Raw genomic sequence first — 144,179 nt, forward strand, 5'->3', positions numbered from 1 at the left:
GCCGTGTGCTGCCTGTTCTACACATTCCTGTTTGCAGATGCTTGTTAGCACAGCAGGAAAGAGAAGCTGGAGCATTTGCTTTCTTCTTCAGTCTCCAGAGCAGTAAGAGTTGCTGAAACCTCAGAAAAGCCTCACAAAGCCCCAGTTAATGATTTTCACTTCAACCACAAAGGACCACCAGAAAGGTACTTAAGGAAAAAGCCTTTATGATTACGCGTAATCTAATACAAATGGAGACTCCAGCTTTGCTCTGAAAAGCACTTCTCTATTAGACAGCCCAAAAAAGTACAGGTTTGCTTGCATAGCCCATGTTGCAGCACATCTTCATGCTGCAGAATTTATTAAAGTATTGAGTCAAAAAAAAAAAAAAAAAGCAAGAGAAGGAAAGGCAAGGAGCCAGAAATGCTTATTGCACCACCTCCTCCCATCCTTTCATGCCCATCTCAGCACACCCAGCCATCAGCCTTGCCTCGAGCCTACCAACCCTCTCATAGTAACACATGGGATTTACAGGAAGAAGAATCTTCTTTGAATCACTTTCCCTGGTCTGCAGATTCATACCCAAAATTTAAAACATCCCCAGACCCTACCTATACTCAAGCAATATGACTGCACAGAAATCCCCCCTTCCCTCCAAGGAGCAAAGTTTCACTCTTCCTACCTCCAAGCATTTCCTTGCTCTACCAAGACACCTGCAGGCTGCACAGACCCACCCACCTCATTAATTAAATATCCAAGATAATTATGTCCCCATAGCTTCCTCCTGCGTAATCTACTCCCAACAGTATCTTTCAGAAAAGCACTGAATTTTCATGATCAAATCACTCTTTTGTTCTTTATTTTTCTTATGCTTCCTCTCTCAGACAAAAAGAGAAAAAGTGAAGGAAAACTTCTTCATAGACTCAACTCCATCTCTAATCCCCTCCCATCTCTTTGAACATCCTCCCAGGGGGGTTCAGGCACCAAGTCTTTATCACTTCTGAGCTGCAATTTCTCCTAATGCTTCCATGTGTTCCAGATTTGCCCATTCTTGCCATTTTGCAATTCCAGCCATATCAGAGCAGTAATCTTGGGAAGCCTCAAAAAAATCAGTGAGAAGCTTGTAGATGAGCTCAAGTTACCCTGCAAACACTCTGCAGAGTTCCTCCTTGAGCAGAGTGACGTGGGTCCCATCAGGAGGACCCACAGTGCAAGGGATGCCAGGGCTTACCACTTCCCTTCTTTCTATGCAACATCTTCCTTTCTTGCCACATTAACTGCACCTCAGACTTGGCCTCCTCCTGTCAACAAGCTTCAAGTTTTAACAAAGACAAGGATTTTCTCAGCCATTATTTTCTCTTCCTGGTTCTTCAGGGTTTTCTCCCTAGAGCTCCCAATTAAGTTAAATCCATGCATTCATGCAGTAAACAATCCACTAAGCAGGTCACTGCACATTATTCCTTAATTATTCCACAGCTCTGCTGCAGTCAGATTGATTCACTTTTCCTCCTATTATCCACATCCCCTACTTCCTTTCTTATGCAAGGAAGGAAGAATCTCCCATGCTGCTGGTCACTTCTGCCCTATTGCTGCCTGGGGCCACAGCAAGGCCTGTATGACCCTGCCTTGTAGCAGGATCTCATTCTTGCCCTGCATTTGGTGCCCCTTTGCAGCCCCAATTGGGAAGTCAAGTTGCTTCATCCTTACAGATAGTCTTCCAATTGGTCCCATCAGGTTGGGCTGTCACCTATTTGCTGCCTACTACAAGGAGCCTCAGTTCCTCATGCGCCAGGGTAGGCAAATGTACGAATTGTCCACCCCAGAATCATCTTCCAGGTGGAAATGAGCTAGAAAGACCAGGCTGGATGTGGCTCTGGGCAGCCTGGTCTGCTGGTTGGCGATCCTGCACACAACAGGGGGCTGGAACTGGATGAGCATTGTGCTCCTTTGCAACCCAGGCCATTCTATGATGCTATGATCTTGCAGGACTAGATGAGATTAGAGGTCTTTTCCAATCTTAATGGTTCCATGATTCTACTTTGGTTTCTGCTGGTTTCACTACTCAGAGCACTCCAGGTCTGTAGTCTCATTAGTCATAACACTGCTCTGCCTCCTGAAGTGTCTTGAAATCAGCCCCTGTAATCCATCACAGAGCAAGCAGCTTACCTGCCACTTGCTACTGCCCCTTGGCCTTAATATATAACTGATAACAGGTTTAGAGGTAGCCAACTGCTTGAGAATGCTCTTTCTCCATCCTATTTTACTGCACTGCTTATAAATGCTCATCTCCTGTGCAGCAGGCAGGTCAGACTCTGGGTACTGCACTTCTTTCCCCACCATCTGCAAGCCATAATTTCACCTTCCATTGCAGTCAGAGCTTCCTCCGTGTCTTGGTATTTCAGCACCTACAAAGAGACGTGCTCCTGCAAGTGCTGCAGCCTGTTGGCCCCATGGCTCCATTTGTCTGACATTCCTTTCTGCTCTGCTCCTGCTGAGGAGCCCATCTCAGAGCTCACTCCAATTTAGAAGTCACGCCTACCAGGCTTTCTGCCAGCACCAATAAGCCACCAGCCCAAATTCTTTCCTTGTATGGATTATTTGTTGCATCTGAGCTTTGAGCTCCAGAGCTGTGCTAAATATCCTCCTCCTCCTTTAATTTCTTGGCCTTTCTGTGCTAAAGAGAAAGGTGCTACTAGTATATCGTGCTTTCACTCCCAAGGCATTTGCACAGATTGTTTTATTGCAGCCCTGTCCTTCAGCTCATCACAAGCGCCAGGGTTCAATCTGATATCCTCCTTCCTAACTTTCTGCAAGAACGGTTGATTAAAAACCAAATTAAGTTTCTCCATAGGGTTAAAAGCTGGCATATTGCCTACATTCAGTAATGCTTTCTTTCCTATAGGCTTTTTTTCATTCCTGACACTTGGTATCAGTAGCAGAGACTTCTCCTGGCTTGTTATTTCAGATGGGCTGGGACTGGAACATCTATCCTGCCAAGTGCCCTTGAGTACTCAATAAATTAAGTAGCAGATACACCTTCACATAGACTGAACATGAGGGAACCACACTCATATTTTTTCTTAAAGTATTGTCTTCCTGCACTCGTAGAAATGACACTGCAGCATCAAATGACTACATTAGAAGTGCTGTGATTACTTCACTGGGAGAAACTGCAGAGCCAGCCTCAAATAAAGACATGTCATTTTGGCACACTTAGATTATCAATCTAAGAGCACCAACTGTTAGCGTGGGTACCACATCCCTGCAGCACTATGCCTTAACCATGCTGCTAAGTGCTCGATGACCAAGGGTGGGCAAATGAAGAGCTCCCACCGTTTCCCTCCTCTCTGGCTGCAATTTAAATACAACTTGGAATTCAAACCCTTGTGCAGACCCTACTTACATCCTCACCAATTGCTTTGCTCTCCCTTGAAGGTGAAGTGGCCAATGTCACAGCAGAAGAGCATATCAAAAAGAAGCCAATATTCACTACATTAGTAAGCATATTAGTAAGAAGAGTGTTTTAGAGCTGCTTTATGTTTTCCTCTCACAGACTTTCTAAAAACATGAACTGACCAAGTGATGCTGATACAGCACCAGCCCCTCGTGGGTCACTGTTCTTGGTCTATCACAGGTGGAATGACACAGTCCATTCATAAGAGAGAAGCAGCAACATACTTATTGATATAATACAGTAATTTAAAAAAGGCTTTATCATAAAAAGCCAGCAACTTAACAAGATTTGAAATGGCCAAGTATGCTTGAATATTTACTGCATAGAGGGTAGAGTTAAATACGTTCATCCAGGAGATTCTCCTGTTACATCATGAGGTTGAGTGGACCCCTTGCTTCCAAAACTCCTTGAACTGTGGAGAGAAGAAGCCTATACGAGGCTGAATCCACTCCCCGTCCCAAACCTGGTCAGTGGTTTCCATCCAAAGGGTCAGATGTACAACCAACGATTGCATCTTAGCAAGTCTCACAAAGTTAACAGACTATTAGACGCTTACCAAAGATTTGCATTAGCAAGGAGTCTCTCAGTAAAGTTTAAGGGATCTCTGCACAGGTGTAACCTCAAGAGGTGTCCCTACTCAAGGGCAGATCTTGATCATGACAGATCTTAGCGCAAGATAAGATCCACGGGTAGTAAACCAAACTGTTAGCATCATGTTTTACTCAATGCTAAGGAGTATAAGCAACCCATACTTGCTCCCAGTGAAACCTTCTTGATGGTTTGGTCACTTGGCAAAATTACAAGCCATCTACAAAACATTAGTTTTGCAAAATGCAAACATATGCATTTCTAACATACCTTGATACATCATTACAGTTCCAGAGGACTGGAAGAGTGCTCACACCACATCAACATGAAGCAGTATGAGAGACTAGCAAGTCACTGGCTAAAATGCTGTCAAAATCCAGTTCTGGGCTCTCTGGTACAACAGATACAGCCATACTGGAGAGAGCCAATAATATAAAAGTACTGGAGCAGCTCTCCTAAGAGTAATGGAGAAGAGAGTTGATAGCACTCAAGTCCAGAGAAGGCTCTGAAGGGACCTGATCAATGCATACAAATACTCAAAAGGAAGGTGCAAAGAGGACAGAGACGCTCAGTTCAGTGCCTAGTGCCAGAACAAGAGACAACAGGCACAAATCCAGGCCATTCTATCATGATTCTATGAAACCAAAGCCCAGGAGCTTCCCTCTGAACATCAGGAATCACTCTTGTTCTGCACAAGTGACAGAACTCCGGTAAAGGGACCAGAGGGTTTGTGGAGTCTCTTCCTTGGAGATATTCAAACCCATCAGGACACCATCCTGGGCACATTACTGAGCATCTCTACTGGGGCAGGAGCAGGAACAGATAGACCCAGAGGTCTCTGCCAGCCTCAGCCATTCTGTGATTGTGAACCCCTAGGAAAAATAACAGAAGTCATAGCAAGAGCCAACAAATAAACTAGATTTCCATGAATTCGTAAAGCAATGAAGCTAATTGAGTATGCATTTAGCCAGAGAGCACAGCAGGACTTTCAGCTTGCTCATGGCAGAGCAACACAAACTCTGGCTGTAGGATCTAGCAATACCAGGCTTGAACCTCTCCTTACCTAATTGCCTCACTGAGGTCTGCTCAGTGTTCTATCCCTCAGCAGGGAAATGTTTTCCATTAACATTTTTCCCCCTCCAAAAATGATCCATTCTCAACAAATCATCACTTCCTCACAAATCCATTTGATCAGGAAGTTTGGCACAGCTGTTAAAATGAGCGAATATATTAACTGCTAAATCAATACGAAAAGCTTTAGGCTACTCAGTTAGTGCCAAACTGAGCACACATTTCTTCAGACTTTCTTTTGAAAAGGCCATTCTTTTTATTTGCCCCCCCAAAATTACAAAGCCTAGTTCTTCCAGAAGCAATGACAAGAGGCTGCATTGATAATTGCCTTTTGCAGAGAAGATGATATAACCTAACACGATGCAGCACAGATGTTCCAGTCGTAGCACTAAAAATAAAGGTTTATAATCCAGGACAATCTAGTAACTGCTGTGTCTAAATCACTGAAGGCATCTGCCCTCTAAAGCAATCCCTAGTACTACATTAAGTGTTGTAAAGATGTACATCAAAGAGGACCATCTCTGCAACACCGCCCTTACCTGGACTTCTTGTAGCACCCTCATGGCACAAATAATGATGAGGGTTTTGGAGTTCTTTTATTTTAACACCTGTTGTTAAAGAAGCAGCTGGAATGTAGGGCCACTACAATGGGGTTTTAAAAGCATGGGACAAGGCTTTATAGAATCATAGAATCACCAAGGTTGGAAAAGACCTAAAAGATCATCCAGTTCAACCGTCCACCTATTCCCAATAGCTCCCACTAACCCATGTCCCTCAACACAACATCCAGTCTATGTTGGATATATGGGGAGACCTACCATACCCCAAGCATTCAGGGGTAGCACCTGCAGACAAGGGCTTAGAATAGGAGCTTGGTGCTCATGCTGCCTTGGTTTGAATTACACTCAAAAATGCACAGCAGGAAAGCAGGACACATCTCCACAAATTGACTGAAGCACTGGAGTAAAAAGTGAGATCAAGTCCATGTGGCACAGCTGTACTCTCAGTTACAGGCTTTTTAGTGACATCAACACAACCAAACTTGCCTTCAGCCTCATCCTCAACCCCAGGCACATTGTGCAGCCCACAGCCATTTCAGGGAGCGTGCTACCACATCCCACAGCCTAAAGCAAGCCAACAAGCTGCATCTGCACAGTGCTAGGCACATTCTTTTGTGTTTTTACAGCATTCCAGGAGACCCTCAGCTGCATGCAAGGCCCCTACTAGGGTTCACAGTCCCTTAGCAAGGTACTGACAGTCAGATGTATGCAGCTTATTTTCCTTAGGTTTCAACACGAAGTTTTTCTTATTGACGTTAATAAGCCCCTTTAAGGAGAATACGTACAGTTCGTGTGTTCCTTCTTAAACAGTAAATTAATCTCACTGCTCAGACATTTTTGCCAACAATAGGAATGCAAAAGAGGACATGCTCCACAAGAAGGTATTGCTAGGATAAAGTACATAGGCTCTAATTCCATTTTAATTACCTTAAAGATATCATTACTGAAGTCAAAGAATTCACGTCTGCAAAACCAACACAAGGTAGAAGGAAGTCTTCCACAGTGGAGGCAATAGAGTGATGGTGATGATATAGCACTATTGTCAACAACACATTTTCCTTTGTTAACAGTATGAAACGTTTAATGATTAAAAGGCTGCATTTTGCTGACAGTATTGAGAGAAGACTTATTTTCAGTGAGCAGCTGCTGCTTTTTTCACAAAGCGACTCTCCATTAGAAGTAATACAACAGACTGGTATGGCCAGGAACAGCCTAATGTCTGAAGTTTGTGGACTGGCAAACACAGTCCTATGCTGCTAGTATTTGAATCACCAATAAACCAAATGGTCCATCTCCAGTTTTATGAGAACTGCGAGTTAAGCCAGGTTGGAAAAGAGCTAGGAGAAAAAGAAAAAAAATGGGTTGCACAGATTGTTTCATTTCAGTGAAATCTGCAAATGTCATTTTCCCCCTCGTCTGTCACAAATTTCTTCACCCCAAATCTTTTCATGCTCAGCTTTAACGTATTTGTCTCCATGGTGTCATTCCCCCAAAAGCGATGTATGCCACTCAAAAATAAACACAAAGATCATCATGTAACAGTGCCTATGCTAAGCAGAGGCCATAGTTAACAGCACATATCTTCATCTGGCATAATCTGGCATTTTAACGCCTTCTGTTGTAGTGAGCTGCTCTCCATGGAGCTGCCCTCCCAAAGGCACTTGAATTTGTACATTAGTTTCCATCTGACTAACTACGTGACATGGAGATGCTCATTGTTGGTGAGCAGGTTAATGGAGCAGCTCAAGGGACACAAGCTCCAGATCCTTTATGTAACTGCTTGCTTGCGCCTGATAAACACACAGACAAATCTCCCTTGTATTTTCTAGCAGTGCAAAACAAAGTGTGATACAGGCAAAACAGCTGGCATCTAGATTTCAGTTAAAAAGACACAAAAGCACTGAAACAGCACACCAGGACTTGAGAGAAAATAACATGAATAAAGGGAACAAAGTAGGATCTGGGGATAATATTCCTCACTGCATCAAACATCCAAGATTTCCTTCCTAAAATGGCAGGGTAATGAGCCTTCAAGTATTACTTATCCCCCAACAGTCCAGGCTCTAACCTCAAACCCTAGAATTACATTATTCCTGCAGTCATATTGATACACATTTTTTTCCACAAAGCTCTGCAAATTTCTTTGCTACAGGTGGAGAGCAGTGTCCACCCATGCATCCTCAAAGGGTAGGAAGACAATTAAGATCCCTTCCTAAGTGCTCCAGAGGGACTTTTGCTGGACACAGACCTCGATGATGCAGGAGCTCTCTGGACAGGCTTATGTTGGCTCTCAGAAGGTCTCAAAGCAATGAGAAACATGGCACAGCCAGCAGGCAGCTGACACAGAGTTGATGCTCAGAAGCAACAGCAAGAATTCCATGGGGACCTTGAGGAGTTTGCCACATGCCCAGCTGGCTTGTGAAAATTTGGAAGATTTGCAAAGAGAAGCCAACAGTTCATTAACAAGAGCAAGCTTAACGATGTGAGCTGTGCTCAGGATAGGATTGGTTTTGTTGCAGTTGATACAGAGAAGTCATTAAACTTGTCGCCTACAGAATTCAGACTATTAGACCCTAATCTGTATTTTAAGAACCCAGAGTGAATATAATGAGATATAATCATAAGAATTACTTTCTTTTTCACTGCAACTCCATTGCTGTCAATGGTTCTGTCAGTGGCAAAGCAAGCATGTTCCCACTGGCTGGGCATCATCCCTAGCTTCACCTCACACCACAGGAGAGTGTTCTTCACCCAGCTGGAGTTGGAAACATTCTCAAAAAGCTTTGATTCTGGGAAAACAACATTTTCCAGGAAAATGATCATAAGAAAGAACACATATTCTTAATAAAATCTCATCAAGTTTTTTGCTGTGTGCTGGGAATGCATTCAATGAAATACAAAAGTGCACAGGCAGTCAGTCCCTTTATATGGCCTGAAAGCTACAAGACAAAAAGGTGCAACATGCTGGTAAAAAGCAAAACACTCATATGCATTATGTCTTTGTCTCCTAGAAAGGAAGTTCAACAGAATTGCAAGCCTTCATTGAAAGCAGGTCTTTTTTTCCCCAAGACCACAGCAGAGAAAGGGAGAACTTACCAGACACTGTATTTCAATACTGTGGACCAAAACTGTTTCCAGAATCTCACCCAGTAGATAAAACTACAGCTGGAATTCCTACTTCTGCCACCCAGCACTGCTCCAATAGGCCCATTCAAATTCACCCTTCAGCACTCTGGTACAAATCTCTTTATTTCCCTGTTTCTGCTGTCTTCTGTGCATCTCTCAGCTTGTCCAATGGAAAGCAATTTAGATCTTAGGTCTAACCCAGGGCAATTCCTTTCACACAGAGCATACTTTTTCTATCACATCTGACCACTGAGTCCTCTGAAAGCTCCTGTCTTTTATCCAGCTACTATTATTTAATAGATTATATATGCCTGAAGAATAGCTAGGTTTTGGATCAAGTATACTTCAGAGATGCTTTCACTAGCACTAGAAACACACCAGTAGAAGCTATCACTCACAACAGGGATTAAGTACAACCGTATATTAAAAAACCCCAGCAAATTAGTTCTTGAATTTTTATTGTTTCAATTCAGGAATTGATTCTCTCCCTACCTTTATACTTTATTAAGACACCTTCAGGAGCCAACAGATCCCTACCTTGAAGTCGCTTACACAGATCAAGTCACATTAACCCCATTTTTTGATTGACCACATGGATTATGATTGTAGATAAGGTTACAGCCAGTATTTTGTTAGGATTTATTTTCATATCCAAGGATCATTCTGTTAATAGTGACAACACGTGCTTTTCTTCTGGGCCTAATCCTGCCAGGACAACATTTAAGACAGGACGTCTTTTTAAAATCATCTGAAAACCTGATATCACGATACATATTCATCAAGTCTGCTTGTTACCAAGGCTTTGCCACTCTTTATACTTCCTTCTACAGTGCTGAAGAGAGGGTAAGTATGCAGTTTGGAAGGATTAAGGGGGGGAAAATAAGAGGTTAGTCCTATGATAGCTTTATCACAGAATCATAGAATCCTTAGAGCTGGAGGGGACCTCTGAATGCCATCTAGTCCAGCTGCCTACAACAAGCAGGGACTCCACTGCTCCATCAAGTTGCCCAGGGCCTGATCCAGCCTCACCTTAAAGGCTGCAAAAAACCACTGAAAATAAAAGCAGGTGGTTCCTAGCCAAGTTAAATGTTCAGACTCCCTTTACGTTAAACTGGGGAGGGCTGGGTGCCCAACCACCAGGCGTAGAGCTCTCAAACACATCTTCAGCAAGGAAGAGCTGCTGTAAACCAAGAAAGAGAGAAAAGAATGGAAGAAACTGTTTCTCACTTGGTCTGAGATGACTAATGCTGGACTACGTTTAGACATCTCTACCAAATAAAGATTCAGAGCAGAAATTCCCTGAATTTAGGCATATAAATCATCAAAATTAGGTACAGGCAGCTCAGTTTTCTTTTCAGAGACAGAAGACTACAGTAAAAGCAGATTAGAGAAAAAGGGGGAAATTTTCCTCAGTCAATCAAATAACAAGTCTTCCTGGCTTGAACGTATGAGCCTCAGACTACATTCATCAAAGGCTTCAGAGTTTCTTCAAATTCAGACTGCATGCAGTTGGCTTCAGCAGACTTTCTCAGGTTTGTTTTTGTCCTACTAAGAAATCCTGGTTTGCACGTTGTCCTTATCTAGCAAAGCATCCAGTCTTGGAAGACTGCATGAAGATCCATTTGGACAGAGGCCAAACTGCTGTAACGGAGGCCTGATGCATCCAATGGAAGCCTGATGCATCCAATGGAAGCCTGATGCATCCAATGGAAGCCTGATGCATCCAAAGCCCTCTGTAAACCCGAGTGCCAGGTCTTGAGGCTGGCGACCAGCACAGACGTATCATACTTTGCTCTCCAAAATACATGCTCAAAACAGATATGTGTCGATATCCACATATGCCAGATTGCAACGTGAAAGTTAAAACTGCAAAACAAACATTAAAAAAAAAAAGACACCAAAAACAAGAAAACAAAAATACATCTTTGAAATGGACACGTTTCAGAGTTTCAGCACCAAATGTAACGTAAGACTTCCCAAAAATGTCTCGATTATTTCTTTCAATATATCCATACAGCAGATTTCTTTACACTCGTTGAGATAGACTGCTTCTTTTTTAAGAAGTGGAAACGAATATATCTGTTGAATGCAAATATAAAACATTTGCAGTTTTCCTGAGCAGTAACACCTCCATTTAGCTATGGGAACAGGCATTTGAGCACACGAGTCCTGCACATGGAGGGTGTTTACATGCGTACTCGCTGCATAAAAAAATCTCAGTGCACAAATGTATTTCCTCTGTGTGCAAGAAGTACTCATTTGAGATCAGTCTTACATGAGAAAAGAATGTACTTTTAAAAAAAAAAGTGATAACTTGTTGCAGACATGGGATAATAATGCATAATAGGTGTTTTATTTAACATCCAGACTCCAGATATGGTTAAATCCATCTCTGAACAAAACCTGAGCACCCCACATTTAGCTGAAGCTCCCACTGGCAGGCACCTGCTAGGAATTGCTGTAAAATTAATAAAAACAAGATTTATACAAAAAGCCCAGTATTAATTGAAGCACTCAGCATCCTGTTACTTCTGAGAGCATAATGGACTTGTGATTAGGCAGTTTGTTAAGCATCCATTCCCTGGTGTTCTCACCTGATTGCAGTTAGCACCTCATCATGTGTTGCAGAGAACAAACAGTTGGTGCATCTTCACTGCAGGTAAAACACATTCAGTAATTCTGGAACACCATGCTGTCATCCACATTTCCTATGAATGAGAAACCATTTTGTTCCTACAACGAAACTAAGTTCAAAAGAAATTAATCTCAGTTTAGGGACTGACTCCCTTCTGGCAGGGAATGCTTGGATTGCCTTTAATCAAGTTGAATCACAGCTGAGCAAGTATTATTCCTCTTGTATCACACTTATCAATACTGTTCTACTTTCACCTGGTTTACTAGTCATGGAATTGAAATTCAGTGGTCTGCAAAGTCCTCCAGGCCTTTTTACGTTCATCCCCCTAATGCAAGCTTAAATGAACAATTATCTACTACTTAAATGGCCAGGTCATTTAAATCTTATTTCAGTTTTTCTTTGTGTGGAGGAGATTACGGCAACCTGGACCTAACAGTTCAGTTTATCAGTTTTAGTAATGCCCCTCTAACTTGTTTTATTGGCACCTGACTTTGAAACTGCGTTCTCTCAAAGAAAAAAAGGCTCCAATAAAGAAATTCTCAAAGATCTCTCACATGAAAGCAATACAGAAAAATCACAGAAACATTAAGGTTGGAAAAGACCACTAAGTCAACAGCTGGAGCTGATGCTCACATCACCACCATGCCCACTAAATCAGGCTGCATTTCCTGATCTATCATTACTCATCCCCACAAATTCACCTTGCATCACAAGCATGGACTCAACTTGAGGCACGTTTACAGTTTCTGAAAATACTTTGTGGCTTCTGAGAAGTGCAAATGCATGCGTTTCTTGCAGTGGACAATTTCTTCTAGAAGCAGAAGTTTCTCCCTTTGCATCTCTCTCTTACTGACTGTAAAGAAAGCCTACGAAGTTGACAGACTCCTAAGGATTATTATTTTTTTAAGTACATGATATGCATTTGCTGTAGATGTCTTAACATGGCATCTTTAAAAATTATCCATTCTACCTGCCAACATTTTGCCCTTTTAGCTATTTCTTTTTTTCAAGAAGAGCCCTGTTTGTACATGTAATAACTACAAGACATTAAATTGGAAAGTATTATGATCATTACAACAGAAGCATTCCAGGGACACTTGAACTGGCTCCACTGCAGTCCTGGATGCAGTGAGAACATTTCTGAAGTTATTACAATTGCAATTTGTATCTCCAGAATCCAGAATAGCAGTTCATGTTTTGCCTCCAGCCCAGCTTCTAACCCACTTGAATCACAAACTTTTACTCTAAAGAGAAAGACCCTCAGTTTAGGTCTTTAGCTGGAAGGCCACTGGTTTCATGAATCCAGTTGTTATTCAGGGTTTGATAATACTATCATCTAGCATCGTGTTCCTGCCTCATATGAGCATGGGATCCCTGAGCCAGAGACCTCTGTGCCAAGAAAGGCCATTCATTACGGCCGTTGTCTAAATATTATTTCTCCTATCCAGCAGCCAAGAGATGGTTAGCCTGGAGGTAGGCATTTTCACCAAGTTTCAACATACTTAAGCTCTGGCACTTGAGATAGCTTAGACCTAAGGCAGTATTTTAGCTCAGTGCAGGCTTTGCCCATGCTAAGACTCAGTTCCCCAAGCTCAAGGTAATGTGCTTTTACCTAGGGCTCAGTCTGTCACCTAATCTCCCAGTAGTACCCCTAGTTTGCAAACACTTCCCAAAGCCAAAACATCCAGCAGTTGTACGTTGACAACGCCTAAGAAACAACCACACAATGATTACCTTTTCCAAGGCTGCCAATACTGCCTAGACATTTGAATTTCCTCTTCCTAGGCTGCAAGAGCAGAGCTCTTTGTTTTGGAGTGCTCTGCCATCAGAAGTAGTCTTAGAATCCCTTAGAAAGTAACCAACCATATAATGATAATACAGCTGTTAGACATAAGCAATAATGCTTTTTGCCCAATATTCAATGGATTTGTCTACCACGCGCTGCATTTTAGCACAAACAACCCCATGCTGTTGCACCACAGTTTAAACACTCCTACTGATTTTGGTTAGACAGTGAAGCACATTGTGCTCAGCACTGCGAGAATAATTGATTTCCTTGGTTTGTTAGTCAAACCAATGACACTCACCGAGGGGCAGAGAGAAACTTACTCCAGGTTAAATAAAACATTTTGTTTCGATAGGCCGTAAAAGCAGAGAAAATTTAGCGAGTGTTGCTTGAGCTAATAGTGTCACCTCAGTTCAAAACCCTTTCCTAGTTGATCAGTTTAAGAGAATTTTACCCAAACTCTTCCCACTTTCTTCCACAGCTGCCCTCAAAAGCCATCCCTAGAAACATTCTGAATTGTTTCTACTATTCTACTATTTCTCCCCTCTGCTGATGACTTACTTAATACTGCCTGGAGTCATGACCTGCTTTGCTTCATGCTTGGTGATTGCTTTTAGCCCGTCTCAGAATTGCTCATCCTCCCTCCTTCAGAGCCTCAGTAAATGGCTGTTCTGCTTCACAAATAAGCCAAAAAAAAAAAACAGCATTTCAACAGCTAACAGCTTACTCGTGCAGAAAGGAAAAGAATGCAGTTCAAAAATATGAACCATGGATTTGAAACAGGACATTGTGAAAGCTGTAAGGATATCCAGGCCACTGGAGGATAACAGGGAAACAAACCATAATCATTCATGTCTTGAGAGTCACAGATGCAATTCAGAAAGCCTGTATTTCTTATAGGTCTTCACATGTACCTGTCAACATGCTGGCTCTAGCTCACCTAGACAGAATACACTGGCCAGAAGGCTTAAAGAAGTTGAACTTGAATGAAGTCTACCCACAAATCTCACCTAACACCTGTGGGAGGATTTTCCAGACAAAGCTTCAAGGTAGCGATGAAGAAGCAGCCAAGGGCCATGCCTGGAGCAACACAGGAAAGCACAACCCGTGTCAACACACATACACCTTCTTACGTCCAGTCCACTTGACTGCAGAGAATGACCCAAAGCAGTCCCTGGTCCTCTTCTGGTTGTTCATTCACAAAGCCTTGGTGACTAAACCCAGAATCCAGATGAAAACCCAGAAGACAACTCAAAGCTGCTTCCAGATTCTTGGCCTCAATGACCCAGGGAGCCTTGGCATCGAGGCCCCAGGATGAGCTGCTCTTCATGAGCAGACACTGATGCCTCCTCCAATACCAGCAAGGCAGCAAATCTGCCTCTCTCCTTCACACGTGCCCTTTTAATACAAATCACTTTTGGGCTCATTATCAAACACCACACAAAGCCACCACCCATGGCACTCCCTCAACTGCATCTGTAATAGCAAGGGATGCCCACTCAACACAACCAGATGGAAATGATATTCAAGTATGGTAGAGACCCTTGAAGTTTGCAGGTCCCATGCAAGCTAGCAGCTTAAACACTACTCTGAGGATGTCCAGCATAACATAGATATGCCAGGCAAGCACATTCAATTCTACATCTGGGTCAGTAGGAGAAGCAGGAGCCATGGCACAAATTTGAGCAAAAAGCAGCTGGGCATGATGAAATCTTGTCAGCATAGAATAAACAATCAGGCTTCACTAACTTTAAGAAAAGGTAGGAGGAGCTAAAGAAACATCACACGTCAGTACACCATTCATCTTAACTTGTTAAATATAAAGTATCAGCATCCTAGAGCCAGGAAGAAGTGCAACACATCTAAAGACAAGACTGAAAGTGACTGAGATTTAAGTACTCAACTGCTGAGCAAGTTCAACAATAGCAGAGCCAAATTTAGACATAATAGATAATAACTTACGATGGAAATGAAAAAAATACACACCACACGCCTTAATTCTTCATACGTGCATGGAATTACATTTGGATCTGAATAGTCGCACTGAGACAGAAGAGGAGCAACTGATCATGCTGTTCCAGTTACTGTCATCCATCTCCACCACTCAGTAGTGTTTCTGGTCCTGCATTTTAGACCATGCTGAAGGAGGAAATAAATGCACCAAACTTCAAGCTTTGCTTTCTGAGGAAACAAAAAAGATTGTGCAAAATTCCATAGGGCTCTAAATACACCACTTACCTCATATTCATACAAAGACACCTCAGTCTGGCACATGAATAAAGATCATTGTTAAACCTGGATAAAAAAAAAAACTGTTTACATACAGTTTAAATGTTGGGACTTCAAATTGAGGCTTAAGATGTTCAAGAGCTCATAGAGGTGGCACAGTTCACATTCTTGCCCGACACAAGCACTTGTGGTGCTCTAAGATCTCAGGCATTAGATGGGTTTTATTTGTAATTTAATTCATGAAAGCAACCTCTGGGGCTCTTGAGCACACACACGCAGCGCTCCAGTGCAAACCCAGCCAAGGGCTCCCTGCAGTTCAAGCAGGCAGGTCAAGGTACAGGTTAGTTTTGGATATTGCAAGATTATCATCCTTCTGCACAGAATGATTTATAAATAGGATGCAGAGTATAAGCTTTAGGAGTATCAGGATGGATGTTTCATATCTTCTTTCCCTCTCTTTCACAGGTGCAGTAGTCAATATATGTAAGAAGCTACCAGTTGCCATTGAAGGCCCTAAATTAGGAAGCAAATTTTGTCTAATCTTCATCACACACTGCACAGCCAACATAAAACCAGTCAGAATTGGGCCGTGCACGTTTCTGGAGACAAGAAAGCCTCCTGGTGTCTGAAAAATGATTGCTAGTGTTGGAAAAGCCTTCATATTGAATCATTTACTGGTATGAAGAAAAATGCAATGAACTCTAGTTATTGAAAATGGTCCTGGATGGGTTTTAATTATGTGCAAGCTTTGTATACTGGTCTCATCTTATATAGGTTGTCCTTGCCAATGCAATGAACACCTAGCTCCAGATTTGTAAGAACATGACCTGCAGAAGTGTGCCATTATATCATATGGAAAATAGCTGAGTGACTCTGGAAAGAGCCAGGCTATGTCACACAGCTGTCAAAGGGAAATAGAAGCGTCTGAAAGACACAGATAAGAATTAACAGATATTGCAGAACGGAGTTTGCAAGCTGTACTTACAGAACCATCTTTTGCTCAGAGCAACACAGAAGCCATTTACATCACAACCAGAGTACCAGTGAGCAGCACAAAAGCACCTGCTCAGCATACGAAAACATCCTTTGTTCCCATGTGTAAGCAGCAATTACCTTTAAAGACAAATGCAAAAGTTCCAGGTTCCCGGCAGAAGTCACAATGCCCTTTGCTGGGATATCCCTGCAGCACTGCAGTGTGAGCTGAAATCCATCATAGAATGGCTAGGCTTAGAAGGGACCCCAAGGATCACGAAGCTCCAACCCCCCTGTGCCATGCAGGGCCACCAACCTCCACATTTCACAGCAGCCCAGGCTGCCCAGGGCCCCATCCAACCTGGCCTTCAACACCTCCAGGGATGGACGGGGCATCACAGCCTCTCTGGGCAGCTGTTCCAGCACCTCACCACTCTCACAGCACACAACTTCCCCCTGACATCCAACCTCAATCTGCCCTCCTTCAACTTCAAACCATTTCCCCTTGTCCTGCTGTTCTCTCCCCTTTCCAAGAGCTGACTCCCCTCCTGTTTGTAGGCTCCTTTTAGGTCCTGGAAGACTGCAACGAGATCACCCCGCAGCCTTCTCTTCTCCAGGCTGAACAACCCATTCAAATAACATGATTATTCAACCCCTTGATTAAGAAAGATTGGCAGTTCTCTAGCTGAACCTCTGGCTGCCAAACAGTGACTTGCAGCCCGCCTCCCCGCGGTGCCTCAGCCTCTGCTTGCAGTCAGGTGCTTTGCATATTGCATGATGCAATTACTTGAGATTCTTTGCTTTAGAAAAAGCTTCCAGTGTTGTTACCTCCACAAAAACCCTGATATCTCCCACAAGGCCAGCCAATTAACAACCTGTGTATCTGGCAACACACTTCTTTTCTGCGCCGCTAATGCTTGCTTTCTTTGGGCAAGTCTGTCAGCAAAATTACTCAAAGGACTCTCATCCAGCAACAGGAGCCTCTCTAATGACAAAGCCCTGACACTTCAATGCAGGCAAGTTTTTAACAGGCGCTGTAACCAAGTGCCAACAGATATCCAAACATCTGGACTCAGCCAGTTGCTGCAAGAGAAGCAAAGTCCCAGTGACATCCGTGCAGTCAGGCACCTCCTACTGCCTATCGCGCTCCAAAAGCATCCTACTGTCCCCATGCTGAACACTGCATGCCTGTGCAGTAAGAAACAGCTAACAATCTCCTGCCATGCCCATCAAAGAGCTAAGCGATGTAACAAAACATGAAAGCTATGGTTATACTGAAATTGGTCTTGTCTCATACTAACTAGGCCAATTAGCCAGTAATAATTTCTCTATTAGCAATTGCATTCAGTTACGTAATAAACTAAATTAGAAGCCAAGTGCATTGTGTGGAGCAGCTCGTTTCTTCAGAACTTCTAGATAATACCAAAGGAGGAGTGAAAAACAATGTTTATTCACTGTGCCAATGCCAAGCGAGAGCAAAGAATGATTAAAAAAAAAGCTATCAATCACCATATCTAAATCTGGGCTTAGACTTTATCAATACCATCAACTGACTTTGTCACTTGCTTTCCTTTCTGTATATATATTTAGGCTTTTATTGTTAGGTGATTTCCTGATTGAATTAAAAAACCTCATGGAACAGCATATTAGCATATTTTGAATATAAATGCAGACTCTGCTATGGGATTCAATTTCTCTCTGAATTTTAATTCCAAAGCTGTTCTTTTCCACATTGTTCATATGAGTAATGAGAATTTTAATCATTTTCACACACCTCAGAGATGGGACAGCAGAAAATACAGGCACAGAAGTGAGAGTGAAAGTTCCAAGTTCCTCCCCAAGACCACATTAGGATCACAACCAGCACATTGTATGCAGTATCATGCTGCCAACAGGGATATAATGACCACAAGCCCAGACACTGCATAGCAAGCAAGTCCCATAAACACAGGCCAGCGTTTCACCCCAGTTATACATTCAGTGTGCAGGGCAGGGAATTGCATCCCAAAGTCATTTGCATGGGTAAAGAGCTTAAAAAAAAAAAAAGAAAAAGAAAAAGAAAAAGAAGAGGAGCAGAAAAGAGGGCTTGGGCAAACTGAGTGTCTGGCATGGGGAGAATCATTCAGGTTCCAAAAGACCTCCCAGATCACCAAGCCCAACCCAGACCCATCCCCACCATACCCAGTGACCACATAACTCAGTGCCACATCTTCATGGCTTTAGGACTCCTCCTCCTTGGGCAGCCTGTGCCAGTAAAAGAGAAATGAGGGCTGCCATGGGTTGCTGATGACGGACACAGCACTGTCCCTGCAGCAATCTCTCCACTACCTCCAGGCCCACACGATCAAGCAAGGGCTTTTCATTTAAGTTTCATCAAGGGCTTAGTCATTTAAGTTCTGTTTTATCTCCAGTTCAAGTTATCTTCCTTGCACACTGAAAAAATAGTAAAAATAAAAATAGTTGAGAATTTGTCATTTCCAATCACCCATGGATATCTATGCATGTCAACCTAGAAGAGAAGAAGAGGAAAGAGGCTTCTGTCACTGCTGTTCATCTCTTCATGGATGCAAGCTGATCAATTACCAGCTGGTAAGCCCATTTTAACCAAAACTGACTCCTTTTATCTGATAAATCCAAACTAAATACAGATCAATTTCTTGAGCACGATGACAGCCTTTCATCACTCAACTGTCATCATCCAACAGAAGCATTATAAAGAACATAGGAGGAAGCAATTCTGATTGTCTTTCCTTTTTGCTTTCCTTCAGGGTAAGAGAGTAGAGTGCTAAACACACGCATTACCTTTTCATTAACTCTGTGTCCAAAGGGTACAAATTTCCCTGGGAAACTACTTCTAAGAAGCAAGACTAGAAGATATGAGAGAAGCTCTTGTTTCCAGATCCAGGTGAATTTTTTTGGAAGCCCTCCTTTATACTGTAAAAATGTTTGCCTCTTGAACATTACCTAGCACATCAAGCACACTACTGATCAGACAGTAGAGCCCACCAGCCCAAAGTCCTCAGTTCTACACGAAACCCCAATATATTTCATCCCAATCAGTATTAAAGGCTCGTTAGGACCCCAGCTCTCCGTGCTCTTAGTCCAGGTTCATGATGCAAGTCACAGCCTTAGCCCAAGAAAACCAAAACACGTGAGTTATGAGCTACATCATTCATTATACATATTTAAAGCAAAGACCCAGGCATGCCACTCAGCTATTATTTCACCTAGCTCTTGCACACAGAGGGTCTACAGCAACACAACAGCAGCTGTCTACACTGTTTGGGAGGTTTGAGTCATCTCAAAAAATAAAAATCAACAGCTGAATAAAGTCAGCTACCAGTAGCTGCCCTGGAGACTGCTGATTTCTGTCCCATAGCATTGAGAAGCCACAGTGCAGGGCCACAAAACAGGGCAGGACTGAAAGAAAGAGATAACGTAGCAAATCACAAGTTTTTATTGAAGTCACGTTTGATGACTCTAACAAGGAACCACAGTGCTGCTGAGCAAATGAGATGTATCGAGATTGTATTTGCTCCAAAGATGATCTTCAGAGTTTGCAATTTAGTTAACTGGACAAGTGACATATAAGAACACGAGCTTATAATGTAATAGGATGCGTGTTTATAACCGTATGAACTAACAGCCCCAGGAACAAAAGGCATCTCAGACAGAACTACAGCAACATAAGTAGATAGGTTCCTTCATCTTTTAGGGATTCAACACTAGAACTGTCTCAGTAAGATACCAATTGTTTTTTTAGAATCCTGCCTGTATCCAGCTCAAGGCTTCTGCCTCAAAATACATTTACTGAAGTCAGCTGCTGAAAAGTAATCAAAAGCTGCTCAACGACTTCCCACCAAACTCCTCAGCACAGGAGAGAACATTCGGTAGGAGAGAGAAGCCTAATATATAGAAAGCAAACAAGCAAGACAAAAAGCCCAATATACAACACTATAACACAGGGTACCAACCTTCCACAGTCTCAATTCCTCTTCCTAGCACAAAGCTCTGACCCTGACTTACATGCAATGACCCACCAGCACTGGCTTGGCACCAACTATTTAAGCAGCAGATCCTCATTACCTTTATTGATTTCGCCTGTACCAAGTAAGGAGTGGCAGACAGGGCTGAGGCCTTTCCTGGAGAGTGTTTCTGTTGGAACATCTCCACCTCTTTGTAGTGTTTGGCAGTAGACAAATGCGAGCTCTCCTCTCCAAACCATGACTTTGCTCTGGTAACTCTACTATCAGCTCTATTTCCTCAAAGAAGATGAAAAATGAAAGATGGTTTTAGTAAACAGTCCAGTGACCTTTTCTATGGCACCATGTCTTGCTGTAGCTATATGCTACGGCAATATGGATGGGCCCATACCTTCCTTTCTTCTCCCCACAACCTGTTGGGAACTGGCAAAATTCTTTTCTAGGGTACCACTGAGAAATGGAGGAGCAAAGGGAGCAGTATGCTGCTCGTTTAACAGAGGAGTGGTGCATTGCTTCAGCATCGTGACCAAAATGCAGTACAAATGCTAAAAAAAAGTCCTATTCCAGAAGCAGCCTCAGGGCAACTTTCATCAGAACTTGGTGGGAATCAGGTGTGCAGCTGCACTTTCTGACATAGGAATCACTCATCTAATTTTCTGTCTATTGAGTTAAAAGCTGCCTCCTGATTTTACACGATGCTATCTGGAAGACAATATTTCATTTAAGCACATTCTCTTTCACCCATATGAATTTTCACTGCAGTTGCTATTTATTTTCTCCTAGCTCATCTTCTGCATTAACATCACCTTTGCCAGGTGGAATTGAAGCAATAATTCAATCTGAGCTAGGTTCTAGGAAGGACTTGTGGCTTGGTGTCTGCTGGGGCTTGAGAAATTGATTTCTTGGCTTGCAACAGGCACTACATTCTGCTTATAAACTACTGAGCATATTCTTATAAGATGTGAATGGCTGGTGTCACAGCAGGTGCCATCTGTCTGATAAACATCATCGCTCCCAGAGTTGGGCAGCACAGGCATCTGGACAGGAACCAACGAGTCGGGTTATCTGTTGATCTTCTGAGCTGAGGCCGTGTGCTTTGGAAGCAGAGTGTGAAGAGGCAGAACAAGAACAAGGTTTCTCTTCTGGCTACGGGATGGAGAAGAACGAGGAGGAAAGGGAGGGGAAAAGATCATCTGTCAACTCCTTTCACAAAATACTTACGAAGAATCCAGCTTAGGAGATGAGACTTCGAGGTGAAGGTTGCAGAATGACTGCTTTCCTTGGAGACTTGCAGATCCCCGGTGTCGTGCAGGTTCTATCCTGAACTCAACTGGAGCCATCTTTATTCAGGACAAGGCTCATCAAAGAGAAGCGTGGGCGACCCATTAGGTAAACCAGAGTTTCCCTTTGAAGATTTAGAATGTAAATATCTAAAGCCAATTAAGCTTCATGGATCAATTTCCCAAACTGCTGGATACGCTGGCAGATATTGTTTGCCAGCTAAGCTTGAATGATGTGGTTTCCATTAACCAGATCTTCAGAAAAGGCTTTTATTGTAGGTAAGACAGCTTTTGCCACTTGAGTGGAATTTGTTTTAATATTCAGAGTAGAAGCTTATTTTTAATAGCTTATAATGCTGCTGGAAAATGTGCTTTGGACAGCTACAGAATGAACGTCTCATCTTCAGAGAGACAACTGGGGTTTGGTTGCTTAAAACTGAAAAAGATGAGTTTACTCCATTTTACATTATTTGAGCAACAACAAAGCCAATCAAGACAATAAAATTCCCTAATGAACAGCTCAAAAGTGCTGTGTGGTTTCAAGAAATGAAATATGGTGAATGTTCATCCTTTAATGAGATATAACTATTTTGAGGGTAGCACTTCCACAACAAGCTAGAAAACAATTTAAAAGTTAAAAATGGTTTGAGAATACATCTGTACTTGGTAGCTTCTTGGGTAACTTACTAATTTTCTTGCCTTCACTGTTTATCAGATGTGTACATTTAAAGAACTTATCAATTTATTTCTGCAAAATCACCTTAGATTTTCATCTTAAAATTACATTTTCCATTTTGAAATCAGACTTTACTTTGATTTATCTGCTCACAACTAAGGGCATCAAATCCTAAGGTCCTGCAGAGATGCAGAGCTCTTGTGCCCATGTTACCAGTGCCAATCCTATGAGAAGCCCAGTATCACGAGGCCACATTTGTCCTAATGGATTCAACACTGGGGTAGCAGAAAAGAATGTTTATCTCTGAACTAGAAGAAAAAGGGAGTGCTGAGACAGGAATGCAAAGGGGACGGCTTGTTGGGAGGAGAGAGGCTGAACTTCACCATCACAGAATCACAGAATTGTTTCAGTTGGAAGGGACCCTTAAAGGCCATCTGGTCCCACTGCCCTGCAGTGAACAGGGCACCCACAGCTCCATCAGGTGCTCAGTTCCATGTGGTGGGACAACTAAGGCAGTTCTCTGGCTTCCAACCAGGCTTTGTTGCACCTTGTCCACCAAGAGAACACTCCTCCCTGAAATCAGATGTGAACAGCCAGCTGATGGGTGAGCAGGATGAGACCTTCCAGGCTCTAGATATGATCCATGCCACCATGAAGCAGGAAAGAAAGGTTTGTGGGGACTGCTTAACTACTCCTATCTTCCACCTTGTTAAATTAGCATTTGTTTTAATGTCCTTCCAAACTCTAAATAAATACTGCTACCGTGAACAGTTCGTGCTGTGTATAGCTTGCTTTGAAAGCTATTGCACTGTTTTAAAGCAAAAATCAACCTTACATTAGGAATACACATCTTCAGCCTGGATATTTCCTTGTATTAAATATATGCATATAAATAAATAAATATAAAGATTCATTAATAAACAACCAAAAAAAGAAACAGCTTTTAAAATATCCATCTATAGCTGTTTCTCTCTCCGTACATACTCATATTTATATATTGCTGTTAATGTTTAGGGAAAGATTCACCGATCTCCTGGCTCCAAAGGAACTTTCCCATCACTTTATGTTGCTGCAGAAATTAAAATCAGTTGAAAGCCACTGCATCAATTAGAGTTATCTGGAGCAGCTAACACAGAGCTTGCTCCTGCCAGTGTTTAAGTGATGCAGTGACAGTATGACACAACCACGCAATAAAGGATTTCAGTGTCTCCATCTCTCAGTGTTAATGATTTGAAAGGCACTTGAGATTCCTGAGCTATGTATTTCTCATTAATTCAGGGATTCCTCTGAAATATCAGTGCCAGCTGAAGTTTTCCTGGGTTTATGTTTCTTGATCATTGAAGAGCTTACTGAACTCCATCATTTAATCCGCTTTTCCTGGGTCCCTTGCTGTGCTTTCTTATGGGGAGGATCCAGGAAAGGACATCCAAGAAACACGAGGCTGCACCCATGAAAGCCTTGCAGGCAGATCTTTCCCAGCACAAACTCAGGGAGCAAACACCCTCACTGAATGAGACCAAACCAAATGTGAATATTCATTATTACTGGCAGCAAACGTTTCCAGGCCCCTTTTGTTTATCGTTAATGACCTGCTGTTCATTAAAAACAACACTGGGGAATTCCTTATAGAGGAGGGAATGGAAGAGAAAGGTCAGGACTGAATGCCCAAGCAGACTGGAGGTCAGGCACCCCATCAAAGCATAGTGAACAGAGGAAGCAGCGTGCAACATGTAGAAGGAGGAACACCACACCTCATTCTCAGCCCTCGCCAGCATTTTCAGGGTAGCTCATTATGGGCTGATTGAGGGATGGATGTCTGCTCTCCTAGGGCAGCTTGGTGGGGAGTTCTGCCATGCATTGCAATGAGCACAAGTCCATGGCAGCTTAAAACACAGCAGAGCAGGACCCCACAGTTTGATGAGCAGCAGCTGAGGGATGGCAGAGAGTGCTGGACTCCTCTGTGCTCCCAGCAGCACATGGATTTCTTCCTGGGGCTGACAGCCTGCTAACCAAATGCCCAGTCTTGGATTCCCCACTGCAGAACAATGCCATGCAATGCTGTAATATATATACATCTATTTTTGAAAAAATCAAATTAGGAGGATGAAATTCAAAGTCTCCCAGTAAGAATGAGAGCTTTTTCAAGAAAGGATTTTGGACAGGGAGCACATCTGGAGCCACAGCATTTAATATTAAAATGTCATTTTATTTATTCTTTCTCCACGATATCAAAAATGGTAACTAGGCAACACCTCAACTACTGAGTGGACTCTAAATCTCAAAACATTTAAATATGAGATCAAAGTGAAAAATGACAAACAGCAATTTATAAGCTGTTCCTTTTTGTTAGGCCTGGCACAGCCTCACTGCCCCACAACCCCTGTACTACAGTCCTCATAGAATCATACATTACTCAGGTTGGAAAAGACCTTAAAGATCATCAAGTCCAACAACAACCCAACCATCCTAACCCTAAATCTAACAGCCCTCCACTAAATCATGGCCCTGAGCACCACATCCAAATGGTTTTTAAACATGTCCAGGGATGGTGACCCAACCACCTCCCTGGGCAGCCCATTGCAGTGCTTAACAAGCCTTTCTGTAAAGAAGTTTGTCCTGATATCCAGCCTAAACTCGTGAGCACAAGAGCCCTCAAACCCACCAAAACTGCAGGAACCAAAGGGAACTCAGAGGGTGGTTCAGAGACAGTGCTTCAGGACGTGGTTAGTGGACATGGTGGTGATGGGTTGGCATTGGACTTGGTGATCTTGGTGACTTTTACTATCCCTAATGATTCTAACAGCTGCTGCATGGGATGGACAAACATCTGGATGCAAGCACAGCCCAGCAATCTTGGCCCCAAACAGTCTGCTGCTGTTTGGAACCTCAACAGCTCAGCTGGGATTTTCACTATGAGAAAGCAGAGAAGCAGCCATAAGATACTGATCTACCATGCAAGTCCCACTCCTACAACCTTTAATTCACAGCACAGCACACAGAGAGCCGCTGACCCATGCAATGGGCACTGGTATCTTGCATGTTGCCAATACATTTTATTAAAAAATAAAGAGAAAGTCAGCCATTTGTATTGTCTGAAAGCCCTGGAGGTGCCTATGTTAGCTCATACATACTAACACGGCCTCAGAGGGGCTACCCTACAGCCAGGTAGGCATATGGAGGGCAAGGGCTGACCACAAGGCAGACAGGGCACGTAGAACTCAGCCTCTTAACCACTGAATCACAGCATGGCTTGGGTTGGAAGGGACCTTTAAGATCATTCAGTTCCAACCTTTGCTATAGGCAGGAACACCTCCCTCTAGAGCAGGTTGCTCACAGCCCCAGGGGTCAGCAGGAAGGAATGATGAGGTTTTGACTAATTCAGCCTATTCCTTGGTCATTTCCTAACACGGGAATATGCACATTAAAGTGCTTATCATGTATGTAATGTTATGAATCAACAGTTCAGACACTATGTGAGTCACGGCATAGAAACCAGTCACAAGAGGACACTGACATGGAAGCTGGAGATACATTACTAAGCAATAAATAACAAATAATCAATGTTAATAATTTGCTGCCACATTTTGCTTATAAAAAAGCGTTCAAGAGGATATAAATTACAGCACTTACTGAAAATGTCAGCCAGATTTTCCAGCAATGAAAAGTGTATTTCTTGTGTGTTCTGTACAATGTGTTTATTTGCTTTTGATGGGGAGGCAATGTTAGCAAACGCTAGGAGTTAGAAAGTAACTGAACAAGGACTTCCCCAGCAGCTTTGCAAAGGCTGAGTTCACCATACATACAACAACCCCATCCGTCCCTTAAAATGTCCATAGGTAATTCACAGCGGAAAGAGGGGTTATTTTCCCCTCATACAAAGCTCAGGTTATGTGATAAGCCTTCAAAACATTGCTTTGCAAATGAGTGGAGTCCTGATTTATATTAAATACACGTAATGACCCTGATAATGACATGAGATAATGGGTACTGCACAATCACAGAATCCTAGAATGGCCTGGGTTGCACAGGAGCACAGTGCTCATCCAGTTCCAACCCCCTGCTGTGTGCAGGTCACCAACCAGCAGCCCAGGCTGCCCAGAGCCACATCCAGCCTGGCCTTGAATGCCTCCAGAGAATGCATCCACAAATATGAGAAAGGAATGAAGTTCACAGAACAGCTCACAAACGTGTGTTCACAGCACAAAAGTCAAGCGGATGCTGCAGAGGGGGGCAGTTCTGCTCATGTGTTGGACACCTGGAATGCACTGCAGGTTTCCCTCCTGCATCCAGGGATGGCACAAAGAAACGCCAGGCAAAGGGCAACCCCAGACAACAAGCAGCCCCATAATCAACCTGATTCATTTTGATAGCTCGGTAGGAGCAGATCCCAAAGAATTTCATTTGGTTTTATTTATTTATAAGCCACTAAAAGTGCAGTCATCGTATTAGCTCTGGGTACACGAGCACTACACCACAAAAAATAACTTGCTGCCAAGTGCAATCTCCAATTAATAGCTCAAATATTAATTTAAGTCCATAATGCGTGCACATATCATTTTAAACATAGGGAAAGGAGCATGTATAATTGAAAATCTTTAGTAATTTTCCAAAGAGTCCAGTACGAGTGCGGTGCATCCATTTGTTAGGTGAGCTGTCTCTGGGAGGTGCAGCTCCCAGGATGAGCGATTGGGAACAGCTCTAACAGCAAAGGCATCTTTTTATCCTTTAAATTACTTGAGAGTGCAAAACCTGCGGAGTGAGTGAGGCCACTTCTTGATCCTTGAACACGGATGGTAAGAAAGGCCAAAGGGTTATCAGGGCTAATTAACTGACGAGGCAGTTCTGTATACTCCACCAGCCACAGTGCTGAGGCAGGGGATTCCAAGCTCCCTTACAGTCTTCAGTGAAAGGGAAATATTGCTGACACCAAGTGCCATTTGTGGGGGTTTCACCAGGAGATGGGGAAGTCAAGACTGGCAGAGCACACGTGTCCAACAAACCACTGCTGGAACCAACAGCATCCCGGGCTGCACCAACAGAGGGATGGCAGCAGGCAGGGAAGGGACTGTGCCCCTCAGTTCTGCCCTGTGAGGCCTCACAGCTGCTCACAGCTGTGGGTGCCCCATCCCTGGAGGTGCTCGAGGCCATGGATGGGCCCTGGGCAGCCTCAGCTGGGGGCACCCAGCCCACAGCACGGGTGGGGCTGGGGGGATTTGGGGTCCCTTCCAACCCAACTGCTGTTTGAGTCTATGAGACCACAGACACGAGCCCAAAAAGAGCACTGCCAAAGTCCTGGCAGTATGAGTACATCTTTGCTGGAAAATATCCAGGTGCATCATGTTTATAATTGAGAATAGGGAAAATCTGTGACATTTCTGAGCTTGCAGTAGCCCTAAGCAACTAAGAATTACCACCCACCAAACCAGTTCTCTTTCTGCAGGAAAGCCCAGATTTACTCTTTCCACCTCCAGTGCTGTTCCTGCCAGCTAGCAGCACTCACCAGCCTTCCAGAGCCCCGTCCGTCCCTGGAGGTGTTCAAGGCCAGGTTGAATGGGGCCCTGGGCAGCCTGGGCTGCTATGAAACGTGGAGGTTGGTGGCCCTGTGGTGGGCAGTTGGAGCTTTGTGATCCTTGAGGTCCCTTCCAACCCTGGCTATTCTGTGATTCCGCACTCCCCTTTTTCCTGCCACTTCTTCCTTTACATTAAAATCATAACTTTTAACGCATGAAACCACTTAAATGCAATTAAAACCACTAACCCTCAGAGCACACGAGACAATTAAATTGTTTCTTTGCCATCCATTACAGTAATGGGGTCTAAGCACGGCATTAAATTCAGCAAATAAAGCAGCAGCACAGGCAGGGCATTCAGCTGCAGACCCCAGCACGGCTACCTGCTCTGCTATTAATATTGAGGGGATTTAAGATTTAACCAGAGGCTGCAGCTATCTTTTTTCTATATAATCTGTCCCTGGAAATGAGCAGAGGAACTGACTCACGTGGGGTCACATTCCAGGTTATTAGCTTCTTCCTTTCCTGCACATGGGAAGCTGCCACAGTGCCATCATCAGTGCCAACCAGGGTGCATTTCTTACCAGCAGAGCAATGCAATGCAGCTAAACCCATGCCCCTCACTGCAGTTTCCTGTCCACATCTCCACTGAAAAACTCCACTGAAATCTCAGCATCACACAAAGGCAAAACGTGGCCAATACAGAAACATGAAGACTTGAGCACAGGGATCCTTTTTAATCTATCACTTGAGGTGGTGAATCAACAACAGGCACGTAGCCATCCTGGATGACAAACATTTATTTCAGAATATCTCATTTGCCTATTGTGCTATGGGCCAATAAAAAAAAACAATTTAAGCATAAATCCAGAGACATAAACTCTGTTTAATATCACTGCATTTTCTCTATATAAACAGACACCACAAGCAAATGACTTTAACATATCCTCCCGTTGATTAAAAAATGATTTATACTGAATTACACCTTCGGGGTTGATTGGATGATGTGCTTAATCCCACTCCCTGCCCTCCTCCAACCTAGCAGTACACAGTCACCTCTGTGGCAACGCAGTTACGTTAATGCATGCTGTATTTGGGAGCTGTATTTGGGAGCAATCACTGTTAGGGGGCTCGTGATTCCCAAAGAGATCAATTATTTTAATTTTGGCAAATGAAGACCAGAAGAAAGTTGTGTTAGAAAACAACAAAGCACTTCCTATGGAGAACAGTGTCGTGCAAAGTATTTCCCGTGTGCATCTTACAATTCCACTGTAGTGACAAATAATCCATTATACCTTGTTCCTGTCGTCCGCTGAGAGAAATATGTGAGAAGTCATTGGTTCAGTCAAGTGTGCCACAGCTGTAATTATTCTGTGTTGTAATTATTTGTACCTCTGTTCTGTGCCAGTGTGACAGGTCCGTCAGGACAAAGCTGAGCCAAAACTTGAGCACAGCAAAGCTGCACTTGCTTGACCGTGACCAAAGTGTGAGACTTTATCAGCTTGGGCAGCACAGAGAGAGTCTCCAGTGGGATGCACACCAAGAACTGGAAGCTGTGGGTATAAATAGGGAAAACACAGGGAAAGTCATCCCCACTGTAATACAAGGATTCACAGGCAAGCCATCAGCACCAGCTCCATCCCAGCACCTTCCCACATGGAGTGCAGATCTCCAAGAATCACTTTGCAACCACAGGAAAACAGCATTACACAAAACTTCTCATCCATCTTGACTAATCAGTGCCAGTTCCAGGTAGAAGCAAATTTCCCCAGTGCCATCATTTGGGCAGAGGAATGGATTACCTTAGCAGAAGGTAAGGCTGGTTCTTACATTGGTGTCACATTGAGTAGTCTTGGAGGTGGAGCCCTGCATAGGTAACGCTTATAAAGTCATGGAAAAAATGCACCTCAGCTGCAATCTGCCCATCAGTACATTCCTCTGATGAATCCCACTTCTATTTCCAATTAATATTCTGACAGTAATCTCATTAATGTGCATATAAACCATTTTCTGTGCATTTTCTATCAGCACTAAATGTCAGGCCTCGTTTTAAGACGTACTGGGTTACAGAGAAACTGAAGTCTGCTTTATGAGATTGGAGAAATAATGAAAAATGAGTGTTTTATGGTTTGGAAACCATGTAAACATCACTGTGTTTTTATTTGTGGAATGGTGGTATGGGGGAAGGGTGAGCCACTGAAGTCAATGCGATCTTTAATTTAAAGAGTATTTTTATGATGCTTTCTGTTAATCTTCTAAAGCTGTTTGCAAAGTATAAGAATACACGTGCTATAGGGAAGCCTTTACAGTGTGAGTGATAAAATACTCTTCTGTGGGTTTTGCGATTTCAATTTAGTAAACCTTGGTCCTTATGAGCAGAGCAATTACGACTATTATGATATTAAACTGGGAAAATATTCTGTTTAATGAACAGCAAAGAATTACAATGCATCGCCGCCCTTGGGAGCAGCAGTGTGCTCAGCTCACAAACAGCACTAACAGCCTCATTGATGCCAGATGTCCCATTTTTTCAGAAGCAGCTTCCTGAACTCTAAGTGCAGCACTGAGGTTTCTGCTCCAATGCAGCCCCTCCTGGGAACAGAAACGGGCTCCTCACCCATCAGAGAGCTGGAAAAAAGTCAATTGTAGGGCTGTAGCACAGCCTCCTCCTGCCTGTTTTCAAGGCTCTGATCAGGCGTGGGACACCCAACCCATAGCATGGGATGGTAAGCAAAGGAACTCATAGAGCTGGGAAAGGAGCCCAGTGGGAAAGCTGCTTCTAAAAGCATTGGAAAGTTGTATATGAAATAGATCATCTAATTCCAAAGCGCTGCAGGGACATGCTGTTTTTTTTTAATGTTAAGTGTATTGAATAAATATCAAGAAACGTTTTCTCAGGATTTACTGACTTCTTAAGTGGCCGTCTCAGTGTTAAGAAGGAAATATAAGAGGACTATTTTCAGAATCTTTCAGATGATCGGGGGGGGGGCTGGAGCACCTCCCCTATGACGACAGGCTGAGGGAGCTGGGCTTGTTCAGCATGGAGAAAAGAAGGCTGCGGGGTGACCTCGTTGCAGTCTTCCAGGACCTAAAAGGAGCCTACAAACAGCAGGGGAGTCAGCTCTTGGAAAGGGGAGATGACAGCAGGACAAGGGGAAATGGTTTGAATTTGGGGGAGGGCAGATGGAGGTTGGATGTCAGGGGGAAGTTGTGTGCTGTGAGAGTGGTGAGGTGCTGGAACAGCTGCCCAGAGAGGCTGTGATGCCCCGTCCATCCCTGGAGGTGTTGAAGGCCAGGTTGGATGGGGCCCTGGGCAGCCTGGGCTGCTGTGAAATGGGGAGGTTGGTGGCCCTGCATGGCACAGGGGGGTTGGAGCTTCGTGATCCTTGGGGTCCCTTCCAACACAGGGCATTCTGTGAATCTGTTAATTGGTCAAATCCTGTCCTTTACCTACCAAAGAGTGACTCATCCCAAAAGGAGATTGGTTCTGCCTTCATACTTTTCCTAACTGGCATTCTTCCATCTTCCTTGCCCAATGAGCTCTGTCACCAGGCTCTTCCTTGGCTTTGTACCATGCATCAAACAACAGAAATCTAACAGTGTGCCACAGCTCCTGTCTGCTGTCCAAACAAGAGGAGAAAATAAAGGAGGAGTGCAGCAGGGAACTGCAGATGGAAGGGGTCTGAAGGAACACAAAGCTAATTCTGCTGGGACTCCATCCAGACGCATGGGTAAGAACAAGGGGAATTTTTTTCCCATTGTTTTTGCAAAATTGCACATCTTCAGCCAAGAAGGCCCAAAGGAACCCTTCTTCCATCCTCATTCAGCCCCGCTGTGTTAGATGAGAGATGAGTGCAGTGTTACCCCTAGGGAAAATTATTCTCTGCAAATTAGGATAACTTCCAAAAAACAATGCTCATATAAATTCCATCAAGGGACCCTGGGCATCCCCAGCTTTACACCCAGCAGCACCTCCAGGAGCCAAGCAGGCTGATGGGGAGTGAGGAGCTACTTGGCACAGCTGGATCCTGCAGATAGAATGGGCTCTGTGCTGCAGGGACAGCAAAAAGCCCTCAGCACAGCCACCCCAAGGATCACCCATCACTCACTTCCCCAAGGCACTGCTCCTTGGGTCTTTACTTTTGGGAGCTTTCACCAGCTATTCTCACACCTTACCCAATACTAATATAAAAAAGCAATATAGATACATATTTTTAATTGTAATTACCTTGGGGTGAAGCCATTGCAGAGGTTGAGAAGCAAGTCCTCAATCTGTAATTGTTGCACAATGTTACATCCACAAGCATCCTGCTTTTCCTAGGCACAATTTATTACCAGCTCAGGGTTGTTGCTTATTATGAACCTTCAGATCTGCACATTGGCTTCAGGGAAACCAAGCAAAATGGGTATGAAGTCTCTACTGCAGTCTGCAGCAAGCTAACAAGGACACTGGCTACCTGGCCACACACCTCCAACCTGAGTCAGCAAAATAAGCATCTGTCCCTGAAGAAAAGCAAGAAAATCTACAGAAGTCATCCCTAAAAGGGGATTCTTTACTCCCCCTCCCAATTTATCTATTTTGCATGTCAGTTTTCTTAATCAGATGCATTTGCATTGCCCATTCAGCACTGCCTTCTTTGGCAGTGGGTTTGCAGCCCTGCAATAGAGGGCTGCTCCTGCCAACTGCAGGCACTAAGTTTTGCAGGGCCTCAGCTGGGCCTGAACTTCTCCTGACCTGCCTGCAGCTTTCTCCTACTTGGTTTGGCTAAGGCAGCATTTCTAATTGACCAGCTACCTGTGGTTCATTTGTTCTACTTTTGTTTATCTTTGTATGGTACCACCACAGCTGTGTATAGGCAGGAGTAACAAGCAATTACTCCAAGCAGAAGGAGATATTTATCATTAACACACTGATGCAGTGGGGACTGGGATGCAGCATGGGGACACACCAGGGCCAGCTGATGAGAGATGAGCAAAGGGAGACCCAGGGCTGTGCACAGCTAACCACAGCCAGTTAAAGGAATGAACAGCCAGAGCTGGGCAGGGTTGGCTTGGGGTTAACCAAGAGAACAGTGTCTGCTCCTCTATTTTAGAGGCTCTAAAATAGCATCTAATGGCACTGTAAAAGGAGTACACATCTTATAGAGGGTGGCTGAGGGAGCTGGGGTGGGTCAGTGTGGAGAAGAGCCCTCAGGGGAGCCCTTGTTGCTCTCTATAGCTCCCTGACAGGAGGTGGGGCAATGGGGCAGTCTGCCTCTGCTCCTGGGTAACAGCGATAGGATGAGAGGTGATGGCCTTAAGTTGTGCCAGGGAAGGGTCAGGTTGGATATTAAGAAACGTTTCTTCTCATAATGAGCAGTGATGCAGTGGCACAGCTGCCCAGGAGTGGTGGGGTCACAGTCCAAGAGTTGTGGAGATGTGGCACTGAGGGATGTGGGCATGGTGGGGTGGGCTGGGGTTGGGCTTGGGGACTTTAGAGGTCTTTTCCAACCTGAACGATTCTGCATTCCCATGATCTACGGAATGACAAACCTATAGAATTACAACAGCATCACCCCTGCCTGTTGTGTGAGATATAATGCAAGAGCAGGAAGAAATTTCACAGACACCGAGTGTGCCACCTCCAAATGAAGCAGACCATTCCAGGCAAATTCGGGGCAGGAAATCCCTGGTGAGCAGCCAGGAAATAATGTTCTTAACCAAACAGCACACACAGGGGCTGCTCGGAACAAAGAGAGCCACTCTGTCCATAATGTTACTCACAGCACAAGTGCATGAGCACACGCTTGCCTTTAGATTTTAGGCCCATAGGAACATCCTTCATCCTGCACCTCATTACCACTGCCAGGGTTGCTCTGCATGCATGGGGACTGTGGGTGCTTCTGGCTGAAGTGGCTGCCAGTGGGAGAACAGCCACATTCACTGCCTCAGCAAACATTTTCTCTGGGAGTTAATTCGTGCTTCTGCTCAAACAATCCAAAGGGTTTTTTCCATCCAGAAAGATTCCTGTGTTCCCAAAGCCACTCATCCTTGACCTTCCTTCCAGGAGACCTCATTTTATAAAACTGCAGATGTAAGCTCACCACTGTGCAATCCCGAGCATCATTCCAAGAACCAAAACTGAGATACGACTCTATTACGGTGCATGCACAACTTGCACAGGATCACATCCTGCTCCCAAATGACACCAATCCAGACAAAATAATTGTCATAGGGGTAGAGTTGCTTCAGTTACCAGCTAAAAAAAATGAGCGTAATAAAAGTGTTAGTCCTCATATGCACACATGTTTATGAACAGGCTTGTGTCTGTCCCCAAAAAGTTCCGAACCTCCTCATGTGCACTGAGGGTGCTGGTTCCACTTTGCATGATGCTGCACCACCAGATGAGCCCTACGCAGACTAGGGTTTATGATCCAAGGGCAGCAACTTGGTTGCAGAAAGCACTGCAGAGCAAGAGGCTGTGGGGTGAGGAAATGCAAGGGAACAATGAGGCAGCATCATGCAGGCAGGTGGTGAGATTCTGAGCACACGGTTCTTTTCTGCTGCCAAACATGGCCAGGAGGAGCTTCAAAGCAGGGAAGATGTGCTATAAAAAGAGTAAGTTGGCTGTGCTCTGCATTGAATTCTGCCTACAAGCTGCTGAGCTGCAAAACAGGACTTAAACAGAGCAAGAAAGTTCTCTTCTGCTTGTGCAACTGAGTTAAACTATTATAAGATCCTGCAGGCTGCTCCCTTTACGCTGCTCCATCTGGGTGTCAGGTCCCTGTTTCTTGTGGCTAAGGGAATAGCTGTGGCTTGAGCCACAATACTCCTCGCCCAGAGCCCTGCAAACAACAAAGCCTCTGGCCAAAATCTCTCTCTGAAACGGAACCACGTAGGACTTAGCAAAACAGACGTCATCCTCTGAATTCTGCCTATGAAAAAGATGAAGTGGGGAAAACAAACAGGGCACTGTCCAAGCAGTGGTGGATAAACCAAAAGAAGAGCCACAAAAGCCAAGGAATGAACATGAATGATGTAGGGGGCTGCTGGGCTTGAGGCACACCAGGCAGAAATGAGCTAGAAAACAGCAGGGGAGGAAAAAAAGGAAAAATTTTTCAAAGCTGGTAGTGTAAGAGAATCCCTCAATCACAGAAGAGCCATTGCTGACCTCTCCAGGTCTCAGATGGCACTGGAGCCAGCAGGCAGCTGGGCTGGGATGGCTGAGCAAACAGGAGCTTGTGTATTGTTCTGAGGAGGGATAGAGCCCTCCAGGACCACCAGCCTGCTGAGACTGCACGCTCAGCACAGCCCAGAGTCCTCCAACACCTATCACCCTTACAACATGATTCCTTTCGGGTTTGTGCACTGCTAAAAGATTTCCCAAGGGCTTCCAGGGAGACATTACTGATAGATAAGGGTGTGAAACCGCTGTCTGCAAGTGCAAACCAAGCATTTTGCCTTTACCCATCCAGCCCCATGGGTTTCATCCCACCCCATGAAGGCAGGGTGCAAGCCGCAGCCACACTCAGGGATGTTGGGTGCACAATGACAAAGATCAGGCATATTTTAGTGCTGTTCAGGTTCATGTTCTCTAAGCAGAGGGCTATTTTTTAAATTCAATTACTCCTTAGCCTTCCCTTTTTCAGCCCTAATTAACATAACTAGGCTTTCTTCCCACTTAATCTCATTTCTAAAAAGACTGGTTATCTCTGAAAGGTGCCATTGGCTATGGGATTCACCCAAATCCTCAATTATATTACTCTACACCTAGGTAAATTTGAACTTGATTATATTATATAAAAGCAGGATAATCCTTATTTTCCTTCTATGTTTACTTTGGGCTCCACCGTATTGATGGTATTTTCTCCTCCTGAATTTATTCTGAATTAAGCCAGCAGATTCCTGTGACTGAAGGGAGTCAATGAATTTAAATCTGGGGTTTCTCTTCTGTGAATAGTAAATTGACTGTGGAGTCGAGTTTTGATGAAACTGAAGCTATTCTGAACTCGGGTCAAATTCATCAGAGAGCTCTGACTGCAAATTAGCCAAGGAAACATTTTTCATGTTGAAGCATTTTATTTAAATATTTTTTTTTTAAGTGAAACGTATTTCAGCTGAGATTCGTTAAGTGAATGGGCTTTAAGTGAAGTATGGGAAGGGAAATTAAGATTATACATTAGTCAGAATACTTGTAAATGGCAGTCCTAACAGACCACTGAAATAGCCTGCCAAGAAGGACTATGGAGTGTGCATTGCTGGAGATGTGTTAGATGTACAGGGCAGGTCAGGCAGTCTGAAGTCTCTTCCTGCCCCTTTCCATCACCATACCCATTTCTAGCAGTGAGATCTCGTTCACCCCACATCCCAGTGCTGAGTTCTCCTTCTGTCAGCCTCCACAGTGTAAAACATCCTGGTCCTCATAAGAGTTCTTAATATAGATCATAGAACGGCTTAGGTTGGAAGGGACCCCAATGCCCCACAGCCCCACGCCTACCATGGGCTGGGTGCCCCCCAGCTCAGGCTCCCCAAGGCCCATCAACAGCTTCAGGCACCTCCAGGGATGGGGCACCACAGCTCTAAGCAGTGCCAGGGCCTCACTGCCCTCACGGTGAAGAATTTCCTCCTCACATCTGACTAAATCTCCCTCTCCCATGCATCTGTTTCCAGGGTGCCAGCCCCATCGTGGCACCATCAACCCCACTCAGCTCTCCAACCAGTGCATGCAACCAACAGCAGGGGCTGGGTGGTGGCTGCAGGAGATGGACGAAGGGATGGCTGCTTCTTTGCAAACATTTGCAATAACCCAGATTTGATCTGCTGGGGCAGCAGCTCTGTCCCCTGGGGCTCTAGCACCACAAGCAACAAGGAGCCCAGGGACGGAGCTGGAGCTGCCCTGCGGGAGAAAGATGTGGTGCAGAGGAAACACAGCAAGAATTCTTTTAGCCATCGCTTTTTTCAGATTAAAACTGCAGGTTCAGATGCATCAGAATGCTTTGAAAACACAATACTATCTTCTCTGAAACTTCTGCCTGGGAGGAAAGGGCAAAAGAAAAAAACAGCAATCATCTTGGGAAAAAGGAAAATGATTTGGTTTCCCATTCATTGAATGAAATAACTTTGGGGTATTTGGTTTTGGTTGGTTTTTTGCTTGTTTTGTTTTGTTTTTCATTTCAAACAAATGTGAGCTTTGGTATTCTTCAGATTTATTTTAAACAAATTGCCTTTGATTGCTGCTTGTTGTTTTAGCTCCTTAGGAAAATACCAAACACAAGAAACACATTGCTAAATTAGGTGTTCCATTTAACCCAGCCGGGGGGAGCCCACAGGCTTTTTAAAAGCAGCTCTGTTTAGGCACACAGCCCACACAGCTCTGGGGAAACGCGGCTCAAGTTTGCAGGGGATGTGCATGGCCCCGGTTCAAAACAGCACATTATCCTCCTTCCAGTTCATTATGCTCCTTCACATCCTTCAGGAGGAAGTTTTTCATCCAGAGGGTGGTGAGGCACTGGCACAGGTTGCCCAAGGAGGCTGTGGATGCCCCATCCCTGCAGGCATTCAAGGCCAGGCTGGATGTGGCTCTGGGCAGCCTGGGCTGCTGGTTGGTGACCTGCACACAGCAGGGGGTTGGAGCTGGATGAGCACTGTGCTCCTTTGCAACCCAGGCTGTTCTAGGATTCTATGATTCTATGAAAATAACCTGGCAAACTGTTTGCTATCTACATCCCCTGCACACACCAGTTTGATCTGATCCACATCCTACCTGCTCTGTGGAAGGCAGCACTCTGCAAGCAGTGAGGGGGCAGCACTTCAAACCCCACCACTTCATCCTGTTGGCTCAGACACATCAGGAAACATTTAATCCCCTTTGGGCTGAAGCTACACAATCCCATGCCATCAGCTCTTAGTTCTGTTTCGACAGATATGCTCGTTAAGGCAGAGGCTGGGTGGCTGAGTGCATCCTGCCCATGGTGAGCATTGCACAGACAGGCTAGGAAGAGGTGTTTTTGTTTCATCTACTTCTGTTTTTGGAAATCTTCATTCAATATTTTTGCTCCAGGGGAGCAAAATAAGGAAAAGCAGTGGGGAAGGAAGGTAGCTTCTTGCTCTGTCCTGGCTACAGCACTGCAACTCTCCAAATCTCCACGTATCCCTTTTTTTTGATATATCAGAGAATTTTCCTATTGAAGAGCTCTGGGCTTTCAGTCTGATTTCAGATACATACCATTGGAAAATAAGCCCTGTTCATCCTTTCCTCCCCTGCCAATCTCCACTACTGAGCTGCTGCAGGGAATACCCACAGTCTGAAGTCACTGCTAGGGCTCCCCATAGGAGGGTACCTCCATCCCAAGCTCACAGCCCATATAGCATGAATTTGGGAAGGGGAATGTGTTGTATTCAGTGAAGTCTATAAGCAAAAGGAAAACAGTAAAGCAGGGGTCTCCTCCTCTTTTTTTTTTTTTTTTCTTCAGCTTTCCAGTAGGGGAAACGCAAGGAAAAATCATAGAACACAGTGAGAAAGCAAAGGTGTTGCAATCCTCATTGCCTCATATTCTCCCTTTTTGGGGCCAGGAGATTTTTCAATCCCCTCCTTTTGTCCTAAAGCAAAAAAAAACGGAGCAGAATAAACAAGAGAGAGGGAAAACAAAATGAGAGAGATGTCCTAAAGCAGGGGAGACCATTCACATTCTATCTTTGATGTTTCTGTTCCAAACTTCAGCACTGAGATCGAAAGCCTCGACTACAAATGTCTTGCTCAGCACACTCCAAAGAGGAAATTCTGATGAACTTCAGAGGATTTGGGTACTATAGGTATGCTCTCATAAATATTTCTCTCTCAGTGTAAGTTTTGTTCCTTCTAAAAGCCATTTTGGTCCCTGATAATGGCAGCTAAGTACAACTCCAGCTGCTCCCACCCTGAGAACTGAAGCATCAAAGCGGAGGTGAGGACCACTCCTGCAGTCATGCTGGGAAGCACGAGGCGTTCACAAGAAATGTATTTCCATTATCAGCCAAACAAGGTATCAGCCTGGGTGAACTGAAGAAATACTTTTTTTTTTCCCATTTTGTGAATGTGAAGTGGGGCCAGGGGGTCACAGCACGTCCCCAAGGCAGCTGCCTGCTGCTGCTCCATGCACCAGCATTAAACACAGATGCAGCCATCCCCAAAAGAGACAAGCTTTCTCTCCCTGTACCTCAGCACGCTCTGTATACCTTTTCCTCACCAAAATAACAAAAAAAGCAGCACAGAGCAAGAATATATATGATGCCTTGATATATAAGCTGTTTACACAGAGCAGCTCTTTTAATTAAAAGGGACTGCTTGCTTTAAGCACATTATTTTAATAGGTTTGCTCAAGGTGTGGGGTGCTGCTTTCCAAACTGCTGAGAAATACTGCATGTTCCCATTGCATTGGCAGAAAATAAACTGATTTTATTTGTTCTTCTCTTAAATGAAACATAATTAAGGAGTGGGAATGTTCCCAGTCAAGGCGAAAAAAAAAAATGTTCAATTAAAAAACAATCTACTTTATTAAGTTAAAATTCAATTTCGGGTTTTCATTACATGCAGCTGCACTGAAGTACAATGCTGATAGTTTACATCTGCCCTGAGATATCGGGATGCTGTATTGCTTTTATAGATGCAAATTCCTTAGATTTTGGAATTAAAAGGGCAGGCTACGAAATGTAATATTATCGCCTAATCCATTCTGCTCTGTTACCTCTATTGGCAATTAATGACCTGAAATACAAAAGCAAAGTGATGAGCCTATAATGAATTACACCCTATGATGACACTTTCATTACGGAGAGCACCACATGTATTTACTGCAGACCTTTTACGTTTGTTGGTAGTTGGCATTTCATCACATTAAGCTTAAACAGTACACGAGGCTGTACAGTACATTGATTTCTTTAGGTCTTAAACCATTAAAGCTTTGTGTGCGCGTCTGCAGAACAGCTGGAAGAAGCACTGCAGAACCTTCATCACGGTGAGGAAGGCGGAGAGGAAGCTCATCCCAGAGGAGAGTTTCTGGTGAGGAGGGACTGCTTTGCTGGTTGGGAGGGTGGCATCAACAAAGTTCATTCACGTCAGAGTCTGTGAACCCAAAGGAATGTGTGCACTTTGACCCCACTGCCTTCTGGAGCTCAGAGCCTAGAAGGGCTTCAAGAAGTAAAAAGCTGTTGTTTCACACTCCCAGCACAGGCACTTAGCTGTCACTTGGCTGAGATCAGTGGAGCTTGCACGCATTTCTCTGTGAAATGCACGGTAGGGTTTATCCTTTTATCTATCATCGCAAAAAACTCTGCGGAGTGCCAGAGATACACTACAGCCAGGGCTTGGTCAGTGGATAAAGAAAGGCAGCTTCCAAAGTCATCTCATCCCTGAGGCAGGGCAATGTTGGAAGCGGCCAATGGAAATGCCACCCCATTTCTGCTGGCACCAAAGCACGTGAAGAAGGAGCTCACAGGAGCCAAATGTGGCCACGTGTGGGGTTGAGCAGGATGAGTTTCTCCCCCACAGAGCCTCTACATTATCCTAATCCCACACTCTACTCCAAGAAGACACAGAAGATTAATCCCTTCCCAAGGGTCAATTTGACACTGGTCTAAGTGGATCTATCTCTGCTGAACTCTGAAGCCAAATCTTTCGAATTCAACTGGGTATGAAAAGATCCAGAGGAACTTTTTGGAAGACAGAATAGGAGGGAAGGAAAAAAGCCTTCAGTTTGTAATTCTGTATTTTGTTACAGGTGGAAGTCTCTCCTCCATCCTTTCAGGAGCATGCAGGTTACTTCATACCACGGCTGGAGGGTAAAAGAAGGGGTGGAAGAGTGACATAATGCTAAAATGTGATTATTTTGCATTAATCTTGGCAAGGAGAGATGTTGGTAGATGCTTAAGAGCAAAGATGAAGTACTGGCAGTGATTGGGCAATGGCAGCAGAGTCTGGAGCCGCATTCAAAGCTGTGAGGTTGACCACAGCCTTCCTGGTGCTGGGGGAACATTACAGCCTGCCTCAGTGCTGACTCAGGCTAAAACTTCTTAATGGAACAGAAACTGAGAGAAGCAGGACTATAAAACAGATGGAAGAGCAGGCACTAATGGCAAAACAGAACTGTCACTGAGAGACAACGCTTCTTCAGATGGTGGATAAGCAGATACAGGCTCCTGAGACTCCAGGTGTGAGCCAGGAGGTACTTTCTAGACAGAAACTACCCCTAGGGAAAAATGTCCCCATACCTACTTAAAGAAGAGCTCTTCTGGCCAACAGCCCACTGGAGAACACAAGTAGGACAGTCCCCATTGGGGCTGGAGCTCTGGTTTCCAGCTCTCCATTCTCTTCCACCAGAAAACCCAACACACAACTCCTTTGTCTGCCCCAAATCGGCTCGCACCGGAGACAGAAACCTCCCACAGCAGCTTTTTAAGAAGCATTACCACTAAGAAAGGGTAAAGTTGAGCATCAGATCCCCCATACTTCTGATCTAGGGCTGGTTCTATCACTGGGCTTCCCCAAACTACAAAACACTAATTATGTGCTGACTACAGGCTGTGGGGAAGCCGCCAAAGAGCCACGAAATGAGAGCAAAAATACAGATACCAGCATCAAATCCAGCTTTCAATTCAAGAAGTAACGTAACCAAGAAAAACCTGCTCAGTTTGGCCAGCTGAGAGTTGTGCTGGGGTGGGATAACAAGATAACTCTCTGAGCTTCCCCAAGGGAAGTTCTTGTGAATCATACTAAGGGGAAAACTAAGCAAAACAGCTGTGAGAACATTAGGCTGATAGGGGAAAAGCCCACTTCCTGGCAGAGATTTATTAGATTAAGGAACAGGTTCCTAAGGGAGGTAATCACAGCACCATTGTATGGGATATTTTAAGCTCTGCTGCAGGAAAAAGAAGAAGCATTGGGAAATGCAGAGCTAAAAAAACATGCAGAGCTGAAGAGAAACAGACTATTTGATTAATTCTGCCCCTTTCAGCAGTGAAAGCCCACAGGAAGCCTGTAGCTTCTTCACACAAATTCATTATTCAAATGCATTCGAAGGACATTTCTTCCAAATCCACTGCTTCATGTGTTGGCTGTGAGTATCCTGAATGGTCTTGTCTGCCCAAATATCTCAGCAAGCAGAGAAGGAGTTCTCAGCTCTTACCCTTGGAGCTGGTTGCCTATGGCCTTGCAAGGCCACCTCAGCAGCATCCATCACTGCCAATTCATTCCCAAATTTTGCAAGCTTTCCCACAAAGCAGCCCCAAACTCATTCCTTCCTCCATCCCGTGGGAAGCTACTAATGGATTTGCCCCCAGACTCACTGCAAAGCCAAAAACCCATGCGTTGGGTTCACTGCTTCCTGACAGCAGTGCCTTTTTGGAAAGAGCTATTCGCATTAATGATTTAGTCAGCTTCACTAAATGCATCACCTTCTTGACATCAGCAGCATTAGCAATTCATTGCATTTCATTTTATGCTCTGTGGGGTGAGAGAATACTGTTGTAAATTGAATTAATGCTTGGTTTTCCTTTGAAATAGTAATACCAAATAAATAATTTAGTCCATGCACAGAGGGGGGGGAAAAAAAAGGATAATGGGAAGCTGAAGTCAACTCTAATATGTGTTACCAAAAGGGGTGCACACTTCAACGTTCCTAACTGTGAAAATGTTTTGTGGGCTTTATTCCATGGAAATTAAAACTTTTGTCCACAGTAGAAATGTTGTGTTAAAGATATAAAAAGTTTATGCTGTTAAAGCAATGTACCATTTAGCCTTCAGTTACAGCATTGGGAAGACAGGAATATTGCTGTGCAGTGGACTGGAGAGAAGTTGAATTAGTTCAGTCAATTAAGTCATGATTAATTTATGTTAGATCTTGTTCTCTTGAGTCTATAAAAACAAAGGCTTTAGTTAACTGGCCACATTTCGTTTAATAAAAGTAAAGTCTTCAGTGATGACTTCAGGAGGGGGAAAAAAAAACATTGCTGACAAAATCAATGGACAGCAAGATTCCTGTTTAATTTGTGTCAATGCGAGTTAAAATAACTTTGGGGACTAATACAAAAGGGATGCTCAGTTCAGATGGGGAACCAGAATTCTCCAGATCTTGATTAACACGGCTCCACTACGTGTGACACATCTCAAATGCAGAAAGCTCCTCCACATGCTTTTCTTCCACTGTTTCCCTACCTTTCCTGCTGGGTTGCCTGTGCCCTGTGTTTTAGACTGCGAAGAGTGGGTTGCAGTACTAGCAAAATCACAGCAAATGCAATCCAGGCTGTGAGAACCATAATGATTCCTCTCTGCAACAAAGCTATGGTCATTCTGTGAATTTAATTGCTCCAAACACCAAGGAGAGCTTCTGGGGGCCAGGTACTCTCTGATGATTGCTGGAACCATGGAGATGAAGAGAAAAAAACTCCATTTGTTTCTCTGTAAGCATGGAAAAGTTGCGTTTGTTGAGATATAGATGACAATATCAGTATGGTTTTCAGCATCTTGGGTGAGGACCTGAGGACACAGAGCTGAAATCAAAGGAATTGAAATCACATGTATGCATGCCTTTAAAGTCCTCCACGGTAGGGAGGGTAGATTGAGGTTGGATGTCAGGGGCAATTTCTTTGCTGTGAGAGTGGTGAGGTGCTGGAACAGCTGCCCAGAGAGGCTGTGATGCCCCGTCCATCCCTGGAGGTGTTCAAGGCCAGGTTGGATGGGGCCCTGGGCAGCCTGGGCTGCTATGAAATGTGGAGGTTGGTGGCCCTGCATGGCACAGGGGGGTTGGAGCTTCGTGATCCTTGAGGTCCCTTGCAATCCGAGCCATTCCGTGACTCTGTGATGTCTGAGCAACTGGCAGCTGCACATCAGCCCTCCCACAGCTGTGACAGAGCTGTCAAATGACCTCCAGAAGAAGCCATTACCATGAGACGTTCCATCATTTGGATCATTTCTACTTAATTGGTGCCATTTTGGATCTACCTCCAAACGAGACAGCAGCACAGAGTGAAATAAACTGAGCAGTCACAAACTCACGTCTGTGCTCCAACAAGCAAGGACTGAGGGCACAGCTCTGGATTATTCATGCTACTTTCTGTTAGGTTCTCCACTGGGGTTCTGCCTCCCTCCTGAGAGCAGATGAAATATCTGCTCACAAAGAACAAGAGGACAGAAATGCGCTCTGAGACATTTCCATCACAAATGTTTGTGTTGTGCTTTATGGAGCCTACCCCTGTGACACCAGCATCAGTCCCAGCACCCAGCACGCTCTCTGGAACACAAGAAGTCACACTCCATCTTTGTGTCACCCCTCCTTTCTGCTCCTGGCATGAAAGATTTCCTTTGTGAAAATCAGCCTGTAGAAAATGATACGGTAGCTTAAATTCTGTTGTTTTTCAGCAGTAACTGCAACAATTTCCAACGGCCCAGAAAATCAAGCACCTTTTTTTTGCATGGGATATGCAAGCACATGGCAAACCGGTCCGTGAAGTTGAAAAGGTTCCCAACACAGCGCAAGGCCTGAAGAAACATAGCAGGTTTAAGTGGCAAATTCTTGGCTGAAGGATCAGGAGAACAGCGTAGCGTACAGCGAGCTTTGGCTGCTTAACAAGAACTCAAAGGAAAACACAGGCGGGAGCTAAAATGGGAGCTGCTGGAGAGAGGGAAACCTGCCAGAGCAGAGCAAGATGGTAACGGAGTCACTGTGCTCACAAGGTCACACCACCGAGATGAGCAGGAGGCTGGAGGGGAGCTGTGTGATGCTCCCAGTGGTGAGCTCAGGTTTGGGCTTTGCTGAGAAACGCCCACGGCCAGCTCAGCAACAGCAGTGGATTGCTTCATCCCACACCTGCATCCATCTGTCCACCTGTGGGAAGCTTTGGCCAACACACAGCGTCAGTGGAGATGGGGAGACATGCATCAGCAGGACCAGTCCCTAGGCTGTAGGAAGCTATTTTCTAGCCATTCCTCCTCTGTTAGCATCACATCTACTACAAATCTTGTGATTTATGCAACATGTCACACCTCCAGCTGATTCCTCACCTGTCATTTTCCTTATCGCAGGGGAAGGAATAACTGTGTTGAAGTGCACCTCTACCACCTGCCTCCTATCTGTATCAACACAGGAAGAATTCCCCAAGTAAAGGCCCAAAGCATCCTCCTGCTTCTCTTCCTCCTATCAGCTCAAGAAGCACTTGGCTATCAGCACTGGTGAAGCCTGAAAATGGTGTTCTCTTCTGTGCTATCTCTAATAAACCATTATCTGGGAGGAGGTTAACCTCCTGCAGCACCTTCTGCAGAGTCAGGGAAGAGCAAGGAGCTGGGGCTGTGCTTTCATATCCACTGCAGAACTGCTGCAGACTTGTTTGCACAGCCCCACAAATGCAAGCAGTGTCTCCAGACAGATGAATGACGAGGGAGTGTTTTTGATAGTGCTGGGTTGATTTACAAACGTGAATCTGAACAAAATTCAAAAGCAAAATAATTTCATATTCTGCCCTGCCATTAAGAGAAAAGGCTGTTTTCCTCCCAGGAACTACAGGCAGTGAAGGACAGTCCAAAGAGCTGAAATAAAGGTTCTCTACATCTTATTATTGCGATCCAGACTTTAAAAATCTGAATGCTTAACCGGGTTATTCTCAGAGCAAAGCATTTAATTATTCAGAAGCAACAGTGAGATGACTGCTATCCATTTCCAGTAACCCAGCCATGCAGAGCGTAAAATGTTGTGACATATCAATGAGGGATATAGCATAAGATACCAACTATGGAGAAAAGGAAGCAGCAGGAATAAGCTGGGTGATCCAAAACCAGATGTTGCGACCTCACAGAGCCACGAGCCCAAGGCTCAGCCCTCCAGGTACCAACCAGTCATTTCTGGCACTGCTGCTCATTTGTGAACAAAACATATTTACATGCTCTGCACTAGAATCAATACTTTCCACCCGAACCCACACAGCAGAATCTGTTTTTGTGAGTAATTGTAAAGAAACTCTAGCTAAAAAAATAAAATATAAATAAAATGGTGTTTTCTTCCCAAACTCACAGCACAACTCAAATCCCTATGCGATTGCACACCAGTAATAAGGATTTACAAAGAAACATCAACATACAGCAACTGCTTTCTCCTCCTTAGCTTCCTGCATCACTCCCTCCTCATTAAGAAAAATTCCCCTTTCCAAGGGCAGTGTCTGAAATGCAGCCTCAGCTGCGTTCTGGCCCACCTTGAGCTCCTCCACACCATCCCACATTCAGATGGAGCTCTCAGAGCTCCACGGAGTCTGAACGGCAGGTGCTGCTGCATCTGTGAAATTCAGACCTACTCTTTCTAGGGTAGTTTGGTTTAAAATATCCCTTGGCTTTCTTAGAACATCAGCACTTTTCATTTTCATTGCAGGAATGCTTTCCACCACAAAGAACTGGGGCAGAAGAAGAACATGCTTGATGCTGCACAAAATAAACCAAGAAGTTTGTTTCTTCTCCAGATGTTCTGCATCACGATAAAGCAAGGCAGGCATAAGCAAGAAAGGATTTCACTTCTGTTTTATGCTTCCTTTCATTACAGGGCAATTGCACACCCTTATTCATACTCTCCTACTGCACACACCTCCTCTCTACCCAAAACACACAAAGCAGCAATACTGAAGAACAATAAGTGTATTGGACTCAAGGACACTTAGGAGTCCCTCTCAACTCAGGCTATTCTATGATTCTATAAGATTTAAAAGTCCAGACTCCACAGGAGTTGTTATTAAGCAGTAATGCACATATCTAAACCCAAAACACAACAACACCCCAAGGGCTTGCAGAGATCCCAATGCTCCACCACTGCAAAAAATCACAGTGGCACCCTGCCCCAAGGTGGGGTGGCACACACAGTGGGTCAGAGACCTGATGTCAGTTGACTTCCTTTGTAGGAAGGGAGCTATGCTCACTCCAAAGTTTGCAGTAAGTTTTTTCCTCTCTTCTTTGCCTCTCAGTCCAAAATTCATGGAATCACAGGATGGCTTGAGTTGGAAGGGACCTCAATGATCATCAAGCTCCAACCCCTCCTGCCCCAGGACCCAGAATAAAAAATAACTGGTTTTGAACCAAAATGTCTTGCAGGCATACATGCCTCAGTGTCGCCACTGCAACAAATGATGAGCATTTTCTGAAACACCTCACTGCTCACAGAGTCCCATCTGTTTGTACCATCACACCAGAGGGATGCTCTACGCCAAGAGCAGCCATTCTGGGTCAGATCCAGGACATGAGTCACCTAACCCAAAGCCCTGGCCCTGAAAACAGGGTAACGAAACAGAGATTTATGAGGGACTGGATGAGATAGGGCAGGTACAGAGTATTCCTGCTTCTGGCCAGTTCTTCTCAAAATGTTCAATCAATATCCTCTAGAATACATCTTTAAGGACCATAACATTGTCTATGCCTTTTTGTCTTCACTTATGCAAAACTAATCTTGCAGAAGATTCTACTCATTGCCCAGCATCAGCCTTCACCAAGAGCACAATCAGATTATTTCACATCACCCTCCTCTCCATTCCTCTGCTCTCTATGCTCGGTTTGATCACACCAACTTGTTCCTCCTGCAGGAAGGCTGCCTCTCTCCTCACACAAGTTGTGATCTCTGCTTCTGAGGGGCAACAGTGCACATGAAATAGTGAAAAAGGCAAAGAGAAGGCACCACTCGGGTCTCACGCTTTCTCTTGATCAGCATGTACCCAAGAACAGAGAGCTATAGCTGGAAGTCCCACTAAGGATTTACCTCCTTGGTCCACCTGTGGTGCTCCTCCAGATCCACCTCCCCTCATCCTGAGGAAATGGCCCCTTCTGAGATCTGCTTCACTGAAGCTTCCTCCGCATCTGCCATTTGCTGATCTGCATTAGATGCCCAAGATGAATCCTTACCTCTTAACCACACAGGAGGCTCATACGTCCCACATCAACAAGCCATGGACCAGTCTGACTATGCACTGCCACAAGGACAACCTCCTTCCTCCCAACTTCATGTTTCTAGGTCAGATCCTAAGGGATGCAGCACACAGGAGGGTTGGTGGGGATTACAGTGTGAAGCTTAAGCATTTATGCCCTATTCCTGGAGGTGCCCAAGGCCAGGCTGGATGGGGCCCTGGGCAGCATGAACTGATGGGAGGCAACCAGCCCATAAGCTGGGGTTGGAACTGGATGGGCTTTAAGGTCCCTTCCAATCTAGGCCATCCTATGACTTACATGTCTGAATTTCTTTTATTTTCCTTATAAGTGGCTGAGAGCAATTAATAAAATCCAGGACCTGAAGCTCGGTGTCACTTTTTAAGACCCCTCAGGTCTTCTGCAAGATGTCCAGGCAGCTGCAGGTCCTGCATCAGGAGCAGGTTTGTTGTTTCAAGGGAAGACAAAGCTGTCCAGTGGGAAATGCAGCTGTATTCACCTCTCTGCAAAAATACCAGTGTGGAACATTTATGCTTTGCTCTCCACTCTGCGGCAATTGAACTCCAAAAGCTGTACAGGATAATCTCATTGACAGCAGAAACTGACTGATGAAATTACACTTAATGAAAGTGTATGGGCTATTAAACAAAAGGATTTTTCCAAAAATAGGATTATTTCAGCTTGAAAAGTGCTGTCTCGCTTTCTCCTTCTGCCTCTCTAAGTATCAAGGTCTTTATGACACCAGGAGCTGTGCAATACCTGCCCTTAGCTGTCACTTGCAGCAGACTGCATTTTTAGTTAAAGAATTGGAAAAGGATTTTATCTTTTTTATATGCTGTCTGGGAGAATAAGTGAAAATATGCTACCAACTGTTACTCTGAGCTTAAAGTGTTAATTGGTAAAAGAAAGAATGCTTCTTGTATTAAAATAATAATAAAATGAGGCATACAATTCAACAGCTTTAACCCTGCACCGAGGTTTCCTAACTTCAGAGGAACAAACTGACAACGAATTAAAACCTCTGTCTGTCACGTCCAAGTCCTTGTCTGTGGCAGTGTCAAAAGCCAGATGCCTGGAAAGGATTTATAAAAATGCAGCAGTTGGTGAATGAGGAATAATTGCTTTCCATATACGCCCTCATCCAATATCCTAAAAGCAGAGAAATAGCCTCTACCATCTATGCTAAATAGAGTATAGCGTACGCCAAATATGCAAAGTAAATTGTACTCAGGACTGCAATTTAAATTTTAATGAAGGATTTTTTGGAAAAATACATATTGCAAAGACAAAACATGAAATATTTACACAGAAGATTCAAACCTGAAACAGCAGGAACTAATAGCCAGGAGGTGCTTTGGGTTTTAAATCTTTCCAGGAAGAAAGGAAAGCAGGGAGGATAGGAAAACATGCATACCGGTTATTCTTAATCTTATATACTTTGTAAGTTTTCAGGTAGATTTTATAGCTATAAAACAAATCTGGGTGTTTGTGGGAAATATATATCACGTGCCCTGCCAAGCAGAAGCCTGCAGAGTGACCTTTCTGCAGTCTAACCATGTTGGAGTCACTACCTAACACACTGCAGGCACGCTCCCTAATGATTAATGTATGGCAATGCATCAATATCAACTCATATCAATATCACCACATCAAATAAAGTCACTGCAGTACGCCACTCTCCAAGCAAGGCCTGCCATCCATTAGGCTGGAACAGATGCTCAACAACAACAGAGATGTATTCCATGAAAGGTGACAGATAAATAATACGCACTGCCCTGTGGTGTGAGCAGGCAACGATAGGAGAGAACAAAGAGAGAGTTCAAGGTTATTTCACTTCTGCTTTAGTGAGAGAACATTGGCTCTGGCTCCTCATCTCTCCGAATAATTTCATCTTTGTGCAGATTATAAATTGATTCTCCTACTGCATAAAAAAAAAAGATCTCTTTGCTCAGGCGTGAATTAATGAAAATTAGGCTCAGCGCTGTATATTACAGTTTCCCTTTTGAACAAAAAGAATTGTTTAAAGGTTTCCATTAGAAATGATTGGTTCCTCTGTCTGGTGGAGCCACCTTTTTTTCTTTTTTTCTTTTTTTGTGAAGCTAATAAATCAACATAATGATCATTTGACAAAGATTCAAGACGTCTGCGAGACTTCCTAGAAATTAAAATCTATTCAGTTGGAGGAGAAAATTAAGTCGGTGACCTAGGTACAGAAGAAGAGTATTTCAGATTCCTATTCTGTAGTTTCCTTTTCCTACTACTTGTTACTTTCTTTCATTGGCTCTTAACTCCCTTTGTTACAAAGGAAAGTAGAGGCACACGTGCACTAAAATCTTCCCATGTTTATATCAGCGTGTGTACATGTTTGAGGATAAGTTCATGGTGAATCATAAAGAATTGAACCAACAATACCGCACCTTAAAAAGAAAAAAAAAGAAAAAATGCAAGCCAAAACTCTGATTTCATTCTCAGCATTCTCTTGGCTTGAATGTGTCCATGTGGTACTGAGAAACCTATGCACAAAAATGTGTGTTTTTTTATAATTTTGGTCATCTAATATTTGGGCTGGTGGACTTGGTTTTCTCTAGTTCCAAACAAATGATTAAGCACAGAACCTACACAAAGCAGGCAAAACCTTCTTCATAAGCCCAACAGAAAAGTGCCAGAAAAAAATCAGTGCAAAATCACAGATTCACCAAGGTTGGAAAACATCTCCAAGATCATCCAGTCCAACCATTCACCTACCACCAACAGTTCCCCACCAAACCACATCTCTCAGTACCACATCTAAATGATTCTTGGACACTTCCAGGGATGGTGACTCCACCACCTTCCTGAGCAGCCCATCCCAGTGCCTGACCACCCTTCAGGAGAAGAAACCGATACACTATGATGCTTTCCTTCTTACACTAGAAAAGTCAGAATGTACAATTTCCTCCTCTTAAGTACCTAACAAGGTGATGTTCTTGGTTTCATTTTCTGGATGTGAAGTTGGAGTGCTTCTGGGCAGAAAAAAACAGAACGCTAATTCCACTGAAAAGAATCTGGAATAGGAATGAATGGAGGAAACTGAAAGAAATCATATCCATGAGAAGGATGGCATTGGGCAAGGGTTGGAGGGAAGTGAGGGAAAAAGAACGTATGGGATCTTCCAAGATGGGTGAGCCAGGACAGGCTGCTCCCTGCCTTGACCCAAAATTGCTTCTCCTGCAGCTGTAATCAAAAGATTCACAACTCAGAAGCCTCCATCATTGTCCTGTGCAAGCCTCTGCTGCTGCTTGCCACCACAGACCTCCCAAGCATTGCTGATAGAGCAGTCTTTGCAAACCCATGGCATGCAGTGAATCTGTTCTGGACAACAGGCAAGTCTGATCAAAGCCAAGCATCTCCGAGCACGAGTGATTTACCTGCAGACCTCCATGGCAGACATTGTTAATTGAAATCACCTGTGCAAAGATTATGGATACCTTCCCTATGCGTCTCATGGATGGGGGAGAGAGGAAGCATTCATCACAACGATGTCATTTTCCATATCATCTCCAAAGATCACTTTGCTTCAGTGAACCTCTGCTTCAGCACTTGGTCCTGCTGACTAATTAATATGTACGTGGTCAGCTTCTAACCCATGAACACAGGGAAGAAAAGCCATACATGCAGCAGGACGAAAATCGGTGCTTTTCTGAGAAGCAGGCAGAATTAATCTCAACTCCTCCACAAATGTGGCTCAAAAGCAACAGACTCTTCTTACTGCCATCCCCCTCTTAACGTGCATCTGGATGTTTGCAAGGCTTTGATATCTATGGCAAGAAATGTTCTCAACCATCAATGTATTTTTATCCTCCAGTGTAATTAACCTCAATATCCTTTCATTTACAACATCGAAATCAGAGACTGGCTGCTGGAGTTGGGTAGCAAAGGTTTGTGTCTGTCTGTGATCAAAGCACCCAGGGACATTATTTCTCTGATTATTCTAAATACGTTTCTGTGCTCGTAGAAGTGGTGTGAAGTGAGGGGGTGGACACCAATATGAATAGATTGCTCAAATTGGGCTGTAGGTCCGGTTCATAAAACGATGCCAAGCTACTGATATTCAGCCTCCTGCTATGAGGAAATCTCAAATTCCAACTTTACATTTCCACTTAAATTGGAATATAAACTCAGAATCTCTGCTTTGCAAAGAAATAAAACACTCGGAAAGCAGTTTGGTACCATCCTTACGTCTCCTCCTCTGGAGAGTTCAGAACATTTCTTGTAGGTCAAAGTTTTAAAAGCTTCATTTCAATCTCCTTTTCACTTTGCCTTTATCATTTTGACTTTTACATCACACAATGCCCAGCATTCCTGAAGAGTTAAAGTAAAGCTGTTGAAGTATAAAATCCTGATGATGTCCTTCGGCCTTCTCACAGAATAAGCATTTGAAAACAGCATTAGAAAATCCTTCCCCAGCAAATCTCCTGCCCAGCCCAGCTCCCACTGGCACCAGATCCACGCGCTGCCTCTGGGGCTGCCTCAGCCCCACTCCCCCTGGGCATGAACAACCATTCCCACTAATGAAAGCAAATGCAAATACTGCTTTCTGATCCACTGCACCAAAACATACTCGAACATAATCTGCGTGAGGAGCAGGTCTAAATAGAAGTAATCAACTGCTTACCTTGCACTTCATAGCACAGGTGTCAAAGCAGTACGAAAAAGCTTTAGCACAGTGAAACAAACACCTTATGCTAAAGGTATTTAGAGAAGCAAAACTTGGCTGCAATTCAGGGTGTTCAAAGTTATAAATCCTTGCCTCATGCATCCCATCCACAAGAGCGAAGCTCAAAATTCCTTATAGGTGAAATGAAGTCTGTGAGTGATTACAGGATCTTTGATCTCTCTCTTTTTCTCTCTTCTATAATTTAATTTCACAAAAAAGAGAGTGAAGTGAAAGACCACATTACTACCAGTGATGAGACGTGGTGCCACCACTATGAGCTGGAGTCAAAACAGTCCCTGGAGTGGCAGCACATGAATTCCCCATCAAATGAAAGTCCAAGATTCAGCCCTCAGCAGGGCAAGCCACGTGCACTGTCTTTTGGGATAGGAAAGGAGCGATGTGGATTTTCAGCAACCTGGACAAACCATCAGCTCTTACTGCCATGACAAGACACTGAAACTGAAAGCTCCAAGTCCAGAGTCAGGCCAGAGAAGAAGACAACTTTTCTCTTGCCACACAACAACGCCAGGCTCGACACCAGCTTGAAGATCATGGATCACCTTGCCAATCTTGGTCAGACTGTCCTACCACACTCGATGTAGAGTCCAGATTTGGCACCTTCTGACTTCCATCTGTATGGGCCAGTGAAAGGTGGACTGTGTGGGCAATGTTTTCCTAGCAACAATGCCATCAGAGCAGCTGTGAAACAGTGGGTCACCTCCACTGGTGCAGATTTTTATGACAGCATCATGCAAGCTCTTGTTCATCACTGGCAAACACATACTGCTAACGGTGATGATTATATTGAAAAACAGTGCTTGTAGTTGAGAATTCGGTCTATTTAATAGTGCTGTTGTTCTCTTTGTGTCCACTGTAGTTTTCATGGAAATAAATAGGAGGTATTTCTTTTGGAGTCACCTACATATAATGTACGTATACAGTACCAGCAACCAGGCCATGATTGATTGGTGATTAGGAGAGCAATTTGAAACCAAAACTGAACATTGCTTAGAGTAAATCAAGTAGGTGGCTACAAATCCCATACAAATGGGCTTGGTGGCTACCAAGGCTCTCCTTAGGTAAATTTAACGAGGATGCAGCTATACAAGGTGAGTGCAGGAATGTCACTGACCAAGAGTCATGCAAGGATAGCACAGCAAAGAGCTGCCTGGCAGATAACACAGGAGACATGAGCATCCAAGAGATACATTTCTAAGGGATCAGGGATCTGATTAAGAGAAAACATGAGGAAAAAATAAAATAAAATAAAATAAAATAAAATAAGCCCTGAGCCACAAGGCAAGCTGATGAATCATTCAAAAACTAGCTGTTAAAAAACCAGAAGATTTGCTCATCTGTTGTTACTGAGAGTCACACATTGATGTCACCTTGAACTCAGAGGAAACATTAGCAAAAAAAATAAAATAAAATAAAATAAAATAAACCAAAAAACCCCACATTTGTACACTGTAAGAACTCTGCACACTGCAGGCCAATGGCCAGCCTCCATCCCTCCCTGGGCAGAGCTCTGCACTTTCTCTGCATGCTCCAGAAAGTCCCTGACGTTTCAGTGCACAAACTGCAGGGAGGTCACATCTCATAGAAAGTAACTGAAGATAGATGGTAGCAAAGAAGCCTCGCTGTACCAGCCTGTCACCCTGCTTTTTAAATTAAAGATTTGTTATTTCTTAGATCGCCTATTACTTTAGCAAAGCTCTCTGTAAGTTACCCTTTACAAACTCCCAGGGATCGGCTCTTATCTTCGTTCTTTAAATAAAAAATAACAATAACTGACAAAAAAAATTGACAAACAACAGACAACGAGCAGAGGTGCTCACCTTGAGGAGACGAAAACTAAACAAATCTCTCCCTTCCCGTTTGTGCTGCTAATTAGTATCATAATTCTGCACGAGCACGGAGTTATGAAGGGTGGGTGTGGGATCGGGGCACAAAAGGTTAATTAAAAAGCTCAGAGAAGAGCAAGGAAGATGACTGTACAGCAACCCCAAGCAGCAGAGCTGCCTTTAGTTTTACAGGGCGTTCTACAGCTGCTCTCTGCTAAACGAAACGCTATTTTTTCCATCGCCATAAATGACATTTAATTGTTGTGTTCACCACAGGATTTGCTGCAGCGCTACCTTTTTTCCATTGCAGATTTTGCTGGACTTGCTCTGAATTCCTTCCCATACCTTTTGTTTTGTTTTGTTTTTTTTCCTCTTGTTTGGCTGAGTTTTGCTGAGCTGAATCCCTGCAGGGACTACGCCAGACGCTCACTTTGTGTTTATGGACACATGCCTCCTACAAAGGACACTGGGCATATTCTGAGATCCTCTTTCAAAAGCCCTAACCAGCTGTCATCGCCACGTTTCTGTTCTCCAACCAATTTCTTTCCCTACCTCCAGACACAGAAGCTCTCCGGCAATCTGTTATAAAACTGCAGCTCGCTGCACACTGCCCACAAAAGGAAAAAGCAGCGGAGCTGAAAAGTTCTTTCCACTTTTTTTTTTTCTTTCTGTTTAACGTTAAAGTCTGTGCAGAAAGCCTGAGACAAAGGCCATCAATCTGCCTCCGCATCAGGCCAGCAGAAAGCATATTCTGAGATTTGTTTTGGAGGATGCTAACCCTCAGTTCTGGCCACACAAAACACATACTTGATCCAAACGAGCAATCCCAAAAGAGAAACCTGGTGCATCCTGAGCACCCTAAAAGTGAACTGCTCTGTAGCCACCAGTGAATATTTGGTTTAATCACTCTCTGCTTCTCTTTCCTCCTCAGCACAAGGGAACAGTGTCAATGCTCCTTCACCCACCTCTGTTAGATGGGTGTGATGGATGGGCAAGATGGTCTGATGTAAGGCTTCACATAGGGAAATCTCTTTTTCCCAGTCAATGAAATTATTACACAAAGACTGATCCCCAAAATCTAAATAACAACCTGTGAGTTCCTGCAGGCATTTCCCCCCTTCTAACCTTTCTTTTTTTTTTCCCCAGCATGACACAAAAAGTTTGGGAAAACAACACTCTTCATGTTGACACTTGAAGCAACAACTACAGCAGGAGGTCATTTCCAATAAGCCTGGACTCAGCTGGCTCCATTATATTGCCTTTTACTTTAGGTTAGAAATAGTCTTTGAGTTTTACAGAACTGTATGTCACAATCTATTGTTAAGCAGGATGTCCCCACAAGGCCAAGTGCAAGCAATGCTAAAAAATCCCAACATCTGAAGTCTCAACGTCAGCCATTCCCTTATGCTGGGATAAATTCCTGGTCCACATGAAGCACCAGGGATGCGCCAAACCCAGCTGCACCAGGTTGCTCACATTCCTTTGCTGAGCCAGCTCAAAAGATGATTCCTTTTGCCATGCCAACACGTTTGCCAGAGAACTGTAACAAAAAGAGAAAAACAGCAAAATACCAATAACAACTGCCTGGGTATGCTGAAATAATCACACTCTGCTGCAATCCTTTTGTGTAGGAAAAAAAGAACACCCTAACACATCTTTTCGTTCTGATCTTCCTAATCAATACGAATCTCAGCCCTTAACTCTTCATTTTGAAAAACTCATTGTATCCATCACTTACACAACCAACACTGCAGGAGATTTCCACAATGTTATCAAACCCGAATCAACAAATCAAACGTATCACAGCATGGCTGTACACTAGGAAAAGTCCTACACTTAGCTTAGGCAAGGAGTTCAGGTGATTAAAATACATGTTTTTTAATGAATGTTCGAGCCTCCCTTTTCATCTCAGAATCACAGAACAGCCCGGGTTGGAAGGGACCTCAAGGATCACGAAGCTCCAACCCCCCTGTGCCATGCAGGGCCACCAACCTCCCCATTTCACAGCAGCCCAGGCTGCCCAGGGCCCCATCCAACCTGGCCTTCAACACCTCCAGGGATGGACGGGGCATCACAGCCTCTCTGGGCAGCTGTTCCAGCACCTCACCACTCTCACAGCACACAACTTCCCCCTGACATCCAACCTCCATCTGCCCTCCCTCCACTCCAAACCATTTCCCCTTGTCCTGCTGCCATCTCCCCTTTCCAAGAGCTGACTCCCCTCCTGTCTGCAGGCTCCCTTTAGGTACTGCAGGCTGCACTGAGGTCACCCCGCAGCCTTCTTTTCCTCCATGCTGAACAAGCCCAGCTCCCTCAGCCTGTCTTCGTAGGGGAGAAATCCAAAGCTTTTGCCTGGTTTGTTCTGGTCTAGTTGATTAAGACAATGATATTCCCCACAGTGCTATATTAGGAGCAATTGTAGATTATGAAACAACTACATCAGGAACTTGTGCTGACATGAAGGCTACAAAACCATTTCTAAACAATTTACAAAGGTGAGTGTGGTACTTATGAGGAGTGTAGTAACACGGGTCTCTGTCAGTGCATCCATCCTCACCTCCTGCAGTGGGTAAATGTGTCCTCATTTGGATGCAGGAGGATAGTGCATGAAATATTCTCCCCACCTCCTCACTGACAGCCTCGCGACACCGTCTGTAGAGACCTGACATTCTTCCTGTTTGCCACTGTACCTTTAGCACAACTTAATCTAGAGACGGGATAAATCATATGCTCATCCACTTCCAACCCCTTGCTGTGTGCAGGTCGTCAACCAGCAGCCCAGGCTGCCCAGAGCCACATCCAGCCTGGCCTTGAATGCCTGCAGGGATGGGGCATCCACAGCCTCCTTGGGCAACCTGTTAAATCAATACAGATAGGTCAGTAGGAGATCATGCAGCAAGTCAGTAACAGAATTGGGATTAGGGCTTCTGCTATCAATTGATCTCTTCTAAGAAAATCTGAAGACAGAGGATCCAGAGCAAACACTGCTTTTCAAGAAGAGTAGGACAGCAATAAACTGAGCTTTCATATCCATTTCACATGAGATTTCCTCTCCCAAAAAATAGTTCTGGCATTTTCTTAACTAGCTGAAGTTGTCTTCATTAATAACACAGTCACATTCCTCGAGTATCAAAATATGCTACTTGCTCCATTATCGTCAGCGTTGTTTGTTTCATTTTTCTGAAAACATCCATAATTGGCAATATTTTCATGAATTAGTTGATATTGTACTAACAAAACGTTACAGCTTGGCACAAATGAAAAGATTCGTATCTACAAAGCCTCGATTCATCTTGAAGGTTAATTATAAAAATTTACTGTTACCTTCCTGGGCTTTTTCCTTTGTAAATGCTCCAAGACAAGAAATAATTATAACAAACTGCAAATATGACTCCCAAAGGTAACCAGGACAAGGGTTATTTATTGGCTAATAGTGCATCTTAGCATTTGATGTCGTACAAATCCCTCATCATTATGGAGATTTCATTTACACCTTTCATTTATTTTTGCTTTACTAAATCAATTTCAGGTGCTGAGTGTTACCTGTTATCACAATAATTGTACCTCTGATTTTTTTCATTTTTGGACATGTAACAATGGTAGGAAAACATCAGATAGAAAAAATATCAATTATATGAAGATCCCAGGGTTTTGCAATGCTTTCTGCAATTCAAAAACAATATGAAGTAATAATTTCTACACGTGACAATTATTTGTGGGCATTCTGATCTTTGCATGAGGGTCTCTGCAGCTCTCCAGTGCTCACTCCTCTTTCCTGCAGCCCAAAGATCACAGACTGTCAGTCTCCTTCCCCTGGAGGAGGTGCAAAAATCAATGTTCTCCCTTTGCTGACAGCGCTAAGCCCTCCAAGCTGCAGGCCCCTTGATATTAGCTGTGAGACTACCAAAACCCCAAGCAAATTTGCAAGTATCCTGCAACTGCACAGCTCAACTTCATTTACGCCTAGGGCCTGAAATGAGGGAACAAGCACACAAGCAATTCTCTCAGCATGGACAGCCAAAGCCATTAGCAGAGTTTTGCACCAGCTGACCACACAGGCTTTTCTTCCTTCCCTTATTTCTTCCCAGGGAATATTTGGAAGACAGAAAGCAGGCTGATGGTTCAGCTTTAAACAGAAAATTCAGCTTTCTCTTCCAGCATGCAGCGAACCTTGCAAAACCCTCATGGATTCGCACTGAGACAGGGATCCTATGTGAGCAAAAGCTGCTCGGTGAGATCATGATGATATCCCTGCTGCTGCCAATATGTCACTTGTGAAGACCTGAGAGATCTTCAAACTTGGCCCAAAACCCCTAGGAGAAACTGAGCTCATCCTCCCTGCTCATGGGAGCTGCCCAGGCAGCAGAGCTAGCTCACAAGCATCTATAGTAGCTTCAGATCCAGCTATATCACAAACATAGGGAACACTTCAGATTTTATAGATATTGCAGAGTTGACTTTCTGATGTCCAACATGCAAACCTCTGCTTACAATTCACAAACACTGAATATGGAAACCTGAAGCTTGAAGATGAGACTGACACCAATCCAGCTCCACTCTAGCCTCTCCCCTCCACATCCAACATCTCCTTGCTGACACCTGGAAGGAACCTCCACACAGCACTGGCCCATAGAGAAATCACATTTCCATGGGCAGTACACATCACAAACAGTTATTCCTTTACCAATATAAAATTAGTTCAGTTTACACCATTATTTCCATTGCTTAACTAGAATTAGCAGCAGACATAAGTGTTGCGTGCCCACCATCAGCCGTTTTCTAGTTTTAGTACAGATGCTCGAACCATATTGTTGTCAGTACAGTTCCCTGTCCTGATATTGTATCCTAATGAAGCATATAATGTGCCAATTTACAGTGTGGATGTGCTGACATCTTCACAAGGAGCAATGTCACATATAGCAGTATCTGAAATACAAGCAAGTACACCAATGCACTGCTTGAGGTGGGCTTTCTTTTCCATTCTCCCACTCAATAAAAAGGAGCATCCCCCAGGGAGCCTTGGGACAGCACTCACCATGTTCCCTGTGTATTTAACACACACCTTCTACCCTAGGGCATCAGAGCTGTAATGGCCACCTTCAGCAAACCATCCCAGTTAGAATCACAGAATGCCTCAGGTTGGAAGGGACTTAAAAGAACATCTATTTCCAATCCCCTGCCTTTGGACAGGGTTGTCCTCCAGCAGATCAGGCTGCCCATGGTGTTGGGCACCTCCAGGGATGGGGCAATCAAAGCTCTGGGCTCTCTGAACAGCAGTGTCAGGGCCCCACCATTCTTCCAACTAAAGAATTTCTTCCTAACATCTAAATTCCCCCTCTTTAATTTTAAAGCCATTCCTCCTTGTCCAATTACTATCTGCCCATGTAAAAAAGTCGCTCTCCTCCTGTCTATAAGCTCTCCTTGGCACAGGAAGGCTGCAATAACAGCTCCCCAGAGCCTTCTCTTCTCCAAGCTGAATACCCCCAGCTCCCTCAGCCTTTGTTTTTTGTAGTGGAGGTGCTCCAGACCTTTGTGCACCTTCGTGGCCTCCTCTGGACCCACTCCAAGAGCTCTACATCCCTCCTGTGCTCATGAGGAGCCAGGTCTGTTGATCCTACTATTTTCTCCAGCTGAAGGTCATTTTCCTATGTTCAGCAAGAAGAACACAGCCGCTGTTTTAACAACAAGATCAGGACTTCTGGGTTTCTATTTCTAGCTCTCACAGAAGCTCAGGGTATGCCCTAAACAAACCGTTTGTAGCGAGTGTCTGAGAGCTCATTTGAAGACCCAGAGGTGTGCGGAGGCTCAGCACTTGTGAGAACCATAACCTTGCTTTGTGCCTCTGCTAACCCAGCAAGCACAGCATTGTGCTGCCTCAGCAGGAACGCGGGGAGCCTGCTCACGGCATGCAAAGCTCCAAGAAGCCTTTAAGAAAAAGTGGCACACAAGTGCAAAGCGCCGCTGAGAGCAGTCAGGCTTGCACTCTGTAACTTCCCTCACAAACCTCTGCCTCAGCTTTGCAAGCACCAGCCACGACACCTTGCCACAGCATAGCAACCAGAAATCATCAAAGGTAACCCCGCTTTTTTTTTTCTTAATTTATTTTTATAAAGCTGGGTGTTTTTTGTGAACGAACATTCGCGTCAAATACAGAGAAGTGCCTGGAATTCCTGGGTAGAATTTTTATGGGGTGACAGAGACAACTGGGTGATGGCAATTCATTTTGATGCGACTCAGCGTGCTGTCAGCAGCACACAAGCTCAGCTTCAGCTAATGCAGAAATGATTTATACTGTTGACGTTGCTATCAGATAGAGGGATATAAACTTATGCATCAGGAGAACAAGCACCATGAGTCATCCTTTCTCTTTCTTTCAGAGACATTCGTGCTCTTAACCTAATTGTGCCTGTATTTCCACAAACAGCATTCTGAATGACAGATAGGAGTGATGTTCTCTGAAGCTCTGCCTGTGACTCCTCCTGTGATCAAAAGGGAGAGGCACAAGCATCAAGCTTTAGGCACGGCAGCAGCTCTGCCTCACACTGTGTACTTCCATCAGTTCCCTGTGCAGCTAGTGACCTTAAATTGCTCAATACTCAAAATATACTTAAGACAGATGACACATGACATTTATTCTCAACCCAGGTGACTCTATGGCAACAGCCAACGAAGCTCATTTGTTACTGTCATAAAAACTCCTGAAAACTCAAAAATTTCAAAGGGATGGGTGAGGGAATCGCATGGTCAGGGGACCATGGATGGGAAGTGCAAGTGGACAGAATATCTGCACTGCATGGACCTGTTGTGTTCCACTTCATAATGGTGCAATTACATTGACCATTTCTCAATTAGTGCTCGGTGGTCACTGAAATCAACCTTGGAAACCTCTTCTGTGCATGGCCTGATCTCATAGTTTCTGCTTCCAAATGTATTTAAAATACAAGAACCAATCCCTTGCACGGATGCACAGAGATGCTGAAAGCATAAAACACAGGTAGTAAATCAAGGCAAATGCAAACCAGCAAAGTGACTCCTTCAGAAACTTTCTCCAGTCCTAAATTTCCACAACCTAGTGAACAGGAACTCATGCCAGCACTTCCATTAAAGGAGATATCATATACAAATTCTAGTTTGAGGCAGGTTTTCTTCTTTTACTGTTTCAATATGATCGCTATTCATAGCCCACTTCTCACCTTCAAAGCACATTAATTCTCAGACTCTTCTTGTGATGTAAGTGATTATTAGTCTCATTTTATGGATGAGGAAAACGAGGCAGAGAGGTTAACTGACTCACCCATAGGCCCAACTCTGCAGATACACAGAGAAAGATAGAGAGAGATGTTTTACAATTAGTTTTAATATCCTCTCAATCCTGCAGAGTTGGACTTGGGGTAAATTAAGGCAGCTGGCTTTAACAGGCAGTGATGTGCAAGGTAGGCAACCGAGGCAGTTCTTTAAAACCACTGTAACACACTGCTGAAATGACTTTCCTCTACTGTACAGGTTCTGCCCTACACAAACCTACAGCAGGAGGTTGGAGCTAAGTGATATTAAAGGTTTCTTCCAACCCAAACCATTCTATGATTCTATGAATTTCTGTTTTAAAGTAGAGATTCTCAGAAGAGCAGCTGAAGAATGATAACTTCAAAGAAGAAATCGGAAGTTAAGAGCAACTTGTATTTCTGCCTAGTTTTCTCCAGCTGCACCCACAGAAACACCATTTGTTAAAGCGATCCATAAACCTTCATGTCTTTCAGACCCTTATTATCTTAGTTATGCACTACAACATCATGCTAGGCCAGCTGAAACAGCCAGTTTGGATGCTCAGACTGTTACAAATGGATCCATGCTTCACCTTCCTGGGGCAAGGATTTGGGATGATTTCAGAAGGGGCAGCCTCCCTTGAACAGGACTTTTATGCACAGCATTGCATGCATGGTACTACACATAATCCCATTGGTGCTGGCTGTCCCCTCAAGAGGTGAGCTGATAGCAATTCTGCACTTCCTCCCTTCCTGCAGAGGTCTTGGGCAGCCAGCAGACCCCATGCACTCAAAACAGTCCAAAAGACAACAGGGCTGCCTGGCTACTGTCAGGCCATGAAGCTGGTGGGGCTCACGCATCCTTTGGGTTCCAATGCAACACAAGTTGGCAGCAATATCCCAAAGCAAGGGATTCCCAACTCCTTACTCATCATGAAGCCAGCACACACCACTACAACTCCCTGCTGAACACAAAAGTACCCAGAAACCCACAGGATGTAGAGCAGCACTGCATGTAGCTAGCAGGCCATAGATTTAAAACAAAAAGACATTTCTTTGCAAACATCAACAAATAGTAAAATTTCTTGCCAAATGGATGATATAAGTTTATACCTGTTCAAAGGGAAGACATGGGGGGAGGTCAAAGGAATTAATATGATTGTCAACAAATTGCACAACATAAATCTTGGGTTACAAAGCATACAAAAATCAAATTCCTAGAGTCTAGAATAGTATTTTGAGAACACAGTCACACCTGTTTGTCTTTCCTTCTTGTTCCTTGGAGTGTGATTTATATATTTTCCCTTAATCAAGTGTGGTCAATCTACTGCTTTTGTGTTACATCACTAAGTCAGTCTGCTGGCAAAACAAAGCAATTGGCAGCCAATACATCTGCTACCCACATGGTGCCTTCAAGCAAGCTATCGCTAGCAAAGCCTTGCCTAGAAGGGTGAGATAGTGGTGTTCAGTCCAAAAAAAAAAACATTTAGAGCAAAGATACCAAAATCCCTGGGAAACACAGCTCTGGAAGAGCACATCACCCATTTCACCTCCCCATTTCAACTGCCTGTGTGAATATCTAACTTTGTGCATGAATAACACATAACATACCTGCAGAAGCTTGCAGCCTGCCTCTCATCCTTACAGTCAGAAACAGAAGCAAGATGTGTGCTTTTTTTTGCCCTTTCTTAAGAGCACAGAAATGAAACACAGCCCTGATGTCCAGATAATAGCAAGCTATTTGAACTCAGCAGCAATGTCCTGCTGTTCTCCAGACTTCTAGATTCACAGCCAACGGCTGACTGTCCACTGGTGCTATTCAATTATTTCTGTTAAATACCTCTATCCAAGCCCATCAAAGGCAAAGTGTTTCTAATTGGACTGCACTACGGGGTTTTAAACACACAATCCCAATGAGATCTGAAGAAATCCAAGCAGAATTCCTTCCTTGGGGAGCTTCCTAGGGAAGGATCTTGTACCAGATAGAGATTCAGCATGACAAGAAGCAGAATATCTCATAAAAGTGACCTTTCTCTGCAAATAGTCTCGTAAGCTATAATTTTGTAATTATGGCATTTCTGATACACTGCCTCTTAATTTCTCAATGCAAGCTATGGAGTAAATTAATTACACAGTGCCTGACCTGCAGCCTTTGGTCTGATCACCTCGGTGTCAGTACTCCCTTGTATTTTGAAGGCTTAGTTGCCATTTGATAAGGATTCTGCTTCCCACTAATAGTCCCTTCTAATGAGCCTTCATGAAATTTAATTTCTTTAATGCATTTCTCTGATCTGACTGATTTGGTCAGTCCGACACTTGGCTTTGTGTCTGCATTTATTAGAATGCCTGCTCCGTTTGAATGTTTCTCTTTTAAAAGAAAAGTAATAGCAATGATCAAACACAAAGGCATCACCGATGGAAATGGCTTGGAGCTGGTTTGTGAGAGTGCCAAATCAGAACAGGTCCAGTTTCGAGCAAAAGAACAAAACCTTTCTTCACCACAACAGAACTGCCTTTTCCTGGCCATTCCCACAGCTCACTCTGTCTACCCTGACAGATGGAGTTGGCAGTAGGTACAATGATGGCATTGATTAGTGCATTAATTGAGCAAGTTCCTCTACCTACCCGGCTGCGATGAGCACCTCCATCGCATCTCCCATAACGCCCTGTCCACTCCCTGCATCACCCAGCCCTGCTACACCCCTCATCCCATTGGAACAAATATTTCATTCACCAGACAAATCGAGGAGGTGCACCCAGTGTCTGAGCCCTGTAGTTTTTGGGTTTTTCTTTTTTAAATACATATTTTAAGTGGAGTGCAAGGCACAGAGCTCACATGTCCTGCCAGGTTTCTTTCGGAGCAGGAGGTCAGCACAGCTCTAAGTGGGAGCGTTAGCTTACCTGCTGGAATACATGAATTTTAAAGACCGTATTTTTCCTTGATGCTTAAATTATTAATCCATTCTCTTCAGGTTTGCTATCAAATCATCTCAATTGTTTTGCAGTTTATTAAAAATGTCCTGCACATCTGGTCTAATCAGTCAGAGGAGAATCGCCCAATTTGATTGTCAATAGCAATCCTGGGATATCAGCTTGGTAATCACAGCATTTTCCACCTCACCAGCTCCCATGAAGGGTGCCTTAATCACTGGTGATGCAGAAGGGACTCCCCCAAGCGACACAGGTGCAGTCCAAAATGTTGTGCTGCTTTCTATAGCACCAAAGCCAGCCTTTTGGGGTGGAAAAAATTGTTCAGCAGATACAAATCCATCACTATCATCAGCAGCCTGGTAAATGTCCACCCATATCTGCCATTACCAATCTCCTGGGACATGGGGTACTGGGCAAAGGCTCAAGGCACTGCCTTTCATCCACACTTCTGAAACCCTTAGGTCTGGAATTTCAGGCTCTTACACCTCATCCAGAAAAGTCCCACAAAGACAATGGACAAGGCAGCACATGCTGAGGATGAACCATTACAAAGGAAACGACTACATCCCTTTTTAAGCACTTTAAGTGTATGTTTTTGCATGCAGAAATTGTTAAATGGTTACAGCAACACTAGAAAGGTTTGAAATGCTCTGTTCCCACTCCTGCTAGCCTGACCTGGAAGAAGAGATTTGATGTGGTAGAGTCTGTTTTGTATCCACCATCTTTGTGTGTGCATGTATATACAGAGACAGACAGACAGAGAGACATCATCTTTGAGACCTAGGAGTTGGTAAGAAAAAAGTTTACAAACAATCACACCCACAGCCTGCAGCTATTCGTGGAAATGAGGAAAAAATAGCATGTAAGAGACATCAGCAGGAAGACTTGTTGCCATTGGAAGCACCTGCATCTCTCCAGGAAAGCAAGCGGGAAGAGCCAGAGCCTCACCATCAACAGCAAGATGTTTTCATCGTCATGCTCTCGAACCTGCTGTTGCTCTGAGCATGAGTCACTGAGTGAATGGAAACATGCTGTCAATCAGCATCTCTAAATGGGTGCCCTGGGTCTGGCTGGGATGGCGTTAGTTTTCTTCCCAACAGCTTTCAGTGGTTCTGTGTATAGGAGGGGAGTGAGCAGCTGCACGGTACCTACACGTCTATTGGGGTCAGCCCACAGTAGTGGGCTTTGATATTAGCATATACACAGCAGCTATTCTCCAACAGAGTTAACAGACAGCTGTATGGGACAGACAGAATTAGGTGCAGCACACACGAAGTACGAGCACCAAGCCTTGGAGAAAACAGGTACAGAAGAGCTCACACCCTGAGCTGATGAAGGGCTACAATGCCTCAACAAGTCAGTAAGTGCCTACAAGTCAGAAATGGGCCATTATTTTCAATGAACAATTTAATTCATTAAACACAGCATTTTGCTTTTTGCAGCTGAATGTTCTGCAATCAGACAATGATGCTTTTAAGCATGATTGCTGTTTACAATTGTCCAGAAAGCCTGTTGCTCCTGCACTCCACGTTTCCCATTACTTTCCCCATGCAGGAGTGTCACTTGGTGGGCAGGTTATTCTTCCCCAGCTGCATATTTTCAGGAAGAGGATTTATGAAGTGCCAAAGGCTGGCAATTAGAAGGATCTGTTCTAGACCTAAGGCATAATAACAGCTGTAAAAATAGCCATAAAAACACACTCAGTGTGACACCTCCTTTGTTACTAAAAGGGCTTTTGCCCTCTGCAACAGAAAAATTCCCTTCCCCTAAATGTATTTGCTGGATCAAAGAGCTTGGGCAGCACAGGGAAATTGGGCAGCACAGGGAAACAGCCCAGGGAGGAAGGAGGGGGGTGACAGAGGCGGCTTGGAGGTGTGGATGGAGTGCTGGTGCCACACGTCAGAACTAAGAGATGGAATCTGTGCTGGTGGATTGGATAATTCATAATTGGATACTGGCAACACAACTCTCTGAAAACACAGGAGAAAGAAGAGATCCTGCAGGCCCTCAGAGGCAAATGAGATGGAAAGCAAGCTGGGGGAAGGAAGCTGAACATGAGGAAACCTTTTCATGAAAGATAATCTCCAGGCCTTGTCACTCAGGATCTCCAGGAGCTGGGTGCCACGGAGCACAGAACAAAACTCTAGCTCTTTTAGGGTTGTACCCTGAGCTGGGATAACGGGCAGACAGGGCGACTGATCATTACTGAAAGAGCTCTGTAAAAGCTGTTTAAGTGGACTCCAAACAAAATAGGAAAGTTCTGACATCTACTTTTGGTGACTAATATATTGTGGTTTTCAAAGCAAAGCAGAGGCTCAGGCAGCTAGCCTGGTAACCAAATGAAAATCTGGCAAAGAATTGAATTCAGTACCCAATTATCTATGGGGATACTCTGGATTTCTTCAGTACCTTTTGAGAATATATGATGGTACAGCAAAGGACTCATAAATCAAAGTGAAGATGCAGGGTACAAATGCCTCTGTCCTCAGCATGTCATCCAAGCCAGGGACAGCTAGGCTGGTGACAAGAGACCAGACCCTATCAACCCCTGTCCTTTTAAGGCATTATTCTTTGCAAATCGTACCAGACATCCCAGGAGACTGTGTGATGAGCAGCCTACCTTAGCAGGGCACAGATCTCTGACACAGGGGGTTATTTCCAAGAATCTATCTTTACCGTTAAGCCAATTAATCATCCATTAAGAACTGCCAATGCACGCAAGTTGAAAGCACATCAAAAACAAAATGAAAATGCAGTCTTTGAAAGAGCACAGAGAAAACTGAGCTCTTCAGGGTTCTGAGAAGTGTCATTCCTTTTTAGTTTGATGAGCAATAATCAACAGTGCACTTCCAATTTGAGGGAATTGGGTTGGGAGAGCAACAGGACAGGATAATTCTGCCCTGTGTCCATCATGTTGTAGAACCCAGTTCAAGTCCTCTGCAAGTACAGAGCAGTAGATAAGTGCATTTAAGCATCAGAGAGTTATCACATTAGTTGCTTTGTAGGATCCAGTCCTTGGGCATGACCACAAGGGAAAGTTTCCTAGATCATTTGCAGTTAAGGACATGTACAGCTCAGGATCAGTTAAGGTGTATACTAGGTTTCTCAGTAACTCATATATTTTCCTAACAGCCACCTTGCAAAACAGACTCATCGTCCCATCCAACCCCATAAAGACTCCAATAACGACAATAAAACTAAAGCCTTTAATCTGCCTTCCACTTCTTACTGCTGCCCATCTATCCCTACCAGGCAGGAAGTCTGCAGGAGCAAAGGCAGCAGCGTTTCGTGGCAGTCTGTCACTTTCTGCTAATCTTCCAATGCTGAAAATCATTTTAAATCCATTCCTGTCTTTTTACATTTGCATAATTGTCTGGAAAGAAAACTCTAAAAAGGCAGAGTCTGATTTACTGTGAATGAACATGTCATAAAACATTCCCAACTCTGCAGCACTTGTGTAAATCTTTCATGATTTAAAAGTTGCCAAGTTACCAACACTATGAGTAGTATGAAGTACTGGGCTTTACCCCCAGTGTATCCAAAGAAACAGCTTCAGGTTAGGCTTCCTTTCTCAGAAGCTAGGTTTTGCCTAGAAAATGAAAGGGTAATACCCAGAAATTATTTGCATTTACCTTCAGTGACAAAATAGACTTTGGGAAGGTTGAAAAATGCGCCTACAGTTTTGGTGAAGAACAAGGATGTTCAAAGCATTTCCCTGTTCAGGGTTAAAAAAGAAAAAAAGATTTTCTTATGGTGCATTTAACACAATTTAAGAACACATCTACATTGTCCTCCCCTGAGCACCTACACGTGGACCCAGGGTTGATCCAATCCACGTGGGCTGCCCAACACCAGCTTGGGTTTACCACCAGCCATCTACCACTGCAAGAAAGACCCAGAGCTTTCTGGAATAGAACCACAGAACCGTTTAAGATGGAAGGGATCTTTAGAGGTCAGTCATTCCAACTCCCCCGCATGGAGTGAACAAGGAGACACACTTCACCCTATTCCCTAAAACAAACCCTCCCTCTGCACTTGGAAAGTAGACAAAGGGGGGATGATAAAGGAGTTTACTCAAAGCCAGGAGCGGCCCATACCCTAAAACAAGAGCTGTAGCCTTTCATCTCACAAATAGCTCCACATGCTTTTCCCCATCCCATCCCTCTCCGTACTTTTTCCCCCCCCACTTTCCTAGGAACAAGCCTTTTTCCCAGGCATTCCACACCTTCAGACGTTCAATTTATCAGAACTGTTCTTCTTCCTCTGATTGGCACACCATCCCTGGCAGAAAACCTGAGAGAGCTCGGAAACTAATTTTCCAACAATATTTCCCGTAGCAAGAAATATATCCACTTCTGAATAGGAGACGATCACAGTCTTTAAAGTTTCTGTCAGCACTTGCAACACGAGTGATAACAGACAGCTTTGTTTCATACGCCAGTAGAGCAATAGCAGGAAAATCATTGTTGGAGTCCCCACTAAGAAAAAAGCTAACTACCAGTGCCTTTCGTTTCCATGAGGTTCTGAGTGTTGCCAGCACAGGTCCATCAAATCCTATCACCAGTTTCTAACCCAATCGGTGTTACAGCCTCAAAATTCCTGCTCCTCACGTGACACACATTAGGATGTGCAAAATCCCTGCTTTCTGCCTCCACAGATTTATCAGAGAGACAAGGTTTACAGAAAGGAGCATTGCCTCGTATTTAATCAACTGGATGCAGCTGAAAATATAAAGAGCACATTCACAGGCCCAGAAGCTTCTTTTCAAGTGTGACACAAGCACAAAACCTCAAGCTAAGCACAGATTAGAAACAATTGCTCCAGGTTTAAGTTAATTACACAAACCAATTAGACAATCTAAGGGGAAAATGTACCTGCAACAGAGCACAGAAATGGTGATCACTCTTCTTGTGATGCAGAGTAAGGCATGAAGTTAGCATACATGACAGTAAAAAAAACACAAAAAAAGCACCTCAAAGCCAGTATATCACTTGAACTTAGGATATTATATATTCAAAGCTATAAATTCTTACCAGATTGATGCCTTCAGGAGGTTTTATAGATCTCCTTTGAAGAACAGTTGCAAGTTTAGAGGCTTGTCCTTCTCTTGTAGGTATTCAGGCTGGACTGAGGTCACCAGGAGGTTTTAACACACCATTTCTATCTGTAGTTTCCATCACACTGTACTGCAGCACTGTGCTGAGCAGAGACTCAGTGACAAATCTCTCAGCCTGCTCTCAGGTTAGGAGTACAAGTCTGACCTGCAGTCCTCCCATTGGCTCAAGGGACTGAGAAAAGACTCCCTTGCTTTCTGTGCTCCTTCCCAGAGAGGACCTGGATGCAGCTAAGCAGAGCAGGGCACCCTGTGACCCATTTAAAAAAGCAAAAAAAGAAAAACCATTAGTTGTTAGAATAGTTAGGGAACCCACACTCTCCATCTTGGGCACATACGCTCACCTGGGAGTACCCCTGAGTTTGTCTATTATGCAAACACTTGCCTCAAATCAGCATGGTTTGAATATAGCCTAAAATGCATTTGTTCCACCTGTTGCTAATCTATAAAAGTTTTGTGAAATTCTCTAGAGACTCCTCCAGTAAGTTTATTGACTTGATGCCAGAAGCCCCAGTAGAAACAGAGAGTGGGATCTATTTAAGTGACACAAATTTCACAGCAGAGCAGCTAAAAATAAAAGCCAGAATATGAAACAAAGATGTTCTGATCATAAAGGAGCAGGCTTGCTAGAAACGTTGTTGAGTGAGTTATCTTCTTCACAGCCAGCACTCCTGTTACCCACAGGGCAAAGATATCCTGGACCAGGCTGCGATTCAACCCTACAAGGGATGCTCCACTCCTTGTGAGCAGTGCAGAGTACTTCACAAAACATGGTCAGCAGCAATGGCTGCTGCATTTGCTCCAATAGCACCATCTTCCTGCACAGACACGTCTCTGTAAGCACTGCATAGTGCTGCAGGTGTTCTGGAGGGGGAGGGAAAAAAAAAAAGGGAAACAGGGTTCAGTAGAACTGGGAAAGGACAGATTCCAACAACTGAGATTCTTTTGCAGCTCACAAATCCAGTGTAAGATCTGCAATTATATGTGCTGGCATATAATAAGACAGCTGATCACTGCATCAAGGTGTAACCACAGCACTCTTCCTCACCCTCAGAGGCAGCCAATGGCAAAGCTCAGTATCTGTTCTCATCCCACTGGTCCTCGAAAGCACCCACAGACTCTTTCACCATCATCTTTTTCAGACTCCAGCTATTGCCAGCTCTCTTCCTTTAGCAGTTCTCACTGCTAACCCAGCTATCTCACTTGCAACCCTCCAAACACCTTGTAGCCACTCCAGTAACCATTTCCCAGCTCCCAAACCTGCCACAGGTCATCCCCACTTCCAGCTCAGAACCTGTTCCACCACCACAAGTTTTCCTGCCTCACAATCCTTAAGTAGACAAAACTGCATTTCCTGATGCAGAGAGGAAAACCTTGATGTGATTCTGAGCATACCATCAGATACTGAATCATATACTATCAGACTGCCAAAGCAGGAACAAGCTGGGTTTAAAATATCAGGACACACAAATTAATACGGTACTACTGCATGTTGCATTAACAATGATGCAGTTACAAACAAAGAGTTTGCCAAAGGTTTGAATTATCTCCTCGATTAAGAACTGCAAAGGAGAAAAGAATGAAACATTTTTCCAGCCAAAGGGCAATAACCAACACATTCACTTTCAGAACAGGCCAATTTCTTGTTATATTACGTTACTATGGCTGCATGCTGAAACGTGTCACATTATATTAAAAACAACAGAACTTGCAATCTGTTTCCAGATCAGACATCGATAAAAAACAACCGTAACAATCAGTGCTCTGGGTACCTGTGAGAAAATTGATAATTTAGAACCTCCAAGACCTCTTTCCATTACAAAGATGTCAGTAAAAACAAAGCCAAACAGCATCTCCAAACGTACTCCCTGCAGAGCTTTTTGTGGTACGTAAGGATGAGACCAACCAAATGAATCCAGAAAGATGGGTGCAAGCCAGCATCCCTGCAAAAAGCACAGAAGTCAGGAAGCCAAAAAAATCATACAGATGCTGATGTCTTCTAAGACCTTCCTGATGGCAGTCAGAAATGGGCCCATGGAAACTGCCCTGTGTTGAGGTTGGAGGACGTGCCAAGTGAATTGGGTCTACAGTGATAAAGACACCTAGAAACCAAGGTCTAGCTCAGGTTCAGGTACAATATCACCTGCACCTAAGGGCAAGCAAAGGTGACAGTTATTCTTCCTCCTGACTTATCAGAAATTAAGTTTCCTGATCAGAAAGTGGCCCTTTTGCTGCTTAGCTCACTGGGCACACGTGCAACCAAGACACTTGAATGCCGATGCCTTCCCAGCAGACAGGCAGAATTGCAATACTGCATTAGCACCCTAAAATATCAACTTTCCTTTCAGACTCAGAGCCACGCTGGAGAACACTGTGGGAAGTCTCCTGCCTACTGGCATCTACCTAAAGAGAACAAGGCTACAAAGGCAGAGGATGCCCATTTGATTTGTTGCAGTGCAAAGACTTAGATTAACACAGCACCTTGCAGGGAAAGTGACCGTGGAGCAATCACAGCACTGTTGCTTGCCATCTATTCCTATCTGGCCCTCCCATCCTAAAACGTAACCTTTCCTCTTTCAAAAATAAGTCACTCAAAACACTGGGCTTTTTCATACTCTTCACGTGCTCTGGATGGGGACTCACAAATCTCTGACATACAGCATCTAGTTGTAAAAGCGTTGCTGCGAGGCAAGCTAACCATGACACCATGCTCTACTGCATTCCATTCTGATGGGAGAACTGAAATCCAGACTATAGAAAAGAAGTTACCCCCAAAAAGACGAAGGAAGGTTTCCTTCCAGAAAGCTCAACGCTGATTCTTGAGGAAACCAACCTTCCTGCTGTCCTCCAAACTCTTGGGCGAGAGGCTCATGAACTCAGCCTTTTCAACAGCCAGCACATGTGCTACACAGAGATAACACCAGGGCAGCCAAAAACCAATTCACCTCTCTCTGGAGCAGGTGTCTGTGATCAGGAAGGATGGCTCCACTCCCCTCAATTTGGCTAATGGCTCACTGAGTCCCATTTGAGCAACTAACCCAAGACCACATCTGTATTAATAGCCCTAACCCTGGACACAGGTTTAATTTGTTTAACATTAAATTTAGGGATTCAGGGGCTTCCATAATGAATTTCATTAGATAGAAAAATTCTGTAATGCAGTGTTTTATGATTAATTAACTGTGCATTAAAATGGTAATTATAATTATGCTCATAATTCCACACTCTTCAGCCATTATCATCATAATTGATCAAAATGGTTTACCCCACAAGCATTTTAAAAGCTGCAGCGCAGGAGCAAAACCTCTCCAGCCCACACCAAACACAGCTTTTGCAGACAGTCCCCAGATACTGTCTCTTCATTCCAGGACTTCTAATGCAGAAGTCTTTTGAACAGCCGTGACAACTTCACCAAAAAGCTGTTTGTTATGACGGGTATAAGGGAAAAAGAGAGATGAAAGCCCATTTGTAGATGGAAAAAGCCTGCTTCTGATCAGAACGCCGTCAAGGAACAGACTGTAGCTTCACTTTGAAAATGGCCAGGTGCCCTACTTTTCTGTTTTCTGTGCATGGCTTGTGATCACAGGCTTCATCAAAAGCACCTATTGCCTGTTTTTGAAGATAATGGAGATTAGACCAGGGAGATCAAACAGATCAGAAGGCAGCTGAATAATTATCCCCCTACCTTTACACGTGCATTACATCACAGCCAGGGATTGGAAAATGCTTTAAAGAAAAGGTGGAAAGGGTGGAAAAGTACTACTGACCTAAATTGCCAGTAGCTCAAGCCCAGAAATGGAAGAATTAGACAACTGTCCTGTAACAGACAGAACACAAATCTTATTTCAGCCATCTGCCCCAAGACACACAAAAAAATGATACTGTTCTTGAATGTCTCTGCTATCTCCATTTGGGTAATCACTCTCCTCAACATTTCTTGAGGAGTTTTGATCACATCATGCTTTGAGACTGTTCTTTCTTATATCTGATTGCATCCTCACTGCCTTTCTGGATTATTTTGCTTTGGAAAACAAAATCACAGAATTGTAGGGGTTGGAAGGGACCTCCAGAGATCATCGAGTCCAACCCCCCTGCCAAAGCAGGTTCCCTACACCAAATGTTCTCCAGCACCCTTCCTATGGCTGCCTTGGCATGGGTCAACAATTCCCTTATTTCTACCAAAATTATAGTCACGTTTGGGGGGAGGGGAAGGAGGGGACATTGTAAACACCAGCTTAAAAAACCCACAAGATAGCTCACAAGAGGCAGCAGCCTGCAGGGATATCCCAAACGTGGCCGTTCACCAGAAATTAGGCTGTTTTCATGTCCTGACAGTCACAGCTTGCTAGGGCCACATGGAGCTTTTTGCAGCCGGTGTGACTGTCGCTTCAGCAAATCCCTTACTGTAGAGAGACAGCAAAGCAAAACCTGCAAGCACCAGCAAAAGCTTAGAGTTCTCCAGAACTGCTATCACAGAGCAGTTGTCTTTTTTTTTCCCCTCCTCACGACGTCAACCTTAGTTTGCCTTTCTATATCCTTTTCCCTTCAAATACCTGCTTTCTTACCCTCTGACCAGGATGCGTCAGCCTCGCGTTTTCTCCAGCTCCACCCTTCCTCTCCTCTAAGCTGCGTTTTAGGAGCACCCAATCATATTCTGGAAGCTTAGCACAAACGAGCTGCTCCCCACCACACCGGTCGTTCTTCCAGCCCCCCTCAATCACGTCCACAGCTCCTCCTGCTGGCTTCCAGCATGCTCTCAAATCACTACATGAAGCTGTGACCGTTCCTGAAGAGCTGTTTCCTAGCACACAGCAAAGAGCAATAGCGCTGGTGGGTCAGTCCTCTCCTTGCTCTTTCCAACACGTGGATGAGAGTCGGCATGGAGCCTCTCTGCTGGATCCAGCTGTATGTAGAATGCAATCTACATATACATAGATACAGCTGATCTACATGCATACATAAGGATGCAATCAGTTTATATGCTACCTTCCTTTGAGGTTGGGCAGGGAAATACAACCACAGCTCTGCATGCCACGATCTGAGCAGCATGTTTTGTATTCATGTTTTGCAACATGAAGTGTTTTACGAGGAGCGAGCAAGGTTTTTTTGACGGTTGGACTAGATGATCTTGCAGGTCATTTCCAGCCTTGTGATTCTATGATTCTGTGATAAGTTCATTCTGTTGAGTGCTAGACTAAAAGAGGAGCCTGTTTTTCATAAATAGATTATTGTAAGACCTCACCAACAGCAGACTTCCCAGCTCTCATATCAGCTTTCTCCTGTACTTCTGAACTTGACTTCTTCCAAGTACACCATCCACCTCTTCAAAATAACTCCCAGATTCTACCAGAACATCCCAGTTAATTTCAGTCACTCCTTCCATCCACCCTGAGCACCCCCAAAAAACCACTCTTCCTCAGAGAGTGGAAAAGAACAACTCCTACCAGCAATCTTCTCAGTCTATCTTAAAAATCAAGCAACAAGATGCACCTGGGGAACTGCAAGCCTGTGTCTGCACTGCAGAGATGTGATGAGCCTCCCTGCTGGTGGCAACTCAGTGCTCAGGAGACTCTCATGTGCCACCTGGTCTGGCATAGCCCCCACTCCTTGGCTCTCCAACCTTTGCCCAGCTGCCTCACAGAGATCTGCACCTGGCAGTAGATTTTCAGGTGAATCTTGCTGCCTTGTGCACACCTGGATACCTCCCAGAATTAAGATATCTTCAAATGCATGAAGATTGCAGCGCAGTGCCCTATCTGCCTCAGACTTTCTTATCTTTGCAGAGCAATAACTTGTCTTGCACTGGTGGTTTCTCCACTGCAAAGCAACAACTCAGATCTCAGCTTGTGCTTTAGGTCCTTCTGGTGTGTAAATAGTTAAGTTCCTAAATCCTGGCCCTGCTTTTCCCAGACCTGCCCTCGAGAAAAATTATTCTCACATCTTTCCAAGGGGCTCAGCTGTCACCTTTTGAAGGGGGGCAGTTAGTGGGCATAGGGTACAGATGGTGGCCCCAGCCCGGGTCAGGCTGCCTGTGGGGAGTGGGCTGGGAGCTTCCCAGGGCCCATTCCCACCAGAACAGCACCCATCCTGTGAGCTGTGAGAAGCCAAGGGGTGTCAGATCTGCTAAAAAACCTCTGTTCAGTTTTAAACTAATTGCCAGAATGCAGCATTAAGGGGCCCTCCTGAGGCTGCACAGAAGACTACTAGAAGGAATGCCCTAACGCTTGCTGACCAAACCTGAGCAAGGAGATGCTTTGTCTCCTCCCTCTGCTCTGCTCACCAACTGCAGTCATCGATCCTCCCAATTTAGACCTGTTAATGCAGTAACCCTGGTGAACACCAGCCATGCTTTAGAAGTACATTAACCACAGACCCAGGTAATTGTGAATGATCATATCATGCCTCTCTGAGAACAGAGAGCCAAAGATGAATTTAGGCTAAATTCATATTTTGCATCTACACATAAAAAAATAAAAAGAAAAATGTCACACCTCTAGCACAGGCTCTGCAGAAAGCATGAATCCAAGAGCAGCTGATGCATTCTCATGTGGAATGCTCTGCCTTTGGGATGCGTCAGAAGCTGGGGAGGGATACAGGAGTAGGACTGATCTGGGATATTTGTCCAGGCTCCAAAATGGCATCAGCCAGAGACAATAGCTCTGCATTCAGGCTTTGGCTGAAGCTTCCAATTATTTCCAATTAAAATTTGTGTGGCAGAGGTGCACAGAAGATCATAAGACTGACAACAGTCCGCTGCTCCAACACGTTTGGCAGCTATGGTCATAAAGCCTTCAGATGCTCAGATGAATAAAGAACCAGCTGGGCAGCAAGAGCTGTGAACAAGCTGCCAGCAAAGACAGTTTCTCCTTTCCTCTCTGCTGTTGTGTTGGACTCCTGGAACAATTCTCTTGGATGTCTGAGACCTTGTTACTCCTCTGAAACTGCCCAAAGCAAATACTGATAGTGGACTGTGTGAGACAAGATATTAATCCCTCACTGAGGGGAACCAGAATACCTGTAAGGTGAATTGCAAGGAATTATGGCATGCTAGGATAATCAGTTAGTAACTGTACCAGACACTGTGACTGTGCTCTGTCAGTGCATCTGGCTACTGCAGTCCTCCACGAGCTGTCAGCTACACTGCAAATTGATCCAGCCATCATTCTGGAGTATTCAGCAACTTGCTCGCATTTCGTGTGGCAAAGCTCCCTGCTCTGCATACTTGCTGCAAGTTCTGAAGTATGACATGTACCTAAAAATGCAGCTAGTATTGAAATACAGAGCAATTTAATGGGAATGAAGAAGATGCAGCAACAGTCTGGACATAGTTTCAGTCCAGTAAATAAGAGCTAGGAAAGATTTTTGCTTGCATACCAGGAGAGAAATCCAAGATGAAAGTCTTCATAATACTTATAACAGCCACCACTCAGCCAAGAATCAGATCTTCTGCTGGAGAAAGCTACAGCATCTCTTTCTTGGGCTCATTGCTGCCCTTGTTTATCCCAAAGCTCAGAATAAGAGCACAGGAATCTCAGAAAAATCTCAGAAAAAATAGATTCATTTCCTGGAAAAAGTGGGATTTGCCTCTTCCACATCACCACTTGAACATCATATGCACAATGCACTCCTGGAACTGGACTTTCTCCCATTCTTTTGGAGCTGCTGAACCTATTCTGCATCACCTAATTAATCTGGAAGCCTTACACCTAGTGTCTGACCTAGTAATTTGGGCAGCTGTTTGAGCAGAAGGAGACCCTCCATCTAGTTTCCATATCAATAAACGTCAAAGGAATGAACACTGCAAATTTAAATGACTTCTTTCATCAGTGCCTCATACAAGATGCTGAAATCCTCAGGATAACAGCGCTGATAGAGGAGGAGTGGGCTCTTCTGCACCTCAGGTTCCAGCTGTCTCTCACCTCTGCAAGGTGCCAAGAGAGCCACTGGGGAGGGCAAGGCACCCAGACAGCTCAAAGCATCTCTGCCAGATAAACGTTAATCCAAGTTAAATTCCTAGCAGTGTTCAGCCTCTGCAATTGACAGGTCTAATTTCTGTTAATGTCTCACAACCAGAAGTCCAGAGGGTATTTAAAGATCTAGGACCTGAAATCCAGCCCTCCTCCAACACAGAGCTAATTTTACACATGAGAAACAGGAGCAAGATGCCTAACACCAATATAAGATACCCCGGAAGATCAGTGAGATACCAGATGGGTGGGAGGGACGGACACTGAACACCAGGACTGATGCACAGAGTGTCTTCAGTGGGCTTTGATCAGGTGTTTGTAGGACTGACACTATACACAACTACTTTACGTTGCGTACAGATTCAACATCATTACCTTGTGCATGCTTCATCCCTCTGACACTTATGACTGCACTCAAAGCTTCATGCCTGTGTGGTCCTTGGCACAGCCACTGCCAGACTGGAAGGGGCATCAGCTGGCAGGTGGCTTCCAGAAGCGTGTCTGGAACATCATGAGTTGTAGCCTTGAAATCTTAAAAAATATGTTTGCCCTTCAAAATCAGAAAGTCACATATTTTTGAGAGTCTGTTCCATTTCAACAGCAATGTGCTCAGATGCTGTGGAGAGAAAGTGCACTAAAAGCCATAGCACATCACTGCCCTGCATAGGAAGCCCCACGGCCAGCAAAGAACTTGTAGCATTGCCTACAGAGAGCCTGAAGAAGATGCTTTTCCAAAACTGGCATTTGCATTGTAAGAGATCTTCCAGACTCATTATCCTAATAAAAATATGCACTCTGACTTTTCTTTGTAAAGATATCCTCAGATTATGAATGAAATATAGCCACCTGCAGCACAAAACTCTAAAAAGAGCACCTTCTGAAACACCTTCTCTACCCTTCTCACCCACAAAGGCACAAGAAAAGCAGAAGAAATTATGCATGTCAGTTGCCAATCTGTTTTGTTGGCTACCTCCATCCAGCTATAGAGAGGAGTTGCAATAGGGTGATGTGATTTACACCTGGCTATAGACATTGTGCAGCAAGGGAAGGTACAACCACATCCTATCAAGGTATGTAAACATCCTACCTCAAACTGCATCCACCTTTAACTCTGAACCAAGTCTTTTTGGACAAATGGTACACAATAATTTGATGTGGAAAAAATTCCTCCTTGATCCTAACTATGAATAGGAGATAAATAGGTCTGGAGCCACACCTCAGAGCATGAGGTCACCAGACTGGCCTGTTCCTGCTGACAGCACTTGAAACCTGGATGTGCAATGAAGCCAACCAAAGCAATAGTGCACCTAGAATTTTTTACTTCACAGAATCTTAGAATATCCCAAGTTGGAAGGGGCCCACAAAGATCGTTGTTGTGGTTTAATCCAGCAGGCAGCTCAGCATCACACAGCCATTTGTTCACTCTCTGCTTGCCCCAGCAGGGCAGAAAAATTGTAAGACTCAAGATACAGACAGTTTAATATGACAGAAAAGGAAGGGAAGAAGAAGATACAAAATGAGTGATGCACAGTGCAATTGCTCACCGCTCACAACCACATTTAAAACAAGGACAAACATGAAGTCCAACTCATGGCTCTACACAAGGCTACCTAAAAATGTAACTCTATGTCTGAAACCAACATCCCAGCACTCAAGGCTGTGCCCACCACCCTGGCAGCTGTGCTGTGCCCACTGCCCTCTGGGGCACAGCTTTGCCCTCACTCCTACCTGACCCTCCCTTGGAGTCCCTGCTTCGAAGGAATTAGATCTGAAAGCCATCCTGGACTGCAGCCACAGTCTCTCCAAAACTTTCTATCTCTCGAGAAGCTGAAAAGAAATGATGAAACTTCGAACTTGTACGTCCTGTTACTCATGCAGGGGATTGATGCTCTCAGCCATGTCACTTCTAACATGTCCACTCTCATCACCGCTGCTGGATTCATTCATTCAGTGTTTCAAGCCATGGAAGACATGGCAAATCTCAAAGTCAACTCTTGATCACATTAAAGCTTAATTGACTCCATTTGATTGATGTTTGGAAATTTTTAATTACTTTCACTAGGAGAACATTAAGCAGAGGCCAGATCAATACTTTGACATAGAATTAGTCAGAGAAGTAGAACAGGATGATGGTTTTTGAGCTGCAAGAGCTACTCCACTCATAGCAGACTCCACTGCCAGATGTTAGTTCTCCCAAGGGATATGAGACAGCGGATGAGAGGGTTTTTGTAATTATCGTGGCTTTGATTCTATTTGAAAGGGGTTTATTTAGATCCTCCCACTAATGTACTCCTGAAATGGGCAGACATCATCTCTGCTGGCAACCCAGATCAAGCACATTTTGTATCTTTTTGTTTGTACTTGAATGTGAAGAACTTTAAGATTTTAGCTGCAACAGAACACTGCCTTTCCTTCCGCCTTGCACACAAGACAGCCAGCCAGGAGAGACCATCGGAGAGGACCTCAGCACCTCACGTCCCTGTGTCCCAGACTAAAGGAAGTGCTATATTTTACGTGAATACCTGATTTGGTTCCTAGTGAGATATTATTTATTGAGATGCCGTGAAGTCTTCCTTCTACCTCATTTTAGCTATAAACCACCACAAGTGTTTCTTTTCTTTTTCGCTATAAAACAGAGTCTCAACAACCTTGAAACACCACTAATAGGAAATATATAAACGAGTATATACATAATTAAAGCATTGAGGCAGAAGAACAAATGAGCTGAAATTGGCTGTGAATACAGGTAAGTAGGAAGTTAGAAGTTTCCAACCATCAAAGCAATGAGATTCTGCAACAGCCTGTCTGAAGAGCAGCAAACTTAAACTACAGACTATGACACTTGTCTGAAAAGGATTATATAATGCATTCTCTTTGACAGAGATGTCGGAGTCAGTGATACAGAACAGATGGATATTCCCATGGATGACTTCCTTTTGTATCTCTCCATGGGCGAACACCAGGTTCACAGCCACCACATGCCCAATAGCTGTGCTAAGGCTTCCAACCAGCCCCACACACAACATGCATGTACATATATGTACACAATACATTATACAGTCACTGCATATTTAACCAGAAACAGCATTTGATATCACTGTCCATATTCCCACTGTGTGAAGGCAGATATAGCTCAGTGGCACCTACTTTTTCTCTGTTTGTCAGAGGATCCCTGAGAGCCCAGCCCATATTTGCACTCTAAACTGCACAGTCTCAACATCCTGGAGACCACTTCCACTATCCAAAGGCTTCAGGGGCATTTCTGTGCTCCCCCAGGGGTTTGCAGGTCAGAGGCCTGCTAATGCAAAATTCAGCTAGTCATTTATATGGGAAGTGCAGAAATCCTGGTACAGGTGTTAAAAATTGGGACTTGTGATTAAGTCAACAAGGCTGTGCAATGCATTTTGGTTGGTTTAGAAAAGAAGAGCTTTCTTTCTAAATTTATTCTTATAGAGTTATCTGTTCTTCACTTACAAATGTCTTTAAGATGTACTAAAAGAAGTTATCTAAACACTCCCTAACATCATAAAGGCTGTGCAGAAGGGCACAGTGGGCATCTACTTGAAATTAATTACGCCTCTACAATATTCTGATTTCTCACCAAGCTGTCAAAGGAAGTAAAAAGATGGGCTTGTAGATCTCAAGGACATGAGGAAACATCACCTGTGGTTTGGCCACGTCATGCACAGCAAATCATTCCATGCTTCTTGAGCGTCCTTGAAGGAGATGGTACATAAGGTTGGACATTAAGAAAAACTTCTTCTCATAAAGAGTGGTGCTGCAGTGGCATAGCTGCCTAGGAGTGCTGGGGTCACCGTGCCTGGAGGTGTTCCAGAGCCATGGAGATGTGGCACTGAGGGACGCAGGCAGTGGGCAGGGTGGGGTGGGCTGGGATGGGACTTGGGGATCTCAGAGGTCTTTTCCAACCTGAGTGATTCTGTGATTGTATGAGAACGAGATCAGGTTGGATAAGAACTTGTCTGACCTGGAATCCAAAGCTGGTAGGAAAAGGTTATTCCCTTTCCTTGAGCGCAGCCGTTACCGAAGCATGATCACTACCTACTTCCTCATGAAGGAAATGAATTCAAAACAATGTATTATTTGAAGTAGGCAATTAAAAGCTTTATTGCTCTTCCTGAATTGCTCCAGATACTCTCACGCATTGTGCAAAGAGAGTCAGTACTTTAAAAAGACAAATCTGAGAGCCAGAACCCTTGGGTGCTGCCTCAGGGCTCCCACTCCCTCCATCTGCACACTGCAGGAGCAGTAGACTGGAGACCTTCCCCTCCTGCACAGCAGTGACAGCAACTGGACTTTTTACCTTCCTCCCTATTGAGAGCCACTTCCCTCTTCAGAGCCTGCCTTAGCTGGCAATATTATGGCTTTGATATATATTATTATCCACTGTAGTGGCACAGTGCAGTGAATATGCCTGAAAACAGAGCTGTCTAGACAGCCTAGTCTGAGCGACAACGATTCCAAAGGGAAGGGCCATAAACACTCTCATCGTAGCGGAAGCCATTATAGTGAAAATAAACTCATTCCGTATAAATTGGGCCCAATTCTAAACCATCTTATACTCCAAACTGCAGAGCTCTTCAGACTGCAAGTAACATCATCCCTACCGAGGAAACACTGAAACAAAGTGCACAGAACAAAGCCACTTCAGTGGCTTCACAATACAAAATCTGTTCCTTGCTCTTCCCTGCTGGCGCTCTCCTCTCCACAGAGAGGTTTTGCACATCGAGCTGAGCAGCAGGAAGCACTCTCAGGACACAAACGTGCAAGCAAGATGCTGCACATGGCTTATTTCAGCTGCTTGCAAGGAGTCAGCCTGGAAGAGGGTTGCATCAAATCCCAGGGCTGCTACAGGCCAACAGTACACATCTAGTGCCATTTGCACCAAACCCTGCCCACAAGAGTGGCCTCAGCATTAGCAAGTGCTGTCCCTGTGTGCAACACAAAGAGAATTTCTCTCCAGAATCTGCAAAAGCTAGGAAAGATTCTGACTATTTGTTGCTCATGAACAATTAGGAAATCTGACTGTATCCCACTTTTCAATGCATAAATCTACTGTGATGGTAAACTGCATTTTACTTGTGTGTCACTTGGATTTTAATGAGCCAAATTTCAGGCATTGGCTTCTGGGGAATGGATACGAAGTCATGGATTTTATATGGGGGCACTGAAGTTAGCCAGCCACAGGTGATTTGCTCTTCACACTGATCTCCAGAAGAGGTAAAATCAGCAGGCATGGCGATTGGGAACAACTGGGGGAATGGTTTTAAAGTGAGACAGGGGAGGTTTGGGTTGGATATGAGGAGGAAGTTTTTCAGCCAGAGGGTGGTGAGGCACTGGCACAGGCTGCCCAAGGAGGCTGTGGATGCCCCATCCCTGCAGGCATTCAAGGCCAGGCTGGATGTGGCTCTGGGCAGCCTGGGCTGCTGGTTGGTGACCTGCACACAGCAGGGGGTTGGAGCTGGATGAGCACTGTGCTCCTTTGCAACCCAGGCCATGCCAGGATTCTGTGATTGCGCTGCCCTCAGCCCCTGGGACCCTCACACTAATAGCCCAGGACTGAGGTTGTGGCATCACAGAACACTTTCACTGCTCTTTATGTGTACGTAAGAGATCACGTTCTAGAGAAGCTTTCTTGTGTGCTGGAATTGCCCTATCATTTCCCACCCAATACCATCCGATTCATTTCCTCTCCTAACTACATTCAGTGAAAAGTATGTGTATATATATATGCTGGTTTCTTTTTCCTCCCTTATTTCCACAACACACACGCACACACCACAGCCCCCAAGGAGAATATTCTCTACTGGATGGAGAACTGAATTGCAAGACAGAAGCCTGGGATTCTACTCCTAAATAAACCACTAATCTTGGGCAACTCTGACTCTTCTCTCATACTTGTGTATTTTTGGTTTTAATCTACATGGACTATATATTACTATTAAAAAAAATGTTTTCATTCTAAGCAACCCACCAAGAATCCTTTATCAACGGGGAGAGGAAAATATTTCCTTAAGATATCTGCTAAGATAAGAATTGCCCTCCACAGGTTCTTTTATGCCCTCTGGTTTTAGAAGAAAATGATGGTTGGTTTACACTAAAACCTAAGGGACTAAAGGCAGGTGGGGTGAGCAATGTCCTTCTCACATATTTTTAATTGTACTTGTCTCGATGGGAGTTCCTCTTTCAGTTGAAACCTCTGTCTGCTGCTGGTGCACAGTAACAAGTGCAAAATTCTTTGTACTCAACAACATGTTACTGCAACTTGTAGAAGCTGTTCTACACTGGAAGGTCGTGTTCCTGTCTACAGGTCATTTCTTCACTGCTTTCACTCAATATGCTGTTAAGGTGAATGCGTATTAGAGCTTTCCTGTGTAAAACTATTTCAAAATGCACATTTCTGCTTCCTCTCTCCCAACCCATGGATAAGCTTCAGCATTCAAAGGTTCCTGGCTCTAGAAATGTCAAAACATCTTCTGGTGTCAGCTTCAAAGTGTGGTAGGTGGACCGAAAGTTGAAGTGTTCTCATGAGAGATCCCATTTTACCAAGGGGAAAGGTTGGCAGCACATTGCAATAGATTTCACAGCTGTTGTTATTCTGCTTCCCAAAGTCATCTCAGTCCTTTGAGCCTACAGCAAAACATCAGAAAATGCTTCCTTTTTTATTTTCTTTTTTTTTTCTCCCCCATTTAAGGACACTGGAGGACCTGCTTCCTCGGGTAGCACTAATCTGTTCACTTCCAACACAGCATCCAAATCCACTGCAAGAAGCTGTACTGCACAACAGACTTCTTGGATTATTGTTTTTCCACTGTGCTTCTGTTACCTAATGACTTATGGATACCAAAGTAGATTAGCTGAGAAATGACATCACAGAAGAAGCTAAGAGGCCCGTGGGAGAAGGACAAGTATGTGTGGGAAACCAGCAGACAGAATGGTGAGGGTGATGCACCAGATAAAGGCAAGGAAAGGAGGGGGAGACAATCTTTGAAATAACAGGAAAGATGGAATGTTCAGAAATGTGAGGGAAGGATGCTAAAGAAGAACTCATTAATATTGTCCTGGGGAGGTGGTAATGGCATCGCAAGAAGTGGGTCAGGCAGGGGAAGAACACAACAGAGCAGCCAAGGCATGGCAGTGTGGGGGGACTGCCATTAAGAAAATAAAAACAAAAAATAAGAAAGAGAGAGGATGGACTTTCGGAGGCATGATAGAAAGAGATCAGATCTGTACTCTCCTGTGATCAGCATAAGAAAGCCAGAAAGAGTATTTGAAGTCAGAAATCAAACGAGGAACACGAAGAGGATTCACAGTGCAACATCTGCCTGATCTCAGTGCACCTTTCTGTGGCGTTTCCAGGGAAGTGCTGGGATGTGCTGTAAGAACAAATAGTTCACCACAGAAAGGCAAGTAAACTGTTTGGCACGACACCTTCATGTGGAGGGGATCAGATGTCCCTTATGGACAAGGCTAGAGAGGAAACAGTGGGCAAAGGGTGTTGTGTGTTCACAACTGTGTGTGCACAGACAGACAAGTGTGTATATGCACATCTATTTCTATATGAGAAACTTTACAGGTGTTGTATTTGAAGGCAGTGAAGCTATAGGAACTCTGCAATCAGGTCAGCATGGTCAAGATTTTCTCACCTAGGTGACACATGAGAGTTTCCTTCTCTGGGGCAGCTCTGAAAGAGACCTCTGGAGAAATGAAACCTTTTATACTGGTAACCACTTCTGAGAATAGATAATGAATGTCTGTTAGCATTTAGTCATGGGGGGGGGAAAAAAAAAATAAATGTGTTCTTGGGTCAGACTTGCAACCTTCACTCTTCTGCTCTTAGTGCAGTGCAGGGCTGAGGGAGCCCCACACAGACCCCAGGATGACACAAAAACACCACGCAGGTCTATTTGCTGAACATTCTTACAAAGAAAATTCATTTGTCAGCACTGAATGAAAATGAAATCTCCAGAGGCCACAGAACATAATAGGCAATATTTAGAAATTGAGGGTGAAAATTAAAGCTGTCTTGCGGAAATTATTTCTGCGTGGCTTTAACGTATATCTTCATGAAATTTAATGTCACCTATAAGGGTATTCAGTGACTAGATTTTGTTATTATTTACAGCCCATTCTCTAAAGTACAACACATAATAGCTCCATACAGAATATGAGTATTTAACAGTAGTCAATGAATAAAACTGTCAGCTCAGTGTGCCTTACCAACATCGGTGTCTCTGCAGACTAATGGGACATCACGAGGTACGAAAACACTGAGCTTCATTATCCAAAAGGAGACTGCTTTGAAGACAACGAGTGATAAAATGAGAAGTACAATGGTATAAATAACTCTGCTTAATAGTGCCATCATAAAACACACCACTCTAATTAGCACCACATGCAGTGCTGCCTGAGCAGCAGTGCTGTGCTGGGGCTGAGCCCTGAGCAAGGACAGGCGTGAGTGAACTCCCCACTGCCCCAGTGGGCCAGTTCCATGCCCACCACCCTCTGGGCCCAAGCCTTTCCCTAACCCCCACCTGAACCTCCTCCGAGTCATCTCCATGTCTTTAAAGCTCTCACCTACACAGCCAGAAAGGCATCTGGAAAGAATAAACATGACAACAGATGGAAATTCACAGCGCCACAGCTGGAATCATGGAAACCATCAAGTTTGGAAAAGACTTCCAGGATCCTCCACAGTCCAACTGTCCATCTATCACCAACATTTCCTGCTAAACCACATCCCTCAGTACAACATCTACACATTTTTAACACCTCCAGGGACTGTGACTCTGTCACCTCACTGGGCAGCCCATTCCAGCTCCTGACCACTCTTTCAGAGAAGATGTTTTCCCTAACATCCAATCTGAATCTCCCCTGACACAACTTGAGGCCATTTGGATGCTTCAAGAACAAAAAAAGCTGGCATCCAGCTGAACTTTTGGTGGAAATGGCAGCTTCTCTTCCATAGCTAGCTGTGTTTGATGCCATGGTTATTTTTTTATGGCATATATCAATTTGCCTTTAACTGTTCACACAAGCTACTGCTCCCAGTGGGCTCCATTTAACAACACCTGGAAGAAACTTCCTCCTAAACATTATCCTCATGCTTCTGTGTTGCAGATTTATTCAAACTGGCCCCTGTGTTGCTCTCCTATCTAAAGTAAGAGGCTTCTCAGTACATTTATTTAACAGATGCGACACAAAAGAGCAAACAGTGAGCTACATTCGTCATCTATTCTCAGAAGTGGTTACCAGTATAATTGGCATCCTTCCTCCAGAGGTCTCTTAAAGAGGTGCCCTGGAGAAGGAAACCCTCATATGTTACCCAAGTGAGGAAATCCTGATGGTGCTGCCCTGATTGCAGAGTTCCAATAGCTTCACTGGCTTCAGGACATAACACCTAAGATTGCAAGCACAAAATCATCTATAAAACTCCAACTTCAAGCAACAGATCCCCAAGCACAAAACTCAAATTTGAATCCTCTGTGCTTCCGAAATGAGGAGTGAAGACTAACTGTGGCATTTACGAAAGGCTTATAAAAATTTTATACACATTCCTTCCTCCCCCCTTAGCCTCAGGTGGCACAGATCAACATTTTTCTTGACAAAAGAGACCTCACTAGAGCTGCCATGGAGCGTGTAGTGCCTTCCCTCTTTTGTTTTAAATTGTGTGGTTTACCCACCAGGGAAGGAGGGGGGTTTCAATCCATAGGCGTGTAATTGTTTTGCTTGCACATACTCTTATTTTGCAATTTCTAGATCCATTCAAGCATTCCAACTCTGTCTTACCAAGAATTTGCATTCAATGTGGGAAAAAAATGTTCTCACAGCACTGAATAGTTTAGATTAATCAGATCATGATTTTGCTATGCCTACTGGCTCCTTTGAAATTAAATTACTATTATTTGCTCACTTGCTAACTGAAAGTAGGAAAACAGCTTTTTTGAAAACTGAAAGTTCACTGAAGGATGCCATTTGAAACTATTCAAAAATTGAACTTGAATTTACTAAAACCTCAGCAAAATTTGCTCTATACCTCCAGGTTCAAGAGGAGCAATGTGAGAGGGAGGACAAAGGATCGGTTCCTTCCGACATGAAGGTAGGGACCAAACTGCCAGTCTCAAATCCAATGATTTCATCACTTCTCTGCTTCCTCCAAGTGAAGAAAACCAAACGCAGCTCCCGACTCTGCTCATGGCAATTTCTGTTGTCTACTTTTCCACCTGTTCAGAGCACTGTGCTGCCAGGAGGTGCAGGTGGAAGTGCTGCTAATTTCCATCCTCCCTGCAGGCTTCTGCTTGAAGTGTTGTGTTTTGCACCATGTCCCTACAGACAACCCAAAGCAACATGCCCAGCTGGACACCCAGCAGAAATGACCTGATTCTTCAGTTATTAACTCAGGATCATCAGGAGAACCCAAGCATGCACAAGCTCATCAGGTGGTTTTGCTCAGTGGTTATGGTTATCTCCATCATGGGTGCAGGGAGATGGTCCTGAACAAGCATCTACAGCATCCAGTGAGCAGCTCTTGCTGTTGAAACACTGCAGGAAAGGATTTCTTTTTTGGCCAGCTTGCTGAATTCCACTTTTTTTATATTAAAAAAAAAAAACAAAACAGCTATACATGAGCATCACTGGATGCCCCATCCCTGGAGGCATTCAAGGCCAGGCTGGATGTGGCTCTGGACAGCCTGGTCTGCTGGTTGGTGACCTGCACATAGCAGGGGATTTAAACTGGATGGTCACTGTGGTCCTTTTCAACCCAGGCCATTCTATGATTCTACAATCAAGCTCTCTTCCATACTTGCTGCATGTATTGCAACAGAGGGTGCTGTGCACGTACACAAAACACCTCTCACAAACTTAGGCCTCTTTTCACAAAGCAAATCTATTAAAAAAAAAAACATTAAGTGAACCCCAAAACTATCACACTTTACTGAAATCTTGCACTTTGGGTCCTGATCTTGCAAAAGCCACATGCACACATACATTCTAACAGATGCAAACATCTGCCTTAAGCAGCCCCAGATCCAAAGCCTGAGTAGTGGAAACAAGCAACAAGACAAAACAACAAGCATAGAAGGTGAAAAATAAAGACATGAGTACCTGGTCCATGGAGGCACCAACCACACTGAAGAAAGTGCTACAGAGGAAGCTAAAGTTCAGTAGGTCTAAATGAATGGGAGACTTCAGTTGACAGACCCAGAGCCCTGCAGAACTCCAGGCTTCACTCTATCAGCATTTCTTTGCTCTATAGCTGGTTTCTAATGAAAAGCAATACATGATTGGTGTATGTAATCAGTCATGGTCACAGCAAGATGGTCCCATAGGTACATGAGGAGGAGAACATATGTATGAACAACTGATTAAAAACAGCTGCCATAGTACCTCCACCTGAGGCTGCATGTAAGCAATTATCTCTTTAGTAAATAGCACTTGTTTTAAGCTGTATTTCTTCCCTTGCATTTTCATTTTGCTGTATATGTGCCAACCCATAAGTGATTAAAACGTAATGGTAGCTGCTCATTAATCCCAAAGAATGGGATACACATCATACAGTCTGGCATCACTTTAAGCACTAATTAAGGGAAAGACTGCTTTGAATGTAGCGTGTGTTTTTCTCCCTGGCACCTTCCTGAAAACTATTCGGCTGCTTTCACCCAGTGCTCATGTTGAGCATTTCACAGCCACGGGGCCAGGCTTTGCTGATGCAAATGGATGCATCACCCACAGAGCTTTGCCAGCACACACCAGTGGAGGATACAGCTTTTTGCCTTTTCTCTGTCTGGCATCCAGGAGAAGTTGTCACTCATCCACTGGGGCCATAAGAGAGGGATTGCATTATTTTTTCTTTTTAAACTCCAGAGAAAGGAAATTTAATGATTATTTGGAATAGCCATTCCAGCTGGTGAAAGTTCACATCACATATTTATGCCTGGAAGGGTGACAGCAGAGAAGCTTCAGTGTCTGCCTTTCTTGTCTCCCTCACACCAGCCAGAAGTAAACAACTGCATTTAAAACTTAAGATATTTAGGAGAAAATGTGATGCCCCTTAATGAGGTTTAACTTTTATATCAGTGCATCTGTCATCCAGATTTTATATCTGTGTACACAGATAGCACCACGAGTGCTACCAGCCACATACGTGGAATCAGAACTCTTCAAGGCTACTGGTGAAGCTGGACTTTCCACCAGTGCTTCTATTAATTCCTCGATTCCAGCCAGCTTATACAGGACAGCCTCCTGACCCCTGTGTCTGTATCCCAATAAAACCATCACCTGCCCTCCAGGATTTAAAACCTCTTCCACTCCCTCTGTGCCATTTGATATACAATCATTGTTTACTGTTTGCACTAAATCTCTTCCAGTGAGAGACAAAATAATGCCCTTCCAGGTATGGCTGTGATTACACCGCCTCTATCCACATTTGAAAGCCCTGCTCCCAGTTGTGTGACTGCAGCTCACCTCGATATTAGATTCCATAAATATTTTGTAGCTGCACTCTGGATGCAGCAAGTACTGCTGGTAGCCCAGAAGGGTTGATGGGCTGCCCAGACTGGCTTCAAATGACGGCCAAGCACAGGTCCTTAGGCTGCCTCGTTAGTAATTCACAGGTTATTACACTGCTAAATTATGGCGGCATCAAGTTTGCAGCAAAAGTGGAACCTTACAAAGACGATGATTGCGTCATAAAAATGATCAATGGAAATTAGTATTAGGGCATGAAAATTGCATCTCACAATGGCTCAAGTGGTTTAAATTCCATTTGGTTAACAGGCAATATCACATTGCTATAAATGCGTAATAGAAATGCATTTCCAGTTGGAGACCCTTATCGCCGAGGCTTTAAATCTTCGTGCCTCTTTCTTGACACTGAGCTGATAGGAAGAGTGCAATCAGCAAGGTGAGGCTGGTGCTCTGCTGGCTCCAGCTGAGGTCATAGACAGCACAAGTGAAGCTTCAGACCTAGCCTTTGCTGTTGCTTCCTTCTTGCATATCCACGTTGAACTGCTTCATCCCAACAGAGGTTTTTCATGACTTATATGCAGAGCTCTCTTATCCATCAAGTTCATAATTATCACGGTATACTGTATATGACAGCTGCTGCTTTAACCTATGCTCTATTATAAGAATTCCACACGTGAAAAAATGAAAGATTGTTAATCCATATTAATAAAATCCCGTTGTCAGTCGCCTTTCAAATATCTTTTTGCACTTAGGAAGCTGCCTTTCTCTATTTAGATCATCCAATTACAGAAGCTGTAATAGCGTATGCTTCTACAAGAAATATATAAATTCTCCTGTTGTCTTTGCCAGGAAATATGATATTTAGCATTTTAAAAAAATCTAGAATCACAGTTACATGAAGAGTCATTCTAATGTTGATAAATACATTTCTTACTCAACTCCTGTTCTGGGGATTTAAACTTAATTAAAGCACTTTTAAAGTTTTACCATATAGCAAAGACATGAGCATAATAGCAAAAGTTGTCATGAGCCCTATACTTCCCCACAATACATATTTCTCCTACCAGCCCCTACCTTTCATCCGTTCTTGTTTCCTTACGAATTTGCTAAAAAGAAGTATTTGGTGCATGCATCTTTCTCAGCACAACAGATCTCAGTGTTGATGGGACTCACGCAATCTAAGTAATGGATGCATTTCATAATCATCCTTGTCACAATTAGATAAAACTGTACTCCAGGAGGCTCTCATAGCAGGTGCACTATGCTCTGGGAAGGCATTTCAGACACAATCACAACGGCTCTTGTGGTACAGATCCATTTGTCAACTTGTATTCTTGAAATTAAAAGACATCACTTGCAGGACAAGATGGTGATTCTTAACTCTTGTGTCATCCATTCCTTTCAACAGACTTTCTCCATCGAAGCATCCAGACAAATTAACACCCCAATTGCTTTCTGTGACATACTTCACAGACTTTGGGTTATGTGAGTTCCTGGGACTCTTCGAGGCACAAATAGTGCTATCATACCCACTGTCATCTCAAAATATATCCCAAGGTAGCACACCTGGAGCAGTAACAGTGCATATAGCTTCCACACATCTAGAAAGGATGCTGCCTAGTTTGGCAATATAGAAATATCTGGATTGCTCCACCGTATGCTCTGATTTTACACAACGTTCAGGTATTTTGTGTCATAAGTCCTTTGGTGCGGTTCTGTGCTCTCCAGATTTGTTATGAGGGGATCATTCTGCAGAACTGCAGGTTGCTGACACATTGGGCTGATTACTGTGATTCCCTACAGACAACCCGAAATAAAGTGTACAGAAAGTTTGGGAAATAGAGCCAAGCTCTGCCTTAATTTACATGGGCACTAATGAGAACTGAGGTACCCAAGGAAGTGCAGGGAAAGGGATAATTGAGCCCTTGAGTCTTTTTACCTTTGAATGCTTCAAGGTCACCCTGCTCCATCCCTTCTCTCTGCCCCATCCATCATTGCTAGTTTACAGTGATTATCAACAATTAGCCTGTCATGGCATTACACGGTAAGATACGCTGCAGTATGCAGAATATTTTGAGCCAACGCTTGATTTTCTACTTAAAAGCTGAACAGTAACCACAAACCCAAAGTTACAAGAGTTGCCCAATCTTTTTTCCTTTCTGTTTGTCATTACAAAGAAGGATATACCCCACCCTGCCCTTCCTCCAACACAAAATAAAAAGAAATCTTTCATTTAACTTTGTATCCTACCTGGTTTTTGTTCAATATTATGTGAGAGCTGTGGAGAATTTAGTTCACAAGGAAAACACATCACAGAATGCATACTGGAAGACTTACTGAGATGCTAGTACATAACAGAGGTGACTTCCTGACCACATCTGGATATAGAGCATCAGCAAACTGTCCCAAGTTGCACCTGGGGGGTTTAGGCTGGATATTAAGAAGACTTTCTTCATGGAGAGGATTGTTAAGCATTGGAATGGGATACCAAGGAAGTGGTGGAATTTCCCATCCCTGGAGGTATTTAAGAGATGTGTGGGCATGCACTAAGGGACAGGGTTTGTTGATGGGGCTCAGTAGGTCAGGTTGATGGTTGAGCTTCATGATCTTGAAGGGCTTTCCCAACCTAAATCATTCTATGATTATTCAAGCAATTCTCAGCCCATCAGTGGGGGACACTTCCAGAGCCATTTGTTGTCACTGCAATAGAAATCAACCCAGCTCTGGTGGCTGCAGTGCCTGGGCAGTGATTTATATGCTACAAAATTCTTCCCAGAATGTTCAGAAAACAAAAACAAAGGACAATTTTGCTGTCCCAAGGACTTCTAACAGCAATTACCAGTAAGGTATAATTGCACTGAATCATCTTTTATCCATACTTCGTGTTTCACACAGGTCAAGCCAGGTCCCTCTGTTAAATCTAAGCAAAGTAACTTCTTGTCTCCTGTAAATACATTCTTTGGCCACCTATCAGAGCAAGCAGCTGTACTCTAATACCTGCCTTAGTAATGAGGCAGGCAGCCTCGAATAGCACAACCTGCCCTATTGGGAAACTGAGGATGCTCCACTGAGGGGATATGTTCAGCTTTCCTTTGCTCCAAGCAAAAGATCCCCGTAATAATCTTCCTAGTTCATTGTTTGAGGCTGGTAGTGCCTCTGCTTACTCATCACCCAGCTGTTACCCTCTTCTCTTTATCTCCTGTCTTGTTTAGGAGCTTGAATTACTCATTGGCAGCTAATCTTCTCCCTCTGTGTTTTGCTCTGGGCTCAGTCACAAGTTACTCAGGCTAACTATTTCTTCTCCCACTTATAGCCCAGACTGGAGACCCAGTCTAGTGAGAATAAAAGATCTTCCAGTCAGAAAAACAATTTTGCTGATAAAGTTTGAGGAGAATTATAGGAGGGCAGAAGGAGAGGGGGTGGAGAAGGAATTTTGGAGGAAAAAAAAAAACAACCAGTAGGTTTTGAGGTATTTCTTTAAGTGATACTAGAAACTTCTGTTGGTACAAAACACCATTAATACCTGTGGTATTTATGGAACTTACAAAATAGGTAAGATATGTCTCAATTTCATATGACCAGTAGTTATACTTCTAACTTTGCTGCTCTTCCTCACTCTTGTGATTGTCAAAGACAATCCTTGCAAGGGATGATTTATCTGATTTACCTTAGACATCTGCTGGAGGAAGAGATGAATCACTTTTTGAAGGCAGCAGTTCTACTCCATTGGCTGTAAACAAGCCCAAGGTGAATAGCTTACACAGCAAGACTCAAAACTTATCTAAAGTAGGGTTAGTGAATTCTGCTTTTCCCAAGGATTTGGCCCTATTCAGCCCTCCTTGAGAAAGAAGATGCCCCATTCTGTTCCCTCAGCTTAGCTGCCAAACTACCACTTGCTATAAAATGTGAACCAAGTCAAGACATCCACCTATACGTCAGCCAGGATCCATTGCCACCCGCACTTCTCACTGGGGATCTACTCAGGTCCAGGCAAAAGGTGCCTCCTGGGTGCCTCTGTTTATAGCCACCTCTCAGACTTTCCTCTCCCTGCTTTAAAGTTACCATTCTTACACTGATAATGATGATATTTCTTGAAGTTCAGATGGGGTCACTGAGGTTGGGATGATTCTTGGCATCAGCTTGTCTTATTCCCTGCTAAAGCAGGGGCAGGTAGGGTTTATTCCCAGAAGAGCTATGTAGACAGTCATACACAGATTTCCAGCTGGAGAGACGTAAAGAATGAGAGGTGAGAAGAAACATTGCTCCAAAACAAGGTTATTTGCAGCACACAACTGGAGGCGGGGACATGAACTCTGGAAATGTTGAAATAGAGACCTGATTCTGGGCATTCTGGTACCTCACCAACAGTGCATCCATCATAATCAAACAAGATTTCACACCACTGCTGCATAGTGTTACTTCCATTTTATTGTGCAGTACTGCCTGGCCTGCAGCCTACAGAACAGTCCCTCTGCTGTGAGCTCCCTGGTAGCAAAGAGTTAAGAAGATTATCTTCAAAAACTAAAAAGCTTTCCTAAAATGGAAAACCAGTGGGGTTCGCACAGTCGCTAATCATACTTCGAAAGGACAAGTCTGATAGAAAAATACTTGAATCCGATGCAAACACTCCCCATCATCTCCATCATGCAGCAGCCTGTGCTGACAGAAGATGCCCTCATAGTACCAGTGAAGCATGCTATGCTTGTCACGCAGTAAGGGAACAACTCCACAAGAAGAAGACTATTACCAACAGAACTTTTTCTTTGGCAAAGTGCAGTAGTCCAGAAGAGCCTTTGGATGAGTGTACACAATAACACGAGGATGAAGATGTTTCAAACACTGGTTCCAGATTGTATCCGATGGTGGACACGGTCTGTAAAACACAAAAGATATGGAACTGAACTGCCTTAAAAGAGACACCCCTGGAATAACACAGAGAAAACCGTTTTGAGATACCAAATGAAATACTTTGCTGTACTGAACACCTTCACAGCATCTGGCTGAAGAACTGCTGAGCACATAGATGCAAGATAACAGTGTTTTCTTTGTTGCTTTCCGGGCCACAAGAAAATCAGCCTTTAAGCTAGTCTCTATCCCATGTCTTTTACCCAGCTCAAGCAAACAGAAGTGGCATTTAATACCCTGCATTTCAGTTCAGCTGATACAAGCCCCCAAATCAGTTTGCAACAACAAGCGGACTCCCAATGAGCTTTACTCTCACATTCATCCTCACGTCAGCACTGCACACGTTGGGGCCAAAGATACATCTCCCATCTCCAGCTCACTGTAGGAAATCCAGGCTTTGCTTTCTACAGCACACTTTTGCCAAGCAGGACTGGTTACAATATATTTGCAGAAGGATTGCCTTTTGCTCAGAGTTCACACAAATACATCATTAAAGCTCCAGTGACCAGAAAACTGCTTTTCTGATGATGTATCAACGTCATACATCATCAAGATGTGATTTGGGCATGATGAATTAGTGGAAAATGCCATCAGAGCTCCATTGTTGAAGGGATACATCACTTTTCAGCAGGTCCTGGCAAGTCCAAAAGCACTACAAATAATACTTCAAAAGATTTTATTTAAAATACATAAATGAGATGTGTGTCAAGGAGGAAAACGGGACCTAGAGTCACTAACATGCCTGAGGACACCACATGCCTTCTGCTCCATATCAAGCACCAGCATACCTCAGCTCTTTTCTGAGATGAGGCCAACAGGAAATTGGGATAATTGGATAATTTGATCTGCTTCTGTTAATGCCCAGCCTGGCCTTGCCACTGCAGCTGATGAGCGCGGACCTGGTTGCAAATATGCGAAGGGCATCTTTGATTTCCAACCATTGCCTCTTCAAAGATCTCAGCTGATAACGACTTTTAGGGATGGTTGAACATTTTTGCATTATTTCTCATTTTCATCTCACCGATTAAGCCCTCTCTCTCGGTGCTGCATGGCAGCAGCCTGCCAGACTCTCACAGCTGCACTGCCAGATGCTGGCTGGGTCTGAAAGAGGAGATTTGAACAACAGGTGGACACCTGATGATATATTATGTTCTTGGCTCAGGTCAAAGTGGCAGATATATCAGAAAATCTGTTCTGGAGAGGGCAGTGCACAAGTCTTCCAGATGCTGAAGCCTTCACTAATCATCCCAGCCAAGTAGGGTTATGTGATGGGACCCAGCTGCCCGACATTACTGCTCAGATGGACTGGTGTCATTGGGCTGTTGCAGGATTGAGAAGAGCCAGACTGAGTAGAAGCTGGTGGCAGGACAAGTGGGGAGCTGTTATTGCAGTTTTTGCTCAAGTCACAGCCCCACCTGCTCTCTGCAGCCAAGGTGGACATTACCCATCTCATAGCAGGACTCATATCCACAGAGATGAGGCTGATGGACACCAGCAGGCTGGGGAAGCCCTGTTGATCCCAGGAATCCAACTGGATGGAGAAACTGAGCAGTCCTGGACCCTGTTGCAGTACTGAGAATACATCTGAGGAAAACAAGACACAGCCAATGGGCACAGCCAGTTGTGGCCACATTGTGCTGGCACTGCAAATATTGCCAGGATTTAGAGTAGAGGCAAGGAAGAAGTAAGAATGCAGAAAGTGCTCTGAAAATCATTTTTTTTTTTTTAGATAAATCATTTTAAAATAATTGTAAAAGCCTCAGAGGACATGGACCAAAACTTTGTGACAGAAAGATGAGTTTCTCACCACCCAAAATCTTACTGCAGCTTTTCCAGCACAACCTGATGTTATCTGCATCCCCAACTAATGTAAGCAAAATAGAAATTGCTGCCCAACTTTTTGATAATCGATTTTCCATTTGATGCTGCCCCTAGAAACCAAGGAAGCTCCAGAGATCCTCTCCACTCTTTGTCTCAGTTTGATACTGATGTTCAATTGCATTTATGGATGAGCTACAGAGGCATTTGCAGCCTTCCAGCTTAATACACATCCTCTCAAGCATTTCATTATAACTGTTATTGAAATTAGAGTGAAACAATTTTAATTTTCAAGACTCAGATTACTCACATTGCATTTCTGTCTTAAGCCCATGCCAACTCATCCTCGATAATTGCTTATTTGGTCACTATTATTAGAGCTGATAATCATAAACACAGATTAAATGGATTGACAAAGTGTGTGTATCATACTATAGCCAAGACTGAGCTTGTTTTCTGCATTTTGAGCCATCCATGCAAGTGTGTGAAACTCGAGCTGATTTCTAAGTTTTTGTATTCATAATAGGTTAAAATTTATGTTTCTCGATGGCTTAATGCATGGGCAGAGCAGAGGGAATGTTGCCTGTACCACAAAACAGCTTTTCTAATGAATCTCCTATTGTAGAACGTGCTGGCAGTGCGAGCACAACATCCACAGCTCTGTAATTAAGTTCCTTCTCTAACGGAACAAAGCAAAACATCCATTTGTACAGCTGAATATGACAGTAATTAGAGATCACCACTTCAAGACTGTGTGCAAAATACAGTCTTGCTCTAGCCATATCTATGGCAAAAAGAGAAGGTATTCCATCATACACTGCAGCTAGGGTGGCCGTGCATTCATTAAGAAGTAGAAAGTCAGCAGGAACCAAATAGGAACAACGATGTCCCCATAGCAGAGCAGTTCACCAGAGGGTGAATGTGAGGAGCCAGTTTAATGTGCAGGAGACAATTATTCTTCCAGTTCAAGTCAATATATCCTCATCATTGCTAATGGAAAGCACTTTAGTTGAAACCCAGGAACGCAGCAGTCAGCAGCACTGTGCTCCTACCAAGTCAGACCAAAATTAGTGGTTTAATAGTGCACAGCCGCTGGTGGCAGCAGACTGCTGTAATTTATTGCCCTCTTTGCTCCCAGTGTTCTTCTCCAATGAGAGTAGCACAGCTGAGCCCTCTCCTTTCTACCCCGTACTGGATCATTTCAATAATGAAGGAATTAAAACTGCTGATGGCACCATATAGTCAATGCCATCGACAGGGTACTATTGTACTCAGGGAGCCCGATACTTAATTAAGTTACCATCAAACGATGTAATTTTTCTTTTTGTTTCCTTTGCTTGCAATCTGGACTCTGCTTCTCATTAAGGAAGAGTTACCTCTGACTCCATCTCCCCAAGGATATACCCTTCCACTAATCTTCATCACTCTGCACAACTTCAGCCTGGTTCTTCAGGCTTCCCTTTTAGCAGAGGGTTGTCCACCCTCAGGAAGTGGGATCAGACATCTAAAATAGGTGGGTGGAAACCATTGTAGCCACAGAAATGCCTTGGAGTTAGGAATAAAACACTCAAAGCTCAGCTGATTCGTACAGTCAGGAGATTTGTTTAAATATTGTTATGATTGGAAAAGACCTCTAAGATCATCAAGTCCAACCCCAACTCATCTCCACCATATCCAGTGACTGTATGCCTCTGTGCCACATGTGCATGGTTCTTGTAAACCTCCAGGGATAAGGATGACTCTCAACAGCCTAAAGAAGGATCTACAAGGGTGAGATGGGTTGGAAGAAAGCAGCTTGTAGAGAGCAGAATTATCTGCAGACACAAAACAGTCACAAAAACAGGCCAAGTCATCTCACCCTTCCTTCAAAGAGCATTCAAAGCAGTAGTGCTGAGATGGAAGGGGGCCACAACACAGAAGAAGCCACTCTACCGAGCCTGGGAGCTGCTCAGCTCAACAAATATACACCTTATATGGTGTATGGACTCAATGATCTCTAGAGCTCCCTTGCAACCCCTACAGTTCTGTGACTGTAGTAAGTACAGCAGCCATCAACCAAATCATATCCAGATGCAGCATGCAGCTATTTCAAACAAGTATCTGGTAGAGCAATAAGGATCTGCTGCAGAGAGTGCTGAGGGCCCTTGTTTCTTAGGATTGAAGAGTGCTTCTGCAGAGAGCATGCTGTGAGAATAGGAAGTTCCACATCTAATAGAGCAGCCTGCTGCTAGTGGTGATCTGCTGAATTACCAGACCTTTGATGCAGGAAGAAAACAAGTAAAACCCTTCACATCTCCCACAGAACACCAAAGCCTTCACAAGGAAAGCATCTGTTGGAGAAGCACAGCTGATAAAACACTGGGTCTCTGTGCAGCAAAGTTGTTATCAAGCATGCAATAAATGTTCATGCAAATACCCCCATGGAGTGGGTGGAGTGGAGGGAAAGTAGTTACAGCTGATCTTGAAAGAGGATTTGAGTTAGCTGATGACTCTAGCTAAGAAATATCTGCAAGGCCAAGCACTTTTATAATCTCACACTTATAACCTCAAATCTTACCTAGACAAACAAGAAGTTAATTTCCAGAATAGGGAAAGCCACATGAAAAGGGTATTTCTGGAGCCATACCTGCCAGAAGCAGGAACTAGGACTAGAGATGTCTGCTTCACATCTCCCAGAAGAAAAGCCCTTCTTTCTTCTTTGTGTGCAACTAAGCTGTGCAGAAAAGTCATCAAGAAGGGGATGAAATCAGATTCAGTCCCTGTATTGTCTGTATTCATCCCCATCAGCGACATTTGTATAAGGCTGTGCTCTCTGAGTTTTGCTCCATCAGAAAGCTTGGTGTGTTGCTTTGCAAACAAATACTTTCCCTACAGAAAAGCAACTTTTCTTGTTGCAAACATTCCTCTACCTTCGGGAAGCCTCCCCCTCGCTCATTAACTAGTTATATATTGAAATTTGGATCCACAAATAAGGTCCAGTTGTAACAAATGCCTCTCCTTGAATGCACCAACCCATCTCCATAATTCTGCATCTCCCAGGACTGGCCAGCATCCTTCCAAAAAAGCAAGATTCATCAGAGGGGGACAGATTTCCCCTTAACCCCAGCTGGAGTCAGCTTGCCATATATTAAAGAACACTACTCTTCAGAAAAAAATACATCTTGGCAAGAAATATTACTGATGGCCACTTCTTATGGTGTTCTTGTTACTGGGTATAATCCATTTCCCCCCAGAATTGAGGGCCACTCTCAGAAGTATTTGTCATGGGATTACATTAAAGCAGAAGCCAACCCCTGATATCTTCATTCTGGGAACAAAGCAAATTTGGGGGACACTTATGAAGTTCCACCACTCTGTCTAAATCTTCCTATTGTAAATAAGGATAATAAAACTGATGTCCTTTGTGAAGTGCTCAGGCACTGGCAATGTAGCAGTAATGAAAGTGAAATAGACAGGAATCAGCTCTAATAAAACCAAAGTACTCTGGCAGCCAAAGCAACAGTGAAAGTGAGGGACCACTGCTCTTAGCACCAAACAACACTTCCCAACAGATGAGGAGCTCTTGCCACGCCAGGAAATTTTGGTTTTAGATAATTTCCACATTTATATGAGGTATAGCTAAAAAGATGCAGAGAATATTTGATTTTATTTTGTTATCTGATGAAGAGCAACACTGAGAATATTGCTGAGAATATCTGGCAAGGAAATCTATGTTATCATTCACGTCTACAATTGCAGCCCTGCTACGAAACAATGTAGAATAGATGTGCTGGAAAAGATTGATGTCCTTCACAAACCATCTTCATACACCCCACAGAATAACACCTGTCTGTATCTAAACCTTACACCAGTAGCTTGTGCTTTTGTCCCATGTCACCTGAAACAATACTTGGAAAGAAACCTTCAGACACCTTGCAAATGCTTAAATTCAAGCAGCTCCCAATAAAGAAGCTGTTGTGGTGTATAGCCACAAGATAACATTATCCCCAGGCCAGCAAGTTCTTGGAGATACAATAAATGAAATTATCTCAGTCATGTTTTTTACATTTTTCACCACCCAGAGGGTGGTGAGGCACTGGCACAGGTTGCCCAAGGAGGCTGTGGATGCCCCATCCCTGCAGGCATTCAAGGCCAGGCTGGATGTGGCTCTGGGCAGCCTGGGCTGCTGGTTGGCGACCTGCACACAGCAGGGGGGGGGTTGGAGCTGGATGAGCACTGTGCTCCTGTGCAACCCAGGCCATTCTGTGATGTGATTCTATGTTCTTAGGGGCATGTATCACAGGGTGCTATTTTACAATCTGTTCACAGCCATCTGTAGATATCAAGAAACTGAAATGATAGCAGATCTGTTTATTTTTTTAGGTCTTTTATAAGAAAAAAATGCACATTTCCCCCACGTGTTCTTTTCTGGTATGTATGTATGCTCCAAGTAAAAGAATATGAATTAATAATCACAGCAAGCACAGCAGCTTCTAAAGTGAGCAGCCCACACTTTGGTTCTGCCCAGGATGTGACACTACACTTAAGTGACTTATTCCACAAGCTCATTCATTGTCATTCCCCTCTTTGTGGGCTGTTCGTTCCTTGCTGAAGTGCCAAACGTGAATTTTGCCCTCTAAAAGTACTGTTTTCCCTGCCTTCATGTGCTTAATTCCCTGTTGTTCCCAAAGAGGGTCTTAGAGAACAGAAAACAGTGAAGAAGTATGAGTACTCCAAAGGAGTGCTCCAGGATGTATTGCCTCCCAAGCAAAAAAGCTGGTAATGGTACTGAAAGCTCTGTGCACCCTGTAGCCCCTTCACTCTTACTAAGCATGTCCCCACATATTATTTTAATGGCTTAGTATTACACATTTGAGCACCCAGGCAGCTCTGTATCAAACTACAGAAATCACAATCAGTGCCAAATTGTACCACTCACTCCTGCTTCTCGACTTTCTTCTCCAGCATTTAATAATAACTAATGAAATACAGATATCACCCCAATAGCAGCTGGCACTTTCTGACATGTTGTCTCCCCTCAATTTATTAAACCATGAAGCTTTTGCAGATCATTGAAGCATTTTTATTATTTTGTCATGTCTGAGATTTTCTTTCTGCACTTTCAGAATAAGTAGAGAATAAGCTTTGATATTTTAGAGCAAACACGGAGTGTCAATAATGAACTCTTGGCTCTTACCAACTGTGCAGTGCAGATATGACAGTACTCAGCCTTATGAAGAAAAGGGGATCATTCCAATAACTTAAATTCATGTAGTTAACACATCCAACTTCATTAAAGAAATGCAGAGTCTTCCCTGTATGTCATGGTTTCATGGAACTGTGACACCATACATCTGATGACTGCAGGAAGCCATGCAGATAATGTAGGTATCAAACCCAAGAGGTTGGTCTAATGGAAGCAAAGAGGAAACTGCGTTCATCTTTGTTATAACCTGCCTTTTACTAAGAAAAGAGCAAACCTACATCAATCCAGCATACTGCTCCTTAAAACCATGCTGACACTGAAACAGTGTTAGGAAAAGGAATGCAAATATCTAGGAGGACTGGATTAGGGAGAAATTCAAGCAGGGCAAGTAACATTTAAAGTAATTCTCTGTAGTTTGAATGCTTTAGAGGACTCACAAGCCTATACCATGTTCAGCAGTATCCATTTCAGTCATTGGAGACCGGCTTCACTGTGTGGTGGAAGAGTCACTGGGATTGCTGCTTTCTCCACCATTACGTGGTCGTCACTGTAACAGGAAAGAGTCAAAAAATCTGAAATTATTTCCAATTCACAAACTTTTTTATAAAGAGTAAAGTACAAAAATTGCTGGGGAGATACAAAAGAATGACGTTTCCAACAGATGTTTTGATAAAACTTTGTGAGCAATTAAAGAAAAAGCTTAAATGTTCCTTAAAAAATAGCTGGCATATAGTTAGAATGGTCTGAAGTGTTTTCAAATCTCCTCCCTGAGTGACTGAAGCTGAAACATTCTGATCATTAGGTGGGAGAATATGTAATCTTAGAAGGAGACTCCACTTGCAGATCTCACGTCTGTGCTTCCATGTTGCTGCTTGGCTGGCAAAGCCTGATGAAGGATGAGCTAATGATGGGCTGTGCAGAATGCTGCAGTGACATGGTGACACCAAGCTGTGGCCACTGCTGGGCTCCCTCCTAATAATTCCAAAGGGGACCGTGGTGCTGGGTTCACCAAACAGGAGAAAGGCTGATATGAAGAGCTGCAGAGCCTCTCCCTTGGCAGCTGCCCCCCCAGCAGCATCAATGCTGCCAGCCTCTATCACTGGAGGCAGAGAGATTTCTTCCTGGAAGAGGAAAACAACTTGTCAGCTTGGGCCTGACAATCTCTGTTTAGCTCCAGAGTAAATGGAAGTCGCTTCAGAGATATCAGCAAGAACGTCATTTTCTGACAATGCACACTAAGAACAATCATTCCAATCACTGACAGAAAGGCTGCTGCCATCTAGAACCAGATGTCAATCTGCCAGGGTACAAATTGGCTTTCTTTGACACAGTAACTACGAGTGGTTCAATAACACATCAACAAGCTAAAAAACAGTGTGCTGAGCAGAGGTCAGCACTGTCCTGCTCAGGATCAGCCTGCTTAGAAAAACCTCCAGTGATTTCTCTTGTCACTGCTCACTGTGCTGCAGTAAGGAGCAGATCTACCCAGGAGATTCAAAAGCTTGAGCTGCCCATCCCAGCAGAGAAGTACCATGACAGGACGGTTTGAGTTGCATTTGCTCCCAAACTGGTCAACGCATTGCCCCGTCCATCCCTGGAGGTGTTCAAGGCCAGGTTGGACGCGGCCCTGGGCGGCCTGGGCTGGTATTAAATGGGGAGGATGGTGGCCCTGCATGTGGCAGGGGGGCTGGAGATTCATGATCCTTGAGGTCCCTTCCAATCCTAGCCATTCTGTGATTCTGTGAAGCATTTCAATAAATGGGTTTGGTCTTAAAGCTACCTTAGAAATTTTAAGTTAGTTTCCTAAGCCAAACTGTCTCCATCTCCTCTGCAGTCAACAGTGTGAGATACACACCTCCAAACACAACTGCATCCACCTGAGATACCTCTTAGCACAGAAAAAATACCAATATGGTTGTGTTGAGCATAACTGAAACAACACCATTTTGTGCTTAAACAATTCATTTTGCAAAAATGAGATGGTTGTGTACTGCAGTCTCTCTCCTACTCCCTCATTTAATCAGCAACACAAGGAAAGGTAGATTAAATCAGAGCTTTCATTACTGCCGGTGGGATACTACAGATAGGTGTAAAACACAGCCAAACACTGCTGGTAAATAAGCTGCCAAAAGAGACACAGGAGGTCCAAATGCAGAATTCATCAGAGGAGGCATTAAACAGAAAAGGAAGCATAAACTAGCTGTTCTTGGAGGCCTACACAATGAAGACATTTACATGTGGTCACTAAGATGTTAATGGTATTGCCCTTTGGGAGCAAAAAAGCACAGTACAGAAGTTGAGGCTCTGAGCAACGTGATGGAGCTTTGGATGTCCCTAATCACTGCAGGGGAGTTGGACTAGATGACCTCTAAATATCCCTTCCAACTCTAAGGATTCCATGATTCTATGAGTACAAGAAAGACAAACCAACACAGATGTTGCAAGAATGTCCCTTCCCTGGAAACTGTAAGCTCATCCAGGACATCAGAGACAAGGGAGGACATCAGGGAATTGTTTATGCTGTGTATAATTTGATTTAATCCAGCTGTAAACCAGCATCTGCCATGGACACAATACATGCAATGCCTTCTGTGTGCACACCTACAGTTTTTAGTACAACAGTAAGAGGGAAGGACCCACCTCTGCACAAGTTCTGCCATCTCCTCTAGGAGGTCCCAGATGAGCAAAACAGACAAAACACTGAAGGAACGTTCCTCTAACTGCTGAAATTAGATGAGATATAAGCCAACACCTTGTCAACATTTTTTACATGAATTACCAGACTGGTGCTTGTAAAGAGCCTCAGGGATCTCAGCCACTTTTGCCTTAGTGTCCAACAGAGCTATAAGAAGCATCATGCAAAATTTTGGGAAAATTACTGGGCCCTGGCACTGCATATCTATGCAAGACTGCTTCTCCACTCACAACAACCTTGGCTTGAATGGTCATTTAGTTCCCAAAAATGCCTCACAAGCAAGATGAACAAACTACAACTCATCCCATGCCTGGCATATGGGATGCTTTCGCTTCTGTTACATCTACCAGCACTCTCATGAATTAGATCCTGGGAAAACTTTCCCAGCAGGGATGAAGTTGCACCCAGCCACCCAGGGATGCCCCAGCAGCACTTCAGGTCCCAGTGCTGTTGGGAGGAGGTAGTCACATTCCATTGCCTTGCACAGGGTGCAGTGTTCAAACCACAGCCACCCCCAAGACAAGTTTTGTATTCAGAGATTTGCTCACAAGTCAATTTTTTTTTGAAGGTCTATTATTTAGAAGGAGCCAGACAGTGCTTCTTTAATGTTTCTTCACCACGGTCGACTGCCGTACCCATTAGTTACACCAAGACAAAAATTTAAATGGATGCAGTAGCAAAAATCATTTTACACACTCACATCTTTTTACATAAGTACGTTCCCCATACCCAGGTGGGTTTGCTCTGAAGACATTACTGACTCCTTTCACAGATTTTTCCAGAAGCCAGGAGCTGCAGATCTCTGCAATACCCATTGAGGAGTGGGTTCTTTTTATGCCTCCCCCAAAAAGCTCTTTGTGTGTGTCTGAATGGTGTGTCTGTGCAAAAGAACAATTTATCTGGATGACTAAAATTCCAGTATGAGTTGATAAAGAATTGACTGCTTGTGTATTTAAAACCATGACAACCCTGACATTTTATAAGATTTTGCTCCAGGCATAAGATAATTTACATTGCAATTTTAATATTTTGAGAAATGAAGGCCCAAGAGGTTTTCCTGCTCAATTATTTTGTTCAAAGTATCTTGGAAAAAAAAAAAAAGAAAACAACTAGATAGGCTCTGATTATATTTCTTCATGAAGATGAAAATCCTGATTTGCAAAGACAATGCAACAAACTTTATTCTTGGCTCCCAGTGCAACTCCTCCTCCCTCTAAATGGCTGGCGGGGCTGTAATGAATATTTGTTTGGCCCAATAGACTTCACCAGGCTGGAACCATGGAACTAGAAAATGGTTTCAGTTGGAAGGGGCCTTTAAATGCCCTCTGGTCCCACTGCCTGCAGTGCACAGGGACACCCACAGCTCCGTCTGTGCTCACAGCCCATCCCCTGACCTTGGCTGTCTACAGGGATGGGGCAGCACCACCTCTCTGGGCAGCCTGTGCAGTGCCTCACTGCCCTTTGTGTAAAAACCTTCTTTCTTATATCCAATCTAAATCTCCCCACTTCCATAAGGATGCATCTACAGATTTTCTCCATTTGCTCTCTGCTCTGTGTGTGTTGTGTTTCTTTAGACAAAGGTGAATGTGAAAACAGTGAAAGATGCAGCAGCAGAAATAAATACGTATTTAGAAAACCCCCAGCCTAAGCTCTTGGAGTGCATTAGCTTTACCTGCTGTAATACCAGCCACAGAAACCTGCTGGGCGTTGGGGTCTTTGGTTACTTAATAAATTATAAAAGATCTGAAAATGGAATTGAACTGAACATCAGAAAACAGCAGTGAAATAATGGATCGGGGACTTGCTGCACAGGTTCAGTTGTGATAAAAGTCAAAAAGCAGTGGGCAGTTTCATCCTACGCACAGATCTCAAGAACATCCAAAAAAAAGGAAATTTTACACCTGGCACCAGTGAAAAGCAATGAGAACAAAGCCTGGAACAAAATAATTCTCTCACACGGCTAATAGTGGGAGAGAGGTTACACATTCTACATCATAAATACAATAAATAATGATGTCCTTGCTCCAGACCCCCTCCTGTCCCTTCCTGCTCTCCTGGGCCATCTGAAAAGACCAGCACTGCCTCTGTGTCAGCATCACCAGGACTTGGGGTGTGGGGAAATCACCCACTGTGAGCCTTACATCCTCTGTCACACAGAACTCTGGCCCCTGTACCCAGGCAATTACACCACAGTGTTGGTGCTTTGCTGTGGAAATGGCAATCAAACACCAGGAGGTGAGGTAGGAGCACGGGTCCTCAAAATCCGGGCATGTGCTGGCTGTGAAGACACAACTCCTCTGCAGATTTCCTAAAGAGCTTCCAAAATTATGATCCAAACCTGGAGCTTTGCCCAGACAATTACTGTGGCAGGCACCTTAGCATGGGGACTCCTGCCCGACAGAGTGTAGGTGCAAAATAAGCACAAATAACAAGTGTGTGCATTGAGCAACTACAAGTGGGGGTGAAAGTCTGGCATAGGATACTGAATTTTAGCAGAAAGGCCACCAAAAATAAAATAAAATAAGCTATAAATGGGGTGAGGGGAAGAAAATAGCAGAAAGGCTAGAGCTCTCTGCATCACAGTTATCTCAGTTAGATATGGGAGGTTTAGGTTGGATATGAGGAGGAAGTTTTGGAGCCAGAGGGTGGTGAGGCACTGGCACAGGTTGCCCAAGGAGGCTGTGGATGCCCCATCCCTGCAGGCATTCAAGGCCAGGCTGGATGTGGCTCTGGGCAGCCTGGGCTGCTGGTTGGCGACCTGCACACAGCAGGGGGTTGGAGCTGGATGAGCACTGTGCTCCTTTGCAACCCAGGCCATTCTAGGATGCTATGAACATCTAAACAATTCTTGAGCACCTCCAGGGTTGACCAGGACAACCACCACCTCTCTGGACAATCTGTGCCATCCCTTGGATCATTTCTGTGGCGCCCTTCTGGATGTGCTCAGGTCCACATCTCCCTTGTATTGAGGACTCCTACATCCGGACACAGTACCCCAGATGAGGTCTCACCAACAAATGGCTTTGCACTATTTAAGGAGGTCTCCAAAGAAGAGGAGGAAGCTGGGAGCTGTCAAGTGACGCAGATATTCTCACCAAGGTTCTGGTGGAAATTTAGGGTTAAAGATAAAGAGGAAATTTCAGGAAAAAGCTGAGAAATTATCTTAAGGGGAATACAGAGTGCTGCACACACCACCGAATGTCTGGTTGGTAACAGAGTTTATCTGGGCTCCATTCAAAAACTATTTTTGTTTCCTATAGGAATGAGTTAGAGATACAATTCCAGAGAGTTAATTTGCATTTTTATGGGACGAAGCCATTTTGTGTGCCAGCAGGCCTTCCCCAAGTAGCGCTCTGGTTACTTTTTAAAAGACATTTAACATAATGAAAGGTAGATCACTGAATATTAAGCTGTGGAGTTTAGTGAAGGAAATGTCAGGGAGTGTGTTTCATCTAGATGCATTAAAAATGGCAAGTAGCAACCCATCCTTTTCCTTATGGAACACAATACATGCAGCTTTCCTTTCAGACATGCAGAATATTCAGCCAGGTTTCCAAATTTCAGCCTCTGAAGCAGTGGATGTATCCATGTCCCTTCTGAGCAATAGCACACCAGCTCCAGAGAGCTCTTCACAAATAAAAAGCGGCGGTATTCAGTGAGGAGCAAGCAGAAAGGAGCAGAAGGTTGGGGGCATCACAAGGCTGTCCCTCAGCATCTTTGCAGATGACTTTCACTGGACAAAGCGGTTAACAGCAGCACCCCGTGCTCTGACACAAACCACTGCCTGTGACAGGTGAAGCCAACCTCCAACCCAACCCTGCACAGCTCACTGCAGACATCACAATCCTGCAGTGAGGAGAGCCTGCTGTGCACAGCCCTGGCATTAGCATGCACAGTAGGGATGTGGAAGCCAGCGCATCTCAGGAAGCACAGAGCAAACAGAGTGCCTCCAAGGGTGCTCCTTTCAAGCACATCCAATGAACAAATTTCCACACATATATAATGTGCAACAATACCTCAATGAGCTAACTGGCTATAAAACTGAAGATTAGTTCACAGCTTTTATATTTAAATTGCTATTGCTCTTCTAACTTTTGGACTCTTGAAATATAAAGCGGTTACTAAAGCCTTTGAGGAAAAAAAAAATAAACAAGACCCATAAAATGCCCTCAGGTTTCTATAATGCAGGGAAAAAATGTTTTTAAAGGATTAATAGGCAGTACTCTGGTCAAAGTGGGGCACTGAGTAAGTTGACATGTCACAACAGTTTCCTAGTGTCCAGATCTCAGATTCAGCAGAGTAGCTTTGGGTCACACCGTCAGACCACAGGGGGGGAAGACATTTCTACTTCCAGCTGAGCATCAGCTGCATGGATGTGCAATGTTGAGGGGGAAATGGATGCTCAGCGTACATCATATGAGTGAAAAGCTTATCAGTTGCCATTTGCTGTGCTTTGCACTTTCACTTCCATAAAACACAGGAACTTTATAACAAACAGAGCAGCCTAATGGGTAAAATCCATCCAGGCTGCTGCAGAAGGCACCATCGAGACACAGTATCAGGACATGTGAGTTGATATGTCCAGGCTTCTCCTGTACTGGGAGCACAGAAGTGGGCGCAGAACTGGAGCTGTGGCCTCACCAGCACTGAGCAGAGGGGGAGGCTTCCCTCCCTCAGCCTGTCAGCAGCTCTATTTCCAGTCCACATTTAATCAAGAATTCACGGTGGCTCACCCCAAAGCATAGCTTCAACCATAGCCCAAAACCGCACATACTACATTCTCTGAAAATATAAATGCCATTAAAATTGGAGCAGGTTTTGGAAACCAAAAGGCAGTTGGACCCAGCAACCAGGACCCTGCCAAAAGGATTTGGAGGGACAGGAACCCAAAGGGTGGAGGGGATGGCTCATGGCAAGGCTTGGCCATTGCCCAGCCACCAGCACAGGGGCTCTAAGAGCAGTGGGAGGGTGGGGACAGTCCCAGGATGGCCCTGGGATTGCCTGGGGACTGTGGCTCTCTAGGAAGATGCCACCAGGAAGGAGCTATGGCATTGCTAAAGCACTGCAGAGCACTGCCCCTCTCTGTTCTTTCAGCATGCTGCTCATTTTGCTCTTTCTTCCAATGCTGATCAGCAACTGCTGTGGTTTTTTTTTTTGCTCTGATATGTTAATTTCTAGAAAATAGAAAAAAGTCCATTTAATTTAAACTCCAGACTTGGTGGATAACTTCCTCACTAGAACAGAGGAAGGAACAGGTACAAAACAGGAAGCTTCTGGGGGCCCAAAGTTGTTTATTTATCTTTGAACTTTGTGCCAAAACAACAAAACACAATTATCCTAATTTTTGCACTCGATTTCCAGCATTGTAAATCCTTTATGTAAGAGCACATCAAAACCCTTCTGCCTGCCAATCCCCTCTGTTGCTAAGGAACCAGCATGCAGAAACCCTGAGCTGGGAGACCTGAAAGTCCTCATTAAAAGGCTTCGTGCATCACTATCAGTGAAATGCTAATTTGGTAAGGCTGATTGATACCCCCATGTTATCAAGTTCCAGCAAGGAGGAAGCTGCTCAGGCTCACCTTCAACCACTGTTGTTAACAGAAAAAGAAAAAAAAAAAAAAGAGGGGTCTCACTTAAGAAACTACAAATATTTTAAGCCTAAAAAGGGAGAAAAGATCTCAAGTTCTTTGTACCTCATTTCTGCCCACCATGCACAAGGCTTGGGAAATTATTGACATACACTTTAAAATCACTTAGCAACCCAGCCCGCATCACTTAATTAAAATCTTTCCAGTTGTATAATCATAGGACATCCTTTTGAGCATCCTACCAGGCTGTGATCAGCACTGACTCGGAAGGAAAGCTGCTGATCCAGACACAAACTTTCTGTAGAGCACTACTCTTCTTCCTGCAGGACTCACAGTCTCAACATCACTGTAAAATTAATGCTCATCAGTCATTAACTTTTTCTTCAATCTCCCATCTCTCTCATAGCTCCTGGAATAGGGCTCTGCACACAATAATTGTATTGCCAAGTTCCAGGAAACAATATGTTAGCCTCTTTGTCAAACCTTAGTCTCCATTTTAAATCTGGAACGCAGCCTTGAATTGTTATGCTTTGAAAGCAAAAAATATACATATGTCAAGGAAATACTATACAAAATCAATCACTTTGCTCTACAAAGCAGTGGAAGTGAAGGACCAGCTTCTCCTTGCGTACCTAAAGAAAAGACAATTTATGCCAAGTGCTCTCAGAATGGGTTTTTATTCCACCTGAAAAAAAAAGTAGCAGCTGGTTTTTGCATCTGTTTGGAAACAGTGGTTATCTGCCCTCTGTTGCCCAGGCTGGAGGAGATGCCCATGCCATCACCCAACCTCGTGCCACCAGTGACAACTCAATCCCAGCCACAGATACACTTCCGTGGAGTGATCCCAGGCTCCGTATTGCCACCAAATGGGGACAAGCATTTCCTTCCCAGCAGACTCTGTAAATGCTTTAACCTCCTCTTTAAAAAGCTATTGTTGGCAGAAAAGCACCAGGAATCGTAGAGGACCTCAGCTATATCCACATTTTCAAATGCACCAGTGCCTCAAGTGTTTCCCAGCAATGATTCCATGAATTGCAGAGGGAGTTTGTTAAGACTTCTTAACCATGCCATGCACCTTCCAACACTGCTGTGTGATGGGGAAGCCTTTCAGATGTCGGGTACAGAAACCACTGTGGGGTCTGTATGGCACAGCATAGTGCCCACCACTCTTGAGATAAGGACTGACTATCACCCTGCAGCCCCCCAAGAGAAGCAGCAAATCAACGCTGGACGATGTGTGATCATTCATCTGGTTATTAATCTGTAAAGCTCAATTAGAAGGAGAATGCTTTACAGCTTAATCAAATCTACAACAACACAGCTAATGCATGGAAAGGTTAGAAAAGGATTGACCCAAAAATGAATTCCCATCAGAGCAGTTGACAGCTTCACAACAAGACTAAATGAAGGGATGCAGCAGGGAGGATGGAGAACCAGCACATTCATGAGAGCTCAAAGACACTTTAACACTGACGATGTAAAGAACTCCACTGAAATAACATCAAACAAGCTGTAATTCACTGTCATGCCCCAGAGAAAATCATGATTTGATCTCAGCTTAAATGAAGCCATGATTTGACCTAGCTCTGACCAACAGAATTATAAAGTAAACCTGAATTTTCACAGGCAGTTCAGCTCAGTCAGCCAATCTCATGGCCATCCCCTCATGCTCTCCCGAGGCAGCACAACCCTCCTCCAAGTAGAGGCCAGCATCATACACCTTGCCTAAGTCAGGGACACATCCCTTCTTCAAAGAGCACCAAGACCAAGCCATTCTTTTTCCTGCTGAGATGAGCAAATATTCACTTTGGATTCTACTACAGGGATGCTGTCCTTATTTCCATTAAACCTATGGGCAGAGCCCATTGCCACCTGCCATATGTGCACCAGCCTCTGAGAGGCTGAGCAGGGTTCAGTTTAGTAATGAGGTTTCTGATTGTGGTTTTATTGATGGGGAATTGAACTAGGAATTGGCTGTGTTGGAAGGCATACTTACACCTGCCTAGATCACCTTAAACCAACATTTTTTGTATGGGGATGTACAGTGGAGTCAAGTAGGAAAAGAGAATTGTGGACTGCCAACTTCAGCTGAAGCACTGAGGTGATGCCATTAAGCCTCATAGCATACAGGGGACCTGCTTGGTGGGGAGAAGCAGACAAGTGCCTCTGCTGCAAGGCCAAAGGTAAATGCTTCACCCACATCACCAGAGAATCTTCTCCATCATGCTTCCTGCAGTTTGCCTGCAGCAAATGCAGCAGATTTGCTTTTTTGCAGCTACTTTGCTGCTTTGCTGCACTGGATTCTAGGTAATAAGAGGACACATGAATTCTCAGCCTTCTCAGCCTCATATAGGGAAGCAGAACATGAGTTATGTGTCACAGCCCTGCCATGAGGCTGTGCATGCTTCATTTTCATATAGATGGCCGTGCAAGAATCTATCCATGGTGATGGGATCAGAGAATCATAGAGTCACGGAATCACTGAGATAAGAAAAGACCTCTAAGATCTCCAAGCCCAACTCCACCCCACTCCCACCATACCCACTGACTAACCAATGCCCCATCTTCCTCCCATCCAAAACCCCAATGCGGTGTCCATGGAGCTGCATCATGCCAACGTAAAGAGGAGGAGAAGGAGCCCTAGCTCCACACTGCTTGCCATCATGCTGCTCCAAACTGTTAAGGTTTATTAATATTGCTATTTACTCTGGGTTCTTCTATCATCGCTTCATGCAAAAAGATTAATATTTACTTTGGTGTAAAACCCAGAAAACTGTTTACACAGCTCTTAATGCACAGCAATAGTTCAGCTGGGAACTCAGATGCTGGGTGCTGTGCATATATATCTGGGCTGTTCACAGTATATGCAGTGACAGTCGTTTGAGAGGAGCAATAGAAAAATTAGAGATAAACATTACAAAACAAAAGTCTTCTGCCAGAAATGCAAGTGCCACAGAACAAACCACTTGTTAGCAACAAACACGAAAGAGAAGGGGTTATTTGAGGCAATTAAACAGCCATAGGAATTGTACAGCTTGGGGCCTCAAAGCATGCTTCATTATTTATGCTTAAGTTTTATAGATTAGGAAAAAATCAGGACAAGCAACAATAGGCACAGTACAGAACCATCGCCATATTTCTGGAATTTCTCTGAGCCACTTTTTGGCATCTCAGACCTGCTGAACACTTCTTGGAGCTTTGGGTCATGGGGAGAACTTTTTATGGACTCACAGGACACAGACCTGGCAAGACACCCAGCTGGGACCCAGCTTGGGACAGAAGTTTCATAGACATCTGCCAAGGAGAGATTCCTGCCCCAAGAAAGCTTTGTGCTGCCAAGTTGGGCCAAGCTGCACATTTCAGGGAGCCAGCACACATCCTGCTTTAATTTTCAGGCTCCAGGTGACGATACTTTACAGCTTCTCCTATAAAGTGATCTATTTCATTAATTACTTCCACATTTTAACAGTCACCTCTTAACACCAGGTTCAATATATCTTTATTAAGTGTCTTCAGCCTCCATTTACAGGAGTGTGCCACATCTCTCCTGTCTAAATGAAGGAGTAACATCATTAGGTGTGAAGTTTCACAACAATGCCATCAGCTGTATAACCCCACTGATGAAGTTGTGTTCTTTTGCCATGCTGTTCCCCTCAGAGTGGCACTGACAACGTGAGTGTCTCTGGAGGGTTCATGCCCAGACCCCCTGTAGATATATATGAATATAAATGAAATTTAGTGCACTTTTCCAAACCAGCATAATTCAGCATAATAAAAACGTAGTGGTCTAAACTTCCGCACAAAAAAAATCATGTTCACCAAACTATGGCCATCAAGGGGCTGCATTGTGAATGCTGAAGCCCAGATAGCCATAAGCCCCTGCCTCTGCCCTTCCCCTCACTGCATCTGTTGATAAAAATCATACAGTAGGGTATAAAATGTACATCATGAGGAGATCAAATATGCCTATTCAGCAGTCCAAAATCCCAGGAAACAGAAGTCTGTCTGTCCCCTAGTTACAGTGACCCTGAATGAACTAGATCCAAAGACCTGAAACTGCCTGATGCAAATGGTCTCCAAGAGAATTTTAGGAAATACTGCTTTTCTGAAAGAGTGGTCAGGCACTGGAATGGGCTGCCAGGGGGTGGTGGAGTCACCAACCCTGGAGGTGTTCAAGGAACGTTTGGATTTTGTGTTGAGGGACGTGGTTTAGTGAGAACTATTGGTGATGGGTGCATGGGTGGACTGGATGATCTTGAAGGTCTTTTCCAACCTTGGTGATTCTGTGATTCTATGAATGTACCCTCTCCCATAGCCCAAACTGAGCAGGTTTAGTTTGTACCACAATGAGCACTTCCTCCCTGCTGTATGCTAGAGAAGTAGTTCCTGTCATCGCAACCAGACTCAACCATCTGATTGGAACTCACTTTGCTTTTCCCTCCCTCCATCAGCTTGTGGCAGCCCTAGGAGTTAAGAAACAGGCTTTGGAAAGAAATACAGCATTTTCAAAAATCTAAATATTTTCAGGAGAAAGGGGTGGGAGGGATTGAATATACTGCCCCTAAACCTTGCCTTGTATCTCTTCTCCTCAGGAGTGCAGTCATGGGACTGATCCTAGCTGGGATGACCAACCAGGACCCTCAAGGTCCTCCCAGCCTCGCTGGATCACTTCCAGCATTTATTGGTGTTTCTGGAGCAGTCAGAGAAGTCTGAACTAATTAATGTCATGGGAGGATAATTCTTCACCTTGTGTGAGTCTCTTGGCTTCAAAACCAATCCATATATAACACAGCCCCTGAAAATGGCTCCCTGGTTTATAATCCAGGTACTGTAAAACTATGAGTCACATGAGGATGAAGTTACTTTACAACATCACCTGAATAAAAGTTTGAGGAGGGGCTCAGCTATTTCTCAAGTCTGTCTGACATTCTTTGTGGAGGAGAAATTATGGGAACAGCCACTGGAAGCTGTTCACGATGCATTTGATACTGATTTAAATAGCAACTCAGTATTTCCCCGCTTTTCAGAAATTCACCCTGCTACCATAGTCAGTCTTGCTTCAACTATAAAGAAAACTCAGGCATTCATTTCCTTCCAATGCAATATATATTTCAGTTTTCCTAGCTGAATAGTTAAGTATCTCAATAGTAAAACTCTGGGAATTTATGGTTTATTTTAAAAGCCCATGTAGAATAAGGCAACAGTCCAGAGCCACAAAGCTTTATTTAGCTAGCTATAGCTTTATATCCTAGCTATTAACAAGTCATTCATTATACTCAGCATTATTCTTACATACAAATTTTTCACAAACCTGTTTGCAAAGTCACCCTGGAGCCCAAATTTTAAGCTGAATTCAAGCAGTGAGACGAAGATACTTCCACAGCAGTCACGTAGTGTATCTGAGAAATGCTCTAAGATCTTGCCCATTTCCCAAGAAGCCTGTTTCTCACCCAGCCATGAGCTGTCATGGCTTAACAAGCCTAAAGCCCCATTTCCCAACTGGGAAGGAGTGCAGGAGTAGCACAGTCTGTGTGCACTGTGGATGTTTGCTGCTTGCAGAGAGACCTGGGTTCTTATGAGTTCATTTTACTGTTGGAAAAGCAGTATAAAATGAAATGAAGCATAGCCACAAGTAGACAGTCTTCAAAGACACCTTAGCAGCTTTCTAAAGAGTGTAACTCATCTTTGGTACAAGTTCAGCAGAGGTTACTGCCACCATGCAGAGAAATGCAGTTATTTAGGAATTGCACGTATTTTTCATCTTCAGCACTATTTATCAGTGTCACCTTCTTAATCCTTATGGCATAAATATTCCCAGTTTACTCACGGAAAGCTGACACAGTGCACTGCAGATGTTCTGTGTGTGAAGCAGAGTCTGGAGGAACACCAGCACCAACCTCTGGCAGCATCGGCTCCCAGGGCTCTGAAGTTTCTTTTGTTCATGAGGTCAAATTCAAAGTCACCCGAGGGCACAGAACTGGAAGAAACTGGGCATAAGGGATAGATCTTCTCTCTCTGAGGTTTTCATTTTCAGCCTGAATAGTATTAGCAGCTTTTTGATTAATCACAAGTTTTCTCTTGGACTGGGTGATCTTGGAGGTCTTTTCAAACCTTGGTGATTCTATGATTCCGTGATCTACTTTCCACCCAAAATTTGATTATGTATTTCAACCTGGCGTGTCATAGCCCCACAGTTCCCACTCAGACACTTTACTATGACTTTAGCAGTATCAAAAGCTGATGTCCATCAGCTGTCAAACCCTGTGCACCACTGTTAAAACAGCTTCTATGAAAAACCACAGCCTTTGCTAATTAACAAGCACTCCCTATCTTTTCTAAGTCATAGACTGACAGAACAGCCTGGGTTGCAAAGGAGCACAGTGCTCATCCAGCTCCAACCCCCTGCTGTGTGCAGGTCACCAACCAGCAGCCCAGGCTGCCCAGAGCCACATCCAGCCTGGCCTTGAATGCCTGCAGGGATGGGGCATCCACAGCCTCCTTGGGCAACCTGTGCCAGTGCCTCACCACCCTCTGGCTGAAAAACTTCCTCCTCATATCCAACCCAAACCTCCCCTGTCTCACTTTAAAACCATTCCCTTGTATCACCATCCACCCTCACAAACAGCCGTTTTCCCTCCTGTTTATACGCTCCCTTCAAGCACTGTAAGGCCACCATGAGGTCTCCCTGCAGCCTTCTCTTCTCCAAGCTAAACAAGCCCAGTTTCCTCAACCAACCATGCAGACAAAAGAGACATCATCCTGGAGTGGACAATGTCTGCTCTCCTGCAGGGCATTCAGCAGAGCCCCTACTATCAACTAACAACAGAAGAACCATGTAAGAATAAGGCTGCAGTGATATTAACCAGACTACAAATGGACGTAGTATGGAGCTTTAGTCACCACACAATGAGTCAGACCAGCCTTTAATCTGAGTTTAAGTGTCTGCAACTTGATATACCTCTTTGTGAATGTTCCAAGTGAGCGACCACACAAAAGCAGCCCTGAGCTTATGGTTGCCTTATGGTGAGGTTCAGCAGGAGCAGAGAAAAAAAGGATATTGTATTATGCAAGATGAGTATTCACCATATTAAATTTAGTAATAGAGAAAGAACTCAATAAGATTCTCACAGGCTGGCTTTCAAGTTGGTTAGTTAATGGATTATTAGATGTTTTTTACAGCTTGTGGAAGATCTGCCAAAAGCATGTGGATTGTTACAGCTGAACAATGTCAGCCAAACCTTCATACAAGCCCTTGGGTGTTACGCAATTAGATGTTTTAGCACACCAAAAAAAGAAGTTATTTCACTCAATAATAGCCATAAATTTCCAATATTTAGAAGCACCATCACATGTGGGACCATGACTTTCCTGTTTACAGGTTCCCAACTGCACATTTCCACATTAAAGCTCCTGTGCTGGGCCCCGAAGACTGCAGATGCGTACCAACTGCAAATCTCTACCAGCCCAGCAGAACTAATGCATTTGTCTCCTGAAATTTGGCATGAAAACGGATCATTGATGTAAGAGGAAGAGACAGGAAAATTACAGGTTTTCAATGACACTTTTCACAATGGCTTTCTAATCCACTGTGCAGTCTTTTCAGCCCAAACACCACAAAGACCAGTTAGCTGGAATGGGAGCGTTAAATTCTTAATTTTACAGGGAAGCTGTGATCGGATCAAAATATCATGTTTGAACAGAACTTTTAAATGATGTACTTGAACTGGTCGATTTGTTTAATAAAGGTTGCTTGGCACCAAGAACGCACGTTTGGAGTTTTGACGACGGTGAATTACTGTCTGTGGTGCAGAGTGAGCTGCTGCCAAGCATCCCACAAGCCACCAGCTGCAGAAATCTCATGCTTATTAACATGGCTGAAGTGACCTGCTAATTACTTAGGCAAATTTGAAGAGTATGCAAGCACTCAGCAGCTGGCACTGGTTGCCATGCGTGCTCACCTTCTCCAGTTCCAGGAGGCTCCAAAGCAAATATGCAACTATTATTATCCCATTTCAAAACCTGGGAGGCATCTATTTCCAAATAACAGAAGAGAAGGCAGAAGTTTGCCAATCAGAAAGAGCCCTGGGAAACCACTGCAATGCCATTCAAGCACATGCAAGAGCTGCCCAGCATGTCAATAAACACGTATGGTACAGTACCACGTCCAACCAGTAACCACAGGTGGAGTATACACGTATCACCAAGCTCCAGCATCACCACCAAACTGAGTCATTTTAAGGCTTTTCACACTTCCAGCTTCATGCAGTGTTTCAGATCTCGTGTGTTTGTGCTTCTGAGCCAGACTCGCTCAGTGCTACGTGATTGACTGGGCTCAGCCACTGACACACCAGGTCAGGATCTCAGCCCACAGAGGCACTGCATGTCACATCACATTTGGTGTCCAGAAATACAAGTGTGAAGCACGGGAGGACTGCAAAGCTCAGGTGTCAGCGTCTGGTTTTGGATAGGATTCCATTCAGTCAGATCAATGCAACGTCCTCAGGCACTGAAGACATTGCTTAGTACAAGAACTACATGGCAGAAGGAAAGAAAGCCCTTCTCGGGGGATTTCTTTAAAGAATATATTGAAATTAATCCATCCATTTTCAAGGGAGAGGAGAAATGGATTCCCTGGACACGAAGATTTAGCTTTGCTTCTAAACACACAGGCAAAGCTGTATTTAAACAATAACACAAGACAAGTGTTTGTGCCCTTAGCATTTCATTCATCGCTTAGGGGAGTCTCTTCCCTGGAAAGCCCAGCTCTCAGCTTACCCAGAAAGCAGCAGAGGATGAGCAACATCCACATACAGACGGTTTCATTTCCATGCAATGGGACCCTGCTACTGGGGAGACCTAAAAAAAGCTTTGAGTTAAAGGCAATCCTTGTGCTCAAAAGTGGCTAAGAGCACTAAGACAAAAATAACTCTGATAAAGTGAAATATAAGTATAGCAAATGATTCCAGCTTGCCTGGACTTCAACAGGGAGCTGCTGTCACAGTGTTTATCTGTTTCTTTGCTCCAATAGAGGAGAATGAAGTAGATTTGAGACACAAAGTGGAGGCGACTGGGGAGACTGAGTAGCAGAAAAACAATTCCCTATCCTTCTACAACTTCCAAAATACAATCCTTGAGACCTCCCTTCAGCTGCCATTTGTGTGAATCTGCTGCAGGGAACGTTGAATAGCAGTATCCAACGTATAGAAATGTCACCAAGGACCTACTCTTCTCTTCCAGGTCAGTGGTTACTGTCTTATGGGCTTAGCCCCTTGTGGGCAGTATGGATGTGGAAGGCAGCTGGCTGCATGTTGCTCCAGTTCACTTCTGCTGTGTAGCTGGGCTGCTGTGAGTGAGCCATGAGCCCCCAGAGCTGGAGTTTTGGGGAAATCAGGGATCGTTAAACTCCCTGGTGATGATCCATGTCCAGGACTGTGGGTCAGGGGGCTTTGGGAATTCTCCTCACCAAGGGCAGTGATGGAGCCCAAATCTTCTTCACTGCTTTCTGACTTTCCCACTAGCAGAGCCAGATGCACTAGCATGAAACTTGCCACCATTTTCCCTCGGTGCCCAAAGCAACCATACTTTTTGTGGAAGAAAGAAGCAGCTGCTGTGCTTTCTATCAAATGGAGAAAAATCACCTTATTTTTACTGTGTTCAAGACCAGGACCTCTGAATTATCCTCCAGCAGAGGAACAATTAACTAAACCAACACAGGCAGCAGGATTTTTGTCGTATTGCAAACACGACTCCAAAAACTAATGAAAAGACTGAAGATGCAAAATTATTCCATGATTTGAAAACCATATCTGCATGAATCCTTGCATACAGACCAATACATACAGAGCCTAAAGCAAATCAGTAGCACAAGAATTCACCTACGAGCAGAATAAAAAGTAAAATAAAATAAAACCAAGCTAAAATAATGTAAACCATTGAAGAATGCACTCGAAGACCATTCTGAGAAGGCTAGTAAGCATTAAAGAGCTCATCCAGCCCTACTTCTGATCTGCAGCATATCAGCCTGAAAAAGCTGTGCAGTCATCCAGGAAAGTGATGTATCCAGGTTAAAAGCAAGGGCTTGTCTACACAAAGAAGTAATCCCAAAATAGCATGGATACTAATCGAAAGCACAAAATCATTGCAGCTCATTTTGCCAAGCAACGGGCTGATGTGTCCCCGTCAGCTCAGCATGCAGACGTGTTATGCGTTACCTGGGATTAGTCGCTGCAAGCAGAGCATGAGCTCTTAGTCCTAGAAGTGTGCTCAGATATAGTACATTACCCAAGACTGATGGAAGACAATTCCCTGTCCTGAATGTGTTGATGGCCTAATATGTCACACAAGCTCTCCTTCTGAGCAGCCTCTCAGAATTCTCCTCATCCAAGCTGACACATCCATAATGGCACTATTCTGCTAGGGAAGTCATCAGAGGAAAGAGTTTTAGGCTGGGATGCTTTACAGCCAGCAGTATGTGAAGCTATTGCTTAGTCATATCAGTTGAGATGAGCAATCATCTCTCTCCAGCCCCTCTGCCCCTGCTCACACTAGCAAGATCCACAAAACCAAAGGGAAAAAATAGAAGCAGCTAATGTTTGAGAAATCCATTTGCAACCAGCAACACAATGTAGCCACGTTTATCCACTGCCTCCTGCACTGGCATTCAGATATGCTCATCCTCAACAGTTTCCTGTAATCTTGGCATGAGGAATCGGGTATGACTTCAGTTTACTAAAGCCTCTGAATGTTGGTTGTCCCCCACCATACTGGCTCATGCACCTGCGCAGCAGCCTGCTATTGCCAGTGGAGCAGCAGAAGTCCACTTTCTGAACTGAGAAACCCAAATAACTTGGTTTTCCCCAGACACTAGCAGCACTGAAGGAACGCAAGACTGATCTTTAGGAATGTGTGGCTTCCAACACCGTAAGTTTTTCTGACCCAAACAGATATTGGTCAGGATCAGTCCAGTCTTTTCTTAGGATAGGGTGATGGGTCAGAGACATCTCTTCTTTCTGTAAGGGGGCAAATTTCTTTGCATTCTGCACTACTAGTTGTACTTTGCACACTTTTCAATTCCAGTTTCATCCATACAGCTCACAAGGTCCCCTCCTCTGCTGCTACAGTAATTTGGCTATTGTGGCTGTGCTTCTACAACAAATCCTTGAATGTGACACTTCTAAAGCAATACTTTTTAAGGGTTTATTATTGTTGGATGACAGCGCAGCTCTGACTACTGCAGTCCCAGGGGAGGAGGTAGTGACTTTAGCTGGGAGGCAGAAAGAGTCCAGTCATATCCAGTGCTGCCCCTACAAAAATAATCAGTTAGAGACATCTGAGACTGGAGAAAAACACATATATATATATATACAGTAACAACAATTACAAAGGTCTATAGCTTGGAAGTGCTTGGAAAACTGTTAGAGCTGTGAGAAAAACATCCTTCCACCAGAAGGGCTGTGCATTACAAATTCTGTGGCATGAAATCTGTGACCGCATGCAGTCACAAATAGCCCATGCCAATCAACAGACAGGTTTCCCGTAATTCTCCTGGCAAATCAGCAAAGGGCAAGCCCAAGGGAGACGCTGAAAGTGAGGGCAAACAGAAATCCTGAGTAGATGAGGAAATCATCTGATTCAATTGTAAACCTTCATCCATCTCCAGAGAGAAAATGCCGTGTTGCCAAACGATCGGTTCCTTTGCACAAAGATTTTCCGTCACTGTTTTGGGATATGGTTGTTAAACTGATAAAAATGGCCTTATAAATATGGCATTGGGAAGTATTTCCAGGAATATCCCTCAGCAAAAGGTAGCAGCAGGGGAGAACAGGACCCACGTGCAGCCATCACTAATGCTCAGCCCCTACTTTCCCTTCATTGACTACCTGTGCTCTCCAGTTTCGGCATTGGAAAGAGGAATAGAGACCAGCAATTTGCTCCTTCACACTATTTTCCTCACTGGAAACATCTGTCAGACATCTGTGTACCTTTTTATGAAAATCTCCCACTGTGGACATCCCTCACCCACAATGGGTAATCTTTCCTGGTGTTTATCCTCCCTAAAATACTCTTGGATTGAAGTAGCTCTAGACTCAAAACTGTGCTTCTTATCCTATCTATTCCTGTTCAGCCTCTGCCATAGTCTCAGCTCCATATGCTACAGTCCTTTCTATTCCATCCTCTAGCTCATTCTTCAAAATCTCTTACTACTCTGGGACCTGGGAGAAACCTCCAGGACCTCCAGTTGCTATATTCACTCTGCTGGACAGTAAAACATCACTAATGAATCCAAGGATGCACTTCAGGTCAATCTCCACCCACCTCATAAACAACTTCTCTCCTTCGAATACTCAAGCCCCTGTATAAAAATATAAAAATAAAAAAATACTGTTTTTATTCAATTCATTTAAGACCTGCTGGAAACTCCAACTGTGATAAGTGTCCTTTCCTGATAAATTTCTTGGGGCTTGAAGGACACATTTTACTGGACTCTCAAATGACCACTGGAAAATACAAAGCGATCCAGCTCAGTGTTAATAATGGTTGAGAAGCATTAATCGTAGAATCATGGAATCATAGAATGGCCTGGGTCGAAAAGGACTACAATGCTCATCCAGTTCCAACCCCCTGCTATGTGCAGGGTCACCAACCAGCAGACTAGGCTGCCCAGAGCCACATCCAGCCTGGCCTTGAATGCCTCCAGGGATGGGGCATCCATCATCTTTAAGGATGAGGCAGCAGGAATTTGGGTGGGGGTCAGTGCATCCCTTGAGAAGGCATTGGTGAGGAGGTGAGATAAGAACAGCAGGGCCTGTGGGAGCACAGTGGTCCTAGGTCTGAGCACTGCCCTAACCCAACTCAAGCAACGTTTTTTACTTCTCTACAAGCAACGTTTGTCACCTGGAAGATTTCTTCACTGTTCCTGAATATCATCACACTTAATTTAATATCTTCAGAATTGGACAGAAAAGGAAAAGACTGTCTCCTCCTCCCCATCAATCCAGTTTTCTTTCATCATAAATATGATCTGTTATTATTTAAAATGGCTTTGACCTAAAATGCTTATTTCTTCTCAACGTGCCACAGTCAGAAGCTTAAAAAACACAAATTTCCACTTTTATTACATTACCTCCCCTAATGACTTCCACAGAGATGGAAAGCATCCAGGATTAGCACTTCCCTGCCTGCTTGATTCTCTCTGAGAGGAGAAGACCTGCACAAAAGCACGATGTCTGCTTGACAGCAGGATGAGGAGGCCCTGGTTGGGTGCAACCCCAAACCAAGCAGCCCCAGCCATGCAGCCAGGAGGGCACTTCTAAAGGAGCAGATGTCCCCAGATTGACCAGCATTTGTCCTTGTTGCACCTTCTCCACTCTTCCCCACACTGATTTTCTCCATCTGCTCTATTTTGCCTATGACATGGAAGACCACACAGCACAGAGAACAAATTTAGTGCCGTGACGGAAAATGTTATTTATTAATTTCCACCAGGCACTACATCTGTGCTTCCACCATGCCGAGTTACTTATTTTTAGTACACTTCTGTTTCTCTTACGAGGTAGGTAAATTATTATTATCTCTTGCTCTATAGTCGAAGCAAAAGCTCATTCATCAATACAAATGCTGGACAGCCATTTCCTGATGAAACCTCGTCTTAGTTGACACCTGGGTTTCTCAACCACTACGGGACAAATCTAATTATCCCCTTAGCTAGTAGAATCACACACTTAAAAATGAAAATCCCTATTTTGGACGAGACCATTTTAATGATGGAAGCATGCAGACTACAATGAAAGACCAAAACACAACCTTCAAGACCACGTCTTAATGTCTTTATAGGAAGAAATACACAGCATGTGCATTTAACATTTAACAAGTCAGAGAGTTGCCCAGCGCTGCTAGAGAATCCCAAATAGAGTAAGTTTGTCCTTGAGAGATCTTCAATGGTGTTGAAAACACACATAGGAGTCTTATGCTTTCATAAGCACAGGATGACTGGAAATGTGCTGTGTGTCACACGTTCAACTGGAGATTTAAGGGGCCACTGCAGTAACAGCACAGAGGCTGAGGTCCCTATAGCTGTCACCTCTCTTCCCCTTTCGTTCCCATATTGGTGCAAGCTGGCTCTGTTTGGCCTTCCCGCACCAAGACTGGCCTCCAGTTCACACTCAGCACTCTGGGTGATGCTCCTGCCCAGGGCTTGGTCTGGGACACCACTGGGCAGGTTTCTGCATGGATTTTTCACACCAGAGGTGGATATTTCGGGTGACCTGTGTCAGCTCATGCAAGAAGTCTGTGACAGCTGCCCTTAGCCTTGACAGCTACCCCCTGCTTCCATCACATGGTGGCCCACTCTCTCCAGAGGACAGCTTGCAGTAACCATAGGTTTCTTTTGGAACCAAAGACCTTTTGCTTCAATCACTTAACAAAAAGGCAGCTAAATGCAGTCACATTGGGGCATAAGCAACGTGCCGTTGTTACAGCTAATTTTCAGCAAAGTACACTTCATTATAGTTGAAAAAGAAAATCAAGCTGGGTTAGAAAAGCAACCAAATGTTTGCTGGATTTTCTTTAAAGAACAGTCATCATGGCTGAGCAGTGATTTCTTAGCCAGCTAATGATCCCTATTTTTGGCAGCAGGCTTGCCTGTCTCTTTTCAGATGGAGACAGGATTTAACTTGCAACAGAGCAAAGTCCAATTGCCACTTTAAAACTGCTATTAAAAAGGGGTATATATTCCAGCACAGTGTCAGCCTGTTAGTTAAATTGTGTTGCATTTTGCATGAGCATAAGACAGTTTCACAGTGCTCCCTACTCAATAGTGCTGTGGGCAGAGTTCAGACACTCAGGCCGTATAGAGAGACTTTCCAGTTGCAGTTATAGCAGTGATAAATCAACTGCAAATAATGCAGAAAAGCTGCAAGTTTCAGGAATAACGTTAAGAAACAGTAATAAAAGCTAAGAGAATCCTGGATTTTAGGTTTGTTTGTTGTTTGGGTTTGTTGGGTCTTCTTGAGGATTTAATTAATATGCTGTAATAAGAGGGATGCTGGCACACAGGGAGGAAAAGAAATTTCAGCAGAGGGAACCAAATGCCTTTGTAGGACCCCAAGGCAGCAGTGAAATGCTCAGATGCCTCATCCCCAGCTGGACACTTATAGAGCCACTGGTTTGTGCTGATAAAGGCACAAGCACAGATTTGGAAGACAGCAATGACACCATAAAGGAGAAGATGAGACTCTGAATTCACTGGTGTGGCATAAACAAGTCCTAATTTAGGGCAGACGCATTGGATCCCAACAAGAGCAGTAGTGGAGCTTAATGCAGTTAACTCTCATGACATACTCATACATTGATTCACCAAGGTGTGTGTTACCTAATATAGATTATTGCAAGGCCCCGATTAATTGATCTAGACAAAGAGATGGAAGAGTTGAACCATAGGAGGAGATGTACAGCTATTTGTTTTGATTTTTTGTATTTGATGTGTAATGACCCATTAGGCACAGATATAAAAAACAGAAGTGATGAAAAGAACTGGAACATTAACTGGAAGCTCTAGCAAAATATAAGTCATTGTTGTTGCACATAAGCTAGAGAAGCAGGTATAAGTCAATATCATGCCATTGATTTCAATGGAGATGTAGCATCCTTTATCAGCTGAGTGAGGAGAGCTTGCACTTTCCAGGAGGTCTTTAGTTGACAAAACAGGGTAAGCAGAGAGGAAGTGGAAGTGCTTTGCCCATACTGTGATCCTGAATCCTGGCAACAGCGAATCTGTAAGTCTTCAGGGCCAGAGGAAGAGAAGAGGAGGTGACCAGGAGAGCAGGGGACCAGGAGAGCCTGAGTCAGTGCCTCAGGCTGGGCCTCTGAAATGCCAGCACCCAGACTCACAACAAAAATGAACTAAGGATACAAGTGTTGTTAGAAAGTGCGTGATGCTCCTCATCTTGCAGGGCAGGAACTCTCCCTACTGCCTTGGCTCTGCAGAGCACGTGGTTTGGCTCTGGCACACAGCCTCTGTCTTCACACCCTCATCTGTTTCCAAAAAATAATCTTTTCGTGCAACCTTTACTATTCTAGGCAGAGGGGAAATTTCACACAGACAGTCCCAAGGGCTGTTAACAAAGTTTTAAGAAAGGAAAGAAGGATATCAGATGCTGAGACCACCTCAAATCCCCTGTCAAAGAGCCCGGCAGCTCGCTCATGTTTTCTCTCAAGACACATATAGCTGTCAGGATTGTGACCTTCTCAACAGACCGGTGATTCCTAATGACTACAGCGTGAGCAGAAAAGCTGAAGGTGTGATGGATAAGCTGTGTCATAGATTTTAAAGCATTCCTCATTTTTATTGGAGGACAGGGGTCAGATCGATACGCCACTGTAGTCCAGTTTTCAAAGGATTTCAAATGAAACTCACAACAGACAGCTGTAAAAGCACGAGCTAGATGTACTTGGAGTACCAGGTTACTTACCCATACACTCATGGAAGCCAAGTACAGAAATAAGGTGTCACAGTGATGGAGTGTGTGCAAGACAGTTTTCCCTCACCGTGAAGAACGCCCTTCAGAAGAGCACTGATACTGCCATGATCACTGAAGTTGAGCACTTGTGTTTCTCTTGGCCTTCTCTCTGTGTTAGGAAATAGCTATGAAAAACAACCAGAGCACGGCAGCTAATAATTACACCATCACAGTATATTGATCACATCTGTAAAAGAAACCACAATAAGATGCAGTAGCTTTGAATGAGGTACTGCCTAAGTTTTAGGACAGGAGCTGGCTGGAGTTTCCCTGTTCTTCTCCATGTTTTCTGGTAATTATGCAGCAGAAGTTAATGAAACACTGCTGTAAAGTAAAACAGGGACTTCTCCCCACCCCAGAACTGTCTCGTTCCACCCACTAAATAGAAAAGGGCACAAAAGAAAAGGACAAAACAGCAGCTGTCAGATGTTCCTGAGGCACTGTAATTACGAAAATATTATTTCATGTTTTGCAATAGTGTTTTCCACAAGAGAAACACTTGCTCAGAGCTTTAAAGTCTCATCTTATTACAAGAATTTGTGATCATGATGCACTCCAGGAGTCAGACGAATAAATACGACTCTCTACAACTTTACATCTTAAATATCTTTCTTACCTCCTCTGTTCTGTAGTTATGGAACATTAGAAGGGCAGCATCATTACACACAGACAAGCACCTACACAATACAGCCATTTGTGCTGTGTCTCTTTCTCATCATTTCTCTTTTGTGGCATCTAGAGATGTCTATTAAGCACAGAAAACAGCATTCTCCATTACCCAACAAATGAAAATACCAATAACTTTTAAATTACAACCAGATCACAGTGAAGAGTCGGAAGAAAAAAAAAAAAAGCCTATTGAGGCGAGCTGACAGCCCATTTGTCCTTTTCCAAATCTGCCACACTGGAGCACAAGAAAGCACATAACAGACTAAGCAGTACATAACGCTCTCTCTTAACTGCTGATCAGAATAGCTGCAGTGCTCCAAAGAAGAGATCTGAAATACACCCTGCACCAGCATCCTCCACCCAACCTGTCCATCAGACAACGTGGTCTATGTGCCAGCAACAACCTCCAGCACCAAGCACCCCAGCCTGCCATGCAGAAGCTCCCTCTACAGTGTGACCTGAATAAACAAACATCATCCAGAGCAATGAAATGTTTGCCAGGCTATAGCTTTCAGCAGGAAAAACAGCTCTGAAGAGCCAGTTCAGTCCAGAAGACAAGAACAGGACTGAGGCCATGCATGCTCCTGTGCTGGCCACCGCTCTTTCCAGCCACTCCAGCAGCTACCAGTTTCCACCATATTCAACTTTATGGCACACGATCCCTGCTAGGAAGCAAGAGGAAGACTCTCACACTTCCTGCAGATCAGGGTAGACAAGAAAGGCAGGCCAATAGAAGAAGAAATGGAAATATTTAGATAATGGCACATTTATGTGAACAAAGACCGACAGTCCACAAGCCAATGGATTGAAAACAAAATAATTATTTAAGGCTATCCCCAAACCATGCCTGGGGAAGGGCAGGGAGGGTCTTGGGCTCAGCTCCACATTTCTGACAGAGAACACAAACAGTCCCAACCCAGGTCTCCTACAACAAAGGAACATCACACTTAGGGCAGCATCACAGCAACCACCCAACTCAGTGACTACTACTTCAGCTCCAGGGTGACTACTGGAAACATCAACACTGGTACAGTGGCACCCAGCAGGCACTCAGGGCACAGCAGAGGTGCCAGCCCCAGTGCTGTGAGCAGGACAGGCTTCCCCATAGTTACTTTGAGGCTGCAGTGAGGCTCTCCTTGGGCTGGGCTGTTGGTCCCCATGGGGCCTCCCTTCAGCCTTCTCCTCTCTGAGATGAACAAACCAAGAGATATTCCACAAGAAACTGTCCCACAGTTTAAAATATACATCACTTTAAAATATACATTGCTTTAGAGACTTTCTTCTCTGCTGCACGTGAGAGGTTCTCCCTAGATTGAGAAAATGGGAAGGAAAGCAAGCAACAAGAATGCTTGCAGTTTGCAAATCATCGCACACTGCCTGTACTGTTAACAGGGCAACCCAGCCACAAGGTCAGCACAGGTAGCCAAGAACACAGCATGCAGAGCAGGTGGGACCCCTCCACGTGCCAGTGAGAGCAGCAGTGCCCCTTGAGGCATGGGCTGCCTGCCTTGATTGTGAGTGCACCCACCAACGGGGTCCAGGTGGAGCCTCTTCCCATCAGCTGTATCAGGCCTGTCTGTGGCAAGAGGCAAAAATGGCTGAATAATGAGAGTAACACAATTAGAAATAATTAGCCGAATGAGAAATCCATTCCCAGCCAATTAATGGTAAGAGGCAAGGTCTGCACGATAACAAGTCAGGACCATATTTAGCTGTTCTCAGCTCATCGTGCTTCCAGTAACAAGAAAGCCAAGGAACAAATTGTTTTTTCATTAAAAATAATTGGAAAACAAGTACCGTAGCGGCCATGGGAACCTGAGAGGGGAATCAGACTCACATGCCTACAGACAACACAGAAATTGTCCTGAAACGTCTCTTTCCACAGCACAGAAAGATGCTCTGGAGCAGGCAGCTGCTCACACCCTGCCCCTGCAGGACGCGGGCACGGGTCCCACGGCACCCAAGGTTAGGAAAAGGATGTTGACCTTACTGGCTTGGTTTACAAAGCTGTAAGAAGAGGGCCAGCCTGGTGGTAGAATACTCCCATGGATCACATTCTTGGGAATAGTCCATGTATACATCAGGTAAAGAGCTCCTGAAACTTTCTCCAGGCCTTTTTGGATGACTTGCAACTATTCACGTGTGTGCTAGCACAGCCTCAGGAGTTTCCAGGTATTGAATCACTGCACACAAACCTGTGGGATCAGCAGCTGAAGCAGGCCTTTCCCATCCCAACCAAACAGCCGTGCAGGATTGGCTCTGTGTGAGCTAAAACTGGGATGCAGGGAAGGCATAGTGCTGACTGAGGTGACAGTAAATAATTGTATGCATTTTGTACATTGGCTAAAGACAGTCCTGTGAAAAGTGAAAATATCATGGAAACGTAGGAGTTGGAAGGGACCTCAGGGTATCATCAAGTCCAACCCCAGCTAAAGAAGGCTCCCTAGTGAGGACTGCACAGGAGAGCATCCAGGTAGATTTGAATGTCTTCAGAGGAGGGGAGCTTTGGCAGTACGTACATATGAGAATAAAGATGAAGTGCAGGAAGAATAAAACTTCATCAAAATTCTCCAAACACGTTGAGAACTCACTGAATTGCAACAACAGCCATTGAACCCGACTGATGTGTTAGTGTCACAAAAATGAGGTCAAGTATCCCAATGGTTTTAAGTTTTTGTTGTTCTCTTTTTTCTTCATGTTAAAATGAATATATTAAAATATAAAGTAAGTGTGGTTACTTACATCCATTGGCTATAACATATATTTTATATGCAGCCTAAGACGATCCCTCTTCACTCGGTGCAGCCCTGGCAAACCAAAAGGTCAGCTGCACATCAGCTAAAGCAAGAAATGCTGCCTCAGAATTGCTGGACATTGGTGCCTGGGTGGTGTTCATCATCACAATGGAAGAAGAAGAAGAAGGGATTTTGACAAAATCCCAAGTATCTCACAGGATAATTCACACATGGAAACAGAGGTAGAATTCATCAAATATACATTGTCTACAAGGGACAGTTTCCCCTGAGCATTGGTAGAAACAGCTGCTGGAAACAGAGAACAAACTGTCAGCATCTCACTTTAAGACACAAAACGGGAGCTGACAAGGCTGTGATTTACAGAGAACCAAGGCCTATTTGGGGACAGATCAGTATACAGGAGTTGTGCCAGAGGAGGAGAAAGCAAGGGACTCAGCTCGGTTCATCATCAAATTGCAAGAGCTAACACTTTTTAAGTCCATGAAGTAAGCAATGACCTTCCCCTTCAGAGTCTAAAATTGTTTCTGTGTTGAGCTTTTTAAAAACAAAAAGGTATATTTTTGTCTGAGTACAACGTGCCCGAGATCTTATCTACAACCTAGTAATTCACTGGGAAAGATCTTGGGTGAAAAGATTTAGGAGCACTGCTCGCCACATATGAGCCTGCACTTACAAATACTCATTTAGGAGCTCAGAGTTCGCCTTGACCTAGAATACACAACTGTGATAACAAGGCATTAAATACAGGGCTGCTCCAACACGCAATGCAGCACACTTCCTCTTGGATGAGAGCATTGAATAAAGACACATCAAGCCATTCCACCCACATTACGTATTTGTGAAAATTATAGCTGTTTCCTGAATTCAGAAACCTCCTCCAAGCTAAGGCTGTGCCATTCATATGGACCTGTAAGGTCTGACCAGAGGAACCAGGCTTCTCTAGGGTACCACTAAGGATGCTTCTCTCCCATGAAGACTGTAGTGCTGCTATCACCTCATGCATTTTGTACCTATCTGTTGTATTAACAAGCAGTTTCTTTGACAGTGTGGATTATTCCTAGCTGAGGACACAGCGCCTCAATGACATCGAGGTATAGCAAACCACATTCATTACAGGGTTCAAAGGCTCTCTGTCCAGGAAGTATTCCAAACATTGAAGTGCAGTGGGTTGTGGTGAGCTGATTTTAACTGTCAGTGCTATGAGAGAACCTCAGGATGGCAAAGACGCAACTCCCAGCTGAGGCTTCTTCCAGCTATGGAGCTCCAGGTCCATCTTGGCTGAGGTGGTTTGGAATATGAGGAATATTTAGATGCTACAAAGACTTCCCTAGAGGAAACTTTTAAATTTAAGATATCCCATCACTGGCTCTTTATGTTTGGTTGCTGTTGAAAAACCTCACAGAATGCTTTTGAAGCTTCATGTCAGCTGCAAGATCTGCTTGCTGCTATGGTGGTGATTTCAGTCCCAGCTTCCATCCCATCCTGTCCTCCACAGCTTCCAGAGACTGTGGACAGCATATATAAACTAGAGAACATCACGGTTCTCCTGGTAAATGGTGAGACTGCATCAGATCTCAAAATGCAGGGGAGGGAAAATGGATTCAGTCATATCACATCATGCCATCAAGCAGCTAGTGTGTCCCCACTGTTTGGTGGCAGGCTCCCACCATGGGCTGTCCATGGACATTTATGGGATGCACTCCCTCAAGGTGGGCTTCCTTCGTCCTGCTCACACCCCAGTATTCCATCTCCCCCTCTCGTAGTGAGAGGAGGATGGAAAGTCTCACACTTAGATATTTACAAACCAGCTGAGAAACAGTGCCACTGTTTCTGGTTCCTTAGTCACTTAAGTAGTGACAAGAGTTAATGGTCCCTGAAGCTTTCCAAGCAAATGTTCCTTGACATGCCATTTTCTGCACATCTCAATGACAGATGGGGAGCAAGAAGTCACTTTATGACAAGCTTTCTCAATTATTTAATAAGGCAGATTCTAATAACTAGGGGAAGCCCCCTGGAGAAATGATAGAATAAATACAGTTTCCTCTCTAGTTATATGTAGCATAAAAGGGAAAATGGACCGTCCTCCCTGCTGTTGTCTGCCAGCGTAGTTTCTGGGACTGCAGCTTTCTGCATCTGTATCCATAGTCCTGGACTTTTGAAATGCAAGTGAAAGCAGCAAATAACAATGAAAGGCATCTTTTTCTAAAGACGTGGTCAATAACAGCTGCTGTTGTATCGAGAGGAGGAAGAACTCTGTGCATAAAAAGCACAGCGCTGAATCCTGAGTCAGCTTGACTTCCTGCACCAGCAGAATGCTCCCTCACCCACTGCACTGCAACACAGGGCATGCATGATGGGGTAGAGGGAGCACTCAAGCACCTCCATACATCCCACAGGATGTTGCCTCAATCTTAGCACAGCCATACAACAGAACACCACTCACTTGCACTGGGAGCAGCATCAGCCATGGGCCAGGGTAATCACACTGCTAGAAATGCATGTTTTGCTATCTTTTATTTCCCTGCCCATTCATTTGAAGCCAATAGAACATGTACAGCAGAGGCACACTTTTTGCATTGCAAACATAGAGGCATACGCTTGCTAAAAAAGTAGGCTGTGATATATGCTGGTCTCAGTCCAGTGCTTATATCTCTTGAAAGGAACACCACGCTGAGCATGCCAAACGCAGAGAACATAAATCTGAGTGCAACAGAAAGGCACTTGCATTAAGCCAAGGACACCTTCAGCCTTTTCCCAATGCCAAGCCAACAGCCAGTAACTGCCCTGCCTTCCCCTGCGCATTTAGCAAACAGGAGCAGGAGCTGGGAGTGCTAAATGGTTAATCCAGACTGTTTGTTGAAGGTATGTCTTCACAAATGTTATACCATCTGGTGCTCCGTGCAAGCTGGAGGAGTGGGTGCTCTATTTTCATAACAATACACCCTTTTACTCTCCCTGATTAATAACACAAAGCTATTTTGTCTTTGTTCTTTTGTATTTTAAAATATTTGCATGAAGCCTTATCAACGTGAAATCCAGTAATTATCTCAAGAGCTGAGTCAATGGGTTCTTTGGGCAGAGAAATTGCACATTAAACCAAACAGTAAAAAGCTCAGTGCAAAGCATCTCCCCCCCAGCCTCAAAATCACTGAAGTCCACCTTCAAGCCAGCACTATGATCCCCATGGGCCTTTCGCTAGATGCAGTTTGGGAGCAAGAAGGGCTGCAAAGCTTGGGGTAGAAAGGGAGGTGAAAGTGGTCTACCTCGAGCCTCCTCCATGGGCTGTTGGCCACAACTGTGCTCTCCCACAAAAGAGTCATTTAGGAAACACCAGGGAAGGAGAGAACTCAGAGCAAACCACACGCATGCCTCCAAGTCAGAAGAGTGGTCCACAAGCCCCTGAATTCAGTTTTAATACAATATGTGTACATATTCCTAATAGGAACTGAGCTGAGAGTCGATCTATGTAATATCATGTCTGCAGGTGTGTTAATGCCAGCCCCTCTTCAGCTATCAATAAACAAAAGACAGGTTAAAACATAACAGCAGACACCCTATCATCAAAGGCAAACTCCTCCTTCAGTATGACATTGAGAAGATTCAGCTCATTTGGGCAAAAACTTTTTCACTCCAGCCATGGGCAGCTTAAGAAGAACAGGAGGAACAGCTAAAAATGTGCAGCTAGAAGGAGGCTGATTTAAATAGCACACTTTATAACGGATACAACTAATAGGCAATTTCTCGTGAAGTGCCCTAAAAACCTTTTTCCCCCTGCAGGGAACTTGATTTCACCAAGCAGCTCCGCTTTGAAGCAGGAAACCCAAATGAAACAATTCCGTGCCTCCACACAGCACCCATTGGATTTCAAGCAGCAAGAGGAAATCTCAACAGCACAGCACATCCAGCATCTGTTTTGTCAATTCCTCCATGCCACCAAAGACACCTCACCTTCCTCCCAGCAGCCAATGGCAGAATTTTTCCCTTTTTCCAGAGTTTAGCTTCCCCCATCCCTCTTCCACCTGTTGCATCCGATGTTCTCAAGAACAAAGGAAGTGACCCCAATCAGGCAATAAAGAAACAAATCCTCCACCAGCTCTTCTCTATCTGACAGTTGGTAGGCGAATGCTTCACTGGCTTTACTGTTTAGTCATGAAACCTTCATCATAAGTGTCACCCGGCTTTAACTTTGCAATAAGGTAATTATAGCACCACGCTTATTAAAAACAGACTCCATCACAGCCGACGTTGACTGATGCTGGTTGGAGCCCGAAGTTGACAGCCAAGTAGGATGAGCAAGTGCATCGGGGTGCTAACAACATTATATTGCAAATGCTGTTTATTTTCTGTCAGCTCTAAACTATGCGGTAAATAACGCATTATAAAAAAGAGAGAGAGATCCAGAAATAACATTAGGTTAAAATGGAACCATCAATTATCTCTCTTCTTCAGCTTTCAGGAGATTTTTTTTTAACTATTATTTTTTCTTTTTCTTTTTTAAATCTTGAAGCATTTCTGTAGGGATTTTTTTTTTTCCTTATTCATTAATTGCTTTCTTCTGACTTCTCCGTTCTGCTTCAGTGCCCATAAATCGATGTTAAAAAGATAAAATGCTACTATTATGAAATGAGTGTAAAACAGTATTTAAATAAATTTCCTTTAGCACACAGAGCCAACCATTTTTCTCTACCTTGGCTCCTAAAAGATGCAGTCCTGCTGAGAATGAGCTGAATTTTCTTACCCCAACACAGACCTGAGCTTATTTAAAATCCTCCCAGAGGGCAAAGCCTGAAATGCCATAAGTCATTTTCTCCCTTTAACCACAAAGGAGACTCCTGTACCCATTTTGCCAGCACCAAGCACTTGGTGTATGGTGATGGGGCACTAAAAGAAAGAAGGGAACAGATTCTTCAGCAAGGTCTGTTGTTACAGGGCAAGGGGGAAATGGTTTCAAACTAGAAGAGGGGAGATTTAGCCTGGATATAAGGAAGTTCCTTACAATACTGGTAGAGACGCATTGGCACAGGTTGCCCCATCCCTGTAGACAGCCAAGGTCAGGGGATGGGCCATGAGCACTGATGGAGCTGTGGGTGTCCCTGTGCATTGCAGGGAGTGGGACCAGAGGGCATTGAAGGGTCCCTTCCAACTCAAACCATCCCGTGGTTCTACGGCTATGACAGCACCATGCAGCTGGACATGGCAGTGCCAGAAGGACCTGCCAGAAAGCCTCAAATAATCCCTAGTGGGAAAGTGCGTTTTTCCAGCTATCAGTTCTTTCCCAAGAGGGAAATCAAATGCCCAGAAATCATCTTTAATGCCAACAGGAGCACTTTGTGCACTCCTCTCAACTGCAGTGAAAGGGCTCAGATGCTCACAAAGAACCACCAGGAAAAATGCTCTTGTCATTTGAATTAGCTCTGCCTGGAAATTCTTCAAAGTGCTGGGATGAGCACTGGGCATTTTCATCCACATCCAAATGTATCTGAAACCTCATTAATGTCAGTAATATTTTATTCAAATAAAAGAATTTCAATAGCATTGACATGTTCTATTCCACCATCTCCAAAATGATTTGATTTCTTTTATGTACTTAATTTTTAAAAACATTGAAGTTCACATTATATATATATATATTTTTTTTCTTAAATACATTTCCTAGGGAAAAAATAAAAGCCCAATTCAAAATAAAGTAATTCAATTCCCCTGAAGCAAATGAGTTCCTGGAATTTGTATCACAAAATTTCATTTTTACTCTATTTCATTTCAAAACGGAATTAAAGTGGCAGAACTTCTTGGAAAACAGTTTTCTGATTGCAGACCAAGAGTCAGTGAAGCACCAGCTGATGGCATTGCCATGTACACACCTGATCCCCAGTGGGATGTCCCCACATTGCTCCCTGCTGCCAAGACCACAGGGCACAGCTCTTTCCAAACAAGGATGCTCAATATTCAGCCCAAAGGATTTGTCTGCACAGGAAATGCAGCCCAGCAAGTTTTCAACACTCCCTGGCAGCTTTCTTTGGTGGGGTCAGGGGAAAATATTATTTGCTGCTAACAATACAAGGCAGAAAGGTCAAAAAGATGTGGCTGCAAGTTACTCAAGTGACCGTGAAATATGTCCTCTTTGAAACTCCATTCCCACGAACTGCTCCTCATCCTCCCCCTCCCACTCTCTCTGCTGTTTAAGACAAATCCAGGCAAAGCTGATGTCGAGCTCCCTGACCTTTCAGGGCAGGAGATGGGGAATAGTCAGGCTGGTGCTTGACAAGCAGTCAGCACTAATCAGAATAAATTACTGCTTCTCATCTGAAGTGTCCTTTTTGGCAGCTTCTGAGGGCCAGTTACTATTTTAGCTGGGTTTATTCTGCCATCCAGACCTGGGATATGATACATGTCAGCCCACCTCGCACCCACCCGCAGGTTTCCTGGGCCCAGCTTTTATCTCAAAACCACAAGTTCTCACATTTTTACCTTTCTGACTCTCTCCCCCATCCCAGAAGAGAAGGAGCAAGAGGCTGCACGGTGCTGAGCTGCAGCATAAACACACTAAGAGTTGTTAACCCATAAAAGCAGGTCAAGTTAGGACTTGGCAACCAAATGCAGGCACTCCTCAGCTGTCTCCACATTGATTCATTCATGAAAGACTTCACAAATCATAGAAGACAGTCTAGAAGTTGTGTTGTTTCAGCACACCTCCACAGACAACGAAGCAGAGCACTTAACTAGACTCGTGTGACTCCCCATGATACACCACATCTTATCTGGGTAATCCCAACACATCACAAGAGAACAGCACAAATAAGAACAGAGAAAAAAAAAGAATTCCAAAGTAGTTTTCAAATGATGTTGGTTCTTTTTTTTTTTAATTTATTTTTGTGAGAAGATGAACAAGCCCTGGTTTCGTGTCAGCTCATTTCAGCATTTCAAATGGTACAGCATCTCCCACAAAATAGAAAATTGGCCTCCTGAGCCCTTCTGACCAAAATCCAGGCTACCTGCTAGCAAAGACATCCTTAAAGCCTCCTTCTCTGAGAGGTGAATGCAGAAAATGGTTCCTTCTTCAGCCTGCAATAGCTGTGCTCCTCTAGCTCAAGTAAAAGCACATTCCTCTCAACCCCAGGGAGCTGCTTATGGTCCAGACCCACTGACCAAAAGGATCCCTGGGCTGAGTTTCCATCATCCTTGGCCTTTCCTCTTCTACACACTCCCCAAACTACAGACAGATATGGAAATGGGACCAGCATTCAAAGATGGAATGCACCCTATGTCTTTACATCCTCTTTCTGCAAAGTTCTTTAGAAATTTTGCTCATTTTCCACTCACAAAGTAATGATAAAATACCAATCAGTGCAAGCAGCATGCAGGAACGTGCAATCTACTCCTCATCGTCTTCAGAAACATTCACATCCCTGAATTCTTAACCAACAGCTAACTCTCCATTCATCAAATTCATCAGTCATTGCAGCTGATGCAAATATTTTACGCTATCCCACATTATCTGCAACTGAATTGCTTCAAGAAAGATTTTGAGCTGCCTACTGATGCCTTTCTTCTAAGAAAATCCCACGGCTTGTAAGAAGAGTCATTACCCACCATGAACTGTGCTACACTGTGGATTATTTCTGGAGCTGCATTGCTAACATGTGATCTATTAGATCTTCACACAGGTGATAGCAGAGGGACACACTCAAAGGCATACACGAATCTACATCCCACCCACCTGGATATCAGCTATTAGTTACTAAATATTATTAGTTATTAACTAACTCCATCCACCTGGGACACTCCTTTCCCACTATCCTTTTACACACACTTGCAAAAGCTGTCCATGATGATTTCCCAGCCTGGGACAAATACTTGTGTGTTCTTACACACATAATTCTCATCTATGTATTATCAGCTTCTGTATTTTTTATATTTGCCTGGAAAAATCATCTCATTATTTGGAACTCATTCAGTTCATTAAAATCAAGTTTCACCTTCAAAGCTTCTTGCGATGGAGATCTGGGGTCGTCCTCCCATTCCCCTCCTCAGAACTGCCAAACTAGTGCAAAACCTTCTTCCATCAAGGCTGTAAAACAGTAATTTGGTACTTCTGCTCAACTTGTACTGAAACATATGGAAGCAACTGAGAATGTTTTCAAACTCCTACTTCAAATATTTAAATGTAATAAGCAATATTCATAGGTCATCTCTGCTTTCTGTCATGCAACTCTGTTAGCAATGTCTAGGGAATTCTCTTAGTCTATCATATTTTAGACCATGAGGGCTTCTGCATAACCACTGCCATCTGCATTTATTAATCAAAAGAGTAGATAAAAAGTTCAGCAAATATTTGTTTTTTCCTATTTACTGCAGCCTTAAAGAATACATTTGAAATTCCTTCTTCTGCATTCAATAACGCCACGTATCTTACTGTCCCCATCACCTGTCTGCTCTGCAAGGTGATTAACTCTATGATTACTATAAAAATGTTTTATTTAGTGGGTAATTGTAAGTACTGGTATCTACCATTTCCAAATCTCTTGCTTTATTATCCTTGTTCAAGAAGGTCTTAATATTTAAGTGATTTACTGATCACTTAAAATGCCAGCCTAGCCATTAGGAGGTACATTTCACTACACATTGCCTAATTTTATAGTACATTATTTCTTTATAAACAGACACATTACTCTGAAGCATTAATTAAACGTCTTTGCCCATTATGAACTCCATTTGGAAGACAACAACTTATTCAACAGCCTGTCCTGATGGATGGGTCTGCGACTGCACATTTTGGCTCACACCAAAGAGCTTCCTGAAGAGTGGTGCTACCAGGAACATTATGCCATGGAGAACAGTGATTTGTGGAAAGAAAAAGTTTAATGAATAATACATGGCATTTGCACTTCAGCAACCCAGTTTGCTGAACCATTTTACATCAATAACCTGGTACTAAAAGGCTCTGTTTATTATTGCAAGCCTCCAAGGCCTTTTGAAACAGAATTACATCAACCACATTTATAATACTTAACGTTGGCAACAACCTGCAGCTTGCTCCATCTCTGGAGGAAGCCCTCCCCCAGGGGCATCATTTAACTCATCTCTGGAGAGAAGCTGGGCCTTTCAACAGAAAGGATCCTTTGTCCAAAGGAGCAGCCCATCAACCGTCCCCTTACTTACTGCTCCTGGATTACAAGTAATTGAGTGCTTGCATCCTGAGATCAAGGAAGTCTACCTCAAAAAGCCATCAGTAAGCATAACTTGTCTCCTCACTAGGCCATCTATAATACATTAATTCTGCCTTCTCTTCTCCTCCTAACACCATCACCCCTGTTAGTACCAACACCAGTGAAGGCTGCTTGTTTCTTCCAAGACAGGCACCTATCCAATGGGCTCAGCCCATTTCCCAGCATCTCTGGACTCTCAAGACTGGAATCAACCCCAGACTTTGTGCCTTTAACCACCCCCAAGCAGTGCAATGTCACATGGCCCAGGAAGCATCCTTCTCTTCCGATCTTCACTCCAAATAGATTTACAAGATAGCCTGCAAAGAAATACAACTCCAGTTCCCATTGCTGACTCTACTGAGTGCAGCTTTTCTTAGGTGAGTTACTGCCTCAGAGGGGTCCTTCCTGTATTGCTTAGGAGGCCACAACAGCCACTCCAAAATTCAAGCATTCAGACAGCAGCATGCCAAGCTATGTCTTAACACCCTGATTAAGAAGTCGACATTTGCCAACAGCAACCCTGCAGACACACACACAGATTATCCTATATTTAGCATAGGAAATAACCACTGTTTCTCAGGTCTGCTGTGTAGAGCTGACTGGAAAATGATTTAACAGTCCCATTATAACTGAAAAAGCCAAAAAACTATTAAAGGTTATAAAAGTGCTGTCACAGTTGGAGGACTCCAGGCTGAGCTGAGCCAAAGGCCACCTCACAAGGATTCAGTTTATGACAAGCACAGACACTGCCAGGAACAGCAGCACACATGCCAACCAAGGGGAGCAGCACTCCCTTTGGTATGAGAGATAAAGCAAGTCTTGACTTTCACTCATTGTAAACTCGATAATTGCACAGGGCACCCTCATTCTGTGCCTGCAGAAAGCAGCCCATATGGCTCCTGGTTAGCAAAGCTGTGCTACATCTTAGCTACACCCAGAGGACCATGGAAGGGACACAAAATGAATTAAAAGACAAAGACAATGCAAGAGGGCTGGCAGCTCGCATGGCTTGCCAGCTATCTGCATGCTCCGGAAGAAATGAACTGACAGAGAAGAATGTGCTGGCAAGGCTTGGTGCAGACCTGCAAAAGAAGGCTGAGCTTCTTGTACAGCACACAGACTGTGGGCACTGAAACATGTAGAGGCAAAGGCCTCAAGTTGTGCTGGAGATGTTCAAGTTGGATATTAGGAAACATTTCTTCTCCAAAATAATGGTCAGGTACTGGAATGGGCTGCCCAGAGAGGTTGAGTCACCGCCCCTGGAGATGTTCAAGAAACATTTAGATGTGGTACTGAGGGATATGGTTTAGTGGGGAAATATTGATTGTAGGTGGATGGTTGGACTGGATGATCTTTGGAGATCTATTCCAGCTTTGGTGACTCTGTGATTCTATGTGCACGAAGCTCACAAGCACCATCCCACCACCTTCCTCACAGCCCTCACTGCCTTGGGTCTGTGTGAGTGATCAACTGAAGGATGCTCACAGGTGAACACTCTTAAAATAGAAGCCTCCCCAGTGACAACGGGGGTTCAACAGGAGAGCTATGGGAACAGCTGCAGGAAGCGATGGTTCAGGAGGGAGCTGAAGGCTTGGGACAGAGACGACACTAGAGGACATTCATCTTCTGGTGATAGGAGGAAAACATGAGCAATGAGAGCCAGGCTGCCACTGAGAAAGACAGAGCAGCTCCAGTGCTCCCAGACCTTCTTGCACCCCACACCAACCAACTGGTGACCCTACTGGCATCCAAGTCCTCTAACCACACCACCACACACTACAGCCACATCAAAACAATCAAGTGGAATAAAACTACTCTCCCACCCTTTTTTCTAAGCTTTAAGTTTAGAATGCAAAAAGCCTTCAAATCATAAATTGGCATCCTCTTTCATCAGTTACATAATTACTCCGCTATTGCTGATTAGCAACCAACTGTAAACTTTTGTCTCGGAATATGTCCCCTGTTCAGAGCAGGGCTGAAAGCACATCAGGCACTGCACTGATTCGCAGTCCAGAAATGAACAGCCCTCAGGATGGCATCAACCCATGACTGCTCTTCCCATAATCAGAAGCTGTTACAGTGGCAAGTCAAGAGAAACCCAGAGCCACATTCAATTGGAAATTCAAAGTAAACGCAAACGCTTGGGAAAGACACACTCAGATGCACAAAAATAAAACCTTACCTGGGCCAAAAGGTGACAAATTGCTCTCCCCACTGTCAGAGCTGGAGAGACTTTTTCAGCAGAGGCACGCACTGAGAAATGCCGTGTTTCACTCAGCTGAAAGACCTGGGATTGATGCAATTAAATCCCCAAAGGTGCAAGGGTAAATACAGCTGCAGTAATGAAGTGGGAGATCAGACTCCAGGTCATTAGACTTTTGGTTTGATGCCAACAAGATTAGAGTCCAGAAGCAGCAATCAGGATCCTACATGCAGCCAAAGAGAAGGGGAGAGGGGATGGAGCAAGACAAAGATAGAGCCAGGCTTCCCCAAAACAGCCTCAGCCCCCAAAGTATTCCACTCCATAAGGCACCACACTGAGTGTAGGATGGGGCCAGGTGGGAGGAGGTCTGCAGGGACCCTACACCATGGACACAGAGCAGTGTCTGAGAGGAAGTAGAAATCTCACAATAGCCACACGCAGTCACACCTCCACTCAACACACGGGAAAGAGCACAATTCCCTACAGCACACCAACAGCAGCAAAAGGTGGACGTGGAGGAGTTACCCCAGTGATAGGTGTCAGAGAGCTCTCATTAAGCCAAGGGAACGAGCCCATAATCGGGGCTCAGAGTAACTCGTGAAAGATGAACAGCTTAAAAGGCATTTAGCAGATGTGAAGAACAGATCTATCACTGTAGCTGGGAATTCAGTTAGAGCTCCATAACCCCAAAGTTTCCTGCTGGAATATTCCCTGCAAAGTTCAACACAACTGAAAGTTAGGTATTGTTTGCTATACAAACAGCAAAACCATTCATTCGTTTAGCACTGTTAACAAAACAAAGAAAAACAGCACAGATGGAGCACTGTTAGTTGGATGGTGACATTGCCTGAGCATTCTGGATCAACATCTTCCTTAGGTCCAATCAGGTGAATAAAGAGTACTGAACATGCCAAGTCCTGAACCTTGCTGATCAGCAACCAGCATTCCTCAGGTCTCACAGTAAACTCAAACACACAGAGATATAACTTAGAATCATAGAACCATGAAAGTTGAAAAATACCTCCAAGATCATGGTGTTCAACCATCAACCCAAGTCCAAGAGAGCTCATTACCACTGGACCTTGGATGGGTTCCTTTTTATCACAGAATGGCCTGCGTTGCAAAGGAGCACAGTGCTCATCCAGCTCCAACCCCCTGCTGTGTGCAGGTTGCCAACCAGCAGCCCAGGCTGCCCAGAGCCACATCCAGCCTGGCCTTGGATGCCTGCAGGGATGGGGCATCCACAGCCTCCTTGGGCAACCTGTGCCAGTGCATTCCAGTTACGTAAGAGTAGAAGACTGCAAGGAAAAAGTCTTTCACAGAGAGGCACTGGCACATGTTGCCCTGTCCTTGGCACATTCAAGTCAGGCTGGGCAGAGTCTGAACACATGATAGAGCCTAGATGTTCCCATTCGTTGCAGCAGAATTGGGCAACACGACCTTTAAAGGTCCCTTCCAACACTGAGGATTCCACGACAATGGAATTGCGTTGCTCTTTGCCTCCTCTTGGAAGGCTCACAACCACAAGACAGACTTTTCTGGGTCACACCTGAGGTCAGAAACAAACACCCTGAAACACCAGTCAAAAGGCTGATGTTTCCTCTCCTCTAAGTAATCAGCATCTAGAAATATGCACAGAAAGGGACAGCCTGCAGCAAGGCTCCCAGTCTATACTTGGATTAATTATTTGCATTTTAACAACTCTGCAAACCCACAGAGAATCAAGTTAGCTATTTCCCCATCTGAGGTTTTATTTTATTAATGAAAGCACTGCCAGAAGGGTGACATGTTTGTTTTAATGATTCTGTTCCCCTAATTTACACAGCAGTCACTTAGGCCTTGCGTAGATTTGCAGATCAGCAAATGATCCTTGTTAGTGCGTATGTGCAACTCACACAGGCAAAAAACACTAACTAGCTTGATTTGCTGATCAGCGGATTTGTACGATATTTAAATGAATGTAGAGCTCTAATTCATTAAAGCAAACCTAACGATTTTCCCCTTCAGCATTTTCATACAATCCCTCATTCCCCTACAGAAACTGTGGCAAGCAGTAACTCAATAGCAGGAAAAACCTGCCAACACAGAGCTGGGGATAAACAACTCAAACTGCAGCAAAGAAATAATCCTGCAGCACCTGCACCCCATGGGAAGCACCAGTGGGCAAACAAGGACCCAGCTCCACCAGCACCTGCCAACGGCTGCAGGAAGCTGCATCTCCCAGCTCACACATCACTTTGTACTCATTACTGGCACACTCTGCACAACCCCGTGTGCTTCTCTCCCTCCCCCCCCCCCCAGACCTCCAAACTCAAGTTTTGTCTGTATGTGCGTGTGCAGCTTCCTTCCAGCACACTACTTCAGTTGGCAGTCTCAGCCCTCCCCTTGTTGTTACAGGGACATACGCATCCATCACTTGTGTTGTGTGAGCAGTGAGCTCCACTCTTCTCTCAAGGACTCCAAGGAGGAGCACGGCTGGGTTTGCAGCAGGCTGTGTCTGGCCTGCATCCATCACACGTGCTATGGCTGAGACCATGAAAGATACAGATCAGAGCTGCTCTCTCAGTGGTGGGTCTTCTCCCACCTCCTGCA

At 44.1% G+C, this 144,179-nt stretch overlaps 1 long non-coding RNA gene across 1 annotated transcript; it reads right to left on the reverse strand.

The window, feature by feature from the left end:
- Nucleotides 1-15,190: 15,190 nt before the first annotated feature.
- LOC122177345 lies at nucleotides 15,191-74,291 on the reverse strand. Its single transcript, XR_006178060.1, has 3 exons — nucleotides 74,158-74,291; nucleotides 69,513-69,842; nucleotides 15,191-15,380 (listed from the first exon to the last, which is right to left on the reverse strand). It is a non-coding gene; the product is annotated as an uncharacterized LOC122177345 (long non-coding RNA).
- Between the last annotated feature and the right edge of the window lie 69,888 nt (nucleotides 74,292-144,179).

Source organism: Lagopus leucura, unplaced genomic scaffold (assembly GCF_019238085.1).
Source record: "Lagopus leucura isolate 7727_CA_CO unplaced genomic scaffold, USGS_WTPT01 Super-Scaffold_1, whole genome shotgun sequence".
Lineage (NCBI taxonomy): Eukaryota > Metazoa > Chordata > Aves > Galliformes > Phasianidae > Lagopus > Lagopus leucura.